Genomic DNA, 121,896 nt, shown 5'->3' with positions numbered 1-121,896 from the left:
GCTGGGTGCAAGTAACCAATATGCATTTTGATATGGTTACATATAAATGTGTGTCTTGGAACAAGGAATGCAGGCCATACTTACAGGATGGGGGAAAGTAGTGACTGAAAACAATTTGGGGGCATGGGCGGCATATCTAATAGGCAGGGGAAGGCTGTGCCTACCCAAACAGCCTTACATGGCCCTGCCCACACTCTGTCCGGAGCGCTCCCCTTGCTGCTAGTTGGCCCCAGCCCAGGCAGGCTGCTCCTCTTCTGGGAAGGGAAGCCTGCTGGGATTTGGGGTAGCTGGGGTTGCCCAGTGCTGGGGGTGCTCCCAGCACTGGGGCCACACCACCCAGCACTCCAGGGCTGGGGGGTCCACACGCTGCTCACCACTCCGGGACTGGGGGGCTGCCTGCCCAGTGCTCTGGGGGCTGCGTGCCACCCGGTGCTCTGAGGCTGGGGGAGCATGCCTGCCACCCACCCAGTCCTCCGGGGGGGGCGCACACACTGCCTGGTGCTCTGGGGGGCTGGGTGGGGGCCACGTGCCACCCACCTGCCCAGTGCTCTGGGGGGGCCATGCGCCACCCAGTGCTCTGGGGCTGGGGAGGCGTGATGCTGTGGCCGAAAGGTTAATGTGATCCTGGAATACATAAACAGGGCAATCTCAAGTAGCAGTAGAGAGATAATATTACCTCTACATTTGGCACTAGTGCAACTGCTGCTGGAATGCCGTGTCTAGTTCTGATGTTCCCAAATTCAAAAAGGATGTGGATCAGTTGGAGAGGGTTCAGAGTAGAGCCATGAGATTATTAAAGGATTAGAAAACCTGCTTTATAGTATAGACTCAAGGACTTAACCAAGAGAAGGTTAAGGCATGAATTGATTACTGACTACAAGTATCTACCTGGAGAACAAATATTTAATAATGGGCTCTTTAGTCTAGCAGATATAGGTGTAATGTCTGGAGTTGAAGTTAGACAAATTTAGACTGGCAATCAACAGTGAGGGTAATTAACCATGGGAACAATTTACCAAGAGTCATGGTGGATTCTCCATCACTGGCAATTTTTAAAGTAAGATTGGATGTTTTTCTAGAAGATCTGCTGTATTAATTATTTTGGGGAAGTTCTATGGCTTGTTTTATATAGAAGATCAGATTAGATTATCATAATGGCCCCCCTCTGGCCTTGGAATCTATGAATAATCAGCTGAACAAAGAAAGTTATTTTCCATGAACCCATGCTGATTGGCATTACTTATGTCACCTTCCTTTAATTCTTTATTAATCAAGTCCCATATCAGCCATTCCATTATTTTCTGGTCAATGTCAGGCTGACAGGTCTATAGTACCCTGGGTCTCCCAATTTACCTTTTTAAAATGTTGGCACAACTTCAGCTTTCCTTCAGTCCTCCGGAGCTTCTCCCATGTTCCAAGACTCATCACAGGCTTTGGAGCTGGCAAGAGGGAAGGGGGTGTTTCCACCCAGACCTTGGCCTCACCACTTTTTGGCCAGGCCAAACCTGAATGGCACTGCAACCCTGATTGCCATGTCACAACACAGTTTACTCACATTTGTGCTGTAGAGCTCTTGGGCCAGGCTGCTTGGAAGGTGGTGCCTTAGGGTCCAGAGACATCCTCTGCTAGCTCTTTTAAAATGCCTGGATGCAAATTATCCAGACTTGCTGATTTTAAACATCAAAAGGGCTTGAGACACCCATTAATTTGACAGGATTAGGAAGAAATATCCCCTCCAAACAGGCTAGTAGCTTTCCACCACAGGGTTTCTTGTACTTGCCTCAAGCATCTGGTACTGGCCACTGGCAGATTGCTCTGATAGGAATTCCATTGCCTCTGTTCCTATCTGAGGCTGAATCTACACAGAGGATTTTCACATGTTCTCCCGCCGTTGACCTAGCTTCACTACAGCTGAGTTGTGTTAGTGAGAGTTACAGTAACAATGGTAGAAGGTTCAGTCCACATCTAGCAGTTTTTACCACTACTGTCAAACCAGGGTTGATGTGAATGCTTGTGCAGATAAGCACAGCTTTCTTGTACTGTAAAGCACCAAGCACAGTTATTTCACAAACAGGCCAACCAGTTGGGATAACAACTTTTTAGTGATTATTGGGGGGAAGAGAGGGAGAACAAGCTTATCTAAATTTAAAATAGGAAAACCAATGGATAATATTTGTGTGAAGAATCCCGCCTGGCAACCCCCAACTGAAATAGCAATAGATCTGTAGCCTACTCTGACAACTTTAGGCACATGCCAGGAGATTCTTCTCCCTAGTTCTCTCTTGATACATTGCTGCTCCCAAATAGGCTTGTCCCAGAGTTAGCTGTCAGTTGTGCTTTTTGCAATTATTCAACACTTCAAGAACTCTTACAGTGCCAAACACTTCATCCCTTTCCTATGTGCTGCCATTACTGAGACATGCGTTCTCTTCTTGTCCTGCTCTTTAGGCCAGGCTTTCACTGTGCACTCCATTTTCAGGTTATACATTATGCATGCTGAGGAAGTGTATGGAGTTGCCAGGGCTAGACTCCATCAGAGAGGGAGAATGAAGTTACTATTGCCCTGATTCAGAGGGGTGGGCAAAAAGGAATTGGCTCTCCAAACACATCTTTGTCCCTTTCTAGAACCATCCCTAATGGGTGGTTTTACTGTGATCTGTCCCCCCAGTAGAGCATCTAAACAAAGCTTTAATCTGGGCAGCTCTCCTGACTGTGCTACTTTGGTTTGGAAACAAATTGCAAGGTGCTGTCCCACTGCCAACAGGAAGCACAATGTTGAGCTATTGGCCTGAATTTTCCTGCGAGTGCCAAGTAGTTCACAAAAAGGAGGACACCTACAGACCAATGTGCGAATAAGGCTGTTTGCCCCATTCCCTCATTGACACATGCAATCTAAATGCAGGGGCTGAAAACTTTTTCAAACATAAGCTGTTTCTCCACTGGGTTCTCCTGTCGGAAAGTTAGGGCAACCAGCATCATCAACTTCCAGAAACCAATTTCCACCCAAAATGGGACAAATGTGAAGGAAAACTACTGGATCATAGTTCAACACTGTTGTTGTATTGGACGGGATTTCTACAATCAGATTATTGTAGGGACACAATTGTGGTATATTGGGTCTGGACCTCTGCAGAGCAAAACAATCACTGGGTTACTTCATAGATGAAAACAAGCCTAGTCTCATACATCACAGGGATAAAGTCAGCAGAGAGTGCACAGATGGCATTCACATTGCTTCCCTCCAATGATAATTGGACTGGAGTCTTCTTCACGCCTAGAGATATCAATAATAAAAAAAGAGGACCAAATATCACAAAGCCCAGACTGAACTACAACAGACTCCAAGAATGGATTGCAGGAGTAATTCCTTACATATTGCTATTATGGAGAGACTAAGACAAGCCATACCATATGACCAAGATTCCTGTTTCACCTCTGCAGTACTCAATATCAACAGCAGTATTTCTATAGCACTGAAGGGGTACAGTTCCTAAGCTTGTTTATGAATTTGTGGTTGGGCAGCCTTCTCTTAGTGAGAAATTTATATAACATTTATAGGTTTAATAATACACACCTGTCCTCATTCTGTTAAGCAAACACACTGGCAGAATCTGCAAGCTCTGGCATTTCCAGTGATCACTGCTCAGGCTATTCCAGGTGCCTGGCCTTCTCATGCCCACTAGTGATTAGCCAGGTAGGGAGGGATAGCTCAGTGGTTTGAGCATTGGCCTGCTAAACCCAGGGTTGTGAGTTCAATCCTTGAGGGGGCCACTTAGGGATCTGGGGCAAAATCAGTACTTGGTCCTGCTAGTGAAGGCAGGGGGCTGGACTTGATGACCTTTCAAGGTCCTTTCCAGTTCTAGGAGATAGGATATCTCCATTAATTTATATTTATAGGTAGTCATGTGGTTAAAAACCCAGTCCTCTCCCACTACACTTGAAAAAAGGAACAAGGCACAGTTTTAAATCACTGAGTATTGACTTTATTATTAGTCACTTCATAATTTGTTTCAACTGAAAGACAATACACACAGCAGAATTCTAATGCATCCCATGTAAATGTTTACATCTGTTATGCTCCTCACTCACCTCTAAGACTTAGCATTTAATTAAATTTTTTTCACATCTCAAAAATCTGCAATAGTTAGAACGTCATCAGGCTCCCCTCTCAGAATGGGCTTTTTTTTTTTTTTTTTTTTTTTTTAAATACAGTCAAGGAGATGGGATGGGATTCCATGTAAAATGTAACTTACAACTTCAGGAAAGAAAAAAAGATTACAGGAATAAAGTGAGTTCACAGAGGGAAGCATCCAGTGGCTCCTTCCCTCACAGCCCCCAAGCAGAAAATGAACACATGGAAAGCACACCAGGAGGTCTAAAAAAGCCATCCTTGCTGCTCCAGAACCAGTCCTAGGAAAAGGAATGAAATGCCTGACCCAGATGCTTCAGCATCTTCTGGGTTAAATATCCAAGGATCTGTGTAGGCAGCAGCTACTCACTGCTATTGCTTGAAAGAGTGTTCACATCAATTCCATGTGCCGTTCCCCCAAGAAGCTGCACAAAATCAAATCTCAGGACTTTTACTTGCCTCCTCCTCGTCTCCTCTGCCTTCAGCCTGATACAGCTCCTATTCCTTCTGCTGTCTCATAGCTCAAAGATATTAATATCTTCACTAGAAGGGGGGGGGATAAAAAGACATTCACCCCCTTCTCCCAGCCCCAAACTCTCTATGCAGAGTGTTAGAAAGGTTAACTTTAAGTCTGTATCCTGCTCTCAGCACTGTCCCCCTGCATTAAAATGGGAAGGATGTCATCAGATGTGGCAGTCAGCCAGACGTGTACAACTGTCCCATTCCATTGGTGTGAATGTAAACAGTGCTCAAAGCACTTTACAGAGGTGGGCAAGCATTATTACACCCAAGTTACAAAAAAGGAAACAGGACAGGGGTTTAAGAGACCTACCCAGGGTCAAGTAGCAGACAAAGGGATTGATCACTAGGTGTGCGTGGGGGGTATGAAACTTTCTCTCACTCTGGTATGGTATTAGGACCATTATCCCTAGCAAGAGGAAGGCAGAGACCTCCAAGGACCATGGAAATGCTTAGCCTCTTCATAAGGATTATCTCACAGCCAAGGGATGGCCTCAAACCGAATGTCCTACAGGTGTACAATCCACACCACTCACCCTGCCACATGCATTCTCCTGAACTTAGTCAGGAGACTCAGGACAACTGCACCAAAACTTTGTGTCAAGTGCAGAGAGCTCCATACATATACAAACATCTCTTCTATGGAATGAGGCTGAAGAGGAGCCAAGCACACAGGAGGAATTTATCCCTACAAGCTTTCCATTTGGAAAGCTACTGGCAGAACACCTGCTGCTCCAGAAGAGAGGAAGTAACGGCACCTGAAGCAATGAGGTATTCGGCTTCCAGCTGTACAGCAGTCAACGGGCCAGAGTGACCATTGCTTCCGCAGCATTAGCTCTGTCCTCACAATGCTCCAGCATCACTGCTCTTCCTGTGAAAAAGGAACTACTGAAGTGCGGCAGTCTTCACAGTAATGAGCGACTTTGTGCAGGGGCGGCCTTCACTGAGCTGAATGGGAAAGTTCATGGGAACGAAGGCACAGACTTAGCCTGATCTCTGAACGCGTTTCTAAACCAGAGAGATGCTCATCATCCCCCTCACTTGTGGCTGAAGTGCATGGGAAGGAACGCTCAGCACTTCCAAGAATGGACTCTTATACAGCTGTTAAATAGTACGGGGCTGCCTGTATCCTCCCGCTTCTGTCTGAAGCAGACACCTCATCCTCCATCATTAGGCCAAGACATTGCTCTTGTAAATGCTACAACCCAGGATCAGTTCTGTTCTCAAGGGAGACACTATGGTTTAGCTTATTCTTCCTATAGTCTCAAGCAGATGCCAATGCCAGCAGAATGCTAGAGAGCTTCTATTCTAATCAAAAAGGCCTTAGCTGATCCCCTCCAAATGTTGGAAGGCAAAGAGATGGCCTCCATGAGTAAGAGATAAACTGCTACAGGGACCTACCCATCAATCACATTGCTAAGCCTTGTGCCAATTTGACAGTATTATTTAACACCATTTAAAAAAGCAATCTGAACATAAATCTTTAATGACCACTTTTCAAAGGCAAAGGCAGAGCAGCTCTCCCTACTTTCTCTAAATAACCAGCGTCCCACACTTGCATGCAGTCTCACAGAACCCAAGGCTATAACCTGCTCTGACCACCCATCAACAGTTAGCAAACATCAGGTCCTGCATCCAAATCAGTTACATTGACAGATGGAAACATTTCCAGTGAAGACCAGCACCTGGTGTCAGTCCTTTGTAACCACCTGAAGGGTACAGGTCTCAGGACCACTGACGGGTCATCATCTAGAGGGCTCTAAGGGAGAAGTAAAGCAGATTTGCTACCAGTTTCCTTTGAGAAAGCATCAGGGTTGGAGAAAAGACTCTACTCAACATGCCAATATGCTCAAGGGATGAAAATCCAAGGTGTGCCCCCTCCCTTTCCCCAGTCCTGGAGGGTGCTCAACACCATACATAGCTGCCCTCTCTCTCGCTATGGGCCTTGGCTCCCATTCTTCACTTCTCCACAGAGGTTCATGACGCCACTACCTGGCTGACACTGCATACTAAAAAACACGCAGTGCAGCAATACATAGTTCTTCTCTGGAAATCACTGACATAGCTCTGAAGAGCACTAGACCTCAGGTCTTTGGACCCATATGCTCAAGAAACTGGCCTCCACAAAAGAACAGCTTGCTTAGTTACTTTCAATTTGAGAATAAATCTGGGTGCCACATCGGATTGACATGGACTTCACTGAAAGGGGAGCAAGGAGCAACAGGGTTTTGTTACACCATCATTAAGTACAAAGTGGGAAAGGTCTCTTTAAACTGCATGGTCTTTATTTCAGTGCCAGTGTTACAGATACAATATAAACATCCCAGTCAGAAGAATGAACTTGGATGGAATCCAGGGGTCTATGACAGGCTTAGGAAATGAAAGGGGGGGAAGGGTCTAGAGTAACAGGGAAAAGTGATTTTGCAGTGTAGTCTATGCTGAGCTCCCAGCAGGCAATGGCGCCTATTATCAAAAAGAGTGGAACGTTGCCTTTCTACCCACCTACCACAGCCAACAGTCAAGGGACTGGGCAATAAGAGAGTTTTGAAATTTTGGGCATGGGGTAGGTTGGAGCTCTAGGTCTCTGATCCATTGTGATGCTTTCGAGATAGCTACAGAAGAGCCATTGTGAGTCTGCATGGCTGCAACCAATGATGGAAAGTGAAGGAAATGGAAGTGTCAGGGCTTCACGTTCAAATATAGCACCAAATCAACTGGATCAGATCTCATCAGCATCACTTTTCCCGCGCTCTGTCCCTGACTTGCTGTTGATATCGTATCGCTAAGGTGTCTGTGTGTATACAGCAATGCACAGAATAGGCCACTCGGAGCCTACAGCCTCTTCACACATTGGGGAAACCGAAAGAAAAAAGGCAGGGCTCCCTAATGGTCCTGGAGAAGCTTTTCCCCCAAACACCAGATGAAAGTGCCTGAAGATGGTAACCCAGCTAGTAATGACTCAAAACCCACCTTACCCACCCCACGGAAAGAAGGCAGCAGAAGGAAGGGACAGCTGCTCACTTGCTGCACGGGGGCAGGAGGGGGGAGGAGAGAAAAAAGTGTTTCCTTGCAAGCAATTCCAGGCCTCTCTTCCAAACGAGCTGCATATTTCTTGGGGGGGAGGGGAATGTTGCTGCCGGCTGTGAATGCATGGGGGAGTGCAGAGCAGACTCCACAAACAGCAAGCCTCATCAGTGGAGGGGAGGAAATTAGTCTCAACAGATATGCTTCAAAATCAGCAATCACTTCCGGAAGATTCCTCCTCATCAGCAGGTCTCATCGTTCCCCAGGTCCATGGTGCAGTTTGGGGGATTGCCAGGGATCAACCTTCTTCCCAGAGTTCCTTTGATTGGGTGGGGTGAGTAAGAATGGTGCCAGAGCCTCACTGCCAGGACTGAGGGGGGAAGTTGTTGACTTCTGCTAGATCCTGCATTGCTGAGCCCTTGTGATTATAGGTCAACTTGATCCGCATACGTAGTTGTTGCTATAAGAGGAGAGGAAAAAACAAGATCAGGGTCTTCAGTAAACCCCAAACTCACAAACCCTCCCACCAGCTCTCTCACCCCATGGAACCTGATCAGTCACCTCTGGAGGAAGTAGGGATACATCACTAGCATTATCCCATTCTGTGGGGACACTTGTGTCACACGGGCTGCTAGGATGTATCTCAACAGGCAGTTAATCTGGTAGGATGATACTCACTTAAAGCCAATGCTGATCGACAACAGGCAAGTGCTTTCTAATCTTCAAGTCCCTCTCCTGGAACCCTGTAGAAGCCTTAGTGCATAGCTCGTTTTCCAACCTGTGCACCCACATAGGGCTCAGTCTGCCCTGCCCCCCATCCTTCTCCTCCACTGTGCACGTCAAGGCAGATGGCCCACCCCAGGTACTGGCGGCTGCTGGCCAGCACTTGGGCTCGCAGGCTCTGCGGGACAGGTCCCCTGTCTAAGTCCTTGCATCTCCTCCGCTGCGTATTGCACAGTCTGCAGGGCAGGCTCTGTCTCAGGTGCCTGACGGTGCTCCATACGACACTATGTACATTTAATTATCCAATTTCCATACAACCATAAACTTCGACTTTAGAACTGGAAAAAGGCATCAGCTGGATACCCTGAGGAATGAAGCTGTTTGGGAGCCTGGCAGTGCTGCTGCCCTATAGGTAAACAGACACTGCCCTGTGAGGGGGCAGCAGTTCAGTCTCCATTGCCCATGCAGTTCCTAGCTTGTCGCCAACTAATGCAAAGCCTAGTGATTTGTGAGGTGAGGGCTGGAACTGAAACCAAATTCGTCTTCTATGGGACCAGACATCTGAGAGATGGAAATAATTCTTTATCCCTACCAAGCTGGGCAGGGTTCAGCTTGGTGACCCACAGGTGAAAGGTTTGGAGCCCACCAGCAATACCCTGAGGTACCTTGTCCAAGAGGACATGCTCTATAGATCTATAATAGACTATTGCCAATGAGTTATATTAAAAGGACATTCAGGTTGCACAGCCAAGCACTCAAAAGTCAGGAAGTGCCAGAATTAAGGCTGCCTTGGCAATTGTAATTCTACTTACTCCCTTGTCCTTATGTGTTACGATACCGTCTTTAATTGCATGAGCACATACTATTTATTCCACAGGACCCCAGCCTGATTCAAATGCATGACCTCACGTGACAGGGCTGAAGAGGAAACAGCCTCAAGACCCATGAGAAAGGGGACATCCCCATCCCCCTAAGCCGTAGAGAATACAGTGCTACTGAAGCCCATGGCAAAGGGGAATTGTGTTTCTTTCTCCAGGCCTGTACTGAACCTCCGCAAGCACCACAGAGAAGCGGTTCCCAATTGGTCTCTCTCCACACTCTAAACTGTGGCAACTCTGTTAAGAAGAAGGTTTATATTTGATTGTGAACTGAATGTGCCTGTGAGCACGTCCCGTGACGTGTCTGAGTCAGACCCACCACCTACCCTGCAGCCCTTGGAACAGCTGAGAGCTGGCCCTTCCCTGCTGAAGATGCTCAGCAGCTCCCTTGCAGGCTGCCCACTGTATTGGAGGGAAGAGACGCTTCCCTGCTACGCTGTGGGAGCTCCAGGGAGAATAGAATAGGAGCTCAACTGGCTGTCCCTGAGCTCTGGGGTGAGCCCCAAGATAGGACATCTCTTCCCACACCCCAGCATAGCCAAGAACCAGTTACCACTCCCTAATTCTGTGTCCCAGCCCTGGGATACATTATAGCAGAGCAGAAGCTGTTTTAAGTTGCACCAACTGGCCAAGGCACCATATGCCATCTAATTAACAGTCAGAGCCCAGCATGCTCCAATCAATTCCTGTCCCCAATGCACCTCCTGGGCCAGGGGCTGCAAGGCAGACACACAAGGAGCTGATGCTCTGGTTCTCCACCCTCCGGGGATTCCGCAGCAAGGAACATGTGTGGCCTCCATTGCCTTGTGAGAGCTGAGCAGCGCAAGGGAGCACAACAGGACAAAGAATCTGGCCTAAAATACTGAGCGTGGCTTTTAGCCTCTTTGAAATAATATATCCAGCCTTAGCCCAAAGCGGTTTGGCATCACCAGTACAGGGTACTGTTTGGCTGATACTGGCCAGTAAACTACATGTTCCTGACATTTAATGTTGCTCTGACAAGCTTGCCATTTTGCTAAAAGAAAAGTGGGACTCTATGGGAAGCGAATGGCCTTACACATTAACTATGCACCAAAAGAAACCAAAGAAGAACAGGCAATTTCATCCAAGCCTTCCACCATCTCAGAAAGTCCATTCCGCAGGCCTCCGATGGTCAGCTTTAACCAGCAGCAAAGGTGGCCCATGCCAGGCTACAGAGTAGTTACCAGGCTTTGAGTGCTTATAAGGAAACAAACCAGTGGAAATGGCTTCTGGACAATGTGCCATTTTCACGGTCAATGCTGATGCCCTTTCCTCAACACACCCAAAACAATTAGTCTCTGTCCTGGACCGACTCCCTGCAAAGCAGTATTTACAGAGGAGAACTGAGCATGAGGTGGCAGATGCGCCAGACATGAAGGCTAGTGCCAGTGATGGAAATGATGCAGGGTCAGTTTCAGAGAGATTTTGGTCAAAAGCATGGAACAGCCAAACACTATTTTGCTACACCGGGTTGGTCAAAACTGAACAGTTACATCAGCATAACTGTCTCTCTCAGGGGTGTGAAAAATCCACACCCCTGTAAGACGTAGCTATGCTGACTTAACCATGGTGTAGACAGCACTAGATCAACAGAAAAATTCTGTTGCCTCTCGGGGAGATGGATTACCTACAGCGCCAGAATCCCTCCCGTCATTGTAGTGTCTACGCTGAAGCACTACAGCAGGTGAAGCTGTGCCACTGTAGCATTTTAAAATGTAGACAAAGCCTTAGCATCTAGAAGTGGCCTCCACAAACTGAAATTTTAAGAAAACACATCCCCTCCCACACACATTTCTGTTCCTAGATGGTATCTGGAACAGATACATTGTGGCACTCAGCATCTACATAGATACAACTCACAAAACCCCAAACCCAAGAGCTTAGAAGGAAACTTTAAAATCATAGAATTGTAGGACTGGAAGGGACCTCAAAAGGTCATTTAGTCCCCTGCACTCAAGGCAAGACTAGGCATTATAGACCATTTTGTTTGCCTCAGTTGCTCTTAAAAATCTCCAATGACAGAGATTCCACAACCTCCCTGAGCAATTTATTCCAGTGCTTAACCATCTTGACAGGAACCTAAACCACCCATGCTGCAATTTAAGCCCACTGCTTCTGGTATTGTCCTCAGAGGTTAAGGAGAAGAATGTTTCTCCCTCCTCCTTGTAAACAAAATTTTTAAATTCTGGAAAATTATGTCCCCCCTCAGTCTTCTCTTCCTTTACTCATTTTTGCTGCTATTCTCTGGACTTTCCTGAAATGTGGTGCCCAGAATAGGGGATAATACTCAAGATGAGGCCTGATCAGCGTGGACTGTTGACTCAGATTTAGCTTGTGATTTACTATGCCCTCAAATCCCTTTCCATAGTACTCCTTCCTGGGGGTCATAGTGAATCACAAGCTAAATATGAGTCAACAGTGTAACGGTGTTGCAAAAAAAGCAAACATTCTGGGATGTATTAGCAGGAGTGTTGTAAGCAAGACATGAGAACTAATTTCTCCTCTCTACTCCACGCTGATTAGGCCTCAACTGGAGTATTGTGTCCAGTTCTGGGCACCACATTTCAAGAAGGATGTGGACAAATTGGAGAAAGTCCAGAGAAGAGCAACAAAAATGATTAAAGATCTAGAAAACATGACCTATGAGGGAAGATTGAAAAAATTGGGTTTGTTTAGTCTGGAGAAGAGAAGACAGAGAGGGGACATGATAACAGTTTTCAAGTACATAAAAGGTTGTTACAAGGAGGATGGAGAAAAATTGTCGTTCTTAACCTCTAAGGGTAGGACAAGAAGCAAACGGGTTAAATTGCAGCAAGGCAGGTTCAGGTCGGATGTCAGGAAAAACTTCCTGTCAGAGTGGTTAAGCACTGGAATAAATTGCCTAGGGAGGTTGTAGAATCTCCATCATTGGGGATTTTTAAGAGCAGATTGGACAAACACCTGTCAGGGATGGTCTAGATACTTAGTCCTGCCTTGAGTGCAGGGGACTGGACTAGATGACCTCTCGAGGTCCCTTCCAGTTCTATGATGCCCTCCATTAGCACCAAGTGCTGTGCTTTGGATGATTGTTAGTTGTTTAAAAAAAAGCCTCATCCACCTCTTCTTCCTGGTTAGGTGGTCTGTAATAGACTTTACAATGACATCACCCTTGGTTTTTACCCTTTTATCTTTACCCAGAGACTTTCAACCAGTCTGGCTCCTATTTCCATCTTAACTTCAGTCCAAGTGTATATAAAACGATTATAGGCTCTTTCAAAAAAGGGACTCTAAAGCTAGCACCATGGAGTCACATACTCTGATTCCATGTCAGACGGGCTCCCTTCTGTGCCGCAGAATTAACTTGGAACCTAGTTACTATTGGGAATGATCAGATCGGCATCATTTACAAGTAAAAAGATACTACTTTTAACTGACAGCTTTGCAAATGGCACCTGGGATCTGAAAATCTTTCCACCTTGTGCATCAAATCCATAATAGGTTTCAGAGGGGTAGCTGTGTTAGTCTGTATTAGTAAAAACAACGAGGAATCCTTAGAGACTAACAAATTTATTTGGGCATAAGCTTGTTGTTTTAACTTCCTAATACGAACACTTTACATACTCTGATTGCAGGACAAGCATTAATTAACCCGTGCCAACCTGGGAGAAAGGCAAGCATTAAAGGTATCCTGCAAATGGAAAATATTGGTCTTGACCCTGTTTCTATTGCTTTATGATGAACATAGTTGGCCTCAACTTTTTAAAGAAAGTATCTTTTGTTTTCTCCATTAGAAATTCAGGTCTTTTCAACCCTGGAAGCCTCTGTGATGACTGTAAAACTGAGAGAATTATGACATCCCAGGAGACAAAGTCACAGCAGTTGAGAGGAAGGGATTTTTAGTCAAAATGTTTAAAACTGCTTAATTTCATTCTTTATAATACACATTAAACTCCAAGCACTATGAACACTCCAGTGAAAGCCTGCCTTTGCTCAAGATTAAGGATCAAGTAAGTTTTCAATATACATCTGAGACGCTAGGAAATGCTCCAGCAGGAAAGACCAGGCTTGGCATTCCTAAGGTTAAAAAGGCACCATCCTTTCAGGCTGCCTTTATGCATCACAGAGAGCCAGTGTACAAATGCAATATCCATTTCCTTTGTAAGCCACCTCAAGAAAGATTCTGCACTCAGAACTTGTTTAACTTTCTGTGGGTGATGCCTAAAACAGAAGAGGCCTCAGGACCTTTTGCCAAAGGCTGAACCGGCTCCATGGGGCCAACAGGAGTGCAGTGAGGTAAGGTCAAAAGATAATTAAGTCCAAAGCTGACTGTGAGGAATTACAAGGGATCTCACTAAACTGGGAGACAAAATGGCAGATGAAATTCAATGTTGATAAATGCAAAGTAATGCGCATTGGAAAAACTAATCCCAACTATACATCCAAAATGATGGGATCTAAATTAGCTGTTACCACTCAAGAAAGAAATCTTGGAGGAGTCATCATGTATGACTCTGAAAACATCCGGTCAATGTGCAGCGGCAATCAAAGAAGCTAACAGAATGTTAGGAACCATTAGGAAAGGGACTGATAAGACAGAAAATCTCATACTGCCACTATATAAATCCATGGTGCACCCACACCTTGAATACTGAGTGCAGTTTTGTCCATCCCATCTCAAAAAAGATATTACAATTGGAAAAGGTGCAGAGAAGGGCAACAAACATTATTAGGGGTATGGAACAGCTTCCATATGAGGAGAGAATAAAAGACTGGACTGTTCATAAAATAAATAAATAAATAAGATGACTGAAGGGGGATATGATAGAGGTCTCTAAAATCATGACTGGTGTGGAAAAAATGAATAAGGAAGTGTTATTTACTCCTTCTCATAACATAACAACCAGGGGTCATCCCATGAAATTAATAGGCAGCAGGTTTAAAACAAACATAAGGAGGTACTTCTTCACACAAGGCACAGTCAACTTATGGAACTTGTTACCAGCTATGTTGTGAAGGCCAAAAATATAACTGGGCTCAAAAAATAATTAGAAAAGTTCACGGAGGATAGATCCATCAATGGCTATTAGCCAAGGTGGACAAGTATGCAGCCACAGGCTTTAGGTGTCCCTAAACCTCCAACTGTCAGATGGCACTGGAGGACACGGGATGCACTACTCAATAATTGCCCTGTTCTGTTCACTCCCTCTGAAGCAGTTGGCACTGGCCACTAATAGAAGACAGGATACTGGACTAGATGGACCTTCGACCTGACCCAGTAGTGCTGTTCTTATGATAAGTCATTGGATTCACCCAGGGAAAAGGTCTGTTTTTCCATAGTCCTTTTCTGGCTATAACTACACTACATTGCTAAGGTGGGTGAAGTAATACCTTGTCTCTCTAATATCCTGAAAACATGGCTACATCAATACTGCAATCATAACCACACTGTCACACCACCAGCGATCATTCCCCAGGAGCAAGCCCGAAAACTCTGCTCGAAAACAAGCAGCACTAAACCCCATCTCCCAAACAGCCATGAGAACCAGGTTCAGGAATTCCTTCTACCAGTGGACTGCTCACCTTCTGTGGGTTCAGAACTTTGATGACCTGTGTGATGGTCCCCGTGTTAAATGCTGGGATGCTGCTGCTGCTGGGAGACAGAAGCTGCAGCTGGAATGTCTGAAGAAAAGGGAAAAGACTTTCAGAAAGATGATTTCACCAAGCATTTAGCAGATACAGCTACACTGCCACACCAAGTGCTGTCACACTGTTTACAGCAACGGTGAAAGCACTACTGAGAGACTGCTTTAAGGGAGTTCCTTGGTCCTTTCTCCTTTTAGAGAGGTCAGGAGCACGCATGCCTGCAGCACTCAAGAGGCCAGAGGGTTTTCATCTCTCCTGCTTTCTCACAGGCTGAAATCAGATTGACATAACTGCTGGCAGATGGGGAGGAGGAGGAGCCTCACTGCTCTGATGAGCGAGCTTCTTCTGCTGTGCTCATGAGCAAACAGCCTGATAACCATAGGAATGATTCTGCCACAAGGCTGAGTCGCACTGGTTTCCAGGGAGAAAGGCAGTGTCTCCATTCTAACCACAATCCGAGACCAGCTCTGCACACACAACCAGAGCTGCTAAGTAGACATGCATGCACAAGTCTTCCCAACTCAGCCAAACCAAACTGGATTGTCTCTGGGACACAGGAAGGCACCTTTCCGCCTACCAAGTTTCATCTTCTTACTCCCACCTGCTTCAGAGTGAGAGCTGTTCAAAGGGCTCTTCTGGCTGTTGATAACGAGGAGAGTGTCTCGTTCTGTGTTTAATCAGACTTCCCAGAAGGATCCCCCCCAGCCCCAGGCAGAGCCAGCCCTGGGAAAGCTCAGCCCTAAAGGGACCCGCTCAGAAAAGTTATGCTCAACTCTAAATACTATCTTAGAACAGGACTATTTGGGCAGCTTGAGATCTAACAGCTTTAACTCCTCCTTATGCTTCTTGGAGCTTCACTTCCTCTGTGCAGAAGGGGCAAAACAATAGCAAGGATTTGGAAAGAGACAGGGGGCTAGCCACCCAGCCAGTCATGGCAGCTCTACCTTTGGTACCGCAGCCTGGAAAACAAAGTCTGTCATATCCAGTTCTGTGCTGTTGGAGGCTTGTATCGTGATCACGGTGACGCTGGGGTTGGTGTTCGATCTCTCAAAGGTGAACTCTATCTTCAGCCCATTCTTGCTGTATGCTGTGATGGAGGGGATGCCTGCAGCCGAGGGACAAGAGCAGCAGCCCAGTAAGGACCTGGAGACCATTCTCAATGTCAGCAGGCCCACCTGCTGCCCCTAAACCCTACGCCCAGAACGTAGAGAACTACTCCCCTTCTCCTTATTCCATCTCCTCCTTCACCCCTTCATCACACATTGCTCCCGAGCGCTCCCTAATCCTCCTCGTTACCAGACCCCCAATGGTTACAATAGCTCTATGTGCTCAGGGTTCCTATGCTCCTACCAGCAGCAATATCATTGAAGAGAGGCTGTGATGAGAGCCCATCCAACAGGAACGGAGGCTGCGATATCTGTGGGGCAGGGACCGGGGCTGGAGAAGCTAGAGAAAGCAGGTTAGAAGAAGGTAGAGTTTAGCTAGTAGGAAGTGTAGAGTGGCTTTTCCCAGCTCAAGGATTAGCTAGAAGGAGCATGCTATTTTTACAAACAAGAAACCCAACAAGGCCATCTCCTCTCCCCAAGGATGACCTCAATCTCAGCCATCACCAGCAAGGGGTCTCTCCTCTCCAGCCAGCAGGTCTCCAGGCAGAGAGAACCACCTCTCCCCCCTCTTGATCCTCTCCTGCCAGGCTGAGAACCTGTCCCAGGACAGAGGAACACTCATCTCACTCCAACACATTTCCCACCCTCTCCACATTAGCCTTGGACCAAGGGCAAGCAATGCCAATGAACCTCACCCCCTGCCAAAGGAATGGGGAATTCCCTGCCTCCCCTGCAGAAGACCCTATCCCTGGAAAAAGGACATGGAAGAATGCCCCTCTTACCCTGGCCCAACTCCTCCCATCAGGCTGAGGGACCTGGAATACCCCTCAATAGCTGCAGCCTGGTCTCACCTGTTAGGTTGAGATCTCCCAGGAGGTCAAGGAGCTCCCCGCCGGCAGAGGCTGGCTTGCTTGTAGGGGCAGTTGGAATGACTGGGGTTATATCATTTCCTCCCAATAAGTCCAACAAGTCATTTGCCTAGTAAGAAAGCAATAAAACCCCTGTTACCTACTCATCTCCCTGCTATCTTTGCTTTTACCTGTGACAAACGCCACTTGCTCTCAGATGAAAAAGTCCCTCTCTCAGTGATCTGCCTGTGAAGCTCTTACACTAGTCTCGGACTAATGCTGACAATTTGCGCTCAGCACTTTAAGCTATCTAGTTTCCAGGGGTCTCAGGAAGACAGCAGGAGGTGCTGTGCCAAGGAGGGGAGGAGTTTCTGAATGCTGAGAGGCAGGTCACAACTCGTAGGTGGGATTTTACTCCATCCACCTCACCTGCTCCAGCCTGCACTCCTGCTGTGGCACCTTCCCCTGATGCCAGTCCTTGACTCCCTTCTTTTGCTTGGGAATCAGCAGGGGGGAGACAGGTTGCATCAGGCAGTCAGGCACAGGTCAGAGAAGCAGAGATGCCCTTGGCTTACTAGGGAGAAGGGAATAGTCTTCCAGCCCCTGGGTCTGACAGGACAGTGGGAGGGTTACACCAATTGAAGAGAGCACCTTCCATTACCTGGCTGGTGGGCTGCAGCCCAGAGGGGGGAGGTTTGGTTTCCAGCACTGCTGGCTCTGTCTCTCCATTGGTCTGTACAATCTCAGTGGGGCCATTTGTGGTCACCTTTTCCATAACTGGCATTCTCTCAAGTAGGGCTGACCTGAAAGAAGCTGACATGGTTACACTCTGGGCCATCTACCCTGATCCCAGTCCAAAGTACTTGAGATGGCAAGGATGATGTAAAGAGGGTGCCTGGCCTTTTGCTTTACCTCTACTAGAAGAGTTGAATTCTGGGATCACACAACTGAGCTTGAGCTGATTAAAGACTGGGGCCACTCTATCACCAGCATAAACCTGGTTATTGACAGGTATTTTCTTTATAGGCAATGCAGAGCCCTGCCCTGCACCTACAAGGGACAGGTCCCATTGCAGAGCTAGGATAGGGAAGCCCAAGACTCAGGGGGAGAAGACCTAAGCACACTGGGGCATGAGAGGGGGTGCTCACAGAAGACATCCCTGCTCACCTGCAGATGTAGCTGAGTTAGAGCAACTGACTGGGTTTTCCTGGCAGGAATGTTTATCCAGCACAAGGCATGGTGATGGAATGGGGAAGACAAGCACCCACGCAGCAAACTTACCCGGGTTCCAGTCTTTCAGGAGAGCTACTAGGTAACAGTCTGAACACAGAGAGATTGTGTGTGTAGAAGGGGTGGATGGGAGGTAATGGGAGGAAAGATGGGATGCAGGACATGCTACCAAAGTCAGAGATGGAAGATGAGAGCCACCCCTTGATATGAGCCTACCTAGTTGGGGGACGCCCCACGGACACTGCGCATGATGCTGAACAGACTATTACATTGCCTGTGTGCCTCTGAGGGCTAGAAAATGAAAAGTGTCACATTGCCAAGGAACCTGAGCCCCAGGACTGTGCATTCTCAGCCATTACTAAACTCTTCTGGAGTGAAAACCGTCAACCCTGGAACACTCCCGTGTAACGAAGGCCAATACACTCACCACCCCAGCTTTTCAAACCCTTTCTCACAAGGCTACACAATCAAAGTTCATGATCCTTTTTGCTCCAAGGCAAAGCTTCCTAAACTGTCTTCTGCAGTGCCTCTGCATGCATTTGCAAGGAGCTGGGTGATCATCTGATGATGGCTCCATCATGTTTCCAGCAGCTAAATTCCACTAGAAGAAGCTTTCCTCCTGTGACCTTATCATGAGAGCCGTTCCTGTAACTGCCACAGAGATGTTATGGCATCACCAATGGGAAGGGAGCTGGGGTCCATGAAATTGTGAATGGAGGAAGCATGGACAAGACAAGCTATTAAAATGTAGCCCACAGAAGCCCAGCTCTAGGATGCCGAGGAACTGGTTCTGGAGGCGCTGGCCGGCATATGGAACTGGCTATCTCCCAGTGTTGTCACTGGACTCCCATTATCTTTCCCTTGTACCCAAGTCTGGGGAGGAGGAGGAGGATAGACTTTGTCTGGGTATTTCTTGTAGGGTGAGGACTGCCTGATTATGGTCTAAAGAGATTCACACAGGAAGACTACATTAGACAGCACAGGGGCTCTAATCTAGCAGACAAAGGCATAACGAGCAGACAGCTGGAAGTTGAAGTCAGCAAAGTTCAAACTGGAAATAAGATGCACATTCTTAACAGTGAGGGTCATTAACCACTGAAAGCTTTCCAAGATGCATAGTGGGTTCTCCAGCACTTGATGTCCTTACACCAAGGCTGACATCTTTCTAGAAGACATGCTTCTAGCTCAAGGACAGGCTGTGGTCTTGATGCAGAATCACTGGGTGACGTTCTCTGGCCCCATGTTATGCAGGTGGTCAAACTAGATCAAAATGATCCCTTCTCACCTTAAATATTTCTTGTACTCACCTCATGTGATCATACTTCTTGAAAAGTGCATTGTACTCCACTGCCCTCTGCTGGAGCTCCACATCAATGCTGCTGCCATAGATGGACACAACCTTCTTAATGCGGCTGAGGGGCAAGAAACCAATAATGAAACCACTAAGCACTGAGCAAGGGCAGAGTGTTCCCCAGACATGAGCTCAGAATTCACCAGCAGGTGTCCATGTAACTGGCCTGTAACCCAATAGGGACAGTGTTGTTTCTAATTTACTACCTTGGTAACTATGCAGCCCATGATTAGGGTCCTACCAGATTCACATCACAGACCATGAAATCTGGTCTCCCCCTGTGAAATTTGGTCTTGTGTGCTTTTACCCATGAGCGGTGGGTATAATAGGCCTGGGGAGGCTCTGGCTCCCCTGGCACTGCCACAGACGTCGAACCCCTGGGTGCAGGCTTTTGGGAGGAAGTTTTCGATTTATTTTCCCATGCAGGTTCCGGGGCAGCTGAGGAGGTGGTATGTGCTATTCAGCTTCCCGGATTCATCAGTAATCTCCCTGGAGGCCAGAGAGATTACTGATGAACCCAGGAAGCTGAGTAGCAAGTACTGCCTCCTCAGCTGCCCTGGAACCTGCATGGGGCATATCAAAAGCTTCTTCCGGACCAGAGCTGCTTTTCCCCAGGTGGTTTGGGGAGGGGAGGCTCAGCACAGCTGCAGATGGCCTGGGACTCCACTGGTGTGTCTGTGTCTGTGTGTTAGGGCCAGCCCAGGGATCCTCCAGCCAGGGACGGCAGGGGGTCTTGGGGCTTCAGACGCCAGGGAGGGGGGCACTTGCACCGTGGGCGAAAGGGGCAGAGCTGGGGCTAGCCTCCCCGAAGGGGGGTTCCAACCATTGCTCATGCATTTACCTTATACTATACAGATTTCATGGGGGAGACCAGTGTTTCTCACATTGGGGGGCTGATCCAAAAGGGAGTTGCGGAGGGTCACAAGGTTATTTTAGGGGGTTGCAGTATTGCAATCCTTACTTCTGTGCTGCCTCAAGATCTGGGTGGCTGGAGAGCAGCGGCTGTTGGCCAGATGCCCAGCTCTGAAGGCAGCGCCCTGCCAGCAGCAGTGCAGAAGTAAAGGTAGCAATACCATACCATGCCACCCTTTACTTCTGCGCTGCTACCTTCAGAGCTGGGTGGCTGGAGAGTGATGGCTGCTGACTGAGGGCCCAGCTCTGCAGGGAGCAGTGCAGAAGGATGGCAATACCATCCCACGCCATCCTTACTTCTGCGCTGGTGCTGGCGGTGGCCGGCCCGCAGCCGCCGCTCTCCAGCTGCCCAGTTCTGAAGGCAGCGCTGCTGCCAGCAGCAGCACAGAAGTAAGGATAACGGTACCACAACTCCCCTACAATAACCTTGCAACCCCCTCACACCTCCTTTCTGGGTCAGGACCCCTAGGATTACAACACCATGACATTTCAGATTTAAATAGCTGAAATCATGACATTTATGATTTTTAAAATCCTATGGCTGTGAAATTGACCAAAATGGATGTGAATTTGGTAGGGCCCTACCCATGATGCTATGCTGTCTGACACTTTGCTGGAATACTACAGGGCGTATCAGATCCCCAATAACAGCAGTGTGCCCAACAGTGCTAGGCAAGTCACCTGTAAACAACATGGCTGCTCATTCCCTTTGAATTGTGGACAGAGGGAATTCAAAAGGGAAACGATATACACCTCTACTCCAATATAATGCTGTCCTCGGGAGCCAAAAAATCTTACCACGTTATATCGAACTTGCTTTGATTGGCCGGACCGCGCAGCCCCACCCCCCGGAGCACAGCTTTACCGCGTTATATCCAAATTCGTGTTATATCTGGTCACGTTATATCGGGATAGAGGGGTACATAAGTGAGGATTCACTTCCGCAACAGAATATTTCCAAGTGAACTCTCACAGTCTCCACACAGAGCACAGACCATAATGAACAGGGAGAGCATGACACATACAAACCCACACAACACTCGTCATACATGTATGCAAGGCAGGATCACAGAGTTTAAGCAACAGGAAAACCCTTTATGGTACACGAAGGCAGAAGCTACATCACAGAAACCCTCCCTCTGGCCCCACTGCAGCTTGTGCCCTCCTGTCTGCCACATGCATGTCCTGTTGGCCTTCACCAGCACGCCTCCCCATGCAGCGTGAGCACCCAAGGTAGACTCACTTGACAGTGCAGGTGAACCTCGTGGAAAGCTTCATGATGGCGGTGAGAGCGTAACCTCGTGTAACGGATGCAGACATGTTTGATATCAGGACACTTTCTAAAATATCGAGTACTTCCTCTTCCGTTACCTGAGCAAAGCAAGTGCAGCAGGGTTAGAAAAGAGATGGGCTCTGCTGCACAACCTCCTGGGCACACTCCCAAACCATTGTTTCCCTCTGCTCCTTCATCACGGAGGAGGATATGGGCTGGCAGGTATATTTATGGGCAGTCCAACCCTTTGTTTGTGTTCATAGTGGGATTTTCCATTTCTGGGACAGGCATGCAGAGCACTGGATTGGCACTGAGAAATCCATTTAAAAATTAAAATCCATACATTTGATATATTTGTAAATTGCATTTTCCCCATACACCAAGGAGAAGTAGCATTAGCAGTGCGATGCGCAGCCCCTGCATGGCCAGAATTAGCCCCCAAGCCCCTCCAACTCAACCTCAATGCCAGGAGCTTCCCAGTGTTGACAATACACATGCCCCCAGCGCAGCTCCATCTTACAGCAGGGTGATTCCTCTCCGGCCCAGCAGCATCATGTCCACCAGTGCTAACCCCGGCAAGAGCATCCCCCCACCACTCCCACATGCCCAGCACCACACTACTCCGACCCTCCACCCCAGTACACTCACAACTGCTCTACTTTCTCCCTTTCCAGAGCAGTACCTGAACCGGCTCCTCCTCTTCACACTGACCAGATATCAAGAGGTCTCCATATTCTCCCATACACCAAGAGGCCACCTGCACTAGGGGCTGCTGTCAGAAGAGAAGGTTAGACATGTCAGGGACAAGCAGCTCTCTGCATAAAGCAACAGAGGGTCCTGTGGCTCCTTTAAGACTAACAGATGTATTGGAGCATGAGCTTTCGTGGGTGAATGCCCACTTCGTCGCAGCATGCCAGCTCTCTGCATGACACACAGCCAGGCTCAGTAGCTCCAATCCTGCCCATTCTGAGCAGACACAGCCGGCCTGGCCAGTGCACCACGAGGCTTCCTGGGGGATGTCTGGTACGGTTCAAAGGGCAGTACGTATCACCAAGAGAACAGGTCGAATTAGGACCACTCCTGTCCTCACTGGCCAGAGGACTGGCCCATGGGGGATTTTCAATGGACATTACTGAGCCTTTAGCTTCCTTTGGAAGCAGTCACTCATGCTGGCTCATTAACAGGGACACTAGGGGTCACTGCGAAACCTGGGCTGGACATCTACCTGGGAGTAGTCACCAAGGATGGCTTTGTAGAGTTTCTGTACAGTATAGGCATGCATCTCCATGCTATTTGTTATCAGCTGGATCAGGTTGGGGACAGCATCATCTCGAACATAACTTCCTGCCTGAAAGAGAAGTCATATTTCCAAGAAACATACAGGAGGCTTCTTTGGTTTCACTGTCACACCCTCTTCCAGCATACTCCATCCACCAGTGAAACTCAAGCCAGCTCAGAGCAAACTCAAAGGGTACTTTAAAGAATTTGCTAGGAGTTAAAAACTGCTTTGCAACATCCCGAAGAGATGCTCTATGGGTATGTCTGCAGTGCACACTCCTTATAGCAGCATGTAGAGTACACACACTGCACGACCCACTGGCACGGGTATAAATAGCAGTGTAGATGGCAAGGCACTACTTAGGCAAGTAGAGTAAAGACAAACCAGAAGCTTAGGGTACATACCCTACATGTCTCACTACACCCCCTAGCAGTGCCTCTCCTGCCAACATTGCTAAAAATAGTAACGTAGCGTCCCACTGCCTCCCCACTGCGGGAAGCTACAGCAGCCCTTCCCACAGCCTCCCCCGTCAGAGCCTTTCCCCGCTGCATCCCCATGCCACAGCATTTCACTGCTGCATGTACCTACACTCCGCAGCGTGGACACAGCCTGCTTTTCACTGCAGTGCATAGTTACACATACCTCACATGCCTCAGTGAGTGTTCAGGGCAGACAGCCTATGGCTGATGGTGAATGCACAGAGTCAGGTAACAGTAGGAGATAGTTATTATTTAGCTTCTCCCCCCACCCACCTATACAACAAACTACATCCTGATGATCCAGAAAAATCTAAGCTGCAGAGGCCCTCGGATATCTCTGTCAAAATGAAGGCTATCACAGCACAAACTAAAAAGTAATCAAATGACATGCTTCCCCACAGGAACCAGGAAGAAAATAAGTCATTGCCATCTGCATTACTCAGTAGATGAATGGCTAGGCAGGCACAAGCTACGGCTGCTGCTTACCAGCAAAAATGTGCCAAATATACCACTGGTTTGTCCTGCCCTCATCCTCCTATGTCTACTTCATCCACCTGTTGTGTCTTGGCAAATCCAGACTGAGAGCTCTTTGGAGGTAGTGACTGATTTTGTGTTATGCATCTGCATGGATTAGGACTCCATTTCTCCAGGGAGAAGCAGAGGATGGAATGAGCACAAGCACCAATGCCAAATGTTTATTTTGAATCCATACAAAAAGTTCTCTCTGAGATAGAAATTCTTTCACAGCATCACTCAGCACCAAGGTCTTTGATTCTCTTAGACCTTTACTTGAGAGCCCAGGCCCCTGGCTCTTTTGCCTTTTCCACATTAAGACAGCAGAAAAAGGAACAGATGCCTCCACAAAAGAAGCATCTCTCTGAGCCCTCAGACAGTCTGAAAGGATGATGGCACCACTGGCTTCTCCTCCTTGCATGGACCTCGGCACTCAAGATGCAGACATGCAAGGTACCTTGGATTTCAGTTCCAAAGAACAGAGCAGAGAAGGCAGCAGTGTCACATTCTCTGGTGCCAAGAAAGGTTTCAACGAAGACATGCAGAAGTCAGCTCTATTTGTTCTCTTGCTCACAGACAGTTCTGGTCTGATGAAGGACAGGCCAGGGGACTTGCTTGCTTATCTATCTTTACAGACCCTTTGTCTAGGGGCCAGGAACATGGAACAAAGAGCCAGGGAATAACCTCTCCCCACAACGCAGATGAGGCAGCAAACATGTCATTTGACTTTGGCATCTTGGAGGAAGGCGGTATACTGCTTGAATTGCATCTCTTGTCCAGTGGGCCTTGGCATCAAGAAAGCCAAAAAGCTGACCAAGGACAAAACCGTGCAAGAGCACAGAAACAAAGAAAATTACATGCAGCCTACTGACACCGACTAAGCTAACCCTTGGCATTAATAGTTAGCAGATCGAAGTTTGGCCAAACAGAAAACTAAGAGCTGCAGGCACAGACTGATGGGCCCCAACACGCACAGCTAAAAGAGACCAGAAGGGACTGAGGCCGTTGAGTACATTTGGATGGCAGCTGAGGGGGTGCTTCCCAGCGCGAGTAGACAGATGCACTATCTCTGCTCAAGCTAGTTTGCGCACTAGAAACAGTCAGTGTGGACACTGCAATGTGGGCGGTAGCTTGGGCTAGCCACCCGAGTACAACCCAGAGCCTGTACTTGGGTAACCAGCCCATGTCACCACCTTGCCACCACGTATTGTGCTAGCTATGTGTCTGTCTTCCTGGGCTGGGAGGCATGCTACCAGCTGCAGTCCAGACATACCTCAGCAGGCCTAGGTCAGGGCACTGTGTGAGGGAGCTTGTGCAATCCCCATGGCAACTGTTTGCAAGAAGCTCCCCTCTTACTACCAAGGCAGTTCTCAATGGAAGTCAGCCTTTGAATGGAAATAGAGTCTCAGTCTCAATAAAGGAAGCTACTCCTTTCCACTCAAGGACACTAAGGACAGGAATCAAACTGGAGACCACAGTCCCAGTTTCTCAGGCGCTTTGTGAGAAGACTGTTGTCTCAAATGTTAAATTATAGCACCCATTTGTCAGCTTCTCACACAAACTCCTCCATGCTTTCTTCCATGCTGCCCCATACACATGGCATGTCCTCACTGACCTCATCTGCAAGGCCTTCCTCTAGTCCCACCTCAGCAGTGATTGTTATCAAGTGGTCAGCCAATAAATGATAATTAGGTCCAAAGGTAGCGGGGTTAGCTGGCACTTTATGTATAATTAATTACATAAGAATGGCCGGAGTATCCATCTCGAAAAGCTGTATGTATTTGATTGTACCCCTCTCCTCTCACCCTTCATATGTCACTTGGCTTCTTGGGTTATGGCTCTCCCCTAAAGAGCTTGTATTTCCATATTTACTTGTACTGCACACAGTACAAAGCAGCCCTAACCCTTCCTGAAGCCCCTGGGTGCTACTGCCATTGAAGTAATTAAATATTAGGACATTAGTGGCTCCTTGCACATTCTCTTCTGAAATCTTGAGGAAAAAAAAAATCAAAATCCTTTCCAATTCTCATTTCAGGGAACACCCTAACTAATTGTCCCAGGCTGCTTGTCACTAGCTCCTACACACACACACAGTGCTCTGTATTAGCAGCCAAAGCCTGCAGTCAACACAACTACAGTGCAGAGTGGCTGATGGTTCTAAACTGATGCAGAACTAGCCACTGCACGAAGTCACAGAAAGCTGTTCATAGGTTCTCAGCATATCCACCACTTACCGTTGTTAGGACTCGCATAATTGTGTCTATGTGCCAGCGTTTGGAAGGGGCATATCTGAGAAGATAATGAAGAAAAAGTCAGAGGAGTGATTAGTTCTGGCATTTACCACCAGTAGAAAATTGGGCAGGATTATGAAAGCTTCCTCTCCCCTCACCTCCTGATCCATCACTCACCAGGAGGCCATCTCACATTTGCTAGGAAATAATATATGGATTCAGTTTTTCAATATGTGAGCATTAAATGACTAGCTTTACTGAGGAGTAAAGTGATACTCTGCAGTACAGGACAGTAGAGCTGGTCTTCCAATTATAAAGTCACAGTAGTAATGAGATCATCTTGTTTCACAATTTAATGGAAGAGAGACTGAACAGGGCATCCATTCCACATAGCAGGAGGAGTCCGCACTCTGGAATTGTTTAACAATGTAATCAGTAATTAAGTGCCTACAAACAGTACCTCCCATAAAGCTATAAGCACCGGACCATGCCATTTTTCAAGATAGGTATAACAACAGACCACACCAGGGCCGATTCGCAGAGGGGAGGGGAAGAAATGACCAACACAGTCCCCCAGCCTCATTGGTTCTGGCATGGCGGGGGGAGATACACAAATGTCCAGCCACACAGTTCCCAGGACCAGCAGGGGATTAATGTTAACTTTAATTGAGTCCTTACTTCTCTGCTGCAAGAAATATTCCAGAGGCACAATCTGCCTTGAACTCTGGCTCACAGGAATCCAGGAAATACAGCAGTTCCTTCATCATTCCACGGATGTTGTTCCCATTAACTAATGCAAAGCTCAGCTCCATTGCACGCCTGGAACAAGAGAGAGCGAGCTAATAAGCTATCATCATCAAATGACAAATACAGGCACAGGTTTCCTACCTGCCCAAATCCCTCCATTTCCTGCATTCTCATCTTTCAGTAAGGAAAGCAGCAGCAATCTTGATTAATGCTACTTTCCCATTCACCAGCAGATATTAAGCAGCCGAGAACATAAACCAACGGAAAAGAGGGGAAAAGGGAAGTTCTCCAGCATTTTTATGGACGCCTCTAACTATCCTAAAGAACAGAACACAGCAGCAAGTGTCCATCTGAGAATTTCTGAACTTCCAGCTATTGGTCACTACCTTGCAGAATTAGTCTGACATAATAGTGAAAACAACCCCAGGTTGCAAGAGGCTACAATTGTATAAATGAAGGCCAGAAGGATACAATGATCATTAGTCTGACTGCCCATGTAGCACAGGACAGAAAACCTCACTTCATCAAATCCAAAGGGTCTGGCTGAGCTAGAAATCCAATCTGAAAGATTTCAAGGGATGGAGAATCCACCACATCCGCAGTAAGTTGTTTCACTAGTTAATCACCCTCACTGTTAAAAATGGGTGCCTTATTTCTAGTCTGAATTTGTTTAGCTTCAGTTTCCAACCACTGGGTCTCATTCTGTCTTTGTCTGCTAGATTAGGGAGCCCTCTACTATCACAAATCTCTTCCCCGTGTAAGTACTTATACACAGTGAACAAGTCACCTCTTACCCTTCTCTTGCATACACTAAATAGATGGAACGCCTTTAGTCTCACTATAAAACAGATTTTCTAGACCACAAATCATTTGTGTAGTTCTTCTCTGAACGCCTTCCAGTTAGTCAACAATCTTTTTGAACTGTGGACACCAGAACTGGACACAATTTTCCAGTTATGGTTTCATGAATCTTTTACACAGAGGTTATAACACGCTTCCATTCAGTGTTCCTCTGTTTACAGGCCACAGCACTGCACTGAGAGCTCACGTTCAGCTGGTTTCCATAATGACCCTTAAGTAATTTCCAATCACTGCTTTCCAGGGTACAGTCCCCCATACTGGAAGTGTGACCTAAATTCTTGGTTCCCAGATGTATTACCTTGTATTTGGCTGTATTAAAACGCACATTGTTCACTTGAGCCCAGCTCATTTTTTCCAAGCAATAGACATTATACTATATAACTGAGCTATCTATCATTTACCATTCTACTAGTCGGTCATCTGCAATCCATCAGCAATGATTTTATTTACTCTTTCAGATCATTAATAGAGATACTGAATATCACAAGGCCATAGACAGACTTCTTGAAGAGGAAACAGCAACACTTACAGTTATCTCTGAGATCACTGAGCCAGTTTTAAAATCCATTTAATATGTGCAACAATCGTGTTGTTTCGTGCTCGTTTTTTAAAATCAGAATGTTGTGCAGGACTAAGTTAAATGTCATCCTGAAGTCTACCTGTGTGATGCCAACAGTCACCTCTCTGCCAATCAAATCTGTATTCGCAAAAGATATTAAGTTTGTTTGTTGAGACCTATTTTCAGTAAAATCATATTGAATTATGCTGCCATCCTTTAGTTCTTCACCGATTATGCTCAATATCACCATTTTCTTGATTTTGTCTGGGACCAACGCGCAGGTAACCAGCCTGTTGTTACCGAAGTCACCCGCTGACCCTTTTTAAGTATTGGTACATTAACTTTTTTCCAATTACTGGGGATTTCCCCAGAAGTCCAAGATTTGTTAAATATCAATATCAATGGATCAGAGGGCTCCCCAACCAACTCTTGATACTCTTGAATGCAAGTTATCTGGTCCTGAAAATTTGAAACGGTTTAGCTTTAGCAGCTACCATTTAATATCTCCCTAGTTAGTGTCAAAATATAAAGTATTTCTTTAACACTGTAAACTCTATGTGATCTAGCTTCTTCCCTATATAAAAAAAATAAACACTTTTGCCTTTTCTACATCATTAACAATTTCACCATCCCTGACTAATAATGGACCTATATCATTGCTAGATTGCTTTTTTCCTGATCTATTTTAAAATTTCTTTTTTATTGCCCTTAACCCTAGAAGGCCATCGGGTGTTTCATGTTTAAATTTTAATCTTGTGTCATGTTGAAGCTTATCAATATAGCAGCAAGACAGGAAGTGTTTTGGTGCTTCACAACCCCATACATCAGAGCACTGAGCACAGGACACAGCTGCAGTTTCTTTGACCATATTCAGAGATTTATTTCCTTTATGGATCTCCCAAGCACCTGAGCATATTTAGTGGGCCGATGACAAGCTGAAAGCAAGGGCCAAGCGCACTTTTACCTGCACTAAACTGACATGCACTACAATATAGCTAAAGGAGACTTAGATGGGCCTCAATTAGAGAGCCAATACCAAATGCACAAAAAAGCTATCTCCTCCCTTGGCTTCCACACACATCTGCTTTTAGTGCTCCCAGGGTTTGTGTCACCAAGCCAACTGATTGCCAGAATGACAGCCGTGCGTTGTCAGCAGCTTGAGTGTCAGCATTGTGACAGGGCACTCTGCCGATGGATCACTCTAAGGCTTCATCCTCCAACTGCACAGACCAGAGTAGAAGCTTCTACAGGGCTCTAGCATACCACTGATTTCCTACCATGCTCCAGAGCATGACACTGTGACCTCCCACACACCAGATCCATCTATAGCCTCTCATGTAGGCCCTGGCTCTCTGCAATAGAAAGATGTTGATTTGCTGAATCCTTGTGCAGTCATACCTCAGAATGGGGCTCAACTGTAAGATTAGCTTGTGCAATACCCATTACAAAGACAGATTCAGTTAAATTTTAACAGAAGGGCAGATCCAATCTGCAGAATAGCAACATTCAGAACAATTGAGCTAGTGACAGGAGTGAGGACAGAAATAAAAGGTCCAGAGAGATTAGAAACATGAAAACTGATTATTTGTCAAAGTTGAATCTATTACACAGATTTTCTATAGGGAGAGAAACTTGACAAGCCGTGATGTCGAAGGAGACCCATGGATTGCAGGGACAACAAAACAGATATGTTTGCAATGTGATATGATAGCAATGAGGGCAATACAATTTTGGGCTGCAAATGCAGAGGTGTCATATCCCTGAGCAAGGGTATAATGGGCCCTTTCTCTTTGGTTTGGTGCAAGGACACATGGAATATCGCACTGAGTTCTGAACACCACATTACAGGAACAATATTGACAAGCAGGAGCAAGTTTAGATAAGAGTAATATGTGATCAAAGGGTTGGAAGGCCTAACTTAGGAGAATTGAAAAAGCTAAATATGCAACACTTGGCAAAGTGAAGATAGGGTGTGGGGGGAGAGACAGAACCACAACAACAGCCCACAAGTATTGCACAGGCGCAAGATAAAAAATCAAGGTGTTTAGTGTGGCAAAAAGGAGGTAGCTAAGCGGTAACAGGATGAAACTGAGGGTGTATGTCAAGAGAAAAATCCCTGGGAGTGAGATGTGCTAGACTATGGAACAATCTCCCAAGGGACAGAGCGGAAGCCCTACTCGTCTGAACATTTACACTCAAACTGAACACCAGAAAACGTACATCAGAAAACAATCCTGCATTTGTGACAAATCTACCAGAGCTAACTCCATGTCCCCTAGGTCTCTATATAACTCCTATTACCATGATAGCGGAGTACTGCACAAACAGTACACCTCTGCCTGATCCTCCAGGCAGTGAAGAACCACTCTGGGCCTGTAGGACTTTCACTGATTACTTTATAAGCATAAACTTGGGGGAGGGAGTTTACTAAAAAGGTGTCAAGTATCAGAGGGGTAGCCGTGTTAGTCTGAGTCTGTAAAAAGCAACAGAGGGTCCTGTGGCACCTTTAAGTCTAACAGAAGTATTGGAGCATAAGCTTTCGTGGGTGAATGCCCACTTCATCAGTCGCAAGTGGGCATTCACCCACGAAAGCTTATGCTCCAATACTGTTAGTCTTAAAGGTGCCACAGGACCCTCTGTTGCTTTTTTACTAAAAAGATGAGTTTTACAACTTGCTCTGAACTCATTCAGGCTTGAGCTTGTTCTGAGCTCTTCTAGCAAGGAGTTCCATGGCCCTAGGTAAGATCAGCTTCCCTGATAAGTTGGCTGCCTGTCACCATCCCTGTTCTCTCTGAAGCACGGGGCAGACTGGACAGTAATAAGAGTCTCCCTTGTGGGACTGCTGCACTGGGCAGTTAATGTGCATCTGTCTCTCTCCCCACCCCACAGGCTCACAGTCCTGACGTAATAAGTCAGACAGATAGCTCTCTGTAGCTCAATTACCGTTTAATGGAGACATCCAGATCTTTTAGGCAGTCCACAATGGTGCTTCTGTGCCGCTGTACTGCATTGTGGTCTGTCTGCACAGTCTTCAACAAAGATGTCAAAGCTACATATCTGGGATAGAGAGGACAAAGGAAGAATACCACATTCGTGCCAGCCATTCTGTTTCATTGCAAAGTAAAGGGTTTAGTCTTCCTCTGTACTGGGACAGGATTTTCCCAGTGCTACTGGGAGCAAAGGAAAATCTGCCGGACTGCTCTCTGACCCAACCAGAGGGGAGTTTCCAAGCAGAGGATGTAGATGTACCATAAGAGATACTTCTGCTGTGACAAAGAGAAAGCGCAGCTTCACTGGCCGCTGGAAAAAACCATAGTCTGAGCTATTCCAGGAGCCTGTGTCTGGTCTATAACTGGGCTGCAGTCGCTTGCTGTAGACCTGCTGGCTAGTGAGGAAAGGCCATGATACGCCCAGCGAAAGAAGTATGGCAAGGAGAAAGAAAAGTAGTCACCAAGGGAATTTAGCCATCCCCATCCCCCATCCCCACCACCTTTCCCAACACTTTGCCTTGGGAGCTGCTTCTGCAGACTCTTAACACAGCAGTGCCCATGTCTGACACACTTCAGGTAACTTACCTAATGTTTTTGTCGTTATTTAACAAGAAACGGCCTAGGATGTTAATGGCTAACACCTGCAGAAAAAAGAGTTAGGGAAGGTTAGCGATCACAGCAAGCTGCTGCTCCTCCTCACCGCTGCTTCATGAGCCCACATGGTCCTTCAGCAACCGTGCATGCAAAGTGCTATGGCTAATGACAGGGGCAGAAACAGCAAGAACTCCAGACACTGATTAACCAGCGAAAGTGGCAGGACTCATGCACATGGTGGCTCTGGGAGAAGGCTGCACACCAGGCCAAAGAGGAATCTCGCTGCACAACATACAGCAAGTCGCACAAGGGCACTAAGTCTTGGTACAGCTGTGCATGCTTCAACTGTGGAATAAACTCGCTAACCACTATCTACAGCTCCCCTCAGACATTCCAAGTTATGTTTCCACCTCCTTGGCCCCTGGATACAAATTACAAGAGGAATCAATTATCACCCTCCTGGAGCTCAGGAAGAGAGACACACTATCCCAACACACTATGGTTCCTGGCACAGCTCTCATCCCTTCCCTCATCATGCTACAAGCAGTTAACTTCCAGACATTGCTACTGGTACCACATCTGGCACAGGATCTCACTGATGTAACATTGTCCTGAGCCCAAGGTCTGAGATTCTCTGGAATCCCAGACATCTACCACCAGCACCTAGTCACTTTCAGAGATTTAGGTTGAACGTTAGGAAAAACTTCCTGTCACGGTAGCTAAGCACAGGAACAAGTTATCTACGGAGGTTGTGGAATATCCACCACTGGGGTTTTTTTAGACAAACATTTGTCAGGAATGGTCTAGAACAGTGGTTCTTAACCTTTACTGCAGCCTGCACCCTTTTGGTTCTCAAAAATATGTTCTTGCACCCCTTATCAAAAATCGTTGAAGTAGGTCAGTTCTTTAAACCTAGATATATCATAACTATAGAATGAAAGAAATAGAATTATATATTTATTTTAATTTCGCAGTTAAAATTTAACACAGTAATTGTTAAAAAACGTATAATTTTAATACATAGGTTCGATGAAACAAAGTAGTTGTACTTACCTGCCTGTGCTTAATTTGTGTTTTCGATGATTTATCTTCTAAAAAAAATCTGGCATGTCTCGCACCCCAGGGGTACATGCACCCCAGGTTAAGAACACTGGTCTAGATGATACTTAGTCCTGCCTCAGTGCAGGGGACTGGACCAGATGACCCATCGAAGTCTCTGCCAGCCCTACGTTTCTATGATTCAACCAATTCCAGTGACACTTTAGAGCCCTAAGTACTAGACCTCGCTAACTGATTAACTCAGTCTGGGGCCCATTGTTTGACTAAAATTAAGTGTAACGGTTTAGCTTCATACGTCCACTAGGAAAACTAGTACCTGCCCTAGCCCCAACAGGTGAGCTCCATTTAATCAGTCATTTCATCTCTAACTTCTTTGATTCTATGGGTTTAGTGAAAAGAACCATGGTAAAGGCAACGTACTCGCAGTCCACTCTCAGACTTGATGTCCATAATAGTCAATACAGTTTCATAGAGGATGGCATTACCCACGTTTTTACTTGTTTCTGTATTAGTGGCAACCTGGAAAAAAAAAACAAAGTAAAGTAACATTGCCCGTGCTTTGCCAGCATCTGCAGCACCCTACCCAGGCCACCTCTCATTTCTGTATCAGAACAAGGCACCGTCCTCCCACTTGCCCAGATTGTTAGCATCTGCCAGAGTAAATCATTGCCCTCAGAAGCATATACTTGTGGAGCAATGAGTTGATGCTCACTCTGTGGTACACACGGATGTAACTAGAAGTAACAAGATGAAATTAAGAGGAGCAATTTAGGCTGAATATCAACCTAACCTGGCAGACCTCACCTGCGCAAGTATGTCATTCATTGCTTCACTTGAGTCATCATCATTTCGCCCCAGAATTCTTAGTAACCGCAGGATTCGCACCTGAAAAGACAAAAGGCAGCAAATTAAATCACATCTGGCATAAAGCAACTTTATGCAGTAGCCTCCGGTTAATTCATGGAAGAGTGCAGGAGAGACAGATCAGATGCTGATAAATATGGCAATTAAATCACAAGGCCCTCCGCTCAGAGCAGAGATGAGGATTTGAACTCTTCTCCCTCAATGAGGTCTTTCCCAGGAAGCAAGGATTTATACTAGGTTTAGGTCTCCATCCTCTAGCCAGAAGCACTCCCACTACAACCAAACAACTGATATGGATTCAATATGGATAACTATAAGCTTACTCCTCCTCCCAGGAATTCGCACAATAGGTGAGGGAGTCAGAAACCAAGTCCCAAACACTGCACTGGAGACAGAGCTACCCGAGAGTTTTACTATCAATCCTTACCTGCAGGAAGGGGTCACTGATCCCAGACACGTCATGCTCTGGTGAATATCCAGACATGATAAGGTTCTTTAGAATACGAACTAACTGAGGTACAAGCTGTGAAGAAGAAAGATCCATCAGAAAGTATACTCATAACACTTGTCTTCCACACTTTTGATGTAGGGATCCAAGAATGAGTCCTGAAGATCAGTGTACACATCCTTCCACACAGAACATCTCTGATTGCGCAGGCTGGGTTATCTGAACATATTGACACTGACATCTGGCCAGGACCTGAACACCATACTACAGAGCTACTCACAGAGCTAAGCCCACTAGCCCAAGAGGCATATAAAAAACAGAGGTGCTTCACAAGTGAGGTTCATAGACAATGCCATGGAGAGTACCCCTGCCATCAGCTGCTGAAAATAAGAAGAGGTGCTGGTCTTTCACAGGGTATTGTCCTTAGACCTTGCATTGGGGCTCTTTCACACCAGCTTCTGGCTGACAATCTAAGTTCCTTAGGGCCAGGACCATCTTTTTATTACATGTATGGAATGCCAGGCATAGTGGGATCCCTGATGGGGGTCTTTAGGCATTCCCACAACAGAAACAGATGTCATTATGGAGGTCTTAAGTTTGTCACTCTCCCCCAGCTACACCTCTACCCCAATATAACGCGACCCGATGTAACACAAATTCTGATATAAACACGGTAAAGCAGTGCTCCAGGGGGGCGGGGCTGCGCACTCCGACAGATCAAAGCAAGTTCGATATAACGCAGTTTCACCTATAAGATTTCAGTAAGATTCACCAGTAAGATTTTTTGGCTCCCAAGGGCAGTGTTATATCGAGGAGAGGTGTAGCTGCAGGAAGGCGCTCTGTCTTTTCTCTTCTCCCCCCGTAGACCCTCCAGGGTAGTCAAAGGTGGAGAATTTCCACCACTCTACCTCCCACCCAGCCTCCTCCAATAGTTGGGTAGTACCCCCAGTGAAGAGCTTCCCCAGGGCCTACCCACCTTCTCCTGCTCACAGCTTCCCCACACACCAGCAACTTTTCAAAATGAGAGCTTAGGTTCTGCAGAAGTTGATGGCATTAATTCCCAGGGTCATCTTCTCACCCTTCAGGAAAAGTGGCTCTTTCAGGGACTGCATGGGACTGTTTTTAGGAGACAAGTCATCTGCATGAGACAGTTTGCCTCAGTCTACTCTAGCTCTTGGACTGGTAGTCATAGGTGTCTCACTACTCCATCCATCAATTTCAGGAAAAACTTCTTAACTGTAAGAACAGTAGGACAATGGAGCAGAGTGCCCCGAGAAGTTGTGGAAGCTCCTTTACTGGAGGCTTTCAAAAAGAACCTGGATAGCCACGTGTCTTGGATGGCTTAGACTAGGGGTGCCCAAACTACGGCCCACCAGAGCATGTCATAAGGCGCAGGGCCTGCTTCAACACAATATAGTAACGGCTGATTCATTAGCGTTTTGTCATGTTTACATCATTTTATATTAGACAAGTGCGTAAACAGACAATACTGTACATAAAAACCACCTATTTAAATACATACAAAACAAGCTGAACTTAAAATATAAATTAATAGAGGGGACTCTAAATCTTATTAAAATATGGAGACTCAGTTCGGCCCACAAAAGGTTGTGCTTAGGTTTGAGGCCCCCATGTAATAAGGTTGGCATCACTGATTTAGATACATCAAATCCTATATCTTGGCAGGGGGTTAGATTAGATGACCTTTGAGGTCCCTTCTAACCCTGTTCTGTAGTAGCACATACATTCCATGGGTGTACTTAGATTGGGATCACCAGCAACAGATAACATCCACCATAGTTCTCAGGTCAGGACTACTATGGACAGGTTGTGAAGGGCCTCACAATAGTTGGAGTGATGAAATGGAAAACTATCACCACCACACTCCACCAAAACACTCTTGCTCGCACACTAAAGACAGGCTGGGATAGCCATGGGGTGGGATCATATTTCCAGAGGGCAGGATACTGCACATCTCTCCAAGTTTCATTTTCTAGAAAACACGTTCTCATTTAAAGAAAAGTCTTGACCCGCTTGCCAGAACATGACATAATGCTTGTTAAAGCTGGTAGATCTCTAGGTAAATTAACTAAAGCGGTGAAGTAATCTCTCTCTCTCTCTCATTCCACTCATCTTTCTAACTCAGAGCTGACATTAAGTAAAATAACCTAAGAAATAGGCAGTCAAATTGAGTCCAAAAATGTGTTGGAGCTGGCTGTCCTGCTGAGACAGACTGAAGGCCAATTAAAGAGCAATGGATGATTTGCAGGTGGGATGGCACTAGACCTGTCTGGGCAGATTTCCATACCATATTAGAACTGCATCATTTTTCCTTTCACCTACGCCTCTGTATATGCAGAATGAATACACTTCACCCCCATGTCCTCCAGCAGAACCTTCCCCGAAAGCCACCTCTGTCTTCCCCACAGGATTATGCTGCAGCCACTCAGGTAGCTATTATTCCCTTTGGAGATCTGCCAGAGGCTAGCCATGGCAGAGTTTAGAGTGCCTGACAGAAGCTCAATCAGCAGCATTCTGCTGCAAATTTGAGATGGCTCTGCAAGAAGGAAACATCTCTCTCCTTGTTGTTTCTTGACTCTCCCTTCCTCCACCCTGGAGCATTTCAGCAATCGGACTTGTATATCACTGGAGGAGGTTGCTTCCCTTCAGATCTCAGAGGAGAGCAGGAGGACACTCCCCCTACGTCCAGAATACAAAGTGCAGCTGACTGGGCTGGTTTGCATAAACATTCTTGGAACCCTGCTTTGCATTTTCTTTGTTTTCTTACATACAACGCAAGGTACCAAAACTGATGACAGGACAAACAAAGGCAAAGGCTACAGCCATAAAGATCAGTTGATGCTTACCCCACTCTGCTGATCCTTGACAGTCAGATACTTCCAGAAAAGATGTGCAATGGATCTGTACTGAACAGTCCAGTGCTGCCTACTGAGCCCATGTTAGGGTTACCATCCATCCGGGTTTCCCCGGACATGTCCGGCTTTTTCAGCTTTAAATGGCCGTCGGGGGGTGGGGGGTGGTGGGGGGAGGGGAAGGAGGATTTCTAATAAAGTAGAAATGTCCGGGATTTCCCCCTTCCCCTCATGCAGAGTGCGGCGTGGCTGATTGGATGGCTGGGCCTGATTGAAAGCCGCTCGCAGCCACTGGGGCCTCTAGCAGCCAGAGTCCCTCCCCCGCTCCCTCCTCCCCCACAGAGCAGTGCCACAGTGTTTGGCACATGGAGCTCGCAGCTCTCCCTTGGCCTGGCGGGGGGGGGGGGGGGGGGGGGGCGCAAGGGACAGGGAACGGGGGGGTTAGATTGGTCGGGAGTTCTGGGGGGGGGCTATCGGGAGAAGGGGGTGTAGAAAGCGGTTGGGGCACGCAAGGGACAGGGAACGGAGGGGGTAGATTGGTCAGGAGTTCTGGGGCCACTGTCGGGAGAAGGGGGTGTAGAGAGCGGTTGGGGCAGGCAAGGGACAGGGAACGGGGGGTAGATTGGTCAGGGGTTCTGGGGGCGCTGTCGGGAGAAGGGGGTGTAGAGAGCGGTTGGGGCAGGCAAGGGACAGGGAACGGGGCGGTTAGATTGGTCAGGGGACAGGGAGCAGGGAGACAGATAGGGGGTGGGGTCCTGGGGACAGTTGGGGGGGTCTCAGGAGAGGGCAGTCAGGGGACAGGTAGGGGAATTCTGAGAGGGGTGGGAAGTGGGAGGGGGCAGGGCTGGGGCGGGGTTAGGGCGGCACCCCGTGTCCTCTTTTTTGATTGTTGAAATATGGTAAACCTAGCCCATGTGGTATGTGGTGGTCCATGCTCCACTGCATATATCTGTTTCCCAAGGCTGCTATAACCATTCCAGTGATGGAGTTCTTATCCCACTCCCCCTTATATACAGGAGAACATTTGAATTACCCAGCGCTGTCCCACTTTGCCAGTGTGAAGCAAAACGCATCTTGTGGTAAGGAGAATACGTCAAGGCTCCAGGGCAATCAGACTTTTTAAAAGAGGAACACAGGAAACTGCCTAAATTCCTCAAACAAGGAATGGAGGGATCAAGATAGGTTTACAGTTTGGGAGAGGCCACAACTGAGATCCAGGGCTGCCGTGGATATGGGAATTTAATGACAAGACAAAAACTGGACAACAATGAGCTTGTTAGACAAGTATAGCATAGCTAGCACATGGCATTAATCACAACTGCAGTGTTAGTGCGCAGTGCCTCCATGTGGTGACTGGACACACAGAAGCCTCTACAGATCCAATGAAAGCATGCACCATCTAGAAGAGTTAACTCTTACCTTTTCATTCTAACATACAGCAGGAGTCCAAACAGACAAAAGGGATAAAACAGACGAAGCAGGCATTAGGAACAGATCAGTGTCATACTATTCACAGCATAAAACACCACAAGAAAGATGGCTAGAAGAAAGCACCACCAAAAAGAAGCCCTAGTGCACAAAGTCGTTGGACTCAACTCCTTATCGCTACCCCCAGGACTCAGCCACCTCCTAAGTAGTGACAGTGATGGGCAAAGGCTCAGGACGACACCACTGCCCCCATAAGATTAGCCCCAGCTCTAGCACACATAAAATGCACCAGCAAAGGGGGTGCCTGTCTGAGGTCCCTGCCAGCAAACCTAGGACTTGCAGGAAGAGTATGTTGAGAACTGTGCACACAGGCAGAAGACTCCTCTCAGGATTTTTCAGTGGAGCAACTGGCCAGTTGCTTTCTTCTGGCTCATTTGGTTCCCAATTCCCCCTTTGCCCAAAGGAATCAGAACTGTACACCAAGAACACCTTCCAAATCATTCTGGAAGGAAATCTTTATAATTTGGCAGTTAAGTTCTGAAAGCAGCAGATACAGCAAGAGCGATTACAGCAGGCAGTGACAAGAGGCATGGGCTAGGACAGTGTGCTAGAAGACAAGAACATTGCTGACTCTGAAACTCCTACTCGCCCTGGGGAAAATGCCCCTTATTACACGCTGTGTGCAATGTGGACACGTTAGCTATACTTAGGCAGGAAGCATTAGGTTTTTAACCAGTAAATGTTGGTAAATGTCTATTTCATCATACACATACACAAACCAATGGAACAATATTTCCATCGATGATAACCGAAATTTACAGGCAAAGTAAGAAAAATGCTGCTTGAGAACTAATGAGAGTTTGATTTAAGAGTATTTACTTTGTATATTTTGACACATAAGAATGGCCATACTGGGTCAGACTAATGGTCCAGCTAGCCCAGTGTCCTGTCTGCCGACAGAGGCCAATGCCAGGTGCCCCAGAGGGAATGAACAGAACAGGACAGTTTACTGAGTGATGCATCCCCTAATGTCCGCTCCCAACTTCTGGCAATCAGAGGCCAGGGACACCCAGGACATGAGGTTGCATTACTGGCCATCTTGGCTAATATCCATTGATGGACCTATCCTTCAGGAACTTATCAAATTCTTTTTTGAACCCAGTTATACTTTTGGCCTTCACAACATACCCTGGCCACAAGTTCCACAGGTGGACTGTGCGTTGGGTGAAAAAGTACTTCCTTATGTTAGTTTTAAACCTGCAGCCTAATTAATTGGTTCTTGTGTTATGTGAAGGAGTAAATAACACTTCCTTATTCACCTTCTCCACACCAGTCATGATTTTATAGACCTCTGCCATATCCCCCCTTAGTCGTCCCTTTTCCAAGCTGAAAATTCCCAGTCTTATTAATCTTCTCTCATATGGAAGCTGTTCCATACCCCTAATCGTTTTTGTTGCCCTTCTCTGCACCTTTTCTGATTCTAATATATCTTTTTTGAGATGGGACAAACGGAACTGAATTCAACGGGTGGGCATACCATGGATCTATATAGTGACATGATATTTTCTGTCTTATTATTTATTTATTTCCTAGTGGTTCCTAACAGACTGTTACTGTTTTTGACTGCCGGTGCACATGCAGCAGCTGTCTTCAAAGAACTATCCACAATGACTCTAAGATCTCTTTCTTGAGTGTTAACAGCTAATTTAGACCCCATCATCCTGTATATATAGTTGGGATTATGTTTTCCAGTTTGCATTACCTTGTATTTATCAACATTGAATTTCATCTGCCATTTTGTTGCCCAGTCACCCAGTTTTGTGAGATCCCTTTGTAACTCTTTGCAGTCTGCTTTGGACTTAACTATGTGATATTGACAATTTGTATTTTAATGGGTATAAAGCTTTAACCTTTTGAATCTTAGTTTCTACTATCATTAAATAATTGTCTATTCCCCCTACTGTCTGACACCCTCCCCACAATTTTGCACAACTATGAACATTTGATAAAAGTAGACAAAATGCTTAAAATAAACATTGATATTATCGATCAAAATTATGAAAAATAAAAATTGAATTCTGCCAAGCCTAGCTGTACTATGAAAATATCAATTCTGCCTTTTCCTGAGTGGAATGTATTAAACTGTAAGGTTAACAGTGTAAGCTTGTGATTTTAGTTCCCCATCTTAGATAAGAAAGAAAAAGGAGATTAAACTTTATCCCACTTCAGATGTCACTGATGCAATCAGCTACACGAGGAATAATGCATTTATGGGACTTTCATCACAGGAGTTACTTCAACTTTAACTCTGGGACAAGTTTCACAGTCTTCATGCACATAAATGATTTGTCAGTATCTTATAATTTACCCCCTCCCACGCTCACAAGGAGACTCAAAGATGAACCCCATGGAAGACTTCTAATTTAATTATTTGATTATATTGTGTGACACTGTTTTTGAAGCAGAAAGCCTGCATTATCATCACGTGCTTCATTTAAAATTAGCTGCACAGATTTCACTCAAACTTGTAGACACATCCTATTGGCTAAGACCAAGGATGGAAGTGTCAGCCTAGAAGAAGCATGAAAACATTAGCTATCGGCGATACTAATGTACAGTTTGTACTTACCTTTCTGAAGTGTGATAACATGTCTGGGCTTCTCTCACACATCTCTGTGAGGAGGACAACTGATGTGTGAAGAACACCTACAAGGCCAGAAACAAGTCTAATTATTTAGTTTTCACTTATAAAGGCTCTAGGCACCTGACCAAAAAAATTTAAAATGAAAGCCATAAAGGAAAAATAGCAGCAGCAATCCCACAAAACATCTCCCACCTGAAACACACACCCACCCGCAAATGCCTGCAACAAGAATATAAAAATGGCTATAGTGGGTGAGACCAATGATCCATCTAGCCAGTATCTGGCTTTCCAACTGGCCAATGCAAGATGCTTGAAAGGAAGGGAACAGAACAAGGTGATTTTGAGTGACCCATTGTCTGTCGTCCAGTCCCAGCTTCTAGAAGTTGGAGGTTTAGGCACACTTTGTGTCCCTGACCATCTTGGCTAATAGCCATCGATTGAACTATCCACCAGGAACTTATCTAATTGTTTTTTTGAACTCAGTTATACTTCTGAGCTCCACAACATCTCCTGGCAACAAGTTCCACAGGTTGATAGTGTGTCGTGTGAAGAAGTGCTTCCTTACGTCTGTTTTAAACCTACTGCCTATTAATTTCATTGGGTGAACCCTCCCCCCCGTTCCTGTGTCATTGGAAGGGGTAAGCAACACCTCCCTCTTCTTTCTCTGTACCATTCATGATTTTACAGACCTCTATCACATCCCTCCTCAGTTGTCTCTTTTCCAAGCTGAAAAATCCCACCCTTTTTAATCTTTCCTCATATGGAAGCTGTTCAATACTCCTAATTATTTTCATTGCCCTTCTCTGCACCTTTTCCAACACTAATACCTTTTTTGAGGTGAGGTTACCAGAAATGCACACAGAATTTAAGGTGTGGGTGTACCATGAATTCATATAGCAGGATCATGGTATTTCGTGTTTTATTAGGTTTCAGAGTAGCAGCCGTGTTAGTCTGTATCCGCAAAAAGAACAGGAGTACTTGTGGCACCTTAGAGACTAACAAATTTATTAGAGCATAAGCTTTCGTGGACTACAGCCCACTTCTTCGGATGCATACCTGTTTTATTATTCATCCCTTTCCTAATGGTTCATAATATTTTGTTAGCCTTTTTGACAGTCACTGCACATTGAGCAGATGTATTCAGAGAACTATCCGCAATGTCTTCAAGATCTCTTTCTTGAGTGGTAACAGCTAATTTAGACCCCATCATTTTGGATGTATAGTTGGGATTATGTTTTCCAATGTGCATTACTTTGCATTTATCAACACTGAATTACATCTGCCATTCTGTCACCCGGTTTAATGAGATCCCTTTGTAAGTCCAAAGCTGACTGCAAGGAGTTAGCTATCTTGAGTAATTTTGCCACCTCACTGTTCACCCCTTTTTCCAGATCATTTCTGAATATGCTGACTAACACAGGTCCCAGTACAGATCCTTAGAGGACCCTGCTATTTTCCTCTCTCCATTGTAAAAACTAACCATTTACTCCTTCCCTTTGGCTCCTATCTTTTAGTCAGTTACTGATCCATGAGAGGCTCTTCCCTCTTATCCCATGACTGCTTAGTTTGCTTAAGAGCCTTTATTGAGGGACCTTACCAAAGGCTTTCTGAAAGTCCAAGTACACTATATCCACTGGATCATCCTTGTCCACACGTTTGTTTATACCTTTAAATTCTAATAGATTAGTGAGGCATGATTTCTCTTTACAAAAGCAGTGGTGACTCTTCCCCAACATATCACATTCATCTATGTGTCTGATAATTCTGTTCTTTACTATAGTTTCAACCAATTTTCCTGGCATTGAAGTCAGGCTTACTGGCCTGTAATTGCCAGGATCGCCTCTGGAGCCTTTTTAAAAAATAGGCATTAATTAGATACCAGCCAGTCATCTGTCACAGAGGCTGATTTAAGTGATAAATTACAAAGAGGCACTGCATTTGCAGCATGCCCTGAAGAGCACTCGATTGTTATGTACAGTGTGTATTAGAGTAGCAGCAGCAATACAGGCCATGAGAAAGAGAGAGACCTACCCTGCCAAAAAAAGGCTTAGGACTTATCTACACTTTGAACACTACAGTGGCACAGCTGCAGCTGAGCCGTTGTAGCACTTCAGCGTAAACACTACCTACAGGTGGTTCTGGCCCTGCCTTTGGGAACTGGGGGTGCTGGATTATGGCCAGAAGGTGGGCATGGCTGTTTTGGGTCCCAGCAAGTGGGGTTCATGCGTCTTTATGGAGAATGCCTGCCAGCAGCTCTATGTCTCATGCACTGAAGAGGCTTCAACTTACATGCCTCTCAATAGAGTCAGTTTCACACAGGGAGGCAGGTTCCAAGCCATTCGGGGCTTTATAGGTCAAAACCAACAAGCAATCTGTGCAAAGAACTGGAGTTGTATGCTTGCAGTAGATTGCTCCTCTCTATTAAGTGGGCTAAGAAAATCATTAGATGTCTGGAGAAACTGAAAAGACAGATAGTTTATGTAGGAGACAAACAAGGGGGGCAGGATTGAGGGATCCAAAATTAACAAATGGGTACAGAAGCTCATTCGGGTGCTCCTATTCACCCTTTTATAATACAAGAACAAGGCGATATTCAACAAAACTGAAACAGAAATTTAAAACTGAGGACCGAAGAGATTTCCTCCCATAATGCTCCATCAACCTGAGGGATTCACTACCACCAGATATCACTGAAGCCAAAAACTTACTAGGATTCAAAAAAGGATTAGATGTTTATACAGCTAAAATCACTCTCAATTACATCAGTTAAAATGAGATTACATTAAGGATATAAACCTTAATGGCTCTATGATATAAGGCAAGCACTAATGACTTAGGTTAAGAAAAAGCTTTCCCTAATTCCCACTTAGATTTCTTGCCCCTAGCATCTGGTAGGCGACTGGCTGGGAAAGGATAGTTCGTTAGATGTACCATTAGAGCAATCCAGCATGGCAATTCTTATGTTAATAAATGACATTGTTTATTATTTTGCCCTAGTATGAGCTTCTAAGTGGATTTAAGGGGCACCTCCTGATCAGGCGCAGATAAGACACACCATCCTGGTCACTTTTGCTATTTGATCATCTAAACGCAAGCTGAGCATCTAACAAGACCCTCAAAGTGACAAGCTGTGGGCACACACTAAAAAAGCAGATGATATTTTTGCTCTATTCTCCAGTTGCTTCCTCCAACCTACCATCAACATTTGACTTATCTAGACTGACCTTCAATCATTTACATTGAATCAACAGTTGTACAAATATTTTCTTTCACCCACGACCCAGTCTGACCAGCTACTGAAATGTTCCACTGCAAGAGCCTGTACTCATTCTTTTTCCGTTTAGTTAACAAAGGGCATGACCTAGATTGTAGGCCCCACCCAGATCAACATTTCCCCAGCCATCAACTTGCAGTCAAAGTAACTCTTAGCAGCCCCGTGGGGAGATGCTCAAACAAGTTGCTTTTTGTTTTTAATTGCCAGCTGCCTACGATTACAACCCCATAAGCAGCCCCACAATTCCAGAGAAGAGGGAGGAGATCTGATGGGCAGGCAAAAACATCTGGAGGAGATGGCAGACTTGGTATCTGCCCTGGGATGTAGGGGTTATTCCAAATTTGTTGGTAAAGCCCATGTTTTAGCTGTTCTGCTGGACCCTGAGCAATGGGCAAAAATGGTTTCCCTTCCCTGCTATTTTTACATTTGGGTAGGATGCTGCAGCCTTCCATTTTGGACACAGTCTTCTCTCTTTTGTAACCACTGGAGTTGCCCCGAAAGACACTCAAACTTCAGCTAACACAAAACGTCAGCCTGCTTGCTCAGCAATGCTTGTCACAGGGAGCATGCAACATCCATGTCCCAGAGTCTATATTAAACCATTTCCAGGTGCACTTAAAAGACTCATTTTTGGCCTACAAAGAGCTCTACAGTTGGTGCACAAGCTCCTTTAGTCCTGCTGATTGCCTGACACCAAGATGTTCTAGGAGGTTGATGCCTGGTCGTTTTCAAAAAGCGGGCCTCAGATCTTCATAAGAATAGCCAGACTGGGTCAGAGCAAAGGTCCATCTAGCCCAGTATCCTGTCTTCTGACAGTGGCCAATGTCAGGTGCCCCAGAGGGAATGAACAGAAGAGGTAACGATCAAGTGATCCATCCCGTCGCCCGTTCCCAGTGTGACGAAGTCAGGCCGGACAGCTGCAAGAGGGTCTTGGAAGACCGATATGTGAGCCCTAGAATGTTAAAGGCCCTTTTTCCTACAAGTTGAGAAGGGGTTACCTCAGGTCAGTCAGGGACACTTAAATCCAATTAAGGGCTGCCTGAGACCTTTAAAAAAAACCCTCCTCTGGGCAGAGAAAGGGGGAGAGAGAGAAGGGGACAACTTGCTGCCAGGCTAGTGGCAGCAGGGAAATAAGCTGCTCCAGGCTGAGAGGCGGTGCTCCTTCCCATGGGGGAAACAGCCAAACCTGAGTGCCTGCTAGGGGAAGGACTGACACCCCAGGGCAACCAACAGGGAGACACCCTGCCCCAGCGAGGAGGCAGTGAAAGGTATCCACCAGTGGTTTTGTGTTTATCAGACTGTTTCCTTTTTGTTTGGTGGAGGATCACCCCTTAGGCCACCCTCAGGCCTGCCCTGAAAATACGACCAAGGTAGCACAGAAGGGGGAGTGGAGCGGATTACCCTAGGCCCACCACGGCCAGAGGGGGAAGCGCAAAATCTGGTGGGACGAAGGAGGTGCCTTGCCACACCAGCTTCTGGCAAACAGAGAGTAGGGACACCATTCCTGCCCATTCTGGCTAATAGCCATTGATGGACCTATCCTCCATGAACTTATCTAGTTCTTTTTTGAATCCTACTATAGTCTTGGCCTTCATAACATCCCCTGGCAAAGAGTTCCACAGGTTGACTATGCGTTGTGTGAAGAAATATACTTCCTTTTGTTTGTTTTAAACCAGCTGTCTATTAATTTCATTTGGTGACCCCTAGTTCTTGTGTTATGAGAAGGAGTAAATAACACTTCCTTATTCACTTTCTCCACACCAGTCATGATTTTATAGATCTCTATCATATCCCCCCTTAGTTGTCTATTTTCCAAGCTGAAGGGTCCCAGTCTTATTAATCTCTCCTCACACGGAAGCCGTTCCATACCCCTAATCATTTTTGTTACCCTTTTCCAATTCCAATATATCTTTTTTGAGATGGGGCGATCAAGATCTGCACTCTTCTGCTGGTCTGACAGATTATGACGTGGCTTCACAGTACAATGCAAAGCCCTCCTGACATAATACTGGAGCTGACTGAAGTTCATTTTCCTTGGTACGTAAGGGAGGGAAGGAGAGCAGGATACTGGGATTCAGGAGACCCTGGGCCCAATTTCTTGCTCTGCCAAAGACTTTCCGTGTGACCTTGGAAAAGTCACAGTTCCTCACTTGTAAAAACAGGCACACTAATCCTTCCCTACCTCACAAGGGTGCTGTGAGGATAAATATATTAAAGACTGTGAGGTGCTGATACTGTTACCATTTTAATTAGTCCCTGCACTAGGTACTCCAATTAGCGCATTTTAAAACCTAAATAAGTTCACAATGTCCACATGTAGCACAGTCCACAAGCAACCCGCCCTTCCCTTCCCCCACAATCCCCCAGGTGTGCTGCAGCCTAACACCCCAATGAAATAAAATGACATGAACATGTTCACTAGAGAAGGAAACAAATGTTTACTTGGCTACCAGAGATACTGCTGCAGCTATGCATTGGTTTAAATGGGAAGGAACTACTTGTTAGGGCCACTCTCCACACAAGAGCCTCAGCTCTGAAACACAGCCTCTATTTGTGACTCCTTTATGGCATGCTTTAATGCCCATCTATATCCCAACGATACTGCCCTTTCTTACCCAGCAATCTGCTGTGCAACTTAAGAATTGTCTGATTACTCTGCTCCAGTTAGCACTGCAGAGATCTCAGGGCTTTGGGAATGCAAGCTGAACTCCATTCTGCTTCATCCATCAGTTCCAAGTTAACAGTAATCATCTCAGACAGAAGCTGACCTTTCAGATCCCAAGTGGAGTTTGCAACCCTACCGGCTAGAAAATCTTTTGCCTTGCACAAAAAGCAAGAGTGACCTGAGTCAGAGAGACTTAATGGGGAACCTCAGAGTGCCATCCTTATAGAGGAGAAACATACCACGAATCACATAATACAGTTTGCTAGAGTCCCAGATTCACCATATTTACTCTGTATGTGATTCACCAGTCTTGAAATGAGAGTAGCAGGTACTTTGATAAATGAACAGAAAGACCATTTGATTACCCTGTAGCCTGTGCTGTGTAATTTCCTGCAGGAGCAAGAATCACATATAGCTCTATGCCTCTTGTAGCACACAGGACATTTGCTCTCTTTCTACAGAACTGGAAGGACACCGATCAGAAAACTGTATGACAACAAGTTAGATGATGGATGTGCACCACCCCTGCATGGAGGAGCATTGCCTCCAAAGGCCTGGGCCTTGCCTGCTGACATTACCATGGTTCTTCTCATTCAGTAGGTTTTTGGTGGCTGGCAGGAACATCTCCATGAGTTCAGGCACCTTCCTAATGACATGCACAGCACACAGTGCTGCCTGCAAGAGAAGAGCAGCACAGTTAGCACACCCCTCCCTGTCACTGACTGCCCGCAGACTCCAAGCTTAACCATCTCCGGACCAGAAACAGAGACTTCTTAAGAGGATCCACTTCTATATTAGAGCTAATTTGCACACTTAACTCACCTGGAAACGTGTTAACAAGTACATGTGCAAGAACATCTCTATACTGAGATAATCCTTGCCAATGCCTTATGGATTTGTTAGTTCTGAACACACTGGGACAAGATTTCTATTCTGTCCAGACCACAGATACCACCCATGCTTTACCTGCATTGCAGACAAAGGGAAGTCTTTGGACGCTAGTTATCATGCTAGTACATGTACTCTCAGAGAAATAACTTGCTGATGTGCCATATGCCACCCAGCACACTAAATATTAAAAGCCTTCTGTCCCAGGCTTTAGATTGTAAAGCAGCAGTTTGGAAACTTCCTGAGGTACCTTTTTCCTTAGGTAAGAGTTGGATGTTTTGAGGAGTTTCTCCACTTCTCCTGCCAGGTCTCTGCACATCTCAGAGGAGCCCATGCAGCCGAGGGTGCAGAGTGCCAGCCCCTGCACATACTGCGTGCTATGATTAAGGTCACTGCAAAAGAGACCAAGAACAAGCCTGTCAGCACTTGCACTTTACAGGACACAGGTGCAGGGAACTCTGCACATCAAGAAGCGAATCAGAATGCAGGTAAGCTGTGAAGCAAAGAAGTTAGTTATGTATGTTCCAAGGCAGCTGGGCAGTTGAGTAAGAATGGGACACTTCAGACACACGTGGCATAGTTGCCCACCACCACAGACTCACCTCTGGAGTCTTCAGGTATAGCTACAGTCACAAGTGAAATGGGCTGAATGACAGCAACACCAGTGCCTGGAGCCCAACCCAGGAGAAACAGAGGCATGCAGAGTTCCACCCTACGTCACACCTGTATCTAAGCAACAGTTGACAGAACTGGCAGGTGAAAGCACAGGGCTCAAAAGCCATCAGAAGAGTGGGGGAAATGCCACTGTTGCAGACACCACGCTCTGTGCTGCCCCAGGCAGAGAGGCAGGCCCTGACCCCATTCCTGCTTCAGCAGAAACACACAAACCAGCCACAACAAAACAACTTTGCAGCATAGGATCCCAGCCCTTGACAAACAACAGGGAACTGTCTACAGCCATTACACTCACTTCACATAGCAGGGGACAGTGTGAACAGCTAGCCAATCCTAGGCATTACAAGGAAAAAGGGAATTTCAGACGTGTAGAGCTTCCCAAGTGATCCCCCCTGACCCCCAGACTCTTCATCCTGGAGGGAGGAGGGATAGCTCAGTGGTTTGAGCATTGGCCTGCTAAACCCAAGGTTGTGAGCTCAATCCTTGAGGGGGCCATTTAGGGATCTGGGGCAAAAATCTGTCTGGGGATTGGTCCTACTTTGAGCAGGGGGTTGGACTAGATGACCTTCTGAGGTCTCTTCCAACCCTGATATTCTATGATCCTAAGAGGAAACAGGGCATGTGCCTCTCATCCCAGGCCCCTCTCCCCCTGTCCAGGTGAGTGACAGGAATTCCTGCTCAGAGGAGATGCGGGTGGGGAAGGGGAAAGATATGCTGTCAGAACTGGGTCATGGGCAGCCTGTGGGTATGGAGTGAGTTGGTCAGTATTGGGGCCGAAGGTCAGAGATCAATCCGGAATTAGGTCAAAACTAAAGTCAGAGTCCATTACCAAATTGAGAGTGTGCGGTGAGAATCGGGGTCAGGCCAGGTCAGGATATTTCACTGGGGTCAGCAATGGTCTGAGGCTAGAGACAGTAAAACAGGATCAGGGTTGGGATGCGAGCCTAGATCAAAAGCCAGGAGGTCTGCATTGCTCAGACAACTCTAGGAAAGGGCTTCCTGATTTAGATGGAGAGTCCCAGCCTACCAGGGAATCATGGAGAGCGGTCACTCATGCCCCATAGGGTGGGACTTCCTGCAGGATTTAACCTCTCAGTTCCACTTCGTGGCAACTGTGCCTAGGCCCTGTGGTTTCTTACATCACTCCCCCCCCCTTCAGGGCCCTTCTTTTCAGATTGCTGCGAGTTACAAAATTTCAGGATCCATTTGCTGCACTTCCCAATGATATTCGGTATACTGTGGTTGGAGGAGCATGACCTGCATACCTCCAGGAGGGGGAAGAGCATGGGACAGGACGGGGAAGAACTGGGCTTCTCTCGATGAACCTCATCAAATTCTCTTACCAGGTTAGGGGCGTGGACATGGGAGGCAGGTTGTCAAGTAAGCTCTTCAAGTCTATATGCTTCCCAGTCTACAAGGGAGGACAGGTGTCCCCAGGTGCATACGGAATTAAGGGTGGCATGCACCTCATACTCTTTATAGTCCTGGACTTTGAGCAGTAGAAATGGAGGACTGGTTTGGCCAGGGAAGGGGTTATCACTGTAGGGTTTTAGGAGGGACATGTGGGGAACACATGGAATGTACCTTAAGGGATCAGGGATCAGCTGTAATTTGAAAGTGACAGAGTTGACTTGCTGGCAGACCCAGAGGGTCCCAGGAACGGGCAGTCTAGCTCGCAAGAAGGTCTATTGTTCAGAAGATGCTTCAAAGTGAGACAATCTTTCTAGACAACAGTGGCTCCCAGGTGAGGGGTCCTCCTTCGAGGCAAACCAAATAAGGGAGATCAGATCTTAGTGAATAGCTGCACTGAGGAAATTACGGAGTTTGAGAAGATATGGTGGCACAACAGTAGGTTCCTTGCCCTCCTCACGATAGTACTGTCCTTTTCGTGAGAAGGCATCAGCTTTTCCATTTTGGGACCCAGGTTGGTAGATGATGGTGAATTTGAACAGAGAAAACAGGGCCCACCTTAGCCGCCTTCAATTTAAAATTTGGGGCTTGCAGAGATATTCAAGCTTATGGTCTGTGAAGACCTAAACCCCCTTGAGGTGGTGGCACTACTCCTCGAACACAGTTTTAGTTGCAAGCAGCTCATCTAGTATTTTGTAATTTATTTTTGCTAGGGTGAGCTTGCAAGAGATGACTAAAAATGTGCAGTGGTGCAAGACTTGCTGGGCTTGGAGCTTCTGAGAGAGTACCTCCCCATGGACCACGTTGGACACATTGGCCTCCACAACGAACACGCAGGTTGGATTGTGGTGCACCAGGATGGGAGCCATGGTGAAGGAGGAGTTGAGCTGGATGAAGTCATGCTGGGCGAAGGCATTGTGGGCTTCGGGTGACCAAGTGAACCAAATGGTCTTACGAAGGAGTGAAGTCAGGGGAACCACTTTGCGTGAGAAGTCGGAAATAACCAACCAATAAAAACTGGCAAAGCATAGGAAGTGTTATAATTCACAGGGCTTCCAGGGAGCTACTAAGTCATGAATTGATGCTATCTTTTGGGAATCCATCTGAATGCCCCCTGGGGAGATGATATAGCCCAAAACTTCGAGGAAAGGCTGGTCAAAGAGGCATTTTTTCAGTTTGGCATATAGTCCATGCTTCTACAGCCTTTCTAGAGCAGATCCAACATAATGACACTGTTGTTCTTGGCTCTCGGAGAACATGAGGATAACATTGAGATAAATGACATTTATCCAATATGTCCTTGAACATGTCGTTCACAAAGTGTTGGAAAATTGCAGGGGCATTGGTCAGGCCAAACAGCATTACTGAATATGCGAAGTGTCTGTACAGGGCATGAAAGGCGGGTTTTCCACTCATTGGTGGCTCTTATATGCTCCCAGTGGTAAGCTCCCGAAAGGTCTTCCTTTGTGAAGATCCTGGCTGTTCGCACATGATTTAGCAATCCCAGGATAAGAGGCAGAGGATACTGGTTGTGGACTGTGACCTGATTTAGGGCTCAACAGTCCATGCAAAGACACAATGATCCATCCTCCTTCTGTATAAAAAGTACTAGGGCCCCTGCTGGGGAGGTAGATTGACAGATGAAACCCTTCTCAAGATTTTCTTGGACATAGTTGTGCACTGCTGCCAGTTTATGTATCAATCCATATGGGGCCTTCAATCTATGGTCTATGAAAGGCTGTGCAAACCATGGTCTTGGTGTGGGGGCAGGATGTCCACGATTTTTTTTTCTCAAAAACATCACGTGTGTTCCTGGTATTTCTTTGAGAGACAGGGTTTTGGGCTCAAGGCAATTTCTTTCTGGCTGGCCCAGGTTACCCCTAGAGTGGTAACAACCCTCCCTGAGGTTCAGAGATTGGCTCACAGCGGGGTTGCAGGCAGATTTTTTGGCAATAATAGGAAGAAATGTTGATGCTCTTCCCCCTCCTGGAGATATGCAGGTCATGCTCCTCCAACCACAGTATAGCGAATATTATTGGGAAGTGTAGCGAACGGATCCGAAAATGTTGTAACTTGCAGCAATCTCCCACGCCAACCTCGAAAAGAACAGTTTTCTGGGTTCCTGGACCGGATGACAGGGTAACCCATCAATTGTGGCTACCAGGTCCAGTGAAGGTTTGGGCTGAAGGAGAATTTGTAGAGTCTGGACCACCATTGCATGTATAAAATTATCTGTGGCACCAAAGTTGATCCTGGCTAATTGCAGGGGAATTGAGTGCAAGTGAGGGTCCCAATGTTCTTCAGTAGAAACAAAGCTTAAGTTGCTGGCTTTCCTTTACCTCCATGATCAAACATTTGTGACCCAGATCCATCTACATCAGTTCAAGACCTGGTTCCTCGGGCCTGTGCACAGTGGGTGGGCATAGCTGTGTTGGGCTCCCTTCATCTCCTCCTCTCACTTGCACACCCAGGTGTTAATACAAAGGAGAAGATCAACGAAGGTGTTGAGTCAGGTAGGTTTCTCTACATGAACTAGCTTGTCTTCTACCTCTTGGAACTGGCACAGTTGCACTGCCATATTCCACTAGACATTAGCTACCAGTCATCAGAAATGGGCGGCGTTTGAAGTGGCAGGCCCTTGCCTTGTCTAAGCTTCCAGAGGGCGGCCTATGCCAAGTGCACGTGGCATGGGTGGTCGTCAAAAATGGCTGAGAATTCCCACAGGAGTCATCCCAGTTGGAGAGTACTGGGCTAACAGAGGGGAGGCCCAATCTAGCACTTCTCCCACAAGCAGGTTAATCCCCATCTCCACCTTTGCCTGGTTCATGGAGTACATTCAGGGATGTAGCTGGAAAAGCAGCGACACTGGACTCCAGAGAGATTACTGATGAACTCAGGAAGCTGAGCAGCAGATACCGTCTCCTCAGCTGCCCCGGAACCTGCATGGCACATGTAAAAGCTGAGCATTCTTTGGGAAGAGCTTTTGCTTTTCCTGCCAGACAGCTCGGGGTCTCAGGAGGGGAGTCAAGTATCAGAGGGGTAGCCATGTTAGTCTGGATCTGTAAAAGCAGCAAAGTGTCCCATGGCACCTTATAGACTAACAGACGTATTGGAGCATAAGCTTTCGTGGGTGAATACCCACTTCGTCGGAGGCGTCCAACGAAAGCTCATGCTCCAATACGTCTGTTAGTCTATAAGGTGCCACAGGACTCTGTCGCTTTTTCAGGAGGGGAGGCGCAGTGCGTTTCCCATTCTCCAGCAGCAGCTCAGGCTGGCCCGGGGCTCCTCCAGCCATGAGAGGGTGGGGGGTTTGGGGCTCCTGCTGCGGGGCGGGGGTAGAGAGAAGGGACTGGGAGCTCTGGGGGGTGGGATTGGAGCGTCAGGCAGAAGGGGTGGGGCCGGGGGGGCTAGCCTCCCCAAAGAGGGGGGTCCACCCACGGTGCTGATGGACAACTTCACTGTAGTTTCTCTCAAGCCTGGCACAGATTCTTGGAGGAGGTGAGGGGAGATAAGTGACAGTATGGAAACACTTCCACCCCATCTGTCTCCCACTGAACAAGAGAAATGTTTTTGCCACAGCTTCCTCCACAACCAAAACTGCCTCAGGTTCTTGATGGGAGCAAAGATGCTCCTGTCTCCCAAACTCCAGCCCACAGGAACCTTAAGTGGCTACTAATGTTTGAATTCGCAGCAGCTTCTTGCCTACAGGAAGCCTCAGTTGCTACTGTCTCGTCCCTTCCCCCCACCTCACCCCTCCTAGGAAACTACCTGAAAAGGACGCAGAGCTACTACCTGGAGAAAGGAGAGAACAGCACAGGATAGTTTAGGCCCTAGACACCCGAAAAGTACCTGGTTTTATTGCAGGATGAGTCATGCACCCAGCTGGGCCTGCCTAAAGACCAAGTTTAAAAAGAAGAAAAGGTGAGCCTCTGCAGTTTACAGACTCCCTGGTGGATTGGAGATGCCCTGAAAACATGTGCACCTCTACCTCGATATAACGCTGTCCTCGGGAGCTAAAAAATCTTACCACGTTGTATCGAACTTGCTTTGATCCACTGGAGTGTGCAGCCCCGGCCCCCCGGAGCACTGCTTTACAGCGTTATATCCGAATTCATGTTATATCGGGTCGTGTTATATCAGGGTAGAGGTGTACGTAGCACATGGAATAGCAAGAGAGAACAGTGGAACTATGAGAACTTGTTTTACAGACTATTTGGCATTCAAGAACTAAAATCCCTTAATCTGGAACATGTAGTCGTCAATAAATAAGCCTTTCCCAGTGCAGCAGGCTACAACAATCTTCCTCATCTGTCACCTAAAAGGACTTTTCCACACAACACAACACGTGCCCCCCACCCGCTGCCCAGGAACTCTTTGCACACTGGATATCATTCCTGGATATTACCAATGTGATCACTTATGTCACTGGATAATCCTAGATAACCATATGGAATACAAGTTAATACTTGATCAATAATGCACATTTAGGGAGGGGTGTTTAGTTATCGCTTACTTTTAAATTACTTTGTTTTACAATGTTTTGAAAATAGCAATGCCTCTTGGAGGCCTGACAGACAACAGTTTGAAAACCAAGTCAGAGTCAGATCTCAAACGTGTCTGGGACTCAAATGGCAGAGACCACATAGGAAATAAAATTCCCTGCTCTGTTTTCCTCTCAGCTGGCCCTGTAATTGTGGAAAGATGGGATGTTACTACATCTCCTCAGATTCCCCCTAAAATCTACTAGATGACATTATCTTGGCTAGAGGAAGTAGTGTGAATGATAGTCAAGTGCCCAGGACAAGAAAAAGATGTTGCTGCACCCTGGAAAAATGCTAACACAAAAACAAATTAAGAAAACCAGATCTACTGATGTTCAGAGACTAAGTGCTGGGATCCAGCTATGAGAAAGAATAATGGCAAAAGCAGTTTGATGAAGGTCTCTGCATTACAGAGGTGTCTGGTAGTGACTTTATAATTAAGATTGTGTTCCAAAATGGGCTTAAAATAGGACATAAACCAACTACTCTCAGAGAACAACAGGAATTTATCAGCAAGATATTTCACAAACAGTTTCCATGCCCTTTGGATTTTCTGTGTAGCTTGATTTCTCTGAACACATTTATAATGGGAAACCTCTGAATTTGGGCTCTGTCTGATTTTTTCCCCCTTGTCAGGTACTTTTCATAGATCAATCACCAATCTTAAAAATATTGTTTATTCATTCAAAAGGTGAGAGGTGTCTGCTGACTTGATCTCCTACAACAGATAAAGCTGTTTTAAACTATTTAGATTGACAGGAATTTTTAAGCAGCTATTCATGATACCACTGAAAAGTTTATGCATTGTGCACACACGCCTGATTGGAGGAGCTGTGGGGGTGGTACACAAACCTGACTGATGGGTCCCAGAAGCACACAAAACTCTGCATAAAATATTCTCTATCAGCAACTGTACTTTTGCCCCCTTCGTGTTCACTCCCTACCACCCCCTCCACACTCATTCAACCCATACCCCCAGGTAAGTATAAAAACCTCAACACACACACTGTAGTGAAGCAGTTAGGGTTGCTGCACACAAAGCATGCCTGACACCCACAAAAGCAAGGAAGTGAAAAGTTAAGCCACTTACTACAACATACCCTGCTCTCCTTCACCTACATTACCACAACTCCTGGACATCACAGACCATGTTGCTGCAACCTTAACTCTGCTTCCTTAGGGATGCCCGGCTTCCATCACTGTCTTAACCACCTATCTTCACCAAACTCCCAACACAACGAACTACTACACCAAACACCCATAAAATGTGGTGGAAACAATCCGGTAAAGGAACATGTGCAGAAAAGCAAAAGGAAGGCAGGGTTAAGTTTGTGGCATGTGGTGTCCAGTAGTTATGGTAATGATAAGGTTGAGGATGGGATATAGAATATGTGCTGCTACGTGGCTTAACTGCTCATTTCCTTGTTTTTACAAATTTGTCAGGTATGTGCTATGGGCAACAACTCCTCCACAAAGATTTGTGTATTAATTATTTTTAATTTTTGTATCACAGCAGCTACTGGGGTCTCCAGCCAAGATCCGGTCTCACTATAAACCCTACATAACACTGAAAGACAGTTGACACATTGAGTAACTTACAATCTAGATTAAAACAGGACAAAGCGGTGGGGTAGCAGAAAGAGGAAGGTGAGGAGACAAAGATAATAGTCAGAAAAATGCCAGGTTATGTAAACCAGATGTATGCACAATTCCCAACTCAACTCCCAGTACCTGTTCCCCTAAAATTAGACTTCTTTGGGGATACAACAATCAGCCCCCTAATGTAAGCGGAAGGGGGCTAGCTGGAGGCAAGGCATTTTCAGTGAAGGGTCTTCAGTTCAAAACTCCTTTGCTCACCCCACCACTTGGTACAACAGAGATATTCACATCTGAATTCAGAACAAGATGTAGGAAATCAATGTTCTCCTGTTGATGGGATCCCCTTTTGGGGGACAGGCAATGGCAGCAGTGGGAACTGAGAGACAGATTTAATTTTTTATTTAGATTTCTCAGATACTCGCCTGTGATTGTGCCTAGAGTATCTGAGAAATCTAAATAAAAAAAATAAATCTTAATCTCCCAGCTCCCCTGACTGGCTTCCCCCCTTCCCCACCCTGAAAAAGGAGGCCTCATCAAAAAGAAAACACTGATTTTCTACACCTTGCTCTCCATTCAAACCTACTCGCCTTCAATAACATCCTTATGGAAGCCTCACAGTTTCCTGTCTGTTACTGTTCACAGCTCAGGGAGATTCCAAACCAGCTGAACACCACATCCCAGAAAGGTGCTGCCTTGCCCTTGCAGCCAACCAGTGCCCCATCACAACACCACACCCAACCAGGCCAAACTCTCAGAACAGAGTAGAGCTAGAGTCACACAACTTATCACCTATATTTATAAATACAATTGAGTCAGGGGACCAGTACAAGATGGCTGCAGCACTGCTCAGGGCTTTAGCCTAAGGTCCAGTCTACACTACATATTGTAGTTGTGTTATAACCAGATCCTCTGAATTCAGTCATATGTATGGTGTGGATGAGCCCCAAGTGATTTTGTGCTACCCTTAATTATTCCATCAGGGCTTGCTCTGCTGCAAGATGAGAAGGTAACTGCCCCCTCAGCATCTCTAGAAGCTGTTCCACCAGCTACAGAAAGCCCATTACAACCATATTAGCTTCCTTTTCTTTTAAGGAAAGTTTTCATGACAGGATGTTCCATTCTCTCAGCCACTAATCACACACCATCACCAAGTAAATGCCCAAGACACGGAAGTTTCACGCATTCGGTGGCTCTCTGCTTACGCACCAAGTTTCAAAAACTTTTTAGAGCCATAGCAGCCTGGAGCTTAGCAGCAAGCAAACACGTAAGGTGACTCAAACATGGCCAGGGCACTGCTAGTGGCATTAGGGATTTCTAGACTGAAGTTCCCCCTTTTCAAACTAAATGCCAGTGGAGAATTGAGGCGTCCAAAAAGTTATTATCAGGAGCCTAACCGTGGTTCTGAATCCCTACACACATTTGTTGATGGGGAAGGAGAGGGTAGTCTTACTTCTTGATGCAGTTGGTCATGAGAAGGTGGACATCCTGTCTCTCATCCAGTAGCAGCATGGCACCTAAGTACCCAATGCGCTTGTCTGTGAATTTCTGAGAGGCAATAAGTTTGAGGCACTCCAACTGCAAAAAAAACATAGATAAATCAGTATAAATCATACTCCTGTGCTGGGAGCAATAATAGTTTGCACTTGTATAGTATCTTCCGTCCAAGTATATCCAAGTGCTTCACAAAGTTAGTATTATCTCCATTTTAAAGATTAGGGAGAAAAGCAACCCATGACCTGCCTAAAGTCTCAGCAAGTCAGAAGAGAGCCAGGAACAAAACTCAAGTCTCTTGATGTAGCTACCAGACCATGCTGCCTCTCATGGCTATGAAACTCTCTTAAAGTGTACTAGAGATCCATGGGCATGAACTAAAACAGGGTGACACAGAAGTCATCAGTAAGTGAAAGACATCATCCATCACCATTCAAGGCATACTATAGGTCTGCACAAATTAGAAATCCATTTCAATACCAGTCTAATAGAGAAAATCCATCATGGATACAGAGAGAAAAGAAACTGACAAACCCAATCTCTTTATATAATTGTATATTGGATTCATACCCCAAAATTCCAGCACCCATAAAATATCACCTATTAATTAAAAATGCACTTACTAATTGAGTGTATGTAAGGCACTTGACCAAACAAAAAGAGCAAATCTTGGTAATATTGAAAATAAAAAAAAAGTACCTTCAAACAGAGGTAGAATAAGGAAGTTTTTAAATGTTGGGGCAAATGTCACTCTGATAAGTGGAAGGATTTCATTAGGATGGACAACCCTTAAAATAGATGTAAGTGATATATTAAAAAAATAAAATAAAGCATAATATGAGTTGATACAGATTGCTTAACTTTATTAACTTCCAGGGAAGAAAAGAACTAAAGCTATCAGTATTAGAAAATTGTATACACGTGCTTGAAGTTTCAGCAATCAAGATTACTGCTGGAATGTATAACCTCATGACTGTGTTTTTAAAAAACAAACTGCATAAAGCTGTTATGGAATATAGACTGTAAATATGAAACAGCAGCAAAAGAATGGAATAAAATAATAGAAAAGGTTGGTGAGGTAATATCTTTTATTGGACCAACTTCTGTTGGTGAAAGAGAGAAGCTTTCAAGCTACACAAGTCCAGAACGGAAGAACTGTGTGTAGCTTGGAAGCTTGTCTCTTTCACCAACAGAAGCTGGTCCAATAAAAGATACATCTCACCCACCTTGTCTTTCTAATATCCTGGGACCAACACAGCTATAACACCACTGCAAATGGAATCAGATAATGCAAATTATAAGTACTGGCTCTAACACTAATCAATTAGTGCAAGTTCAGTACTATATAACATACTATAAAGTATGTCTCTCCATCTCTATATAACAAAATATATATTACCCCGGATATCTATATGAAATGCAAAATAGCCAGGTTGGGAACTCTGGATGGTAAAAAAAATTGAAAACCATCCTGAAAGAAGAAAAAATATTAGAGATAGAACTCAACAGGACTTCAAGACACATACTGTACTGAGAAACTGCATGTTAAAAGGACTCAAACTGGGAGTAAAGAAGCTAGTTTTGCTCTTGCTCTTTATACCAAAAAAGGCAAACTTAAATTTGTGGACCCAGACGATCACTATTATAGCTCACTGGAAAAAACTATGAATACAATATCTTGTAGTGGAAGACAAACATTATGAAAACAGTGCAAGAGATTTTTTTTTTAAATGGATAAAAGTAAAAGTATACATTGCACACAAAAACAATATAATAGAAATACTGAAATCACAGAGATGCTTTGATATAGACATGGTAATCCTATAGTTATAGGATAGTCAAGAAGGATATACACAGAGGACACCTGAATTACATAACCACTCCTCCTCTAGCTCTCTCTTTCTTCTGCTGACACTGTGCGCTCCTGCATCACTGGGGGAACATTTAGCTTCCCACAATGAAAATTAATATAAATGGTTAAATATATATTTATCATATTACATTTGTGTTTAAATAATTGGGGGGGGGGGAGAAATGGTAATCATATATGGCCAATATACAACACATTGATGAATATTGTTAATTCTGGAATAAGACATTATAACGGGCTGCATGGCGTGCCCTTGCGTATCCAACCCCTTGGCCCCGCTCCTCACAGACTCAGGGACACTCCAAGCTGGGGCAACACCCAGGCCCTTTATTTGTGTCTGTTTTCCACCACCAGTGTCCTACTATATACAGGCTATTTACAGTGCCTTGGCCTAACAGGCCTGGTCACCAACAGAGTAGCAGGCTCCTACATCTCCCTGAGCCTCCCGACTCTCGTGGTCTCCGCCCCGCCTTCTACTCACTTCCTCCAAGCCTTACAGCTCCTACCTAATGAGGCTGGCAGGTGCAGTCAGTCATTAGGCAAACCTAGGCTATTTACCCACCCCCAATCTATTCCCCTGATTGGGGCTGAAGTAGCAGGAGCTGATGGAGGCTTCCCCAGCAACGCCCTGCCACAGACATGTACCTATACAAAACAAGACAATATAAAACTAATGTCTTGCTGTAAATAATCTTAAATATTAAAATAAAATATTCCTCCCAAAAAAAACATCATAACAGTGAATTTAAAGGCAGACAGAAAAGATCTGCACAGTAGAAACCCTATTATATAAACTAACTGGGAATTGAGACGGTCATAAAACGGAACATTTCAAAGTTACAACAGGTATGGTGCACTGCACTGCTTTCTCCTTGTTCTTCAAAACCACTGCAAAGTGACAGCCATTGCAATGTGAAGGGATGTTGACTTGCTCTTCATCAATATCACTTCTTAGGTGACTTTCTCCCACCCCAAGTCAAGAAAAATGGCCCATATGGTGCTCAAAAAAAATCAGTTTGTAAAATGGAGGTTCTAATGTAATAAAAATAATGTAAACTATTTAAAATCACAACCCAATCAAAATGTGTAGCCTTACTGTGGCAATTTGGGTGATATGCTGCACCTTTGAGGTACCTACCCTAGAGCAGCGTTTCTCAACCTTTTTGATACTAGGCACCGGCTTTCTGCCTTTCTAAACTGTGTCAGGGAGATCTCAGGGACTGGTGTCAGTCCATGGACCAGTCATTGAGAAACACTGCCCTAGAGAACATTTAAACATATACTAACCCATATCCTAAAACAAGCTAAATTAGAGATTAACTGGTCTGACAATTTAGAAGAGAGATTGGTAATTCACTGAATACGAAGCTTGCAAAAGGAGGTTTGATGGCTGGCATGTTTCTACATCACAGCTGCACACAGGCCCCATCTACACTAAGAAACTGAGCCAGATTTTGGAACGGCTTTTAAATACAGTATCTCCTCACTTAACGTTGTAGTTATGTTCCAGACAATCAACAAGCAGGAACTGGTCTTGTGGTTCCCAGACCAGGTATATATAAACCTCACAGGAGGAAAAGCAACTCAGGCCTGGTCTACACTACCGAATTAGGTTGATGTAAGGCAGCTTATGTCGACCTAATTCTGTAAAATGTAGCTCCCACTGATGTAAGTCACCCACTACATTGACACAATAATGCCACCTCCACAAGAGGCGTAGCACTTCGGTCGATGTAGTAGGGCAACGCGTTACATACATCGCCTGTTTGTCATCCCTGCACAGGGCTAACAGCTGGAGCCCCACTGCCCGCGTCCCACAATGCCCCACACAGTTAAATCAGTGGAAGCGCTCCGGATGAGGACATACACTGCCAACAGAAGCAGCACAGTGTGGATGTGAAACGCCACTTTAATTACTGTGGTGGCTGTACGTTGACTTAATTTTGTAGTGTAGACATGTCCTTAGTCTGCTCAATGTCACTCCAGGGCTTGGAACTCGCTCCTGCCTGACAGTGGCAAGACTCCTCAAACCTTAGCCTGCTCTAGCCTTGCTCTTATTCTCTCTCTGTACCTACTCCTGCTCCAGCCCTGCTCTTGCTGCTGCCCTGGACTCCTGATTCCAGCTCCAACCACTAGGCCTTAACTTCCCCATTCCAGTTTCTGACAATTTGAGCAGACCCAGTTGGGCTCAGTGGCCAACATGGATCTCCTATTCCAGTAGGTACCCCATACAATTAAAATGAAGTCTCCAGGCAATCCTGCCACTGATATGGCAGAACTAGTTCAAGGTCTCCAGAATCAAGTGGCCTAGCTACAACGCAAAAATGCCTTCTTATGTTCGCAGGTCCCAGGTCCCCTCGTGCCATCAGGCACAACAGCCCAAAGTCCAGGCCCAAAGATCCCACTATCAGAGAAATTTGATGGGAACCCATCAGACATTTTTGGGGTTCCTCAGTCAATGTCACCTGCTGTTCTGTTGGGCCCACCCATGTACCCAAACAACCAGACCAAGGTAGGGATCATCACCAGCCTATTGACAGGCAAAGCACTGGATTGGGCAAGGAGACCCGATTCTCAATGACTTTGATGAATTCGTTTGTGTCTTTTCATTCATGTTTGATGACCCACACTGTGCCCGCTCTACCAAAGTTACCCTGCAGTCACTCAAACAAGGCCCCCGTCCTGTTGCAACCTATGCCACCCACTTCCGTCATCTGGTCTCGGACATGGCCTGGAATGAATCAGCACAGATTTATCATTTCTATCTAGGCCTGACCGATGAGATTAAAAACAAACTGGCCCGGGTTGATACCTCCACAGCACTGCTGCCCTACTTGAAGCTATGTATCCAAATTGACAACCGTTTGAGTGATGCCAGGAAAGAAGGAAGGTCCCTGCCTAGTCTTGTCCCATTCCTGACACACACACACACACACACACACACACACACAGGCAATTGCTGAACCCGAACCCACGCAGGTAGACCTGACAAGACGGCGCCTCTCAGATCGAGAGAAGGAATATCGTCATCTGAATTACCTCTGCCTGTACTGTGGGGAACGAGGTCACTTTGCCACCAAGTGTCCCCTCAAGTCCTGTCTCAGGGCTGGTCTGGGAAAAAGGGCACGTTCAGCCTCCTTAGATGGAACGCAACCAGACAGAATGACAGGATTGGATTCCCCAAACAGAACTCCTTTGCTACCTGTGTGTATCCTAACAGCCAAGGACAATGGCCTCTATGAACTTCTTGGGTTATACTTAGGGCTGTCAATTAAAAAAATTAATCGCAATTAATCGCACTGTTAAACAATAATAGAATACCATTTATTTAAATATTTTTGGATGTTTTCTACATTTTCAAATATACTGATTTCAATTACAACAAAGTGCACAGTACTCACTTCAAATATTTGCAATCAAAAATAAATATACACTGTAAAAAAAAAACCCAAGAAATAGTATTTTTTAATTCACCTAATACAAGTACTGTAGTGCAAACTCTTTATCATGAAAGTTGAACTTACAAATGTAGAATTATGAACCAAAACTGCATTCAAAAATAAAACAATGTAAAATTTCAGAGCCTGCAAGTCCACTCAGTCCTACTTCTTGTTCAGCCAATCGCTCAAACAAGTTTGTTTACGTTTGCAGGAGATAATCCTGCCCACTTCTTGTTTACAATGTCACCTGCTTTCTCATGGCACTGCTGTAGCCGACGTCGCAAGAAATTTATGTGCCAGATGCGCTAAAGATTCATATGTCCCTTCATGCTTCAACCACCATTCCAGGGGACATGTGTCCATGCTGATGATGGGTTCTGCTCAATAACAATCAAAAGCAGTGCGGACCGACACATGTTCATTTTCATTATCTGAGTCACCACCAGCAGAAGGTGGATTTTTTTTTTTTTTTTGGTGGCTTGGGTTCTGTAGTTTCTCCGTTGGAGTGTTGCTTTTTTAAAACTTCTGAAAGCATGCTGCATACCTCGTCCCTTTCACATTTTGGAAGGCACTTCAGATTCTTAAACCTTGGGTCGAGTGCTGTAGCTATCTTTAGAAAACTCACATTGGTACCTCCTTTGCATTTTGTCAAATCTGCAGTGAAAGTGTTCTTAAAATGAACAACATGTGCTGGGTCATCAACCAAGACTATAACATGAAGTATATGGCAGAATGCTGGTAAAACAGAGCAGAGGATATACAATCTTCCCGAAGGGGTTCAGTCACAAATTTAATTAATGCATTTTTTTTTTTAAACAAGCGCCATCAGCTTTGAAGCATGTCCTCTAGAATGGTGGCCCAAGCATGAAGGGGCATACGAATGTTTAGCATATCTGGCATATAAATATCTTGCAATGCTGGCTACAAAAGTGTCATGCAAATGCCTATTCTCACTTTCTGGTGACTTTGTAAATAAGAAGAGGGCAGTATTACAAACTTGTTTGTCTTAGCAATTGGCTGAACAAGAAGTAGCACTGAGTGGACTGTTTTGTTTTTGAGCACAGTTATGTAACAAAACAAAAATCTACATTTGTAAGTTGCACTTTCAGGACAAAGACTGCACTACAATACTTGTATGAGGTAAATTGAAAAATACTATTTATTTTATCATTTTTACAGTGCAAATATTTGTAATAAAAAATAATATACACTTTGATTTCAATTACAACACAGAATACAATATATATGAAAAAGTAGAAAAACATCCAAAATATTTAATAAATTTCAATTGGTATTCTGTTTAACAGTTTGATTAAAACTGCAATTAATCGTGATTAATTTTCTTTAGTTAAATCACATGAATTAACTGCGATTTATCGACAGCCCTAGGTATACCATCTCTCTTGTTTCCTCTATGCTAATTAATTAGCAGAGCTGCGCACATCCAGCAGCGTGGTCAGGTGCCCCTTTCCACCCGCTTTGCAGCCACATTGCTCCAGAGCCCCTCCTGCTAGCTGTGCAGAGCGGAGGGGAGAGGAGAGGTGCTGATATCACCCCTTTCCCCTGCCCCTGAAACCCCATCTCCGCAAAGCAGGGGAGAGGGGATAGGGCTCAGGACTGGGAGCAGGAGAGAGCCGCTGTGGTCTGAGAGCTGAATGAACCTTCCGGGTAGTGAGTGAGGCCCTTTGAGACAGCGCATGGTCTCAGAGACTTCCCTCATCTCCCCAGAGCAAGGGCGGGGGGGGGGGGGGGGGGGACAGGGCTCAGGAGCAGGAGAACTTTCAGTGAGTGCCTCCAAGAAGTAGTGCACGGCATCTCTCAGAAACGTCCCAGCAGCACACACACACACACACACACACACAGTCTTTTACACTCACGTCCCAAGACATACTTGTGTTATTGTTACTTCTTGGTACTTCCTGCAATGCACATATATTCTCTGTCATTTTATTCTTTCAAAGTGTGTTATTTTAGGTTTTTGATTGGTCAATGCATTTCATAATTTTTATTTCTGTCTTACACTAAAATTTAATTCTTTGACTAGTGAGTTTTAAAATGCCTAAACTCTCCTGGCTGGAATAATTATCCCCTATGGTAACTTTTTGAAAACATATATTATGTCTTGGTTTTTTGTTTCTACTCGTGGCTCACACCTGCACATTACCTCAGTGCACGTAACTAAATGTATTCCGCACATGGATGGAAAAAATTAGAGGGAACATTGCATCTCTCCCAGCAGAATAAGTTTGGATGTCAAAAAGATCTCTGCAGTTTTGAGTTGGACAATCCCCAAGAACATCTGCGATGTTCAGTGCTTCTTAGTGCTTGCCAGCTTCTCTAGATGATTCATCCAAGTTATCTCACAATTGATATTTCCACCTACTCAGCTGTTATGGAAGAAATCTGCTTTCAGCTGGACTCTAGAAGCCCAAATGGGTTTTGATCAGGTAAAGAAAGCGTTTACTTCTGCCCCCATCCTAATATACCTGGATCCATCTAAACCCTTTGTCATTGAAACAGATGTCTCCAGTTACATGATTGGGGCTGTATTATCTCAACATCATGGACCCTTGAATTACTCCTCCAGTGTTCCTTGTATTCTAGGAAGCTGACACCCAAGGAACAAAATTATGAAATCTATGATAAGGAGTTATTAGCCATCAAGACTGCATTTCAGGAGTCATGCCACCACCTAGAATGTGCACGCTTTCCAGTCCAGGTGTCCACAGACAAAACCTGGAACATTTCCAAAAGCCCACAACCCTCAACCAATGTCAGATACATTGGTCCCTCTTCTTCTCTAGATTTAACTTCACTCTGGCCTACCAACCCAGTACCCAAAATGGCAAACCTGATGCATTATCTCACAAGGGCGAAAACCTAGATATGAGAGATAACCGTCCCAAATCTGCCACTGTATTGAAGCCCTGCCATTTTATAAATGTGTTGGACATACCAATCTTTCGGCTCTTCTGAAGTCCACATTGCCCAATGATCCGCTTGCAGTGACATGGACATCAGCCAATTCTGATCCAAACTTCTTGATCAAAAACGAAGAACTCTGGTTGAAGGATTGCCCTTATGTCACCAACAGACGACCCCATCTAGCTGTACTCCAGCTAGGCCACTATTCCCCTCTGGCAAGTCACTTCGGGTACTGGAAGACAGCAAAGCTGATCTCCTGCTACTTTTGGCCAAAACTATTCTCCTCCATCAAATCTTACACAGCTTCCTGGGAGGTGTGTTGCCAGATGAAGATCCCCCATGCCAAACCTCCTGATCCCACTTCCAACCCCATCCCAATCCTGGGCCTCTATCTTGATGGACTTCATCACTGACCTCCCCACTTCGCAGGCCTGCACAGCTATACTGAGAGTCATCGACCTCCTCACTAAAATGGCGCACTTTGTGCCTTGTCAGAAGATCCCCACTGCAAAAGCGACACTCACTTATTTTTTGACCACATCTTCAAGTTCCACAAGTTACCAACTGACATTACATACAAATGTTGGCCACAGTTTATCTCCCACTTTTGGAGAGAATTGTTCAAACACCTGAAAATTACCCCATGCATTTCCTCTGCCTACTACCTCCAGACAAATGGACAAACAGAACAGGTAAGCCAAATTCTAGAACAATATCTTTGCTGCTTCATTAACTACCATCAAGATTGCTGGGTCCAGTTCCTGACGTTCGCCAAGTTCGGTTACAATAATTCTGATCACAAATCAACCCTCCAAAACCTCTTCTATTCCAATTATGGCTTCCGCCCCCATTTCATCCATCTTTACCACCAGCCTTCTGTGTCCCTGCAGCCTCCAATTTGGTTCAACACCTCCACTGCATTCAAGAAGAATTAAAATCACACTTAAACTTGGCTAAGGAGAACTACAAAAATATGCTGACTTTCATTGACAGGACCATACTCCCATGGCAGTCGGAGACACAGTATGGCTCTCAACTCAAAAGTTGGACATCTTCCGACCCTCAAGGAAATTAGACCACCATTACCTTGGCCCATTCCAGATCATTCAACAGATTAACCCAGAGGCCTTCAAGCTCCAGCTACCCCGTAACATGACGATACATCCAGTATTTCATGCAACAGAGGGTCCTGTGGCACCTTTGAGACTAACAGAAGTATTGGGATGCTCCCAATACTTCTGTTAGTCTCAAAGGTGCCACAGGACCCTCTGTTGCTTTTTACAGATTCAGACTAACACGGCTACCCCTCTGATACTTGACACCAGTATTTCATGTTTCCTTGTTAAAGAAATATTTGGACAACTCCTTTCCTAGTTGTACAAAAACATGTCCATGCCCCATCTTGGTTCAGGGGCAGGAAGAATATGTGGTAAGACAGATCTTGGACTCTGAGCTCCTCAGACGACGACTGATATACCTCGTGGACTGGGAAGGGTATGGACCAGCTGACTGTTCGGGAAGCTGCCAGTAACATACACGCACCCATCCTCCTTCATGAATTCCATCGATTGCAACCCAGCAAGCTGGGTCGAAAGACATTGGGGAAGTGCATCAAGGAGGGGTTAATGTAAGGTGATGAGTCACTCCTGTGCTAGGCTCCAGCCAATTCACAAGCCAGAAACTGGTCTTGTGACTCCAGACTATGTACATAAAGCTCCCAGGAGGAACAGCAATTCAGTCTGCTCAGCTTCACTTCAAGGCTTGGAACTTGCTTCTGCCTAAGAGTAGCATCAGGCTCCTCAAGCCTTAGCCTGCTCCAACCTTGCCCTTGCTCCAGCCTTGCTTCAACTCCACCCTGGACTCCAAATTCCAGCTCCAACCACTAGAACAGGTAATCATCAAGTGATCCAACCCCTGTTGCTCATTCCCAGCTTCTGGCAAACAGAGGTTAGGGACACCATTCCTGCCCATTCTGGCTAACAGCCATTGATGGACCTATCCTCCATGAATTTATCTAGTTCTTTTTTGAACCCTGTTATGGTCTTGGGCTTCACAACATCCTCTGGCAAGGAGTTCCACAGGTTGACTGTGCGTTGTGTGAAGAAATACTTCCTTTTATTTGTTTTAAACCTGCTACCTATTAATTTCATTTGGTGACCCCTAGTTCTTGTGTTATGAGAAGTAGTAAACAACACTTCCTTATCTACTTTCTCTACACCAGCCATGATTTTATAGGCCTCAATCATATCTCCCCTTAGCCGTCTCTTTTCCAAGCTGAAAAGTCCCAGTCTTTTTAATTTCTCCTCATACGGAAGCCGTTCCATACCCCTAATCATTTTTGTTGCCCTTTTCTAAACCTTTTCCAATTCCAATATATCTTTTTTGAGATGGGGCGACCATATCTGCACGCAGTATTCAAGATGTGGACGTACCATGGATTTATATAGAGGCAACATGATATTTTCTGTCCTATTATCTATCCCTTTCTTAATTATTCCCAGCATTTTGTTTGCTTTTTTGACTGCCGCTGCACATTGAGTGGATGTTTTCAGAGAACTATCCACAATGACTCCAAGATCTTTTTCTTGAGTGGCAACAGCCAATTTAGACTCCATCATTTTATATGTATAGTTGGGATTATGCTTTCCAATGTGCATTACTTTCCATTTATCAACATTAAATTTCATCTGTCATTTTGTTGCCCAGTCACCCAGTTTTGAGAGATCCTTTTGTAGCTCTTCGCAGTCTGCCTGGAACTTAACTATCTTTAGTAATTTTGTATCATCCGCAAATTTTGTCACCTCACTATTTACCCCTTTTTCTAGATCATTTATGAATATGTTGAATAGAACTGGTCCCAGATCAGACCCTGGGGGACACCACTATTTACCTCTCTCAATTCTGAAAACTGACCAGTTATACCTGCCCTTGGTTTCCTATCTTTTAACCAGTTACCAATCCATGAGAGGACCTTCCCTCTTAACCCATGTCAGCTTACTTTGCGTAAGAGCCTTTGGTGAGGGACCTTGTCAAAGACTTTCTGAACATCTAAATACACCATGTCGATTGGATCCCCTTGGTCCACATGCTTGTTAACCCCCTCAAAGAATTCTAGTAGATTGGGGAGGCACGATTTCCCTTTACTAAAACCATGTTGACTCTTCCTCAATAAATTATGTTCCTCAATATGTCTAACAATATTGTTCTTTATTATAGTTTCAACCAATTTGCCTGGTACTGAAGTCAGGCTTACAGGCCTGTAATTGCCGGGATCACCTCTGGAGCCCTTTTTAAAAATTGGCTTCACATTAGCTATCCTCTAGTCATCTGGTACAGAAGCGGATTTAAATGATAGGTTACAGACTACAGTTGTTAGTTCTGCAATTTCACATTTGAGTTCCTTCAGAACTCTTGGGTGAATACCATCTGATCCTGATAACTTATTGCTGTTTAATTTATCAATTTGTTCCAAAACCTCCTCTAATGACACCTCAATCTGGGACAGTTCCTCAGCTCTGTCACCTAAAAAGAATGGATCCGGTTTGGGAATCTCCCTCAGATCCTCAGCCGTGAAGACCGATGCAAAGAATTCATTTAGTTTCTCTGCAATGGCCTTATTATCCCTGAGTGTTCCTTTAGCACCTCAATCATCCAGTGGCCCCACTGGTTGTTTAGCAGGCTTCCTGCTTCTCATGTACTAAAAAAAAAAAAAATTACTATTACTTTTTGAGTATTTGGCTAACTGTTCCTCAAATTCTTTTTTGGCCTTCCTAATTGTATTTTTACACTTCAGTTGCCAGTGTTTATGCTCCTTTCTATTTTCCTCACTAGGTTTTAACTTCCACTTTTTAAAGGATGCCTTTTCGCCTCTCGCTGCTTCTTTTACTTTGTTGTTTAGCCACGATGGCTTTTTTTCGGTTCTCTTACTATGTTTTTTAATTTGGGGTATACATTTAAGTTGAGCCTCTATTATGGCGTCTTTAAAAAGTTTCCATGCAGCTTGCAGAGATTTCACTTTTGGCACTGTACCCTTTAATTTCTGTTGAACTAACCTTTTCATTTTTGTGTAGTTCCCCTTTCTGAAATTAAATGTTAGTGTTGGGCCGCTGTGATTTTTTTCCTGCTACAGGGATATTACATTTAATTATATTATGTAGAGAGATGGGGGGGACCTCAAAGTAGGAGCGGGTGGGAGGGGAACGGGACAGCTCAAGTCTTCAAGTAAGTAAACAGCCAGGCAAGGCGTGTTAGTTTACCTTTGTTTTCTCAACTTGTAAATGTATCTTTTACTAGGGTGTTTACCTCTGTTTGCTGTAACTTTGAACCTAAGGCTAGAGGGGGGTCCTCTGGGCTCTTTAAGTTTGATTACCCTGTAAAGTTATTTTCCATCCTGATTTTACAGAGATGATTTTTACCTTTTCTTTAATTAAAAGCCTTCTTTTTAAGCATCTGATTGATTTTCCTTGTTTTTAGATCCAAGGGGGTTGGATCTTGATCCACCAGGAGTTGGTGGAAGGGAGGAGGGGGAATGGTTAATTTCTCCTTGTTTTAAGATCCAAGGGGTTTGGATCTGTATTCACCAGGGAATTGGTGAAGAGTCTCTCAAGGCTACCCAGGGAAGGGAATTAGCATTGAGAGTGGTGGCAGCGGACCAGATCTAAGCTGGTAGTTAAGCTTAGAAGTTTCATGCAGGCCCCCACATTTGTACCCTAAAGTTCAAAGTGGGGAAGCAGCCTTGACACGGGCAGTGCATTTCTTAAGCAGTTCCCTGATCCTGACACAAAGCAGGAGCACTCTTCACTTGCCATCTGCAGGCCAGAGTGGAGAACACCTCCTTCATAGAGCCAGCACTTTGCCATGTACTCCCAGTTCTCTAAAGAGCAGAGTGATCAAAGCTTTGCCCATTACTGACCCTGAGAGCCTCCTGTGAGAATCTCCCCTCCCAGCTTACTGGACCCACCCTTTTCCTGTGGCAACCACATCAGAATAGCCACCCTGGCTCAGACCCAAGATTCTTTAGTCCATTACCCTCGTCAGATCGTGCCAGAACCACATGCTTCAGAGGAAGGTGGAAGAACTCCATAATAGGCAATAACCTTCCCCCCACAGGCACCCACTGGTAGCCCCCCACGATCAGCACTTCCCACCCGCCAGTGGCCCTGCCGATTAGCATCTCCCCCTCCCTCCCAGCACATCCCACCTGCAGCGTACCAGCTGTGGCATTCAGGAGGCACTGGGGAGAGGGAGAGGAGTGAGGGCAGGTCATGCTTGGGGGAGGGAGGGGAATGGGGCAGGAAGAAGTAGGCCCAAGATGGAGCCTTGGGGAAAGGGGTGGAGTGGGGGCGGGGTCTGGAGCAGAGCGGGAGGTCGAGCACTCCCCCTCCCCCAGCAAGTAGAAAGTCGGTGCCTTTGCTTCCTCCTACATAGATCCTATCCTGGTTTCTTATAGTTAGAAATTGGCTTAAGCCCTGAACCACAAGGTTAATAGGTTTTAACATCAGAATGGACCATAAGATCATTTAGTCTGACTTCTTGCATATTACAGGCCAGAGAATTTCACCTAGTTACTGCTGCATTGAGCCCAATAAAGTTTAATATCCCTTTCAAAATTTCTCATTAATTATACTCTGGATATTCTTGATATCTATACAGATATCCAACCCCTTTTTGAATCTTGTTACGTTCTCAGCTTGAATGACTTCCTGTGGCAATCAATTTCACAGTTTAACCAAAGTGCTTGGTTACATGCAGTAACAATATTAGGAGGGTATGAATGGGACAAGATGTAAATAAACTTGTTCTGATACAATGGCTACAACTGCTTGATTCATTTCCTCTCCCAGGATAGAGGGATGTATTACCCACTACAGGATGGATAATTTTATGTTTTCTAGAACAGTCTGACCTCACTCCTGCAGCCTCCAACTTGTCTAACAACATCAGGGCATTTTGGAATTTGGTTCTGCTTGAATGCATTTACTGTACCAGCCACATGGTGGTGTTTGCAAGTTTGATCAAGGATGAATTTACACCAGAGACACAAAGCAGCCTCAAGGGTTCCACCAACATGCCTGGGTTTTTGAGATGTAATTCTGTCAGGAAAGCCTCTGCAAGCATTAGAAACCTAGGCTGAGCTAGGATCAACAGGAAGCTTTATGGCATGAAGATGATTTTGTCACAATGATTAAGCAACAACTCCAGCCAGAAGTGTTCTGTAGAACAAGAACTTCCCCCTTCCGTTCTCTCTCACACACACCACACCCCATGATTAACCAGTGGAACTCACTGCTACGAGACAGAAGCCAAGACTTTAGGATAATTAAAAAATGAATTAGACATGTATATGGTTAATAAAATATTCTCTCAGTCACATTAGCTAGAATAAAAGCGTAACAGTATTTCTGTTTCAGAACACAAACCACCCACTACCCGCCTGGGGTTATGATGAAACTTCTTATATAAGCAGATGAGTGCCTATTTGTTGATTATGGGGTTTCATATCCCTTCCACTGGCACTTGCCACCATCAGAGAAAATATTGGGCTAGATGGACTACTGGTCTGATCCAGTCTGGAAATTCCTACGTTTCCTTTCCATGGAACACAGTTTGAGACCACTATTGCACAGCAATCACCATACCCAATTACCAGACAGTACCGCAGGCTGGACATTTTCATGGAATTCAGGACATTTTTATACAAGCCTCGACTAAGGGTGGACAGATTACAATTAGAATGTAGACCACTAACATGGGCAGAACAAACTTGCCCAGATTCAGAAGCAAACAAACCAAGACAGACGCCAAAAGCTACTAAATCATCCTTAACAGAGGACAACAGGAATTGGAGCTAAGTTCCAGCCAACCCTACCTGTCCAAAATGCGCAGGATAGCCCAACATGTGCATGTACAGTAGTTTTGCCACATTCCGGCAGCGGTATGTATTATCTTCTTCTCTGAAGGATGACCGAATGGCAGCACATTCTTTCTGAATCATTTCACGCTCTTCTGCTTGGGTTCGTGCTGTCCGGATGGTCCGGATCAGCTCCCGTAGTCTGATGGGGGCTGGCATCCTCTGGGAGAGGGGAGAAAAAGAAATGCATGTGTAAAACCTCCACAACGAAAGGAAACTTCACAGCCTTCTCAGCTTTCAATATGGAAGAGCGTTTTCCTCCTTGCCCTATGGCTATGGAGGATCCGGCTCCTAGGTGGAGGCGCACAAGCTCTTGCCCGCAGGCACCGCCCCCCCCCCAGCGGAGTCAGTGCACAGGGAGCATAAGTGCAGTGCGCGGAGCCCTGTGGCCCCCCTGCCTAGGAGCCGGACCTGCTGCTGGCTGCTTCCGGGGCTCAGCACGGTGTCGGAACAGGTAGGGACTAGCCTGCCTTAGCCAGGCAGCACCGCCGACAGGACTTTTAACGGCCAGGTCAGTGGTGCTGACCAGAGCCGCCGCGACCCAGTCCCTTCCATTCCATGACCCAGTTCTGGGTCGAGACCCACAATTTGAAAATCACTGCTCCAAGGACCACACGCACTGAGCAGCCAAAGCTCCCAATTAATTCAGTTGCAGTTCTGAGTACTCAGAACATCAGAGCCCAGCTGACTCAGGCTGGGCACCCAGAAGATGAGGAACACCCACATACCTGTCAAAACACTGCTTTCAGTAACATGTCCAGTATCACATAGCATGTCTATACTAGAGCTAGGGATAGAACCCAGTTCTGCTTTAAATGTAAAACCATCCTCTCTCTTCCTGCAGTCCCTTGCTTCAACTGGTTGATCCTGGAGTATCTGCCAGTCCATCGCGATCTCTGGCCACTAAAAGTACAACGGCGCAGCGGGGCTGAGGCAGGCTGCGTGCCTGTCCTGGCCTCACGTCACTCCCAGAAGGGGCTGGCTGCTGGCACGCGTCTGCGGCCCCTGGGGGCAGGGAGAAGGCGGCTCCGTGTGCTGCCCCCGCCCCCAGCACCGTCCCCACAGCTCCCTGGCCAATGGGAGCTGCAGGGGCGACGCTTGCAGGCACGGGCAGCACACGGAAACCCGCTGCCCCCCTCACCCCAAGGGGCGCAGAGACGTGCCAGCAGCCAGCCGCTTCCGGGGGCGGCGTTGGGCCATGGCAGTCAAGCAGCCTGCCTCAGCCCCACTGTGCCACCAACCAGGAGCCACCTGTGGTAAGCACCTCCCTCCCAGAGCCCAAACCCCTCATCCCCTCCCACATCCCAATCCCCGCCCCAGCCTGGAGCCCCCTCCTGCACCCAAACTCCCTCCCAGAGCTTGCACCCTTCACTCCTGCACCCCAACCCCGTCCCAGGCTCAGCCAATCCACACCCCAAAGCTGAGAATGTTACACTGATTTGTGACAATCCCTGAAGGATTTTGGATCTTTAAACCACAAATTGCACTAATAAAAAGTAAAACTCATGAAATATCCCGTGGATTCTATGAGATTAGGTGCAGTGTGACCATATGACCCCTGCACCGAAACTCCCTCCCAGAGCTTGCACCCCTCACTCCTGCACCCCAACCCCCTGCACCAGGCTCAGCACGGCACCACACACACACACACACACACACACACACACACTCCAAACCCCTCGGCCCTAGCCCAGAGCCTGCACCCCCTTCCACACCCCAACCCCCTGCCCCAGCCCAGTGAAAGTGAGGGAGGGTGGGGGAGAGCAAGAGAATGGAGTGAGCCGGGAGGGACCTCGGGGAAGGGGTAAGGTAGATCCTGGGTTGATCTTAAATTCAAAAAGTGATCTTGTGCGTAAAAAGATTGGAGACCACTGCTGTAGACACTACCTACGCCAACAGGAGGGGTACTCCCCTCTGCGTAGGTAATCCACCTTCCCATGAGGCTGTAGCTACGTCAGCCTACCACTGTCTACCTAATTCTTCTGTCGACCTACCCTGGTCTACATCAGGGGTTAGGTCAGCATAACTACATCTCTCAGAGGTATGGATTTTTCACACTCCTGACAAACATAGCTATGCCAAAAGACGGTTACTCACCGTTGTAACTGTTGTTCTTCGAGATGTGTTGCTCATATCCATTCCATTAGGTGTGTGCGCGCCGCGTGCACGATCGTCGGAAGATTTTTACCCTAGCAACACCGGCGGGTCGGCTGTGGAGCCCCCTAGAGTGGCGCCTTCATGGCGCTGAATATATACCCCAGCCGACCCGGCGCCCCCTCAGTTCCTTCTTGCCGGCTACTCCGACAGTGGGGACGGAGGGCGGGTTTGGAATGGATATGAGCAACACATCTCGAAGAACAACAGTTACAACGGTGAGTAACCGTCTTTTCTTCTTCGAGTGCTTGCTCATATCCATTCCATTAGGTGACTCCCAAGCCCAACTCAGGTGGTGGGGTCGGAGTGAGACATTGCTGTGTGCAAAACTGCTGATCCGAAGGCAGCATCGTCCCTGGACTGCTGCACTAGTGCATAGTGTTCTGTAAATGTGTGGACTGACGACCAAACCGCAGCTCTACAAATGTCCTGTATCGGAACTTGCGCCAGGAAAGCCGTCGAGGAAGCTTGGGCCCTCGTGGAGTGGGCGGTGAGGTGCGGTGCTGAGACACCTGCCAGGTCATAGCAAGTCCGGATGCAAGACGTAATCCAGGAGGATAGGCGTTGTGAGGAGACCGGTGAGCCTTTCATTCGGTCGGCCACTGCAACGAAGAGTTGCGTCGTCTTTCTAAAGTGCCTTGTGCGGTCAATATAGAAAGCCAGGGCCCTGCGTACGTCCAGAGAATGCAAACGTTGATCCTGGCGAGTAGCATGTGGTTTAGGATGAAAGACCGGGAGAAATATATCCTGGTTGATATGAAAAGGAGAAACCACCTTAGGGAGAAAGGCAGGATGTGGACGAAGCTGCACTTTATCCTTGTGGAAAACTGTGTAAGGGGGCTCGGATGTAAGCGCCCTGAGTTCAGAAACGCGCCTTGCTGAGGTGATGGCTACAAGGAAGGCTGTCTTCCAGGACAGGTACAGAAGTGAACAGGTGGCCAGTGGCTCGAATGGAGGACCTGTGAGCTTGGAGAGAACCAGGTTGAGGTCCCACGTCGGAACGGGCTGACGTTGTTGTGGGTACGTCCGGTCTAAGCCCTTGAGGAATCTAACGACCATCGGGTTAGAGAATACCGAGGACGCGAGTTCCCCTGGATGGAAGGCCGATATAGCGGCCAGGTGAACTTTAATTGAAGATATCGCCAACCCTTGCTGTTTTAGGGATAGGAGATATTCCAAAATGAGAGGGATAGGTGCGTGCAACGGGGACGTGGCTCGCTGTTCGCACCAACAGGAGAACCGCTTCCACTTGGCCAAGTATGTGGTCCGTGTTGAGGGCTTCCTACTGCTCAGCAGAATCTGTTGGACAGAGTGAGAACACTGTTGCTCTGCCTGGGTGAACCATGGAGCAGCCACGCCGTGAGGTGGAGTGATTGCAGGTCGGGGTGACGCAGCCGGCCGTGGTTCTGCGTGATGAGATCCGGATACAACGGAAGCGGGATCGGTGTCCGAACCGAGAGTTCCAACAGCGTGGTGTACCAATGTTGTCTCGGCCACGCTGGAGCGATCAGAATTACCTGTGCCTGGTCTCTGCGCAATTTGAGCAGTACCTTGTGGACCAGAGGAAACGGAGGGAAGGCATAAAACAGGTGGTCTTTCCAGGGAAGGAGAAACGCATCCGAGAGGGAGCCCGGAGCTCGACCTTGCAGGGAGCAGAACACGTGGCACTTCCTGTTGTCTCGAGATGCAAACAGGTCTATGTGGGGAAACCCCCACTTCTGGAAGACGGAATGTATAATGTCCGGACGGATAGACCACTCGTGCGTTTGAAAGGACCTGCTGAGCCGGTCCGCCAGAGTATTCTGGACTCCAGGGAGGAACGATGCCGTGAGATGGATTGAGTGGGCGATGCAGAAGTCCCACAGGCGAATGGCCTCTTGGCATAGAATTGACGAACGTGCTCCTCCCTGCTTGTTGATGTAAAACATGGCCGTGGTGTTGTCGGTGAGAACTAACACACAGCGGCCACGTAGGAGATTGAGAAATGCCTGGCACGCCAGGCGCACCGCCATCAGTTCCCGAACATTGATGTGCAGGGCTAGCTGAGGTGCAGTCCACAGGCCCTGGGTATGGTGCTCGTTGAGATGGGCGCCCCAACCCAGAGATGAAGCGTCTGTGACCAGGTGCAGAGAGGGTTGTGGGGCGTGAAACGGCATCCCCTCGCAAACCACATTGTGATCTAGCCACCATGTGAGGGAGGTCAGGACCGAGTTCGGGATTGTGACCACCATATTCAGGCTGTCCCGATGTGGGCGGTATATTGATGACACCCAGGTCTGGAGTGGGCGAAGCCGAAGTCTGGCATGCCTGGTTACGTACGTGCATGAAGCCATGTGACCCAGGAGGGTAAGGCACGACCTCACCGTGGTAGTTGGGAAGGCCTTGAGTCCCTGTATGAGGCTCGTGATGGTGCAAAAGCGATTGTCTGGCAGGATGGCTTGTGCGCGTCTGGAGTCTAGAACCGCACCGATGAATTCTATTCTCTGGGTAGGTTCTAGAGTGGATTTGTCCTTGTTGAGTAGGATACCCAACTTGTTGAATGTGCGCACTATTATGTGGACGTGATCGCGAACTTGTTCCTTGGTGCGACCGCGTACCAGCCAGTCGTCTAGGTACGGGAACACCTGTATCCCTTGCCGACGAAGGTACGCTGCCACGACAGCCATACATTTCGTGAAGACCCGTGGGGCCGAAGATAGTCCGAAGGGAAGGACTGCAAATTGGTAGTGCACCCTGTTTACCACGAATCGGAGGAAGCGTCTGTGAGGCGGGAAAATAGCAATGTGAAAGTATGCGTCTTTCATGTCGAGGGCGGCAAACCAGTCTCCAGGATCGAGGGAAGGGATAATGGCCCCCAGAGAGACCATGCGGAACTTCAACTTTACTACGAATTTGTTGAGTCCGCGCAAGTCCAAGATGGGTCGCAGACCTCCTTTGGACTTGGGGATGAGGAAATAACGGGAGTAGAATCCCCTGCCCCTTAATTCCACTGGAACCTCCTCTATGGCCCCCATAGCGAGGAGCGTAGAAACTTCCTGTATAAGAAGTTGCTCGTGAGAAGGGTCCCTGAAGAGGGACGGGGAAGGGGGGGAGGAGGGGGGGATAGAAGAAAACTGGATAGCGTATCCCCTCTCCACCGTGCGGAGGACCCAACGGTCCGAAGTTATAAGGGACCAAGCACGGTGGAAGTGGGAGAGGCGATCCCGAAAGGAGGGGGCTGGATCCTGGGGGATGACTGGGGCGCCGTCCTCGACCGCACCTTCAAAAGTTCTGCCTGGGGCCTGAAGGTGGTCGAGGTGGCCCCTGGTTCTGGCCGGGTTGAGGGCCGGTCCACCTTCTTCTACCACCTCGCCCTCGCCTCCGGGCCGAGTCTTGTCTCTGACGAGGCGGGGGGGGGTAGAAGCGCTGAGGTTGCGGCCTAAATGGCCTGCGCTGGGGGCCCACAACATGCATCCCCAGGGAGCGCATGATTGTTCTCGAGTCCTTGAGGCTCTGCAGGCGGGAGTCCGTCTTATCCGAGAACAATCCATGCCCCTCAAAAGGCAGATCTTGTAGGGTTTGCTGCAGCTCCGGAGGCAAACCCGAAACCTGAAGCCAGGAGATCCTGCGCATAGCGATGCCCGAAGCCAGGGTCCTCGCCGCTGAGTCTGCAATGTCCAAGGAGGCCTGCAAGGAGGTCCGAGCCACCTTCTTGCCCTCCTCTACCATGGCTCCAAACTCTTCCCTGGACTCTTGGGGAATCAACTCCTTAAACTTCCCCATAGAGTTCCAGGAGTTGAAATTGTAGCGGCTCAGTAACGCCTGTTGGTTCGCCGCTCTCAGTTGTAGCCCTCCGGCTGAGTAGACCTTACGGCCAAACAGGTCGAGCCGCTTAGCCTCTTTTGATTTAGGCGCTGCAGCCTGCTGGCCGTGGCGCTCTCGTGCATTCACTGATTCCACCACCAGTGAGCACGGTTGGGGGTGGGTGTACAAGTACCCATAGTCCTTAGAGGGGACAAAGTATTTTCTTTCCACCCCTCTCGCTGTGGGTGGAATGGAGGCAGGAGTTTGCCATATCGTATCCGCATTCGATTGGATCGTGCGGATCAGAGGTAACGCCACCCTCGATGGGACATCTGCTCCAAGGATGTTCACGATCGGGTCGTGCACCTCCACTATCTCCTCCGCCTGCAGGTCCATATTACGGGCCATCCTACGCAGGAGATCCTGGTGAGCCCGAAGATCTATCGGAGGGGGACCCGTACATGAAGTGCCCGCCACTGCCTCGTCCGGAGAGGAGGAAGAGGATGCCTCCGGTGGTACCGGATCCAAGGGGGGGTCCTGATCCCTTTGCTCTTGGGCCGGGGCATCACCTGCACTTGGGTCCCTGGTGTCGGGTGGCGTGGACACCGAAGCCTCCATGCCTCCTGGCGGAGGCCGAGAGATGGTGGATTCTGGGGCCCTTCTAACCGAGTGACCCGAGCGAGAGGTCGATGGTATTGGAGCCCCTTGTTCTTGGTGGTATGCCCACGGGGTCCAAAACGACCAGTGAGATGGTCCATGAGATTGGTCCTCTGCCATCTCCTGCCAGTGGCCGAAATTTTGTTCATCGGCGCGCCCTTGAGGGGGGTATGCCGATCTCGACAAGTCCTCCGAGGAGCGGGACACCGATCTAGACGGCCATGGCGGTGCCGAGAGAGATGAAACCATCCCGGTGGGCTGCGGTGCCGCACGGTGCCGGTCCGGAGATGATCTATCTCTGCGCGGTGCCGGCGATCGGTGCCGGGACCGCGACCGGTGCCGATGACCTCGTCGGTGCCGGGAGTCAGATCTGGACCTCGACGAGGACCTGGAGTATGCCCGGTGCCGGGAGCGACCCCTCGACGTCGAGCGCCGACCGTAGCGGTGCCGAGAACTACGTCTCGACGTTGATCGGTGCCGACGATCATAGCGGTGCCGAGACGTAGAACGGTGCCGCGAAGTAGATCTTGGCCGCGAGTACGACCGGTGCCGAGACGATATTCGGCGCCGGGACTGCGAGCGGCGTGGGGACCTGCTTCGGGACCTGGACCGGTGCCGAGGTTCCAGCCCTTGTGATGGTGGGCGCATCAAAGCAGGTTTCCCCCTCGACTGGACCGGGCGAGTCAACGGTGCAGTCGGTGCCGGTGGCTGAGGCGGTGCCGGCTCCGTGAGAGCTATTAAGTCTCTCGCCGCCGCAAAGGTCTCTGGAGTCGACGGGAGGCACTGTATCACCGCCGGCCTGGGGGGAGACGCTATTTGCACCGGACTCAACGGCCTCGGCGCCGGAGTCGACGGTGCCGGAGGCAACTGTTTCCGTTGCTCCACCGGTGGACGCGGCTCTACCCCCGACACTGGGGGAGCTGGCGTCTTCGGCACTGATGTCCCCGTCTTATGGGCTTTTTTATGCCCTGGGGATAAGGACCGGCGCCGAGGCACTTGCTGTGTCTGCGGTGCCGACGAGGTCCGGTGCCGGGGAGGCTTGTCTGACGCCACTCGCGTGGTCGTCGCAGCCGGTGCCGCCGGGGCACTGCGCACCGAGGTGCTAGGTGCCGGGGCCTTGCTCGTGGAAGGAGCGTCCGGGCTAAGAGCCGCCTCCATCAGAAGTTGCCTGAGCCGAAAGTCCCGCTCCTTCTTCGTTCTCGGACGAAAGGCCTTACAGATTTTACACTTGTCTGTCTGGTGTGACTCTCCCAGGCACTTCAGACAAGATTCGTGCGGGTCGCTCGTGGGCATAGGTTTAGCGCAGGAGGCGCACAGCTTGAAGCCGGGAGCGTTGGGCATGAGCCCGGCCCCGCGGCCGGGGGAGAAAAGGGGGGAGACGACCCCCTTAACCCCCTGGACTATTTAGAACAACTTTAAAACTACTTAACTAACTTACAACAAACTCTAAGACTATAACTATAACTACAACTATGATACAACAAGAAAGCTAGGGAAAGTGGAGAACAGCTAAGCAGCGCTCCACAGTTCCAACGACCGTCAGGGGCGGTAAGAAGGAACTGAGGGGGCGCCGGGTCGGCTGGGGTATATATTCAGCGCCATGAAGGCGCCACTCTAGGGGGCTCCACAGCCGACCCGCCGGTGTTGCTAGGGTAAAAATCTTCCGACGATCGTGCACGCGGCGCGCACACACCTAATGGAATGGATATGAGCAAGCACTCGAAGAAGAATGTAAATTTTCAGTGCCGACCAGCCCAAAAATGAGTACATACAAGGGGGTTGAATTAAAGTTTCAAAGGCAACCTTTGTAACATTAACACGAAGTATAGGTTGTTAATGCTGTTATAAATATAACAGTCACACTAAGAGGCAATGGACAAAATCTATAGATTACTTTCTGGTTTGTTGTGGTTATGATATGAGCAGGAAAACTACTGTTAAAAAAGCTAGCAATCCAAGAATGGCTAGATAGTCTTTGGACAGATGTTGGATATGCTATGAAGATACTTCTAGTTTTTGTTCAGTTATGAAATACAGCAACAATCTTCAAATGGATGTCATCTGACGGCGGAATTTGAGATTGTATCACACTCTCCAAACTTCCTGCCCCAAAAAAGCAGAATCACTAGAATTGCCGAAGGCAGGCATTCTGAAGGACACTTTAGTTATAAATAAATCTACTATTTATTTATCCATGAGACTTTGACTATGTCTACACAGCCAACGTGCTTTAACGTGGTTGTGTAGTTGCGGCTCCAGCGCTGGGAGAGAGCTCTCCCAGTGCTGTAATAAAATCACCTCCGTGAGAGGAATAGCTACCAGTGCTAGGAGCGTGGCTCCTAGCGCTGCAGCATTATCTACACTGCCACTTTACAGTGCTGAAACTTGCATCGCTCAGGGGGGTGTTTTTTCACACCCCGAGCGAAAAAAGTTTCAGCGCTATAAGTGGCACTGTCGACAAGGCCTTGGTCTTTGCACTGCAACTCCATATCTTTTAACTAATAGTAAATTCATTACATTCATTTTTAGACACATCTTTTGCTTAATTCACAAATTAAACAAGCCCTTAGAAAAGCCAAGTGTTCTGTACACATCTCCATGTGCCCGCACAACAGCATCAGAAATTTTACCTGTGACATGCTCTCAATAGTTCCTGCTGATTTTCAGCCACTTTTCTCCAAAGCCATTCAAGTGTAACAATGACAGGCAGACGAGGGGTAAAACAGTTAAAACAATATGGTGCAAACTTTTCTGTTGTACACTGTTAGACCAATTGCATAATCTTGTGACTGTTACCCTGGTTCTCACTCCCTTTTCCAGCCTACTGTTACCATCACCCACTTACCGTATCTTGTCTCAAGCTAGATTGTAAACTTGTCAGGGCAAGGAGTAGGTCAGATACGATGCATAGCAAATCTGAGCCCTGATCCTGACTGAGACCTTCGGGTGCTACTTGAATATAAAGCAAGACATTGTGTTTCTGCCCAGTTCCGAAATACAAAATAAGATTATTTCAAATTCAATTCCGCACAACAATACTGTGTAAATGAGCAAGAAACAGCATGCAAGAGAGACTCAGGACAGCAAAAAAATATGGAGCAAGAAGTCGACTCATTATGATGATGTTAAAAAGCTTCAAGTAATTATCTCACTGTTAATGGTCCTTACGTTTTCTTTCACCCCATTTCCGAAGTCACCTGCCTTAGCTGGTGTGTCAGGATGGTCCAGTGATTAGGGCACTAGCCCAGGACTTGGGAGACTCTGGGTTCAATTCCCTACCCTGCCACAGACTCCACGTGTGACCTCAGGCAAATCACTTAGTCTCTCTTTCCCTCCGTTCCCCTCTGTATCTAGCACTGGTGCAACGCTGCTGGAATCCTGTGTCCAGTTCTGGTGCCCGCAATCCAAGGATGTTGATAAATTGTACAGGGCTCAGAGAAGAGCCACAAGAATGAGTAAAGGATCAGAAAATCTGTCTTATAGTGACAGACTCAAGGAGGTCAATCTATTGAGCTTTAACAAAGAGACGGTTAAGGGGTGATTTGATTACAGTCTATAAACACCTACATGGGGAAGAAATATTTAATAATGGGCCCTTCAGTCTAGCAGAGGAAGGTATAACACAATCCAATGGCTGGAAATTGAAGCTAGACAAACTCAGACTGGAAATAAGGCATAAATCTATAACAGTGAGAGTAATTATCCAGTGGACCAATTTACGGAGGGTCGTGGTGGATTCTCCATCACTGACAATTTTTAAATCAAGATTGGATTTTTTCTCGGAAATCTGCGGTACGGATTATTATGGGGCAGTTCTCTGGCCTGTGCTGTGCAGGATGTCAGACTGGATGATCACAACAGTCCCTTCTGGCCTTGGAATCTACAGAATGGAGATAATAGCACTTTCCTACGTCACAGGAGTGTCATGAGGAAAAATACATTAAAGGCTGCCCTACAGTGATGGGGGTCTGTAAAATGCCACACTCACACCTGTAGTGCCCCCTTATGTCAGGGGGCAATGCTGCAAGGGGTCCTCACCTTTGGTGCCCCCTACTAGTTGTCTGTCTCTCACGGGGCCTTCCATGGGTTGGCCAAGTCACAAAGTTCAGTCTCCTTCCAAAATAACAAAAGTTCCAACTGAAAATCCAAATCAAATGCCCAAACTAATAATTCTTTGCCCCTCCCAGGTTCCACTATAGCCCTCTGCTTCCTAGCCCCTGCAGAGCTTCCCCTATCTTGCTGCTTCTTCAGCAGGATTCCCCCGCTGCCTCCCTTTACCAGGGACTCTGGCAGCTTCCCTTACGGATCTTCCCCAGTCTTTGCAGGCCCTATCTCAGGGCTCCCCAGCACAGGAGCCTATCCTGCTCCCTGTGGGTTCTCCTTCCTACAGGAGAGTTCTGCCTTCTCAGCAGTCTCTCCCCCTAGATTGAGCTCTCCAGCTTTACTTAAGTAGTCCTCCGCAGCTGAGGTCAGTCTCTAACTCCATTAACCCAGCCGGAACCACTAACTGCCTCTGTGTGGCTAGATCACGGGTCAGGCTGAGTGGTAACTGCTAGACCATGGGCCAAGCTGAGCCTAGCTTTCCTTAAAGGGCCAGCCTGTGCCAGGGCCATGGAAGTACAAGAGAAAGATTAAAAAGTGTACATTCCCCCCCACCTCCCATTTCTCCTGTAGTCTGTCATACCTGGTGCATCATACCTAGTGATTAAGCAGTGTACCTGACTAGCCTGAGGACTAAGGCTACCCATCAAAGTGAAAGCCCAGTGCTGACATACCCCTGCAATTTTCCCCTCTCCTCTCCCTTATGACTTCTGCCAGGAATGACATTTCCACATATCGTACCTCAGCCTCCTGCACCGCTATTTGTGTGTTCATCAGACCTGAGTGATGGGGCGTGACACACACTTTCATATAAAATTTTCATTCTTGCAAAAATTAATAATTTTGTAATTACATGTGAAAATTAGGATTATGGAAAATAAGATAACATTGGAATCTCTGCTCTAGCTGTAGTGCTTTCCTATACAGCAACAAGGTGAAACTAACATGATTCTTAAAATCTACAGATATATCTCTACTACTACAATGATCAATATTCACCACAGCACACCCTTCAAAATCCATGGGACCTACATATGCCTATCATGTGGGGTACCTCACCCCCGTGCACTAAATGCCCCCAACAACTATGTGGTGGAAACCAATCACTACGCACTTGTCACGGAGTATTGGGGGACTCAGGGCCCTGCACCCCCGGCTTCCTGCGATTCACCATGACTCTCAGCCCGCCAGTAAAGCAGAAGGTTTATTTGGAGGACAGGAATACAATCCAAGACAGGTCTTGCAGGCACAGACAACAGGGCCCCCCTCAGTTAGGTCCAGCTTGGGGTCCCAGGGCATCCCAGCCCACCCCCCTTTGGGGGGTCAGAGCCATCTCTGCCTCCCAGCCATCTCTCCAGCCCGCTTCCAGCACACTGCCTTCAGCGACCCCTCCCACCGCCTTTGTTCAGTTTCCCGGGCCAAGGTGTCACCTGGCCTCCAACCCCTTCCTGGGTTCTCATGTTACACGCTCAGGTATTCGCCTTCGGGCAGACTCCCATCCCCCAATACAGACTATCCTAGCCACACTCCCCTGTCAGCATTCAACACACCACAGTAAGAACAGGCCCAGTTCGTCACAGCACTCAAATGAACTCACACAGAAAAATAATAAAAGACAAACACTACATCACCCGTGGGCGAATACTTTTCACAAAATGATCACTCCATATCTGACCTTAGTCCTCATCCTCAAAGGAAATCTGCACACCTTCTTCAAAAGATGAGCTTGGGAGCTTAGATTCATAACTTTGCTAGACACTAAAAATCATGGACTTGGTCACTGGATTTATGGTTCCCTACAACAATCTGTAACCCACTAACCCTCCTTTGTCCTATGACTACCGAGGTGTTAACTGCCTACTTCATCCTGAACATCTCTTGCGAGGGGTTAACTTCTTATGCTTAACAATCTACACCACCCTTCTATATAGCTGTGACACACTGAGTACCTTTCCCAGATCTGAAGAACTCTGTATAAGCTTGAAAGTGTCTCTCTTTCACTAACAGAAGTTGGTGCACTAAAACATTACCTCTCACACCTCTCTAACATGATTCTTGTCAGTTTCACGATTGCACAAAGCACTAGAGGTGTCTGCAGACTTCAAAAATCAAAAACAGCATTGATTCATATTCATTTTGCATATGGGAGGCTCTTTACAGCCATAAATGGTAGCATTTTTTTTTTAAATGAAAGCTTAGAGTCTGCAGAAGTTGATAGTTTAGTTCCTTCCTCTCCTCACCACCATTCACCAAAGGAAGTTTCCCATGCCCCGTTGGCAAGTGGATTTTGCAAACACTGGAAGTGGACTGCCCAATGCTAACTCTGCCATAGTTCACCACTCCTCCAGTCTTTGTCCTCTTCACTACTGTACTTAGCAATGAATCACCACATTGCTAGAGCCTATACCTTCACCAGATGTTCAGAGGGAAGGACTTGCACTTAATAATGACACTTATGCAACCTGAACAAGCCCTGCCAACATTCTCAAGAATTTAAACAGTAGACTCCTAAACAGAAAGCTTCTTGTACTAAATAACTTACACTTATATAGTGCCTTCCAATTCCAGAGACCCCACAATGCTTTAACAAGATTAATTGGTCATAAAAGAAGGCAGCTGCTGTTTAACAGCACAAAGCAACACTACCCAACAACTTATGGCAGGAAGTAAGACTTGGTCTATAAGGCAGCTTATGTCGACCTAACTATGTCAGTGTCCACATTACAGTCTTGCTCCTGACAATACAAGTGCCCTATTACACCGACATAACACCACCTCCACGAGAGGCATAGGGTGGGAGTTCTCAACTTTTTCCTTTCTGAGGTCTGTGCCACAACAACTGTTTTTCTGCATATAAAAGCCAGGGCCAGAGTTTGGGGGTAGCAAGCAGGGCAATTACCTGAGGTCCCACACCACAGCGGGCCGCGCAAAGCTAAGTTGCTCAAGCTTCGGCTTCAGCCCAGCCAAGGGTGGTAGGGCTCAGAGCCCCAGGCTTCAGCACTGCGTGGCGCGGCTTTGGCTTTCTGCCCTGGCCCCCGAGAATCTAACCCTAGCCCTGCTTGCCAGACCCCCTGAAGCCTGCTGACAGCCCCCCAAGGGGCCCCGGGCCTCTGGTTGAGAACCGCTGGCATAGGGCTTATGTCAGTGTAGTTAGGACAATGCAGTGTCGGTGCAGACACTGCATGTTACTTACATCAGCTGTTGGCCGTAATTTTTGTCAATTTCATGGCTACGCTGGAGTGACTACTGCAGTGGATGTAAGTCAACCTAACAGAGGTCGACTTAAAATTGTAGTGTAGATATGCCTTAAAATACTTCACCTAAAACCGCAAAGAAAACTGAGACACAAAATGAATTGATGCCATCTGGAATTTGCCTAGATCAACTGTGTTAACACCAAGACACTTGCAAAAAGTGCCACGGTCTTTTAATCAGTGCATTCAGAATCTCAATTGTACATCTCATCTAAAAGATTGGTACTCCAACCCCATAGCGTCCCCCTACTGGGGCACTAGTTCAGTACTGACAGAGAAAAGGCTGACAATGAATTATCACCACCACCACTTTCAGTAGAACCCTAAAGGCATATCGATGCAGCAAAAAAAAGACCCTCGGCAGCGAGACTCAGACTCGCAGGGCTCATGCTATGGGGTTAAAAATAGCACTGTAGATGTACAGGCTCGGACTGGAGCCTGGGCTTCGAAACCTAGCGAAGGGGGAGGGTCTCAGAGCCCAGGCTAGACCAAATGTTTACACTGCTATTTTTAGCATCACAGCATGCCCAATTCAGTTGACCCGGGCTGTGAAATGCGCTGCCATGGGGTTTTTTGTGCTGTATAGATGTACCCCAAGTTTCCCTGGATGGCTTCTAGCCAAGGACTGACTATGCATAGCTTATGAGACTAACCAGCACACAATATGAAGCAGTACGTCTGCAGACTAAGAATGTGCATTTTGAGAGCACCTGTAAAGACAAAGAAAAGGCAGAGCAGGAGTTTTTTAAAGGGGTATTCCTAGAGAGCAGCAGACCCACCAATTTCAAGTGCAAATAATACCTTGCAAGTCAGTTACCTGTCATCTATATAGGACTTTATTTATTCAACTAGGTATATTTCTGCAGATTAGTTTGTTTATAGGTAAAATTAAACACTAAGGCGAAGAGGAAAAGTATCCAGAGAAGGTAAAACTGAACAGGCTGTTCTTTTGATACTCCTTCTTGGAAGAAATATACTCAAGCCTTCCCCCGGCCTGCCATTATGCTTGAGTCAGATAAAGAGGAGTAAAGTTTGACTATTTCCAGTTTATGCACTTTTCTGGCATTCCTAGCATCCTCTTGGATCGCAAAGAAACATAGGTAGCCATTAAGATCTTCCTTGCCCAACCTGATCGTGTCACTCTCACGCTTTCAAGTGGATTGTGATGGGATACCAGGCCCACCACATACAATCACAAGTAGCAACAGAGGAGACACAAGGATGAGGCAACCTCTGTTCCCAGGAGCAAAATGATCAGGGTGGAGGGTAATTGCTCCCTAAAAAATTGTCTGGCCACTGTCTGATCACTTACTCTAAGACAGAAAGGCTAATTAAATGTATGTCTACAGTCACTGAGAGAATGCATCGGATTAGAAAACATGTGACATAACCCTTGTAAGCTTGACTTAGCTCTTAAGGTGGAGGACAATTGCGTTTAAAAACACATTAGCTGGCTGTGGTTAACACTAGCAGGGATCTTAGGGTTAACCACAACCAGCTAACACCATTTTAATGGGACCATCCTTGCCACATTATGGACTAAGTCTTCTTGGTTATACAAAGCATTTTCCCAATACAGACAAGCCCTCAGTACTTTTCTGCTCATGGCTGTTTGCCCTTTGATTAGCTTACAGCCTTTGCCCATAGCTGATTTTTTAATATTTTTCACAAACTTCTTTACAAAATTATTTTATAATAGTCTTAATGATATTTATTTCAAAATAATTAGTCCCATTTCTAAATGTTCTGTGACTGCTCTGTTTAACCCAATTTCATCTTTTGGGATTTTAATTCTCTTATTAACTTAACTCTGTTTCAGTCCATATTAGTGATCATCTGTATTATACACCCATAGCCCAAGTTTCTTCCCTTCAAGAGCAGTCCTCATGGTTAGATATTGTAGGGACTACTCTGCTATCATATCCATTGTCCTACTCTTTCCTGGTGCCATCTAGAGTAACAAAAATACATCCCAACCCCACTTACATCTCACAATATCAATCCCTTGTCTATGTGATCTCATCGGTTTCAAAGTTCAGGGCCTCATTAACATTCTTCTTATGAGACCAACAAGAACTCAAACATACTTTTGATAACCAAATAGCCAATTATATTTGCAACCAATACTACCTTCCAATATAGTCAACTTCCACAAATCAAGAACGCTTAAATGCTTCAATAAAGGTATATTCTTCCATTACGGGTTACAGCTAGATATCAAGAGGACTTATGTTCCTAAATCATTTAGGTGCTTTTGAAAAATTACTTCAGCTCCTAAATATGAGTTTACGAGCCTATGTTTAGGCTCCTATTTTTGAAAGTTTGTGTGTAGAAAAAGGTTCACAATAACTTTGTTGATGTATTGAAAGTCTAAACAACTTTTCACTGTTACCTGAAGCAATTCTTACTTGAAGTGACAAGAGACTGTGTGTAGCACACTGCTGCAGCCATTCCGCCTCAGCTTTCCCCACATGCTATCCAGCCTGCTTCGGTAGCTTATGGCTAGGGCCTTACCAAATTCATGGACATAGGATTTTTAAAATCGTAAATTGAATAATTTCAGCTATTTAAATCTGAAATTTCACAGTGTTGTAATTGTAGGGATCCTGACCCAAAAAGGAGTTGGAGGGGAGGAGCTCACAAGGTTATTGCAGGGGGGGTTGCGGTACAGCTTCCCTTACTTCTGTGCTGCTGCTGGTGGCGGCGCTACCGTCAGAGCTGGGCAGCTGGAGAGTGGTGGCGGCTGCAGGCCAGGAGCTCAGCTCTGAAGGCAGAGCCGCCGCCAGTAGCAGCGCAGAAGTAAGGATGGCCTGGTATGATATTGCCACCCTTACTTCAGTGCTGCTGCTTGCAGAGCTGGGCCCTCAGTCAGCAGCACCACTCTTCAGCCACCCAGCTCTGAAGGCAGCAGCACAGAAGTACGGTATTGCCACCCTTATTTCTGCGCTGCTGCTGGCGGGGCGCTGCCTTCAGTGCTGGGTGCCCGGCCAACAGCCGCCGCTCTCCGGCCACCCAGCTCTGAAGGCAGCACAGAAGTAAGGGTGGCAATACCATAACCCCCCTAAAATAACCTTGCAACCCCCCTCCAAATCCCTTTTGGGTCAGGACCCCAGTTTGAGAAACATGGGTCTCCCTCGTGAAATCTGTATAGTAGAGGGTAAAAGCACACAAAAGATCAGATTTCACAGGTGGAGACCAGATTTCATGGTCCACAACGCATTGTTCCTGGTCGCTAATTTGGTAGGGCCCTACTTATGGCTCAGCTCATTGGCCAGATTTAGACCTCACTTTCTGGGGTAGCAGGTCCAAAAATCACAGGCCAAAAACAAAGCGAGTCAGCTCTCAGCCCCTGTGCAGTTATTCGTACCACCCATCCCTTTGGGCTTAGCTCAGAGCCCACTCTTTCCCCCTGATGGGGCACCCCTTCCTGCAGCCTGTCTTAATCACCGACACATCCCTGATAAACCAAAGCAATCTGGTGTCAAACTTCAATCACCCTGACATCTGCTGGGAGAGCAATACAGCAATGCACAGACAATCCAGGAAGTTTTTGGAGAGTGTTGGGGACAACTTCCTGGTATAAGTGCTGGAGCAACTGACTAGGGGCCATGCTCCTCTTGACCTGCTGCTTACAAACAGGGAAGAATTGGTAGGGGAAGTAGAAGTGGGTGGCAACCTAGGCAGAAGTGACCATGAGATGGCTGAGTTCAGGATCCTCACAAAAGGAAGAAAGAAGAATAGCAAAATATGGACTCTGGACTTCAGAAAAGCAGACTAGATGCCCTTAGGGAACTGATGGGCAGGATCCCCTGGGAAGCTAATATGAGGGGGCAAGGAGTCCAGGAAAGTTGGCTGTATTTTACTGAGAGTGCAGGAACAAACCATCCAGAAGTGCAGAAAGAATAGCAAATATGGCAGGCAACCAGCTTAGCTTAACAGTGAAATCTCGGTGATCTTAAACTCAAAAAGGAAGCTTACAAGAAATGGAAATTTGGACAGATGACTAGGGAGAAGTATAAAAATATTGCTAGAGCATGCAGGGGTGTAATCAGGAAGCCCAAGGCACAATTGGAGTTGCAGCTAGCAAGGGATGTCAAGGGTAACAAGAAGGGTTTCTACAGGTATGTTAGCAACAAGATGGTCAGGGAAAGTGTGGGACCCTTACTGAATGGGAGAGCCAACGTAGTGACACATGATATGGAAAAAGCTGAAGTACTCAATGCTTTTTTTGCCTCAGTCTTCACAGACAAGGTCAGCACCCAGACTGCTGTACTGGGCAGCACAGTATGGGGAGGAGGTGAGCAGCCCTCAGTGGTGAAAGAACAGGTTAAGGGCTATTTAGAAAAGCTGGACATGCACAAGTTCATGGGTCCAGATCTAATGCATCCAAGGGTGCTGAGGGAGTTGTGATTACAGAGCCATTGGCCATTATCTTTGAAAATTCGTGGCAATCGAGGGAGGTCCCGGACGATTGGAAAAAGGCAAATATAGTGCCCATATTTAAAAAAGGGAAGAAAGAGAACCCGGGGAACTACAGACCGGTCAGCCTCACTTCAGTCCCTGGCAAAATCATGGAGCAGGTCCTCAAGGAATCCACTTGGAGGAGAGGAAGGTGATCAGAAACAGTCAACATGGATTCACCAAGGGCAAGTCATGCCTGACCAACCTGATTGCCTTCTATGATGAGATAACTGGCTCTGTGGATATGGAAAGCGGTGGATGTGATATATCTTGACTTTAGCAAAGCTTTTGATACCATCTCCCACAGTTTCTTGCCAGCAAGTTAAAGAAGCATGGGCTGGATGAATGGACTATAAGGTGGATAGAAAGCTGGCTAGATTGTCAGGCTCAACGGGTAGTGATCAATGGCTCGGTGTCTAGTTGGCAGCCGGTTTCAAGCGGAGTGCCCCAGGGGCAGTTCTGGCGGGAGTCCGAGAGCCCCCCCTTCCCCCCCCTTTTTTTTTTTTTTGCTTGGAGCAGCAAAAATGGTAGGGGGGGTGTGCTCAAAAAATTTTTACTGATGGGGTGCACGATCAAAAAAGTTTGGAGACCACTGACCTTGACAAATTGGAAGATCGGGCCAAAAGAAATCTGATGAGGTTCAACAAGGACAAGTGCAGAGTCCTTCACTTAGGAAGGAAGAATCCTATGCACTGCTACAGGCTGGGGACCAACTGGCTAAGCAGCAGTTCTGCAGAAAAGGACCTGGGGATTACAGTGGACAAGAAGCTGGATATGAGTCAGCAGTGTGCCCTCATTGCCAAGAAGGCCAATGGCATATTGGGCTGTACTAGTAGGAGCATTGCCAACAGATTGAGGGAAGTGATTATTCCCCTCTTTCGGGACTGGTGAGGCCACACCTGGAGTACTGCATCCAGTTTTGGTCCCCCCACTACAGAAGGGATGTGGACAAATTGGAGAAAGTCCAGCTGAGGGCAACAAAAATGATTAGGGGGCTGAGGCACATGATTTACGAGGAGAGGCTGAGGAAACTGGGCTTGTTTAGTCTGCAGAAGAGAAGAGTGAGGGGGGATTTGATAGCAGCCTTCAACTACCTGAAGGTGGGTTCCAAAGAGGATGGAGCTCGGCTGTTCTCAGTGGTGGCAGATGACAGAACAAGGAGTAATGGTCTCAAGTTGCAGTGGAGGAGGTCTAGGTTGGATATTAGGAAACACTATTTCACTAGGAGGGTGGTGAAGCACTGGAATGTGTTCCCTAGGGAGGTGGTGGAATCTCCATCCTTAGAGGTTTTTAAAGCCCGGCTTGCTAAAACCTTGGCTGGGATGATTTAGTTAGGGATTGGTCCTGCTTTGAGCAGGGGGTTGGACTAGATGACCTCCTGAGGTCTCTTCCAACCCTATGATTCTCTGCCTTCCCTCCAGGGAGGCTCTGACTCATCATAGTCCTACTCAGGGCTTGTCTACACTTACAGCACTCCTAGCGCTTAGTGAAGATGCTACCTATGCAGATGGGAGAGCTTCTCCCACCAGCATAGGTAAATTGTCACTCAGGGTGTGGATTTTCCATATCTCGGAGCAACATAGTTATACTAACAAAGTGTAGACCAGCGTTTCTCAACCAGGGGTCTGTGGCCCCCCAGCAGGTTTCAGGGCAGAGAGCAGGGCTGACGTTAGACTCACTGGGGCTCAGGGCAGAAAACCCAAGCCGTGCAGCACTGGAGCCAAAGTGTAAGCAACTTAGCTTTGTGTAGCTTCCTGTGGCATGGGGCCCCAAGTCAATTGCCCTGCATGCTACCCCTAATGCCAGCCATGGCTTTTAATCTACTGGATATGCAGATAAACAGTTGTGGGCCATGGAGGTTTTCATAACATGTTGGGAGGGGCTCAAAAAGAAATAGGTTGAGAACCCCTGGTGTAGACCAAGCCTCAGTTGCTGGCTCAGCTGTGTTGGTTTGCCAATAAGAAATTTTTTAAATAAAAATACAATTTTAGCCCTTAATGTTGCAAACACAAAGCAAATGAGTAGTCAGTCACACTGAAGTCAATGGACTATTTGTGAGAGTTTAATTATATACCAGTTTAAGTGTTTGCAGGGCTGGGCCTTCATTTTCAATATTTTGTTTTTAGCAGATAGTTTTCTAAAATTCAAATAAGGCACCCTACCAGCAGTGGCATTTTAAAAAGTATTTATAATTTACTGTAATTAATTCAAATTTATAATCGAAGATTCCAGTAGCACAAATTTTCAAATAAATTACCTCACCTGGATTTAAATGAATGATTTTTCTTTTTAAAACCAATTATTTGAATGGCCCACCCTGATTACCTAAAACAAACCGCACCACTCAAGCCAGCCAGGGTTGTTGGGGGTTTTCTGACACACACAAAATCAGAGGCGGATCTAAGTCAATGGCATAACTCCGCCATATCTCAGTGGTGTAGGATCAGCTCTCGATGGGTAAAGAGAATGAAGCAGACATATCTAGACTACAATAAGGGGTAATAAGCAATGTCTGACTAAATACTACTGAATTCCAACTGCCTTGGACAGCTGTACTTCCACATGGCTTGAAAAGTGGCTCAAGGACAGTAAATGCAGACTTGTCAACATGAACATATCAAATTATATTAGAACTCTAACAGAATACAGCAGGGATCTGTATTTAGTCCAGTTTTTTCAATATTTATACAGAAAAGAGGTAAGCAGCATGTTATGATTAACAGAAGGTACTAAATAGAGAAATGTTGCTAGCACCACAGAAGAAAAAGGCAATATGAAAAGTCTTCCAGGAGAAAAATGATCAGGAAATAAAAAATGGAATTCAGCCTGAAAAGACAGCAGCTAATCTCTCTTGGGAAATATCAGAATACATATTATTTAATGGAAGAGTGAAATTTGGAAAGTAGCAGTGCCAAGAGACCAGAACAGCAGGAAAGAAAACGGAGTTTAAAATGTGATATGGCAACAAAAAGGAACAATGCTACTTTGGGTTGCACCCATGGGAGTAACATGCAACAAGAAGATGGTTAACAATCAGGAAACATTCCTGCAAGCAAGATCTTTAATAATCTCTGAAAGGAAGTGGAAATCTCATCCCCAGTAATATTTACAAGTAAATTGAACAAAGCACAGAAGTCTTCTGCAGGGAAAAATACCACTGTCTAGAAGTTGGGGGTGAGAAAAGAGACCCAGTTCTCTATGATTTCTAACTTGCATAAATCTTAAGTTTTAGCTAAACTGAATGCAGCCCTACCTCTCATTTCTGCTTGCTGCCATTAGCTGAATCCTACCATATGCCAGCCCCAGGAAGATATCAGATTAGAGGCAGTGGATGGGGAAGTTTTATATGGTTCCCATTTGTGCACAACTGTATGTCAATCAAATTAAACTCTAATTCTCACTTGGATTTCCAAAGATGAGCAAGATGCATTTGTACTTTGATGGTATGTCTACCCTGCAATTAGACACCTGCAGCTGGCCCATGCCAGTTGACTTGGGCCCGCAAGGTTGTTTCAATGCAGTGTAGACTTTGGGGCTCAGGCTGAAGCCCGGGCTCTAGGACCCAGCAGGGTGGGAGGATCTCAGAGTTCCCGCTCAATCCTAGACGTCTACACTGCAATTCAACAACCCCAGGAGCCCTAGTCAGCTGGCACAGGCTTATAACTGCAGTATAGACATACTCTGAGTCACCCTCCTCATGTCTTTCTTCCATAAGAGTAACACTTCGCTATTACACATAGTCCTTTACAAATGCTAACCCTCACAACACCCCATAAGGCAAGCAGCGAAGTATTATCTGCATTTTACAAGTTGAGAAATGTAGAAACAGAGAGGGGAAGCAATTTATCCAAGGCCACACAACAAATCAGTGGAAAAGACAGGATTAGAACTCCAAAATTCCTGGCTCCCAGTTGCATGCTCTAGTCACCAAAGACCATGCCACCTCTACTATTCTCATCTACTTCTGACCTCCCAACCAGCTAATTTATAAGACAGTCGGGTGGTCTGTTTCCTGCTCAGCTATATGCAGACCAACCCTTTTAGTTTCAAAACAGACCCCAGAATCCTTTATGTGGTACTACAGCATGACAGAGAAGAACCGTCTTTCTTTAAAGAGTTAATACCGAGGGAAAGTGCCAGACTGAAAGCCTGGAGGCTCAGACTCCTCACTCTACAGAGTAGTTGCATCTTAGGCAGCGTTAATGTACGTTTTTCCACATGGGGTAATTTCAGCCATATGCTGGGAAGCACCACCATCATCCAGTTTTGGCAGTCAATTCAATCCTTAGCCTCTGCCAGTTAGCCTCATTTGTAACATGAACAGTGGCCAATCAGCAACTGGACCGAGACATCCTACTCATTTCATAGAGACCACCATGCAGTCATATCAGAGGGTAATGCCTTTTGGACACTAGTAACCTGGGCTCAATTTGATACTTTGGCCTGAGATATTTACTTACCAGACCTAATCCAATAATATAGTATTTGCCACCAGAGTAAATGTATGCCCTTAAGACCCACATGTCCCAGAAAGCATCAGAATATGATCAAGAACAAGCCATTCAACACTGGTAAATTTTAATCTCCTTCACCAGAAAGATTTGCATTATTATAGGGACAACTATAAACCAAAGGCCAATTTCTAAAGCAATATAGAACTATGCAATTCTCCCAACACAATAAGGGCTGAAAAATCCACTCAGAGTGAGTGGTAAATTTTCCTGGATGAGGAATCCTACCACCGACTTTCACAGAATTTAAAAATTTATCTTTAAAAAGTTTCTAGCACTCATGGTTTCAAAGATAACTTTCAAATCTACACAAAATGTAAACCAACAAAGTACTTGTTTCTAAGTCTGCAGACAGACAACTCCAATCCCTCTATTGTTGCTCATAGCTTTGCCCAGCTGTCACGTGACAAATGACCAGTCTCATCAATTTTCCATTGCTGCTATTCAGAATCCTGTGAGCAACAATGAAGCTGACAAGAAATCATATCATAATCTCTGCTGTTTGGCAAATCTAAGAGCAACAGCAAGGGAAAGTTATGATTTATTCATTGGGGAGAAGACAACAAAAATGTGGAGGCGGCTAGGAAAGGGGTAGATTAGCAGAGACCCTATCCTCAGAGCCGAAAAGAGCCTCTGTGTTGGGAGCAGATGAATGTGAGAAAGAAAATGCTCATTCTCCCTTCTACTATCCTAGGGTGAAGTCTCAAATTTATCATAAGCCTATTAGTGGGAAGCGGCTTATGATTAGTGGGATGTTCCTAAACATCCAGGAATCACATCCTTGTAGTAATTTAAATATTCTCTCCTTTCCCAGCATATAGGAGAGATGGAGGAGGATGTGTGTTGTGGGGCAACATACAAGAGCAGAGTCTCTAATGTTATTTGAGCTCTCTTGTCTAACCGAGCTCTTCAGTGTCTGATAAAGTTTTCATGGATGAGGGAGCGGATCAGCAGAGAGTGTGGGCGAGGGAAAGGAGAGAAAATATGGCAGCTGAGTGGGACAGACAAATGAAATTGGAAAGAGTAGTGCATACAGTGTAAGTGAAGAGAAAGAAAGGGATGGAGTGGGAGAGGGGAAGAGAAAGAAAAGAGGAGTAATTAAGAGAGAGGAAAAAATGGAGTGAAGCCAGGAAAGGCAAGAAGTTAAAACACAAACACAAGAAAGACAGCAAGTTATTATTTAAAAGTATGCTAAATAGAAGACTGACAGTTAAAATTCATTACAGTGAAAATGCACTACAGAATTGCTTGGGCTGGAGGGAACTGAGGTGGCAGGGGTACTTTTCACTCTGACTAGTAGGCAAACAGGTGTCAAGTATATTTTTCAAGCCCATTTTTCAAGCTCTGCTCTCAACACCACCTCTCCTAAGGATGCTGTTAGTGTTTCCACAGCTCTTCATCAAGCATGTCACACACCAACTGCTACAATAAATCACAACAGAGCATTTAAAATCAGTATGTACAAGGTGACAAATCTGATTTTGAGAAAGACTTTCAAGAATCAATCCACACCCAAAAATCAGCACCTGAGTAACAACACACCATATGGTTTGAGAAAGAGCTCAACAAACCCTTGAAGAAGGGACTCAAACAGTCCCAGGATCCATCACTGGAGACCACTCTATTGCCAGCAAAAAACTCTGCACCTTGCTGTAAATGGCTCTAGGCAGGGACTGTGGGTTTTCTCTCTGTGAAGAGCTAGACAGAGAACTATGGGGCTAGCCACAAACACCAAATAAAAATCCATGAACAGGACACCTCAGTGCATTACAGCTGCAGAGTACTGCACTCAGCCTAGGAAATACCAGAGTAAAGAGTGCGGAAAAACCCAGTGTTACCTCTTGTATGCAGGCATCACCCCAATACAGTCTTCAAAGGAAATTACATTTAATTAGTTTTTTCAAGTTCTGGCACAACCTCTGGTAAATAGCCTTAAAATTTCCTGTTTAAAAGTTGTCTGTATGAGAGCTTTTCTGCTCCCCACTGAAGCAGCAGGGATGGGGGCTTTCTTTTCAAAGAAATGGCAGGACCAGAGCAACAGTACCCACTGTCCTCACTCCAGCCCTAGGGGAATCAAGGGAAAGGGGGCAGTCAGGTTGGATGGTTTATGGGAGGCTGTGTGGAGCTGGTGAAGTTTGGAGGGAGAGACAGCACTGAGGGGACAGAGATAGTGTTGATGGAGGGGCTCATGATTGGCCAGCAGGGAAGCTGAGGGGGACATAGAGAGTGGGACCAGAAGGGCTGCAAAGTTGCGGGTAGGTGGGTTATACTGGAGCTAGGGGGAGTCTCTGTGGAAAGCTCTTCCACTAGGCTGGTAGGGAAAGGGTGTAACACAAGGCAGCCAAGTTGAAGCGAGGAGAGGAGTGGACGACAGGAACATGGGCAGGGGGCTCACAAGACATATAGGGCAAGTGGGTTTATGGGGCTGGGGCATGAAGGATGCATGGAAGCTTCTATGGGACAGGAAAGGGTTATGCTAGCCCAGTAAAGCACAGGAGAGGGGCACAAGGTTGTGGGTGGGAAGATGATGAGGGGGCAGTTACGCTAGTCAGATGAAGGATGGAACATGGGACACATGCAGGAGTGGAGGTTAAGGGGGGGGAACAAGAGGGTTGGGGGGTGATTTATGCTGGCCCAGTGCAAAAGGGGATATGGGACAAGGGTGTTCGGGGATTGGGCGCTGGAGGGGGGAGTTATGCTGGCACGGTGGAAGAGGGCATATGGGATTGGGGCAGGGGAGAAAGTTATGCTAGCCCAATAGGGTAGGAGATACAGGACAGAGGGGCTGAAGGAGCAGAGGAGAGGATATGGGGGGTTACACTGGGCCAGTGGGGGAGGGGATATGGAATAATGGATTTGGGGGGGTTAAGCTGGCCTAGTGGGGGGAAGGGATACAGGATCGGATGGGGGGGGTTCGGCTACAGGATTGAGGCGATTACAAGGGCCGGGGGGGGGGGGGGGGGGTATGGGACTGGCTGACGGGGGGAGGGGATATGGGGAGTTAGGCTGGCCACGGGGAGAGGGCCCCCGGGGTTAGGCTAGAGGAGGAAGAGAGCATTACACTGGCCCTTCGGCCAGGTGGGGACTGGAGCAATCAGGCTGGGCCGCCGGGGGGAGAGGACACAGGTGGGACGGTTGCGCTGGCCCTGCGAGGGGGGCAGCGGGCGGGTCCAGAGGACCGGGGGGGGGGGGGGTTTGCGCTGGCCTTGCGGGGAGAGCCGGGCAGGCGGGAGGGAGGGGGTTGCGCTGGCCCTGCGGGGCGAGCCGGGCAGGCGGGCGGGAGGGGGGACGGGACAGGCGGGGGGGGGGTGCGCTGGCCCTGCGGGACAGGCCGGGGGGGGGGGGTTGCGCTGGCCTTGTGGAGGGGGGACGGGACAGGCCGGGGGGGTTGCGCTGGCCCTGCGGGACAGGCCGGGGGGGGGGGGTTGCGCTGGCCTTGTGGAGGGGGGACGGGACAGGCCGGGGGGGTTGCGCTGGCCCTGCGGGGCGGGGCGGGGGGGGGGTTGCGCTGGCCCTGCGGGGCGGGGCGGGGGGGGGGCTGCGCTGGCCTTGCGGGAGGGGGGACGGGACGGGCCGGGACAGGCCGGGGGGGTTGCGCTGGCCCTGCGGACGGGCTCTGGGGCAGTCAGGCTGGGCCGACGGGAGAGGGTCGGGGTCACACGGCGCCGGGGGCTAGAGGCCGGGGGGGGAGAGATGGCGGAGGGGAGCAATGACCCCTGGTTCCCCGCCCCCACTCACCGGGCCGGGTCCCTGCAGCGGAGGAAGCGGCAGTAACAGGAGACAGGCATCCAAAATGGCGGCTTCGCGACCTCAGCACCGATACCGCAGGCGGAAGGATTCGCAGGACGGGACTCTCTCCTCTCCGTTTCCGGGTCCCACCTCGTGAGGGGCGGCCCTCCGCCGACACTGCAGTCCCAGGTGATCAGCCTCCCGGACAACGGGCCGTTCGCTGGCGCCCGTGGCAGCGGGAGTTGGGAACTACTTTCCTAGGCGGAAGCATCCTTGAAACTCCATGTTCGAGGAGCGAGACGTAAGCGCCGTGGCAGGCAGTGATGACGTCAGACGCCCGGCTAGTCACCGCTCCGAGTGTTGCCGCGAGATGAGGCCGGCTGGCCCCGACGCCGTGACAGAGAGTTCCGCCCTCTCCCCGCAGGTTCAAACCTGGCAGGAGCTCTGCAGGAAGCTGGGCTGTCTCCTCTGTCATAGGTTTCCGTGTGTTAGTCTGTATCAGCAGCAACGAGGAGTCCTTGTGGTACCTTAGAGACTAACCATTTTATTTGGGCATAAGCCTCTATGGGGTAAAACCCACTTCTTCAGATGCATGGAGTGGGAAAAAAAACAGTAGGCAGGTATCTCTACAGAGTACATGAAAAATTGGGTGTTGCCACTTGGTAAGGCAATGCCCATCTTTTCATGTCCTTTGTCATAGACACTTTCTACCCCCTTTCTACAAGTGGAACAAACTCAGTATGGCCTGGGCTTACCCACCAGTGCTCCCAGGCAGTTTGGGAATATGCGAATAAGCACACCTCTCAAGATATCTGGGGTTCAGAATGCCAATGGCTGCATATTTTTAGTACATTGAATTCATGCACAATATTGGCAAAACTACCATTGGAACATATGTTTTCTGTTCTTTTAACTATGTGTTTTCAGAAGAAGAAATTCTTGCGTTCAACCCTTTCTCTCCTTCACTAACAGGAATGGTGTGACAAAAGTCTGGGCCTCCATGTTCACGGAAGAAGGACTTGGGCTATGGAATTCAGAGCACAGCTGTTGATCACAAAATATTTGGAAGGAAATCTGTAACACATTTATTGTAGGGCTTACAATCCAGTTACACATGTGAAAGGTAGGAGGTGTAGATACAACATACAAGCAAATGACTATGGGGAAGAATTGGATCATCTTGGTTAGTTTTGTGTACTGGACATGTTTTTTTGGTGGTGGTCCTTTCTCTTTTTAATTGGGGCTAGATATAGGGAAAGAAGGAGCAAGAAAAGAAGAGGCATAGCTTGTCACCTGCCTTCCCATTGGTAGTTGTCTGGGTTTTGTAGGCATCATGGCCGAGATGGAGAACGTAGAGCTGCTAGGAGCAGTAAATGGAGGAGCCAAGAAAGAAGTGGGAGGGAGACAAAGAGGAGAAAAAGAGCCAAAGTAGAGGAGACCTGCAGAGATAGCATAGGGGAAAGACATTGGAGAGCATTGCTAGGTGAGAACAATAAAGTAGAAAAATTATTTGTCCCTGACTCGTGCTCTCTATCTTTTTTTCTGGACCTAGAGCCCTGCTCTCCCACTACACCAGCTTGTTTTGAGACTCTGGTGCTGCTCTTTGTGAGAATGTGGCTGGCCCTTTAAGAGAGGATTGATCTCCACCCCAGCTCTGATACATCCATCTCTCTTCCCCAGGTGGGGAAAATTAAGATGGTCAAGTGACCAGGGAGTCATATGACACAATCACACTTCTGAGGTAAATAAGGGAGAAGCCTAGGGAGAGACTTATGATGTATGATTACCTGCCCTGTGGGCGGGTGGTGTATGTGTGCATTCAGTGCAAGGAGCTCTGGCCCTCAGAGATCACGTACGGACTTTGGAAGCCAGGGTAGTGGAACTGGAGGAGCTAAGGGAGGCAGAGAGGTATGTTGATGAGGCTTTCTGAGACATTGTAGAATTGTCCCACCTCCGGTCAGAGAGCCCCTGCGCTGTTGAGGAGGATGAAAGGCCCAGGGAAGCAGAGCAGTCAACGGCAACAGTGGGAAACCTTCCCATAGTTGGGACCCTCCTTCCAGATGGTGCAGGGGTTGCCTCTCGCACTGAGGTTACCTCTCCGGGGGAGGGAACTCCAGTTGCTAGGAAAAGGCAGGTGTTAGTAATGGGAGATTCAATCATTAGAAACGTAGATAGCTGGGTTTGTGATGACCGGGAGAACCACATGGTGACTTGCCTGCCTGGTGCAAAGGTTGCGGATCTCTCGAGGCATCTAGAGAGACTTATGTGTAGTGCTGGGGAGGAGCCGGTGGTCGTGGTACATGTAGGTACCAATGACGTAGGGAAGGGTAGGAGAGATGTCCTGGAGGCCAAATTTAGGCTGCTAGGGAAGAGACTGAAATCCAGGACCTCTATGGTGGCATTCTCAGAAATGCTCCCAGTTCCGCGCGCAGGGCCAGGTAGGCAGGCAGAGCTTCAGAGTCTCAATGCATGGATGAGATGATGGTGTAGAGAGGAGGGGTTTACATTCATTAGGAACTGGGGAAACTTTTGGGATGGGGGAGCCTATACAGGAGAGATGGGCTCCACCTAAACCAAAGTGGAACCAGACTGCTGGCACTAAACATTAAAAAGATTGTAGAGCAGTTTTTAAACTAGGAGATGGGGGAAAGCCAACTGCTGCAGAGGAGCATGTGGATCAGATAGAGACTTCTCTTAGGGGAGAGTCTAATGATAGAGAATCTCCAGGTTATAGTCTGGAGCAGAGGATGGAGGAGGATAATGTAAGTGCCAGATCAGATGATAAACATTCACATAAAAAAGAATCTAACACATCAGAAAAGTTTTTAAAGTGCTTGTACACAAATGCTAGAAGTCTAAATAATAAGATGGGTGAACTAGAGTGCCTTGTGATAAAGGAGGATATTGATATAATAGGCATCACAGAAACCTGGTGGACTGAGAGCAATCAATGGGACACAATCATTCCGGGGTACAAAATATATCGAAGGACAGAACAGGTCGTGCAGGGGGGGAGTGGCGCTATATGTGAAAGAAAATGTAGAATCAAATGAAGTAAAAATCTTAAGTGAATCTACATGTTCCATAGAATCTCTATGGATAGAAATTTCATGCTCTAATAAGAATATAACATTAGGGATCTATTATAGACCACCTGACCAGGACAGTGATAGTGATGATGAAATGCTAAGGGAAATTAGAGAGGCTATCAAAATTAAGAACCCAATAATAGTGTAGTGGGCGATTTCAATTATCCCCATATTGACTGGGAACATTTCACTTCAGGACGAAATGCAGAGATAAAATTTCTCGATACTTTAAATGACTGCTTCATGGAGCAGCTGGTATGGGAACCCACAAGGGGAGAGGCAACTCTAGATTTAGTCCTGAGTGGAGCACAGGAGCTGGTCCAAGAGGTAACTATAACAGGACCGCTTGGAAATAGTGACCATAATACAATAGCATTCGACGTCCCTGTGGTGGGAAGAACATCTCAACAGCCCAACACTGTGGCATTTAATTTCAAAAGGGGGAACTATGCAAAAATGAGGGGGTTAGTTAAACAGAAGTTTAAAAGTACAGTGACTAAAGTGAAAACCCTCCAAGCTGCATGGGCGCTTTTTAAAGACACCATAATAGAGGCCCAACTTCAATGTATACCCCAAATTAAGAAACACAGTAAAAGAACTAAAAAAGAGCCACTGTGGCTTAACAACCATGTAAACGAAGCAGTGAGAGATAAAAAGACTTCCTTTAAAAAGTGGAAGTCAAATCTTAGTGAGGCAAATAGAAAGGAGTATAAACGCTGCCAAATTAAGTGCAAGAATGTAATAAGAAAAGCCAAAGAGGAGTTTGAAGAATGGCTAGCCAAAAACTCCAAAGGTAATAACAACATGTTTTTTAAGTACATCAGAAGCAGGAAGCCTGCTAAACAACCAGTGGGGCCCCTTGATGATCGAGATACAAAAGGAGTGCTTAAAGATGATAAAGTCATTGCGGAGAAACTAAATGGATTCTTTGCTTCAGTCTTCACGGCTGAGGATGTTAGGGAGATTCCCAAACCTGAGCCGGCTTTTGTAGGTGACAAATCTAAGGAACTGTCACAGATTGAAGTGTCACTAGAGGAGGTTTTGGAATTAATTGATAAACTTAACATTAACAAGTCACCGGGACCAGATGGCATTCACCCAAGAGTTCGTAAAGAACTCAAATGTGAAGTTGTGGAACTATTAACTAAGGTTTGTAACCTGATCTTTAAATCGGCTTCTGTACCCAATGACTGGAAGTTAGCTAATGTAACGCCAATATTTAAAAAGGGCTCTAGAGGTGATCCCGGAAATTACAGACAGGTAAGTCTAACATCGGTACAGGGCAAATTAGTTGAAACAATAGTTAAGAATAAAATTGTCAGATACATAGAAAAACATAAACTGTTGAGCAATAGTCAACATGGTTTCTGTAAAGGGAAATCGTGTTTTACTAATCTATTAGAGTTCTTTGAAGGGGTCAACAAACATGTGAACAAGGGGGATCCAGTGAACATAGTGTACTTAGATTTCCAGAAAGCCTTTGACAAGGTCCCTCACCAAAGGCTCTTACATAAATTAAGCTGTCATGGGATAAAAGGGAAGGTCCTTTCATGGATTGAGAACTGGTTAAAAGACCGGGAACAAAGGGTAGGAATTAATGGTAAATTCTCAGAATGGAGAGGGGTAACTAGTGGTGTTCCCCAAGGGTCAGTCCTTGGACCAATCCTATTCAACTTGTTTATAAATGATCTGGAGAAAGGGGTAAACAGTGAAGTGGCAAAGTTTGCAGATGATACTAAACTGCTCAAGATAGTTAAGACTAAAGCAGACTGTGACGAACTTCAAAAAGATCTCACAAAACTAAGTGATTGGGCAACAAAATGGAAAATGAAATTTAATGTGGATAAATGTAAAGTAATGCACATTGGAAAAAATAACCCCAACTATACATACAATATGATGGGGGCTAATTTAGCTACAACAAGTCAGGAAAAAGATCGTGGAGTCATCATGGATAGTTCTCTGAAGATGTCCACGCAGTGTGCAGAGGCGGTCAAAAAAGCAAACAGGATGTTAGGGATCATTAAAAAGGGGATAGAGAATAAGACTGAGAATATATTATTGCCCTTATATAAATCAATGGTACGCCCACATCTCGAATACTGCGTACAGATGTGGTCTCCTCATCTCAAAAAAGATATACTGGCACTAGAAAAGGTTCAGAAAAGGGCAACTAAAATGATTAAGGGTTTGGAACAGGTCCCATATGAGGAGAGATTAAAGAGGCTAGGACTCTTCAGCTTGGAAAAGAGGAGACTAAGGGGGGATATGATAGAGGTCTATAAAATCATGAGTGATGTGGAGAAAGTGGATAAGGAAAAGTTATTTACTTATTCCCATAATACAAGAACTAGGGGTCACCAAATGAAATTAATAGGCAGCAGGTTTAAAACAAATACAAGGAAGTTCTTCTTCATGCAGGGCACAGTCAACCTGTGGAACTCCTTGCCTGAGGAGGTTATGAAGGCTAGGACTGTAACAGCGTTTAAAAAAGAACTGGATAAATTCATGGTGGGTTAAGTCCATTAATGGCTATTAGCCAGGATGGGTAAGGAATGGTGTCCCTAGCCTCTGTTTGTCAGAGGATGGAGATGGATGGCAGGAGAGAGATCACTTGATCATTGCCTGTTAGGTCCACTCCCTCTGGGGCACCTGGCATTGGCCACTGTCGGTAGACAGGATACTGGGCTAGATGGACCTTTGGTCTGACCCGGTACGGCCGTTCTTATGTTCTTATGACTTCAGGTGAAGTAGAGGCCTGACTTGTAGGCATCAGGAAAGATAGTTTAGTGGAGTTAGGACTAAGATGTGGTGATTTGGCTCTAAGCTATGGAGGGGGGGTTGCACCCTAGCAGATATGCCTTGCAGGAAAAAGCATTATTATAAAGTTTCTGCTTTGAGTTCTGTTTCTTGAAGATTTTTGCTAGCTTCAGTGGAACCTCTGGGAGGTTAATTTAAAGAGATGAGGGATAAGTGTAGCACTAAACCCTGGAAGTTGGGCTGTGTAATCCCTTAGTTGAGAAGGAAGTTTTGGAACTGGAGGGCCACTGGAAACTATAAAAAGCCAATACATTAGAACCTGGAAAGGAAATCTTGTTTGTAATACTTGACCTGTGGAAAGTTAGTAGGGGAACCAGGAGGGAACTGAAGATGGGGGTGGCGGCATAGTTACCCTACACTGTGAGGAGATGGTTGCCCTACAAAACTCTTCATATTCCCTTCCTCCTACACACCAGGAAATATCTAACTCAACTTCTATATTCTTTAACAATTCTAAAGAGAGCTCTTTGCACTGACAGAGAGGGTCCTGGCACCAGAAAACTACTGTAGTGCAGCACGGTATCTGGCACTCAGCTGAATCACATGGCTCCAATTGCATTCAGACTCCATGAGGAACCCCAACAGGTGCTTGATGATAACAGGTTGGACCCTGTTGTGTTAGGCACTATACAAATATTTAGTGAAAGACAGTCTCTGTTTCAAAGAGCTTCCTTAGAACTAAAGTCCTGGAACCAAGGACTTCTGGAGTTGACCTTATTACTTACTAGGTATGTAGTCTGAGCCTTTTTATCTTTGAAGCCATTAATTACCCTTCTCTCTCTCTTCTGTCCCATATACACTGCCTAAAAACTGTCTGATCCCTCAAAGGACATGGAGATGAAGATGTTGGTAGCTTTCCCATTAGCTCTTTGTCATCACTGAAGGAGCTAACATTCAGGCTGTCCCCAAAGGACAAAGAATTTCTAAAATCTTCAGAACACATCTGAATGGAGTTCATTCTATGGCAGAACACTGCTAGTCATGCAGATCTGTAATAGCTTGAGGTGGAGGTGGGTCTGCCTCTAGCCAATAGCTGACAGGTAAAACTCCCTTCTCCAGGGCTCTGGTTTAGTTAGTTCTCCATATGGATTCAAAGTCCTGGGCCAATGAGTTTTTGGATTCCAGAAGCCCATCTCTTCTGACAGCCCAAGAAGACAAACATCACATTTTCCAAAGTGTGCTTAATGTCAAACCTCATTAACTGCTGAATAAGCAGAGGTGTATGAGCCCAACCCCAGTGCTCCTGTGGGCCCAATCCAGTTGTCAATATTCACCACCTAGAGGCTATCTGGACTGTCTTGCCCAGCACAGAGGGTGTCATGTGCTTCTACCAGATATGGATTGGCTACAGAGTGTACACCAGATGCACCAGCTGTGCTAATCATAAGATCCTTTAGTGCTCTGCCAGGTATGGCTGAGGCAGGGCCGTCCCTAGCCATTTTGGACCCCCCATGCAGCCAGGCCGCAGGGGGGTGGTGCCAGGCCTCTGTGGGGGGAGGGGCAGGCCCCAGGCCTCCACAGGGGGCAGGAGCAGGTTTGGGGACAGTGGTGTCCCTAGCCATTTTGGTGCCCTATGCAACCCCCCCCATGGGGGGGCTGTGTGGGCCCCAGGCCTCTGCAGGGGTGCAGAGGGGAAACCGCCCCCCAGCCTGCTCCACTCTGCTCCCCTGCTCCCAGCCTTAAGGGGCAGGGGGGAACCGCCCCTCAGCACTCGCCGGCAAAGCAGAGCAGCCTGGGGCCGGGTCATTGCACTTACCGCTGCCGGTGAGTGCAGGCCCGACCCCTGCAGCAGTCCTCAGGGGAGTGGGGGTGGGGCTGGGGCTGAGCGGGGGTGGGGGCTTTGGGGAAGGGGTGGAGTGGGGGTGGGAAGAGGCGGGGCTGGGGGCCATGGGGATGAGGCGAAGCAGAGGCTGGAGCATCACGCAGCTGTGCAGAGCACCAGGAAATGTGGTGCCCCAAATTCCCTGGTGCCCTACGCAGCTGCATACTTTGCGTATAGGTAGGGATGGCCCTGCTTGCTGGGCAGGGGGAACTGCCCCCTAGCACGAACCAGCAGAGCGGGTTGGGGCCAGGTTGCTCCACTTCCTGCCGCCCAGCGAGTGCAGGGCAGGCCCGACCCCGCACTCACAAGGCAACGGGAAGTGGAGTGACCCGGCCCCAGCCCACTCCACTCTGCTCCCCTGGTTCCCAGCCCTGGGACTTGGGGGGCTGGGGCCGGGCCACTCCACTTACTGCCGCCCGTTGAGTGCAGGGCAGGCCCGACCCCTGCTGCAGTCCTCGGGGGAAGGGGTGGAGTGTGGGTGGAGCAGGGGCGGGAAGAGGCGGGGCTGGGGTGGAGCAGGGGCGGTGGCTTTGGAGAAGGAGTGGAGTGGGGGCGGAGGAGGGACAGGAAGGGGCAGGGCAGGGGCCATGGGGAAGAGGTGGAGCAGGGGCTGGAGCAGCACGCAGCTGCGTAGGGCACCAGGAAATTTGGTGCCACAAATTTCCTGGTACTTTGTGTATGGATAAGGACGGCCCTGGGCTGAGGTTTATTTAAATCAGGTATTTTACACACAGTACCACCTAGAAGCTAAACAGTATAACACAGTTTAGAATTCCATTACATCTCCCCCTTTAAGTTCTACCATTTACAATATTTACATTATTACTGTCTTTGAAGTTCAGTATGGATCAGTCTGTTAAGTGTCTCTGAATCATACTAGTTTTTTAATTACACAACTCGAATGCATAACGACTTGGTCACCTGGATGTCCATTAGATGCTATGACTAGCTGTGGTTGGTTGGTATCCTTGAGTTGTCATCTTCTTATTCTGCATCTACCATCTGTAGAGTTTGCTACACTAATTGTTCTTTCTGAGGAACAAAGTGTAGATGTCAACTGTTTCTACTGAACTCTCCATTGTCAGTCTCAATCACATATGATCTTGATGGTGAATTCTTTTTCTTCATGGCAGCTGAAGTTGTCCATCCTATTAGACGTAAACATGGTCACCAGGTTCTAGACCTGGCAGTTCGCTGCATGACATTTGTTGTAAAAGTGTTCATAATCTCTCTTAGTCTTTGTATCCGATTTGACTCTCTTCATGTCTGGCCACTCTGGAGACATGTTCTTTCCCAAAGCTGGAACAGTAGCTTCATCAGGAGCTGGCTGGACTATATCCAGTAGCTGCTATTGGTGCTGCTCTGGAACGCAGAAGAGCAAGGAGTGGATGTTTCTGTTGTAGGATTTTCCTGTCTGTACAGCTCTCTCACCTTCTCCATTTGTTTGTGGGTGATGTGAGTTGCTGATATGATCAAAATTATCCTTCATATGGAATGACTTGAATTCTGATGCAATGAACCCGTGGGCCACTGTCCGTCACTAGTTGTTCTGAAACACTGAAATGAGCAAAAGTGCACTTCAGTTTCTCAATAAACCGCAACATGTTATGTCCTTCAAGTAAGGCCGTCCTTTCCCGTACGCAAAGTACACAGCTATGTAGGGTACCAGGAAACAAATTTCCTGGTGCCCTATGCAGCTGTATGCTGTTCCAGGCCCTGCTCTGCCTCTTCCCCATGGCCCCCGCCCCAGCTCCGCCCCAGCCCTGCTCCGCCTCTTCCTGCCCCTCCTCTGCCCCTGCCCTGCCCTCACTCCCCCCCTTCCCCTGAGGACTGCAGCAGGGGTCAGGCCTGCCCTGCACTCAACGGGCAGCAGGAAGTGGAGTGACCTGGCCCCAACCTGCTCCACGCTGCCGGCTCATGCTGGGGGGTGGTTCCCCCCTGCCCCCCAAGCCTGCTTCTGCCTCCCCAGAGAGACCTGGGACCACCACCACCCCACAGGGGGGCTGTGTAGGGCACCAAAATGGCTAGGGACAGCCCTGCTTTCAAGTACATTGTTCCTGTATATCTGGAAAAAGAGTCCACTACAACCAGGTAATGATGTCCTCTTGTAGAAGGGCATTTTTAGCAACCAGATGGGTGCCCAAGCCACTGCCAGTACTGGAATATTGATTATTTTGCTTATTGCCAAGAGTAGCTATGTAGTAACCCTTTGCAGGAACTTACCCTAACTAAGGCAAAGCCGGGAGGGAGGGATGATCACAAGGAGTGAGCCTGACTCTATGTCCTCCCTGATATGCTGGAGTAAGTGTCTGTGAAAAACAGGAAGTCTATCTATATTTGACTTCTGGTGTGTGTGTGTTGGGGCCCATGAGACTGCAGACGCTGCAAAAACACATCTGTATCACTAACTGCTTAAAAAGTGCTTGTTTAATGTGTTGGGTTTTTTTTGATTGACGTGTTGTTGATGTAAATGTACTAGTTACTAACATAAAAGTGGTAGACAGGTCTGAAGAATACCTTTTGGACATCTCCGAAGACAGGTGGATAGCTGGCCACTCGAACCATGTTGTTTGAGCCGTCCAGACCATAAGTAACTATTGTTTGGGGATGCTCTATAATCTATTGTGTGTATATGCTCTTGGAACTAAATAAAGCTGTTACTTGGAGGAAATGCATTCTTGTGAGAGTGCTGGAGACTAATAAAGTGAAGACTTCAAGTGAAAGCACTTGACTTTCTGGGACTTGTGCCAACCACATAGCAGACAGAGGTGCTGCGTCTCCTTTGGTTTATTTCCTGATACCACCTCACAGACAATAAAGTTACCAAGAGCTTTGGGTTTAGGGAACCCCGGGTAACACCCTGAATTTTCATAAATCTGCAGTTAGTCTCGTCCAAGGTCTCAGTGGTAGGAGTGTTTGTGCACTGTATGGGTCAGCATTGCCATTGTCTCTTACGTGGACTTGTACTGGATCTCCCTTCAAATGTCCAATATCAAATCTTACATCAAGTTCTTCTACCTTTCTCATTAGGCCCATTGTAGCTGCCATACTGCGGCTGAGAAGGTTGTTGGTCTTTGACCATATGTACTATAAATAAGGCCCTACCAAATTCACAGTCCATTTTGGCCAATTGCATGGCCATAGGATTTTAAACATCATAACATTCATGATTTCAGCTATTTAAATCTGAAATTTCACGGTGTTGTAACTGTAGGGATCCTGACCCAAAAATGAGTTGGAGGGGGGTCAGGCCCCCCAATGTGAGAAACACTGGTCTCCCCCATGAAATCTGTATAGTAGTGGGTAAAAGCATGGGCGGCGGATGGAGTCCCCGGCTCTGCCCCTTTCGCCGCCCCCACCCCAGGGCTGAAGCCCCAAGACCCTCTCCCACCCCCTCGCAGCCAGAGGCCTGAGATGCCCCCCCACCTCGGCCAGAGGAGCCTTGGGCCGGCTGGAGCCCCGAGCATCCCCCCACATGGTCAGAGGATCCCCGGGCCGTCCAAAGCCCCGATCTCTCCCCCGCACACCTGCCCAGAAGAATCCTGGGCCAGTTGCAGCCATGCCGCGCCTCCCCTTCCCAGATCCCAAACCGCTTGGGGGAAAGCAGCTCTGGTCCGGAAAAAGAACAGGAGTACTTGTGGCACCTTAGAGACTAACAAATTTATTAGAGCATAAGCTTTCGTGGACTACAGCCCACTTCTTCGGATGCATATAGAGTGGAATAAATATTGAGGAGATATATATACACACATACAGAGAGCATGAACAGGTGGGAGTTGTCTTACCAACTCTGAGAGGCCAATTAAGTAAGAGAAAAAAAACTTTTGAAGTGATAATCAAGCTAGCCCAGTACAGACAGGTTGATAAGAAGTGTGAGAATACTTACAAGGGGAGATAGATTCAATGTTTGTAATGGCTCAGCCATTCCCAGTCCTTATTCAATCCTGAGCTGATTGTGTCTAGTTTGCATATCAATATCAATATCTCCTCAATATTTATTCCACTCTATATGCATCCGAAGAAGTGGGCTGTATGCTCCATGAAAAATTATGCTCTAATAAATTTGTTAGTCTCTAAGGTGCCACAAGTACTCCTGTTCTTTTTGCGGATACAGACTAACACGGCTGCTACTCTGAAATCTGGTCCGGAAGAAGCTTTTGATATGCCTCATGCAGGTTCCAGGGCAGCTAAGGAGGCGGTATTTGCTACTCAGTTTCCCAGGTTCATCAGTAGTCCAGGGAGATTACTGATGAACCCGGGAAGCTGAATAGCACATACCACCTCTTCAGCCATCCTGGAGCCTGCATGGGGCATAATAAACTAAAAACTTCCCCCCAAAGCCCTGCAACTGGGGGTTCGGCAGAGCCTCCCCATGCCTATTATACCCACCACCCAGAGCTAAAAGCACACAAAAGACCACGGGGGGAGACCAGATTTCACAGTCCATGATGCATTTTTCATGGACGTGAATTTGATAGGGCCCTAACTATGAATGCACAGATTTTGTCTTTGTAAGTTGTTTCTGTCATGAACTGGCCCATGTGATTCATAATACCTCCAAGGCTAGTCAGAGTTGTCAGGTGACTTCAGTTCTGGGAGGGGTTTAAAGTGACTGTAAGTCCCTTCTCATGCCTGTGACATCAGCTCCTGAGTCAATTTTAAAGTAAATAGTCGTTAGACTGATGTCACACTTGGTAAGGCAACGCCCATCCTTTCATGTATTTATACCTGCTCCTGTATTTTCCACTCCATGCATCTGATGAAGTGGGTTCAAGCCCACGAAAGCTTATGCCCAAATAAATGTGTTTGTCTCTAAGGTGCCACATGCCACATTCATGCCATTAGTCTTGCCATGAATATTCAGTTTCACTCTCCAGGCAGGCTCTATGGCATCACAAGTGGTAGATCCCAGAAACAATGGCTTTTGATTGTCTGTAGTACGGGTCAATTCCCTGACTGCTTTAATGTGGCAAACGGTTGAAACAGTCCATATTTCATGCATGTATTACACCATGTGCCTCTGGATGGACATGCATCATCTCTTGGGATATGACTTTTTCCACACCTTGTTCATGTAGGCTGGAATTTGTCCCTCCTAGCCTGGGAGTTCTCTCTCCTTGCCTCAGAGGTTTTATAGTAATGACTTTTAACACTCAAGTGTCTGTTTACAGTTTCTAAGCTCGTTTCTTGTTTGTCAAGTTGCTCTAGGTTTTGCTGTCCCAGCTCAGAATGCTTTGCTCTCTGTATAGCTGTGGCTAGGGTTAAATATGTCTTCAGTTGTAGCTGCTGTGAAAGTTTTTTATCTCTTAACCCAATAGCCAGCCTGTCTCTGATATGCTCATATTTTTGCATTCCCCAAATCAGTTTTCAGCCAATGTATGCAGAGCTCTTATAAAACATACATTTTCCCATTTCTTTAATTCTCTAGTGAAAACATGCCCTTCATAAGCCACATTTCTCTGAGTATAAACTGTATGCATCACACATAGACAGAACCCTTTCATAGTCATCTTTGTGACTTGTCTTCAGTAAAGTCAAAGGATGTAAAGCTATGATCCGCCTGCTTCCCAAAGCATAAATTAAAGATAACTGTATATCTCCAGTTTCTTTGTGCGGCTTGATACCAATGCAAAATCTTGTAAAATATTGTTTCCAGTCTGTCCATTGTGAAGGTTTGTCAAAGCTGAAGTTCTCTGGGGCACTGAAGAGTGGCACGTTGATGAGATCCCACAACCTTTGTTGCTGTTCCGTCTGCTACATTTCTTTTTTCCATTTATGGTCTTACTTTTACTCCTGACACCAGGTTATGTACTTCTGTACCAGATAAGGAATGACTACAGAGTCTGCTTATTCATACCAGATGCATTCATCATAAGATCCTTTTATGCTCTGTCAGGTCTGGCTGACATTTGTTTTAAATAAGGTATTTTACAGACAGTGCTACCTGGAAAAAGGGGTAAATAGTGAGGTGGCAAAGTCAGCAGACAATACAAAATTATGAAAAAAAATTAAAAATTCTGCGCACAATATTTTAAAATTCTGCATATTTTATTTGTCAATAAATAAATGTGGAACCTCCAGCATAGCAGTGGGGAGCACAGGCTGCATGGAGGTGGGAGATCACCTTCCAGCCTCACATGGACTTGGTGGTGAGGCTGCACCCAACCGTGATACAGCGCAAGGGCTGGGCCTGCCCCTCCATGCCAGTTGCACCAAGATAGTAAGCAAGAGGGACAGAATCTCACGTGCATGCCCAACTCTGGCCCCTGATCCAGATGTGGAGCAATTAGGCTCAGCCCAGCAGAATCCGAGTGTGGAGGGGCTTAGTATCGGGGGATCCTGGTCTGGGGTGAGAGGGTTTTGTGTGGGGCAATCTGGGTATGGGCAGCTCCCTGGGGTGTCTGGGTGCAGAGAGGATCTGTAAGCACAGGGGCTCGTTGAGGGGCTCTGGGTGCAGAGGGAATGGGACTCTGCTGGAGGGTCCAGGCATAGGCGCCGACTCTGTGGGTGCACTGGAGCTGGAGCACACATGGGGGGAAAATGGTGAGTGCTGAGCATGCACCAGCAGCCCCCCATCAACTCCCGCCTAACCCCCCAGTGCCTCCCACCCACCAGCAGGCCCTGTGAATCAGTGCCTCCCCCTCCCACCCCCCACTGTCAGCTGTTTCACTGCATGCAGGAGGCTGGGGGGAGGAGCAAAGACGCTGCATGCTCAGGGGAGGGGGTGGAGGGAAGAAGTGGGGCAGAGGTGGAGTGGGGGCGAAGCATGGGGGGAAAGGGTGGAGTGGGGGCTGGGCATGGGGTAGAGCACCCCCCAGCACTTTGGAAAGTTGGCACTTGTGGGTCCAGGTGAAGGTAGTTGGGGCTCATTGGGGGGGCTGGGGATGGGGGGATGGGGCACAGCAAGGGGAGTGTGGGTCTGGAGGGCTCAGTGTGGGGGGGCCGGATGCTGGTGGAGTGGGGCTTGGTGGGGTGGAGATCCAGGTGTAGCTGGTTGGGACTCAGTGCAGGGTCTGGGTGTTGTGGGATGAGGCTTAGTGGGGGGGGTCTGTGTATGAGGAGGTTCAGATGCATGGGGAGTTGGGTGGCTGGGGGAACAGCTACCTGTACAGTGACCCCTTCCCCCATGGCTGAGGAGCAATGGGGGCAGAGGCTCCTGCAGCTCTGGAAGTTCCTGGGGGTGGGTCTGACCCAGTCCCACCATTCCTTGCTGGGGAAGAGGCAATCCCATGCCATCCTCTCCAACCCAGTGGGGACTAGCAACTGAGCCCAGCGCAGGGTAGGAGCCACTGGTTGGGGCGACCCTGCCACCCCTGTCGGTTGTGATTTACTTCTCTGCCAGCTGCTCTAGGCACCCAAAACAATGCACCAACGCTGCTGGGGAGGGGTGCATGACCGCTATTGCGGCTTCTATTTGCTTCCCCATAATTTTCTGGGGGAAGCAAAGAAATCTGCAGAGGACATGAATTCTGCATGTGCACAGTGGCACAGGAGTAATTGTTAGAACTGCCAGACTAGAGCAGACACAAGGCCCCTGCACTACAGTTACCACTACAATGGAGGATGCTTTAGAAATGCACATAGCAGTATGAAACTGGGCAGCTGGACCAGCAGAACTGTCCATGCACATGTTCCATTTGGCTGCAGGGTTCTTTTCAGTGACTTTTTCCCTAAGGCAGATAAGTGCCACAGTTTTCATAATATGGAATATCATTTCTTTCATAAATGCAAAGTAATGCATATTGGAAAACGTAATTTAGCTATACATACAAAATGATGGGGTCTAAATTAGCTGTTACCACTCAAGCAAGAGATCTTGGACTCATGGATAGTTCTCTGAAAACATCTGCTCAATGTGCAGCAGCAGTCAAAAAAGCGAACAGAATGATAGGAACCATTAGGAAAGGGATAGATAATAAGACATAAAATATCACAGTGCCTCTATATAAATCCGTGGCTTGCCCACCGCTTGAATACTGCATCCAGATCTGTCACCCCATATCAAAAAAGATATATTCGAATTGGAAAAGGTACAGAGGAGAGCAACCAAAATGATTAGAGGTATGGAACTCCTTTTGTATGAGGAGAGATTAAAAAGACTGGAACTTTTCACCTTCAAAAAGAGATGACTAAGGGGGGATGATACAGTAGAAATCTATAAAATCTTGACTGGTGCGGAGAAAGCGAATAAGGAAATGTTATTTACTCCTTCACATAACACAAGAACTAGGGGTCCCTCAATGAAATTAACAGGCAGCAGGTTTAAAACAAACAAAAGGAAGTACTTCTTCACACAACGCACGGTCAACCTGTGGGACTCCTTGCTAGGGGGTGTTGTGAAAGCCAAAACTATAACAGGGTTCAAAAAAGAACTAGATAAGTTCCTGGAGGGTAGGTCCATTAATGTCTATTAGTCAGGATCGGCAGAGATGCAACACCATGTTCTGAGTGTCCCTAGCCTCTGTTTGCCAGAAGTTGGGAGGGGACGGATCACTTGATGATTGCCTGTTCTGTTCATTCCCTCTGAAGCACCTGGCATTGGCCACTGTCAGAAGACAGGATACTGGGCTACATGGATCACTGATCTGACCCAGTATGGCTGTTTTTATGTTCTTATTTAATATCAGATAAGACTGGGAAGATCTCAGTATGTTAATGACTAACAGGCACAAGTGGATCAATCTGTAATGGAGTGGAAAGTATGCTTACAAAATTGGCAGATGATGCCAAGCTGGAAGGGGTTGCTAGCACTCCGGAGAACAGACTTAGTATTCAAAATGACTGTGACAAATTGGAGAATTGGTCTGAAATCAACAAGATAAAATTCAATAAAGATAAATGACAAGTACTTAGGAAGGAAAAATCAAAAATAACTGGGTAGGTGGTAATACTACTGAAAAGAATCTGTGGGTTACAGAGGATCACAAATTGAATATACGTGAACAATATGATGAAGTTGTGAAAAAGGCTAATATTCTGGGGTGTAGAATAGAAGCATTGTATTATGACACAGGAAGTAACTGTCCCACTCTATGCGGCACTGTGGAGACCTTAGCTGGAATACTGTGTCCAGTTCTGGGTGCCACACTTTAGGAAAGATGTGGACAAACTGGAGAGTCCAGAGGAGAGCATCAGAAATGATAAATGGTTTAGAAAACCTCACCTATGAGAAAAGGTTAAAATAAACTGGGCATGTTTAGTTTGAAAAAAAAAAAAAGAAAACTAAAGAGGGACCTACTAACAGTCTTCAAATATGTTAAAGGCTGTTCTAAAGAGAACAGTGATCAATTGTGTTCCATGTCCACTGACGGTAGGACAAGAAATAATGGGCTTAATCTGCAGCAAGGAATATTTAGGCTAGGTATTAGGAAAAATAGACTAACCATAAAGATAGTTAATCTCTGGAACAGACATCCAAGGGAGGTTGTGGAATCCCCATCACTGGAGGTCAGACAAACACCTGTAAGGGATGGTCTAGGTTTACTTGGTCCTGCCTCAGCAGGGAGGAATAGACTACTAAAGGACTTCTCGAGGTCCCTTTCAGCCCTACAATAGCTATGCTCCCAGTGCAGCCTGAACACAGTGTCACTACCATCACAGCCCAGTTTAGTACCACCCCTTCACCCAGCATGCTAAGGAAGCCTCCAGACCAGATCCTAGACATTTCTAGGGCATTTGTTTCAAACCAGACACACGGTTTTTCTCTCTGCATTTCCCAGAAACTGTCATCCGCTCCACACAGATCACAGAACTCTGAAAATAAACCAAGCTATTAGCAGCAACACACTGGCAACAGCCTAGTGTATTTGTGGGGGGGGGGGGACATGTGAGAGTGGAGGTGGGGAAATAAAGACTAAGAGAAAGGCAGGGGCTGAGATAAGGACCTGGGACTTTGGGGAAAAAACAGATTACTGTGATTCTAATGCTCCAGAGAGCAGGGATGGAGAAGCCCTAGGGAACTAGAAGGATGTGGATTAGGTCCTATGATGATGTCACTGGAATAGATATGTGGACAGAGTTGGCATCGGGGTTTGTTACAAGGATAGGTTCCTGGGTTAGTGGTTTTGTTCAGTGATGTGTGGTTGCTGGTGAGTATTTGCTTTTTGCCTATGACATCATCATAGGACCTAATCACATCAGCCATACCATCAGGGGCTCGTGCACCTGCACATCTACCAATGTGATATATGCCATCATGTGCCAGCAATGCCCCTCTGCCATGTACATTGGCCAAACCGGACAGTCTCTACGCAAAAGAATTAATGGACACAAATCTGACATCAGGAATCAAAATACTCAAAAACCAGTGGGAGAACACTTTAACCTGTCTGGTCATTCAGTGACAGACCTGCGGGTGGCTATATTACAACAGAAAAACTTCAAAAACAGACTCCAAGGAGAAACTGCTGAGCTAGAATTGATATGCAAACTAGACACAATCAACTCCGGTTTGAATAAAGACTGGGAATGGCTGAGCCATTACAAACATTGAATCTATCTCCCCTTGTAAGTATTCTCACACTTGTTATCTAACTGTCTGTACTGAGCTAGCTTGATTATCACTTCAAAAGTTTGTTTTCTCTTAATTAATTGGCCTCTCAGAGGTGGTAAGACAACTCCCACCTGTTTATGCTCTCTGTCTGTGTGTATATATATCTCCTCAATATATGTTCCATTCTATATGCATCCGAAGAAGTGGGCTGTAGTCCACGAAAGCTTATGCTCTAATAAATTTGTTAGTCTCTAAGGTGCCACAAGTCCTCCTGTTCTTCTTTTTGTAGTATCTGAGCACCTTTCGGCTTCAGGGTATTTAGTTTCACAAACACCTCGGTGAGGTAGGACAGTGGGATTATCCCCTTCGTACAGAAAGGGACTCAGAAACAAAGTGACTGGCACAAGTTCGTACAGGAAGTCTGTGGTGGAGTGAGTCTCCCCAGTCCAGGGGTTTGACAAGAGCTTGGGCCCATGCTTCAGTGATCTGGAAGAACTAAATAAAATCAGTGCTGGTGAAGTTTATGGGTGACACAAAGATTGGCGGAGGGTAAACAATAAGGACAGACCAGTTCTACAGTACTATTTGGATCACTTGGGAATCTAGGCTTATTCAAACAACATGCATCGGGCTGTATTAAAATGCAAGGTCAAACTTCTAGGAACAAGAATGTAGGTCACATGTACAGGATGTGGGACTGTATCTAGAAAGCAGAGACTCTGAAGAGTCATGGTGAAAACCAACTGAACAGAAAATTCCATTTTCTTTAGTTGGACAGAGAGAGATACATCCCTCCTGAGTCCCACCTCCTGTCTCAGTACCCCTCTCCTTTACTGCTTGGCTAGACATCAGCATTGCTGGCCAAGCGAGAAATGCTGTTTTAGAGGAAATAGAGGAGCCATACCACCTCCTTTTTCAAAGGCTTTTTTGGATATATAAGGTAGATACAATGCAGTAAAATATTTAGTGATCATAAAACTGATGATTTTTGAAGCAACAGTGTGCTCAGTGCTGCGCAGCGTGGCCCCTGTCCCGAAGAGCTCAAATAGACAATATGCTTCAGACTATCTTGGAACGCTGCCATTGTTGAAAAGGTCTGGAGAAGAAATATTTGCTATGTCACATTAGCTGTTATACTTGCTGAAGAGCATCTTAGGGGGGTGGGATAGCTCAGTGGTTTGAGCATTAGCCTGCTAAACCCAGGGTTGTGAGTTCAATTCTTGAGGGGGCCATTTGGGGCAAAAATCTACTTGGGGATTGTTCCTGCTTTGAGCAGGGGGTTGGACTAGATGACCTCCTGAGGTCCCTTCCACCCCTGATGTTCTATGATGTTGAGAATAGTACCAGGGAAAGAGATGGAAGCAAATAACTGAGTTTGAGAGACACCTCCCTGCTTTTAGTTTGGGAACATAGGAATTGGCAAATGGGATCAGAAGTATGAGTCCATCTAGTCTAGTATCCTGTGTCTAACAGTGGCAGCACCAGCTGCTTCAGAGAAAAGTGCAAGAAACTCCACAACAAGCAAATATGGAACAACATATCTCAATTAAAGTGTTGGTTTACCCTTCATAATTAGAGAATGACATAAATCTTGAAGCATGAGGGTTTATAGCTATAACTTTTCTATACACTAAAAATCATGGTGTTAATGAAGACCTGGGATTTATGGCTCATTACAACAATCTGTAACCCAATAACCCCGCTTTTTGTTCTATGACTACAGCAGTGGTAAGAGGCCCCTTCACCTTGAATGGTCCGTTAGTTTAGCATAAGTAGTTAGCACATATTCGATCTGTTTGATCTTGTATTTAGCGATGACACTTTGAGTACCTTTTCCAGACACGAGGAAGAGCTCTGCCTAGCTTGAACGTTTGTTTCTCTTGCCAACAGAAGTTGGGGCAATAAAAGAAATTACCGCACCCACCTTGTCTCTCAAATATTCTGCGACCAATGTGGCTACAACACTCAGTGTAATCAGACATTTGTACAGATACTGAGAACATCCAGCAGGTGGGATAATCAAGGGGGGATGTGACTGCTAGGCACGTTGGGGGCTGGGGAAAGAGCGGGGTAGGACTTGGGGGGCATGGCAGGTGGGGGAGGGGCTAGGGCAAGGCACATTGGGGGCTGGGGAAAGAGGGGGGTAGGACTTGGGGGGCATGGCAGGTGGGGGGAGGGGCTAGGGCAAGGCAGGGCTAGGCAGGTTGGGGGCTGAGGAAAGGGGGTAGGACTGGGGGGGCATGGCAGGTGGTGGGAGGGGCTAGGGCAAGGCAGGAATAGGCAGGTTGGGGGCTGGGGAGAGAGGGGGGGTAGGACTGGGAGGGCATGGCAGATGGGGGGAGGGTCTAGGGCAAGGCAGGGCTAGGCAGGTTGGGGGCTGAGGAAAGGGGGTAGGACTGGGGGGGCATGGCAGGTGGTGGGAGGGGCTAGGGCAAGGCAGGACTAGGCAGGTTGGGGGTGGGGAAAGAGGGGGGTAGGACTGGGGGGGCATGGCAGGTGGGGGAGGGGCTAGGGCAAGGCAGGGTTAGGCAGGTTGGGGGGTGGGGAAAGAGGGGGGTAGGACTGAGGGGGCATGGCAGGTGGGGGAGGGGCTAGGGCTAGGCAGGTTGGGGGGCTGGGGAAAGAGGGGGTAGGACTGGGGGGGCATGGCAGGTGGTGGGAGAGGCTAGGGCAAGGCAGGGCTAGGCAGGGCGGGGGCTGGGGAAAGAGGGGGTAGGACTGGGAGGACATGGCAGGTGGGGGAGGGGCTAGGGCTAGGCAGGTTGGGGGGCTGGGGAAAGAGGGGGTAGGACTGGGGGGGCATGGCAGGTGGTGGGAGAGGCTAGGGCAAGGCAGGGCTAGGCAGGGCGGGGGCTGGGGAAAGAGGGGGTAGGACTGGGAGGACATGGCAGGTGGGGGAGGGGCTAGGGCTAGGCAGGGCTAGGCAGGGCGGGGGCTGGGGAAAGAGGGGGTAGGACTGGGGTGGCATGGCAGGTGGGGGAGGGGCAAGGCAGGGCAGGGGCTGGGGAAAGAGGGGGTAGGACTGGGGGGCATGGCAGGTGGGGGAGGGGCAAGGCAGGGCGGGGGCTGGGGAAAGAGAGGGTAGGACTGGGGGGCATGGCAGGTGGGGGGAGGGGCTAGGGCAGGGCAGGGCTAGGCAGGGCGGGGGCTGGGGAAAGAGGGGGGTAGGACTGGGGGGCATGGCAGGTGGGGGAGGGGCAAGGCAGGGTGGGGGCTGGGGAAAGAGGGGGTAGGACTGGGGGGCATGGCAGGTGGGGGAGGGGGGAGGGCAAGGCAGGACTAGGCAGGGCGGGGGCTGGGGAAAGAGAGGGTAGGACTGGGGGGCATGGCAGGTGGTGGGAGAGGCTAGGGCAAGGCAGGGCAAGGCAGGGCGGGGGCTGGGGGAAAAGGGGGGTAGGACTGGGAGGACATGGCAGTTGGGGGAGGGGCTAGGGCTAGGCAGGTTGGGGGGCTGGGGAAAGAGGGGGTAGGACTGGGGAGGCATGGCAGGTGGTGGGAGAGGCTAGGGCAAGGCAGGGCTAGGCAGGGCGGGGGCTGGGGAAAGAGAGGGTAGGACTGGGGGGCATGGCATGTGGGGGAGGGGCAAGGCAGGGTGGGGGCTGGGGAAAGAGGGGGTAGGACTGGGGGGCATGGCAGGTGGGGGAGGGGGGAGGGCAAGGCAGGGTGGGGGCTGGGAAAAGAGGGGGTAGGACTGGGGGGGCATGGCATGTGGGGGAGGGGCAAGGCAGGGCGGGGGCTGGGGAAAGAGGGGGTAGGACTGGGGGGCATGGCAGGTGGGGGAGGGGGGAGGGCAAGGCAGGGCGGGGGCTGGGGCTGGGGAAAGAGAGGGTAGGACTGGGGGGGCATGGCATGTGGGGGAGGGGCAAGGCAGGGCGGGGGCTGGGGAAAGAGGGGGTAGGACTGGGGGGCATGGCAGGTGGGGGAGGGGGGAGGGCAAGGCAGGGCGGGGGCTGGGGAAAGAGGGGGTAGGACTGGGGGGCATGGCAGATGGGGGAGGGGGGAGGGCAAGGCAGGGCGGGGGCTGGGGAAAGAGGGGGTAGGACTGGGGGGCATGGCAGGTGGGGGAGGGGCTAGGGCTAGGCAGGGCTAGGCAGGTTGGGGGGCTGGGGAAAGAGAGGGTAGGACTGGGG

At 47.2% G+C, this 121,896-nt stretch overlaps 1 protein-coding gene and 1 non-coding gene across 6 annotated transcripts; both read right to left on the bottom strand.

Moving 5' to 3' along the window:
• Nucleotides 1–3,960: 3,960 nt before the first annotated feature.
• AP1G1 (adaptor related protein complex 1 subunit gamma 1) lies at nt 3,961–99,848 on the bottom strand. Of its 5 annotated transcripts, none has more exons than XM_065567693.1 (23): nt 99,553–99,847; nt 72,852–73,055; nt 57,708–57,832; nt 48,283–48,424; nt 47,723–47,819; nt 41,191–41,267; nt 34,240–34,335; nt 33,753–33,833; nt 33,369–33,467; nt 31,881–31,936; nt 31,249–31,362; nt 26,817–26,957; nt 26,142–26,196; nt 22,862–22,984; nt 22,319–22,405; nt 21,607–21,734; nt 19,408–19,512; nt 17,532–17,673; nt 16,874–17,000; nt 16,267–16,362; nt 15,861–16,021; nt 14,854–14,952; nt 3,961–8,132 (listed from the first exon to the last, which is right to left on the bottom strand). In XM_065567693.1, the coding sequence occupies exons 2-23, from the start codon at nt 73,050–73,052 to the stop codon at nt 8,031–8,033; spliced, it is 2,454 nt and encodes an 817-aa protein (XP_065423765.1). In that variant the 5' UTR covers nt 73,053–73,055; nt 99,553–99,847; the 3' UTR covers nt 3,961–8,030. The 5 variants fall into 5 exon arrangements, with proteins under 5 accessions (XP_065423765.1, XP_005310269.1, XP_065423763.1 ...); XM_005310212.5 differs by having other exon boundaries at nt 22,319–22,408; nt 99,553–99,846; XM_065567691.1 differs by lacking the exon at nt 99,553–99,847 and adding an exon at nt 97,653–98,396 and having other exon boundaries at nt 22,319–22,408.
• On the bottom strand, nt 29,446–29,532 carry LOC112059017 (small nucleolar RNA SNORD71). The gene has a single exon (XR_002888220.1). It is a non-coding gene; the product is annotated as a small nucleolar RNA SNORD71 (small nucleolar RNA).
• Nucleotides 99,849–121,896: the final 22,048 nt, after the last annotated feature.

The sequence above is a fragment of the Chrysemys picta genome, chromosome 14 (assembly GCF_011386835.1).
Source record: "Chrysemys picta bellii isolate R12L10 chromosome 14, ASM1138683v2, whole genome shotgun sequence".
In the NCBI taxonomy this organism is placed as follows: domain Eukaryota; kingdom Metazoa; phylum Chordata; order Testudines; family Emydidae; genus Chrysemys; species Chrysemys picta.
Note: the sequence above shows the minus strand (reverse complement) of the source record. Positions and strands in the feature narration are given on the sequence as shown.

What these genes read in the sequence shown, in the direction of transcription:
- AP1G1 (XM_005310212.5), bottom strand. Translation starts at nt 73,052, where the DNA reads ATGCCAGCCCCCATCAGACTACGGGAGCTGATCCGGACCATCCGGACA. An exon ending in AGTCTGAGAGTGGACTGCGA is followed by an intron (nt 31,937 to 33,368) that starts GTACGTTGCCTT and finishes TTTTTTCTGCAG; the next exon opens with GTGTTAGCCATTAACATCCT. An exon ending in AAGAGGAGGAGCCGGTTCAG is followed by an intron (nt 21,735 to 22,318) that starts GTACTGCTCTGG and finishes TGCTTTGCTCAG; the next exon opens with GTAACGGAAGAGGAAGTACT.